Genomic DNA, 109,217 nt, shown 5'->3' on the forward strand with positions numbered 1-109,217 from the left:
TTTTCTCCAAAGGCAGCCAAGAGCTATGACTCAACACGCTGTCCTGTTTCATAGATAACACATGCAGGACAACCCAACACACCATCCTGTTTCATAAATAACACACACAGGATGATACAAACACATAAAGATAAGTCTGAAAGGCACTGTTAATACTCTCTCCTTCTGTAGACCTGGCTTGGCAGGCTCCAAAGTGAGGATGTAAATTCACTTTGTCAAAGCAAACGCTTCTCTTGGGGGGCATCGGCTCATCCTCCAGGAGACAGTAATGACCACAGCCCACAGGCAGCAGGTGATGAGTCACTTACTGCTGCGAGGCAATTAGTGCTGCTAGAAAAAAAATTGCTTTCATTTAAAATTCTCTCTAAACTGTATGTATCATGGCTCATGGGATAATTTATGTATCATTAGAAACTAAGAAACATATATCATGGTAACAAATTGTCTCTTCCATCCACCACAGCCCATAGCTCCCAGGGGTCTTTGGAAAATCAGAGTTTTGCTGTCCTTGTTACATCGGCTGGTGTGGAAATGTTCATCTGTGCCCATTTATTGTCTCATTCACTCCCTGGTTCTCTGGCAGAGAGATGGCAAGAAAAACACCGGCCATCATTTTCACCCATTGGTTTGCAGCCTCATTTGCTGTAAAGAAGCCCCTGGGAAAACAGCCATGAGTTGTATTATTTTCCCTAACAACTTGAGTGTCTGTTTGGAGATTTGGTTCATCTTGAAGTTTTCCCAGTGCTATTATGTTATTTTCTCCAATACATAGCATGCTAAACAATTCTATAGCTTCCCATTCAAAGACCGTCTTTTGTTCTAAATGTAAATGGCTGCAAAGAGCTTGGAGAAAGTGCTTGACTGTCCAGTGGGAGGAGCAGGTCCCAGAGGGCTTTGTTGAGCCAGGTTGTAGGTCATATAGCAACTGGGCAAACGTGCTCTAGTTTAGAAGAACCACCTTAAGTCGATTCTCTGTCAAGGGAAAAACATGAAGTGGAAATTTGGAAAATGAGACTCTTCACTGCTGGGGAGAAGGGGGTATGCAGAGAAAGTGGGCAAGGTGAGAAGTCCAGTTCCAAAATGCCAGTGTGATATGGAAACAATATTAGCCAATATCACCAACCACAGAAGTTTAATCTATGAAACAAAGATATGAGATGAGGAGCCACCCCATAGCCACTTATTTGCAAAATCAGAGACTGAAAAAAATGATGCATCCAAAATTCTATTAAAAAATAATTCCCATTCAGCTTTATTCTTTTCTTTCATTAAATTTCAATTGTTTTGAAGAAAAACTACAGTGCCTTTTCCTAAAAGGCTATGCTTTAATCATTGTTAGTCACTGAGTTACCCAGTCCAATCAGCAGAATTTGCTGCATCACTTGTGAGGCCCCATATTGAAATGGGACTTCCCTGGTGGTTCAGTGGTTAAGACATCGCCTCCTGATGCAGGGGTGCAAGATCAATCCCTGATTGGGTAGCTAAGATCCCACATGGCTCGTGGCCAAAAAACCAAAATATAAATCAGAAGCAATATTGTAACAAATTCAATAAAGACTTTAATGATGGTACATATAAAAAAAATCTTTAAAGAAAAATAGAGAATTTCAAGACTGTCAGGGAAGAACATTAAACCAGGCATGAAGTCCTCTCAAAAGGACAGATCACACAACCAAGAAGCTGCCTTTTGTCAGTGTTGAGAGCTCGGAACCTCTCAAATAGAAAAAAAAAAAAAAATGGGGGAGGAGGCAGAAGTGTTCAGCGCTCCTCTAGTACCAGTTCTCATTGCCATCGTTGACTGTCCTTCCCATAGTGCCTAAGATCCAGAAGCCATGCTCAGGATTTTGTCTTTGAGGTCCTCAATCACCCAGTCACACAAGAGCTACTTTCTGCATGTTCCACAAGTATGTGAAATTCTAGATATTTGTTAGAGAAAGATTCCACGCCACTGGAATACTGTGGTTGAGATATTTAAACTTCAACTCAGGGGTAGAAAAATAAAATTTGCTCAAATTACATGAAGATAAATGTGGAACTAGAGAGTAGCAAAATGCAATCTAGTTATCCAATGTTGCTGGAAAAAGTGGCCACCACACACTGAGTGATTCAGATAGCTGGAATCGGACCTCTAAGCATTACAGCTCTTTATATTGGCTGGAGCATCCATGGCCAAGACCATAGTAGGCACTTGGGGAACATACTTTCCCAGTGACTCCAGGGACCCTGAACCTCAGAAACAGTGCTGGGCTGTTTTTACAGGGAAGCCCTCAGGAACCACAAGGTGTCTGGCTAGTAATCAAGAGATTGGGTCACTGTGTTCTCATCAACCTGAGATGCTGAGCTGAGGCCTCCTTGGGAGGGGGTGAGGGGTGGGTCAGGCACCCCTCCCACAATTGTTACAATGTGAGCCTTCAGCAGAGGCTGAAGGAAGGAAAACCTTCCTAAAAGGTTTTTAGGAAAATCTTTTCCTGAAGACCCTTTCTCGCCTTTTCACATTTGTTACATCAGATCACCAATAACTGATTTGTACTGCACACCTTCTGACAAATTTGGTTAAGGCAGTGGGCTCCTAGCTGAGGATGGGTACAGGGTGGGGGGAGGGGTCTCAGGGTGAAGCACTGAGGATTTGTGACACTTGTGTACCTTGGGGACCTTTATCCACCCATCCTACTGAGAGCTTTGCCCCGAGGGCAGGGCCTTTAGGCTGTTGAGGTCCACAGGCTCCTCCACAACTGCTTGAGCCTTAGACACTGAATTGATCTTTGCCTCCAGGACAAAGATGGATGTGGGTATCTACTCACCTAGAGGCCTAATAAAGTTCACCAAAACTGTGTGGTGAGGTCTCTTCAAAGTAAAGATCTTCCTGGCTTGCCCAGGTGATAGATTTGTACGTATGTAGACCACACAAGAAAAGCTTTCGGAAGATCTAATATTCACTGAGCACTTATAAGTCATGCCCACTCACTTTACATTTGACTCATTTAACCCCTGCAATCCCCACTTTACAGATGAAGAAACCAAGGCTGGTGTGACCTGTCCAAGGAGACTCAGATGATGGTAGGAGGACAGGCACCCTGGAAAACTAAATGGCTTAACATCTTCACTCCCTCATGATCCCATGGAACTACTTATTAATACAAACAGGGCACAAAATAAAAACTAAGAATGGCTCAGGTTTCAATATTCAACATCAGGCTTCGCGTGAATTACCTGACTTAAATGCCAACCCCACAGTTTGTTGAGGTTTCATCACTTAGAAGCTGGAAGTAACTTGCCCAGGCACCAAAGTACAGGGTAAGCTGGGATTTTAGCTGTCTAGACATGGTATGAACACATGATGAAAGTGTGGGTGCATGGAGAGAGAAGTGAGGGGACCAGAAAAGTCCTGGGAGGGGCTTGATGGGGAGGAGCTGGAGACAATGAGGGAGAGTCCTATAATGAAAGTCCTACTTAATTAAAATCTTACTCTTCACCAGTAACTTTAAAATAGTTGACCCCTAAGATAGTTCAGGTATGAACTAAATCTATGCATGAAGTGATCTTAATCATAAGTCATTATCATAAATATTTATTAATTCCAAAAAATTAGCCCCCCATCTCCTTCACTGCTTTTAAGAAAGTGAGCAATCCCTTTTGAAGACCAGATAGTAAGTTGATTGAGATGTGATCTGAATTTTTCACTAGGTAGATGTTAAGAAACAGTACATTTAAAAAAAATTAGTAGTAATTCAATGAAGTGAAAGTCACCCATGACCTTTTCTTACCAACCCAAGTCAATAGGCCTAAGAATGTTACATCAGGCTTTGAGGAAATCACTGCAAGCCATGGAGGTATGTTCTATGAGAACTGGAATCCCATAATGAAACCAAGAGGCAGAAAGAATGAGTCTCCTAACTTTCACAGTGAACTCTCCAAGTGGAAGCCTAGGAAAGCAAAGAAAATGGTTTGTCCCAGATACGTCTATTAGCAGAGTTATAAGAAAATATTGTTCAATAAAATCCAAATAAATAATAGAGTTGTCAAGGTGACAATTGTTTAAAATCTTTAAAAGAGAGAAAACAATGTTTCCACAGACATAGAGTAACCTTGAAAAAAGATTTTTCTTCCTGAAAGTGTTTTGTTCAGCTGGAGGGAAAAGAAATAAAAGGAAACATGAAAGCCAATGAAAGAAAAACATGAGCATGGAAGACCATCATTAATCTTCAATTCAAATTGTATAAAACGCATTAATAGCAATTCTATTCAGAGATAAATGATGTACTGGGGGTATATTCGGGGTGAATAAGTGAGCTAATTGCACACTGATTCTGCATGGAGATGACCCTAGAAACACGGGTTAAATAGTCTTTAATTTAAAACTTGAATGTAACATTTTTTTTGTAAGTAAAGAAGTTTATAACTAAAATGATAAGTTTAGCAAAGTATTTTGTGTATAGACCTCAGCTGTGTCTGACTCTTTGTGACCCCATGGACTGTAGCCTGCCAGGCTCCTATGTCCATGGAATTCTCCAGGCAAGGATACTGGAGTGGGTAGCTGTTCCCTTCTCCAGGGGATCTTTCCAACCCAGGGATCAAACCCAGGTTTCTCACATTGCAGATTCTTTACTGTCTGAGCCACCAGGGAAGCCCAATAGTTCCATATGTTATGATAAAAATAAATTTATTTTGGAAAAAAATACCACCTTCCTTGCTTGACAAGGGTAAATTCCCACCACAGTGGAGTTCAGGTGTTAAAATGAGTGACCACTGCTGTAGTATAATGTCCACATGTCCTGGGTGTACAGTCAACAAGGAGCACAAGTGACAAGGTGTCCAAATGACTATGTTTCCAATTCTTCCCACTGACTTTACCAACAGTTTCTTCAGATCATTCTGAGAAGACCATAGGAAAACAGGCCAAGAAATGTCCACTGCAAGAGGTCTTTTTGTTGATTTAAGTGTAATCTTTACATGGCTTAATAGTTTTCCAGCGTTGAGTTTCTAAGTTGGTATTGCAACCAATCTCTGTCTTGTGCAGACCATGAATTAATAAATGTCTTCTAACCCAAGAATCACTTTTAAGACAAACCCATATTTGATGATAAACTCACATCTTCAAATACATGGCTTTAAATACCGTTGTTTTACACACTCTGAAATATGCCATCATAATTTAAAGCACCAAGACAGGATTTCACTGTCCCTGCTCTATGACACTAGTGCCCAGGAGGTGACTGTGCTCTGTTCTTCATCATTCAAGTTTATGAAAAGGCACTTTGGGACTTCAGTTCTATTCAGCCAGCTGGCAGTCAGTCCTCTTTCCCCATCCACAGTCGGTATTTTTGGAAGTTCTGGTCCAAAAGCCATTTGGGGCCCCTCTACATTGTCATTCAGTATGGAGACCTGAAACTTGATCATCGTCAGCAGGAGGATTTCAGTTAATAAGTATCAAATGGTCATCACTTCTATTCCTGTAACAGAAAGGGGGAGAAGTAGAGAAGAGAGAGCAAAAACTTAAAACTCTTTGAGATGGAACAGGAATACATGCTCTATCATGTAGGCATATGTAAGTTACTGACATGCTGAGTGCAACATATAAGTGGAAGGAAACTTAAGGACAATTTACATTAATTGGGGTTTGACTAGATGCTTCTGGCAGTTTTGAGGAGCTGTCCACCCTCCATCTCCATGGCTAGAACTGCAGATTTTCCTCCTTCACTATGGTAGAGAAGGGGAAAGATTAACTGCATCTTCTCAAACCAGCACACCCCTCCAGAGAACCAGACCAGAAGCATACCTCCTCATAGAACCAGAAGAGGATGCAGAGGCTACTTGTTCCACCCTGATGATACCACAGAGGGACCCAGAGGCTTAGGAAAGGTCATGGGACACCTTCAGTAATTGGAAGAATCCAAAATGAAAACCCAAGTGTTCTGACCATCAGGCTAGAGGCTCTGTCAATTATTCAAGAGAGAATGAGTCTGTGGTGGCTGCTGGGCTGCTTGGGTGAAGAAGGGCAACCTGGCCATTCTCTGAAGGAGGCCGAGCTGTGATACTTGGGTTGCATGTCACGGGCACTGGAGCGGGTCCCAGACACCAACGCTTGTGATGCCTTTATGGTTCTTCTCCAACATGTACTCTCCAGTCATAAAATGAGTCCTAGACTCATAGAATTAAGTCACCTTCCTCAATTTAATTTCATTCTTAAGTTTCCAGCTGTTAAACACATCCAGGTGTATTTAATTTTCAATAATTTCAAAACCATCACTTGTTCCAAGGCCTTAGTACAACCCATTTCCTTCATTAGACCCCATGACCTTCATTGTTTCTGTGCTGGGTCCAGCCAGATCCCCCTGGATTCCAGGCTTTGATCCGATTATTCAGCTAAAACCGATCAAGCTGACTTCACCCATGGCCATCTTTGGTAACGGCCACTTCTGTTTCTATTTTTGATCTCCTCTTTTTTCAAAACTTTCAACATCCTGTTCTTTACTTGGCTTCCTTTGGTTGACCCTCTGGTTCTACTAATTCTCTCATTTGTCATTATGAGCAGACTCTTCTTCACACCAGACACACCTTCTCCACAAGACTTAGTTCATCTTAGGGAAAACTGCCTGCTGATGTTGCTGTGTTCTCACCAGCCAGACTCAATCTTATCAATCAGTCCTGCAGTTCACTCTTTAAATCTTTCACTTGTTTCATATGGCTGCACGAGAAATGATCTAACAACCCTCTGGGGCTTTTTCTGGTACAAACCAAGGTCCAAAAATCAAGCACCAAAAGCCTATCCATTACTGTCCAGTGTTCACAACTATTTTACATTCTGAGATGATTTTTTTTTAATGGTTAACTACAGATTAGAAAAGCAACTTTCTAATTAGAAAAGGTACCTTATGTAAGGTACCCCTTAGGAGGCAGCTGCCTATTAAGAAAATTAGTTTCCCTTTATCCCTGCTTCCATGGCAACATTTTAATGCTCTGAGAGGATAAAATGTGACTGTAAAAACTTAACTCTTCTCAGAAGATCTCATTTCATATTTACTAGACATTATTTAGAAGTGCTCCATCATACCATTTCAAATCCCAAGACGCAGTGCGAATTGATTAACGAAAAATACATCCTGTGATTTTAAGTAGTAATTATGTTCTTCCTCTTTCTCTTCCTTCAGGACTCTGGTTTAGCGAACGCTTCTCAAAAGATGCGAGTCGGGGATACTTCTAGCTAACAACCCCCATCCCTGACTTGAGATGAAAACAAACATGGGCACAGTTAAGATTATCCTCATGTGTCCCCCATTCTAGTCCCCAACCCACTATGTGGAGGTTTTGTCACTGAGGTCCGGACTATGTAAGTGCCCCAATGAATGGTGAGCAAAGAGCCATTGATCAACTGATTTGTGTTTGCAGCCAAGGACACACAGAGCCCCTCTCAAGCAGATTTTCTGCTCTGCTCAAGGAAGGTTACTTGTACCACCAATTGTGAAAAGGGGAAAACATCCCGGAGCTACACCTGTAAATGAAGGATTCTGACCTCTTCCTGTGGCCAGCCCACCCTCTTGATTTCAGGGACACAGTTCATGCCTTCTCATAACAGGCTTTAACATTCCCAAGAGATTCCAACCATGTCATGTACCTTTGTACCTTGTTTTATAAGAAACAATAGATTTCTAAAGCCAAGTGCAGTGGGAGGAAAGAAAGGAGGGCTGCATTGTTTCCTCCAATCAGCTGATTTCTGAGTGCAGCGTTTGCCCTGGGAGGACTCTTTGTTAAGGCAACAGAGCATCCCATCCTGGGAGCATGGAGACCTGACTCGACACAATACTGACCTCCTCAGACAGCAGATGCTGGACAGGAAGGCTGGTGACTCTTCCTGACACTTCTCTTTGCTACTACACTCCTTCAGGAATTCCTGAAGATCCGTGGCAGGGAACCCATTCTGTTGGTATTTCTTTAAAAAGTACACAGTGTGGTTACCTTATTTATACAGTATGAGAAATTGCTCCCTTTGTCAACGAACAAAACCCACCTCTGCTAAAATAAAACTCTCCCACGTTGCAAGGTCGGATCTAAGAACTGATATTAACAATAATCAATCAATCTCTGGGTCCCTTGAAAGGCAAGACATGGGAACAGAGAGCCATTTGGAGGAAAATTCCAGAAAGCAAGCCTTAGTGGGGAAGGGTTGTTGTTGTTATTGTTTTATTGGTCGCTAAGCCGTGCCTGACTCATGCAACCCCATGGACTGCAGCCCGCCAGGCTCTCTGTCTCTGGGGTTTCCCAGGCAAGAATACTAGAGTGGGTTGCCATTTCTTTCTCCAGGAGATCTTTCCGACCCAGGGATCTAAACCCCGTCTCCTGCACTGGCACGCTGATTCTTTACCATTGAGCCACCAAGGAAGCCTAGAGGCATGTTAATTAAAGGAGTGAAGGAAATAGCAGTCTAAAGCTTTTGTGTTCACTGCAAGCCCAGGAGAAACCTCCCCCTTTCCCACACTGTGCATGTGGAGTTGGGCTGGCAAGTTTTATAGAAGCTGGTCGCTTAGTGAGGTAGAAGGCAGTAGGTTCCTCCAAACAGACACAGAGACTCTGATAGACCCCTCCCCTCATGTTCAGTGAGATCATCCACCAGGTCACCAAGGCTTGACACCCTCATAGGGACACTGCCACATCCAAAGACAGCACCCACACTGAGCAGGCCTGGCTCCTCTCCCCACAGCCAGCCCCCCTGCAGCCAACCACCCATTCCTACAGGAACATGTGTCTCCTTCTGCACAAAATGCTCAGGAGTATTTCCAACAGACTGGCTTCTTCTGGGATAGTCTGAGAAGGTTCAAGAAGAGGACAACAACACAGGACATGGACATGGAATCCCTGGTTGCTCAGATGCTGGCCCCAAACAGGGTGCTGGCTCCAAGCACGGCCATCTGCAGTAGAGACACCACCCCCCGAGGCTACAGAACTTCTTTCATGCTACAGATCAGTTAAATGGACCCAGTCTGAAAAGACACAGGGTCCACTGGGTAGCTTAGGAAGGTAGGAAGCTAAACAGCCACAAAAGCCTTAGATTTTGTAACTTGAAACCTGCATCACATGAGTGGCATCCAGTGTTTGAGGTGTGCCCGCTTGTGGACAGTTGTCAGGAAGATGGTCACCCTTTATCACTGAAACTTAGCACTCAAAGCTGAAGTTCTAGGACAGGCACGTATGCCTGTAAGCACTAAGATCCACAGCCCAGCTACCTGATTTACCAAATTCAGCCCATCCTTACGGGCTTCCCCTGTGGCTCAGTGGTAAAGAATCTGCCTGCAATGCAGGAGACGGAGGTTCGATCCCTGGGTCGGGAAGATCTACTGAAGGAGGGTATGACAGCCCACTCCAGTATTCTTGCCTGGAGAATCCCATGGACCAAAAAGCCAGGCAGGTTATAGTTCATAGGGTCACTTAGAGTCAGACACAACTGAAGCGACTTAGCAGGCAGGCAGGCCCATCTTTACCCATTTCCTTTCTCTTTCCCACTATACCTCCAAACCAGTCCACCCCAATCTGGGCACCAAGAACAATGTCCTAAATGCATATTTAAAATGAACCTCCAGCATCTAAAAAGTTTCTTTTCTACAAAATTTCAAAAATCTAAGTAAAACTATAGTACTTTAAGTAAGTAAAAAACTATAGTATTTTCCTATGTTCCAGTCTATACAGAATTTGCAATAGTTTTTGGTAGGAAATAATGATAAGTGCTTACCTTAATGGTGTCATAAGAGTCTGTAATAATTGCAATGAAAAGGCTGAGAATCATGTATATGAAAAGGCTGATGAAGGAATATAAATACAGGCGACTGAACAGCCACACCAAGTGGCTCTTCTGCTGGATGTGAGCAAAGGTCGCATACATGTCATCACCGTTGACCAGAGAAAACAGACACTCAGCAACCGTGTTCAGATTTTCAAACTGCGGAGGGGAGACCAAAAGTAGTCAGAGATATGCTGGCCGACAAGTAGAGAAGTATCAGGTTAGCTGGTTTTGCTGAAGACATTGTTGCTGCCATTTTACACTCAGCAACCGTGTTCAAATTTTCAAACTGTGGATGGGGGACCAAAAGTAGACTGAGATATGCTAGCCGACCCGACGAGTAGAGAAGTATCTAGTTAGCAGGTTTCGCTGAAGACATTGTTGCTGCCATTGTTATCACCATTAACATTCACTTTAGGGCACCTGGCATACCATGCATTGCAAATTGTTACTCAAAACACTCCTCTACATTCACAAAGATAATTTCTTGACACCTCTCTTAGTTTTTTTCCTTTGCACTCTTTATGTTGTTGTTGTTTTTCAGGTGCTAAGTCATGTTTGACTCTTTGCAGCCCCATGGACTGTAGCACCCATGTTTCCCTGTCCTCTGTCTCTCAGAGTTTGCTCAAACTCATGTCCATTGAGTCAATAATGCCATCCAACCATCTCATCCTCTGTCGCCCCCTTCTCTTCCTGCCTTCAGTCTTTCCTAGCATCAGGGTCTTTCCCAATGACTTTTTATATATTTGTGGTCAAGTCACCTGACAATTTTGGATCCGATTTTTCCTTCTTTTCTACTTAACATAGTCTTGTATTATTCATACCCAGAGATCATTTGTTGGAAATGTCCACTGTAACTATTTCCCTTTCACTGGACACCCTAATCATGTTTGCTATTGTAGAGAACAACGCAAGGCACATTTCTCGGCGCTGAGTTTTTTCCTACTATTAGGTCTCAGTATTAACTTTTTTTTTTTTTTTTTTTTGGTCATGTGTGGTCTTCACTGTTGCACTGGCTTTTCTCTAGCTGCAGTGAGCAGGGGCTGTACTCTAGTTGCGATGTGCAGGCTTCTCATTGAGGTGGCTCCCCTCACTGTGGAGCAGGGGTCCCTCTCTTGTGGAGCGGGGGCCCCTCTCACTCTGGAGCGGGGGGCTTCTCACTTGTGGAGCGGGGGCCCCTCTCACTCTGGAGCGGGGGCTCCTGGCTTGCGGAGCGGGGGCCCCTCTCACTCTGGAGCGGGGGCTCCTGGCTTGCGGAGCGGGGGCTCAGCAGTTGTGGCGCATGTGCTTAGTTGCTCTGCAGCAGGTGATGTCTTCCCAGCTGAAGGATTGAACCAGCCTCTCCTGCATTGGCAGGCAGATTCTTCATCACTGAGCCACCAGGGAAGCCCACGATTAACATTTTAAGGCTAAAATCTGCTAAACTGCTTTCTGAAAGAACTGCAGAGCAGCAGCAAAGGTGGAAGGGCCAGAGACAGAGGCTCAAGAAAATTGGTTTCTTTGTAGCCTTTCCAACCATGGATTCAGATAATTTTCAAGCCTTAAAAGCTAAAGATTACCAGAGGTGGGAAAGTGCATTAGGATGAATGATCACAGGTGTGTCTTCTGAGGGCTCCCCAGCTAACAGTTAGCCGCTGCCAAGAAACCTAACACCTGTGGCAGAGCTCGGTGGGCTGCCTAAAGAAAGTGGCCCTCAGAAGTCAGGCCTGAAAGCCAAGGTGCTCATCAGTGAGAGGAAGAGAAATTTGCTCAGTGAATATGGGGGAATAGGTGCGCAGCCGAAGGAGTGGTTGGAGAGTGAGTGTGTGCTGTGCTCACAGAGCCTTGTCTGGGCTTCTAAATATTTCAGACTAATCTCGCCTTCCCTGGAGAAGAGTGAAAACTTGGACAGAAGAGGGATAGGATCTGCTGTCTGTTTCCGTGGCACGTGAAGATCTCCCAAAGTGAGACAAGCTCAGGGGCCAGGGTGCCAGTCAGACTGAGTGCAGGGGCCCAGGACTGCAAGCAACCCAGAGGAAAGTGGGGAGAAAGTAAACCCAGGAGGCTGAGGGAGGAACCTCTGACGGACTCTGTTCCAGACAAGGCCAATTTAAGGAGCAGGTAGAGGCAGCAGCAGGAGGTAGTTAGCAAGAGGCTGATTGAACACCTGAAGCCCTGGGGGCAGAGCTGAGCAGGGGCTGGTGTGGAATGCCCCAGGAAGCTCACAGCCCCCACCTGGCTTAGGCACCATATCCACAGAAAGTAAACAGCAAGTGCTTAATGAATGAAGTCTCTGAGGTCAGAGGGTTAAACATTAGATAAGTGTGAAAAGTTTCTATGTGAAGAATGATAATGACTTAATAGGTAAAAGGTGACACAGTTTTCAGAAATGCAGATACAACAGGTTGCTGCAAAGCTGTAACAGAACCTAATCTGTCCTTAGCAGGAGGAGGGGCCAGTACATCCATCAGGTCAGCATGTGTGGCTGTGGGGACAAGTCCCTGTGAATGTTTCTGGGACGTTTCCAGTTGGGAGCTGTGTTATCAATATGGATTCACAGGCAACACAATAATAGCTCCCACCACCTGAGCCCAGAAAATGGGCTTCTCTTCCAAATTTCTCTATCTCTTTCTGCCATTCCAGCCTCCTAAGAAAAAGATTACTTCAAAATAATCAACTGCTTAAAACTATGTGTTGTTTATATGTGAAATCTAAAATACAACACAAAAGAAACCTATCTGTGGAATAGAAACAGGCTCACTGACATAGAGAACAGATTTGTGGTTGCTAAGAGGAGGGGTCTGGAGGAGGGCTGGAGTGGAAGGCTGGGGTTAGCAGGTGTAAGCAATTATATATAGGCTGGCTAAACAACAAAGTCTACTATATAGCACAGGGAACCTTGATAAACCACAATGGAAAAGAACATTTAAAGAAATAATCTATATATATGTATAACAATCATGTTGCTGTACAGCAGAAATTAACTAACAGTGTGAATCAACTATTCTTCAATTTTAAAAAAAGCAGTGTGTTGAATGAATTTATTTTCCCTGCTCTACTTGTATGGTATTTCTCTAACCCACTCTTTCTACCCCCCTCTGATTTCACACTTAAATATTTATTACAGAAAACTCCAGGGAAGACTTCCTCACTCCAACCTCTTCGGCCTCCAGTCCAAGCTGCAATAAAATCTCAACTTCAAAGAACATAGCCTTCAGATCGTTTCTCTTGCTTAACAATAATGCAAAGTCTGGAGGCAAAGTAAAAATCCAAACCAAGAACCCTGGAGTAACTCATCTGGTACATCCGTCATTGTCTCTGTCCAGTGAAGCCAGTGTTGAAGGGCTATTTCAGTCTTACATCAAGACAGACTGCCCTGGCAGCTCTAGTTTGTTCTCTACATCAGTAAGAACCACAGAAGAAACTACTGGTTGGTCTCCTAATTGTTGTCTGCACACTTCTCTGTACCCCAACCAGCTAGCAAACTCCCAGTCCATGAGAGATTCACGGGGTAAATTCTGTAACCAAAGGAGAGCATACAGACATACCCCAAATAAGAATCATGCCCATGGTTTGCTACATCGGCAACAACTCTGAAGACCTGGACTAAAGTCACTCTCCACAGAGGCCTGGAGGGAACATCCATTGGAGCAAATCACTTATTAATATGCAGATAATTTAACAATAAGACAGGCAGTTCCCAGAGCAACTAGTTTCCACCCCACCACTAGCCTTAAGACAATGTGGCTCAAGTTGGTTTCTATGAACATCAATTACAACTCTGATGGCACCATTAATAATCCATATTTCTCGGGACTTCCCTGGTGGCACAGTGGTTTAGAATCCACCTGCCAGTGCAGGGGACATGGGTTTGATCCCTGGTCCAGGAAGACTCCACATGCCAAGGAGCAACTAAGCATGTGGGCAACTACTGAAGCCCATGTGCCCTAGAGCCCTCACAAGGCAACAAGAGACACCACCACAATGAGAAACCCGAGCACTGCAACCAAGAGCAGACCCCACTCACTACAGCTAAAGTCCATGAAAAGCAATGAAGGCCCAGCACAACCAAAAATTAATTAAAAAAATTTTAATCCATATTTCTCAGTTTCTCTTGGAAACCGGCCAATTCCTTTCTTTAGTGTCAAGAACCTCCAGCAGTTTGTGTTTCAAGTTCCAGAACTGCGAGTTGGTGGGCACAGTGCAAATTCATCCCTTAGTTTCCTGTGCAGTTACTTAGAGTCAATTTGGACATAATATGCATCTCAGCATTAACATTATTTCTCTCCCTCTTCTCTGGGCACGTGAGATTTATTTTAACCCACCAAAAAGTTAAACAGAGACCTAATAAGGTAAGTAAATGGTACATACTCTACCATTTACTTACCATAAGAAGTGGCTGTGAGCTAGTTTCAGTTGCCAAGATCCACAGTATAAGTTAGCTTTAAAAATACCTAATGTGGAGAACAGTATGAAGGGTCTTTAAAAAACTAGAGTTACCATTTGATACAGAAACCCACTCCTGAGCATATATCCAGAGAAAACTCTAATTCAAAAAGTTAAGTGCATTCCAATGTTTGTAGCATTCACAACAGCCAAAACATGGAACATGGAAGCAACTCAAATGTCATCAACAGATGAATGGATAAAGAATATATATATATATATATATATATATATAATGGAATATTATTCAGCTATAAAAAGATGAAATAATGCCATTTCCAGCAACATGGATGGACTTAGATTATCATGCTAAGTAAGTTGGACAGAGAAAGGCACATATCACATGATGTCACTTACATGTGGATTCCACTTACATGGGGAACCTAAAATACAATGTAAATGATCTTATTTACAAAACAGAAATAGACTCATAGACATAGAAAATAAACTTATGGTTACCAAAGGGAAAAGGGGAGGAGGATAAATTAGGAAATTCGAATTAACAGATACATACTACTATATATAAATCAGATAAATAAGTAGGACCTGCTATATAGCATAGGGAATTGTATTCAGTATATTGTGATAACCTATGATGGAAAAGAATCTGAAAAAGAATATATATATGTGTGTGTGTGTGTGTGTGTGTGTGTATAACTGAATCACTTTGCTGTACACTTGAAACACTGTAAATCAATTATGTTGTTTAGTTGCTAAGTTGTATCCAACTCCTTTATGACCCCATGGACTGTAAGTCGCCAGGCTCCTCTGTTCATGGGATTTCCCAGGCAAGAATACTGGAATGGGTCGCCATTTCCTTCTCCAAATCAACCATACTTCAATTAAAAAAAAAAAATAGGGATTAAAACAATACCCAAGGTAAAGAGAAATAAGGTCCTAATGTGCTTCCAGGCTACAGATGCATCCCTAGGAAACTGCTTTGGTTCTTATAAGCTTCCAAGTCCCCAGAAAGCAGGTCTGCTGTCTCTGTTTCTCATCATTCAGCAAACTTGCTGAACTTTGTGGTACCATGTTCTTTGGACCACACTCGACATGAGGAATGCAAAGAGCAATAATCCATGGTCCCTGTCCTCAAAGAATTTGGGCTAGAAGAATCTGACAGTGTTGGGGGCACAGTAGATGTTGAATAAATATCAAATGGATATCTCCATAAAGAGTCTCCACAGGCTGCAGGCTACCACAGTGAAAACCGAAGCATTTGTTCCACAAATGATCACTGTTCAGTTGAGCCAAAAAGAACTTTCATGTGAATGAAAGCACAGTTTGCAATGGCTTATGTCAGAGAGTGACATAAAAATTTGCTTCAAGAGTTGGTGCTAAGAGTCTCATGTGGCCTTCACATAAAATGTTTTAACCAGCTAATAGTTGTTTTGAGTAAGAGAGGTGCTTGGATAAAACCAGAGGCCTTGAAAGCAAGAAGGTGTAACTCTGGTGCCACTAAAATTTTACCAATGGCGTGAGCCAAGACCAGTGATTTTTCAATGCTTTGTCTTTTCATTTGCAAAATGGGGACAATAAATGCAAGACTGTGGTATATTCCTCAGAAAGTGCTCTGGCAACGTCAAAGCCACATTACAGCTATGTTCTTCCAGTACTCATCTTGAATTATTAAACAGCAACAGGCTCCAGCCTACCATGCTCACACATTTTGAAAGGGCACTGTGCCAATGTCCATTAGTGCTGGAGTAAACGTTGGCAGGACACTTGTATTTTTATTCTCTTTCAGTTGAACCATTGAAACCCGATGTCTAACAGGAAAGCCAGAAGCTAAAATATGGGATTCCTGCTGCCAGACAAGCATCAGGGTGAATTTCTGGTTTTTCTGATACCTTCTCTTTAGAGTTTTTTTGTTTGTTTATTTAAAGAGCGATTGAGCTTCTACACCCAAGCTAGCTGTGATTCTAGAAAATGCTCACTATGGTGCCGCCCAGCTTTCAGGCAATACTTGAAGGTCTTCTGATTCAACAGATAGTGACTGACTGGCAGAACCTGACATTTTTGACCATTTGGATTGGTTTGGAGAGAGATGTGCAGGGGGAGTAAACAATTCTAACTTTAGACTCAAAGAAGAAGTAATATGGAGCAGAAAAAACAGAAGTCCAGAACCAAAGTGAAGGTTTTTTCTAACTATTGAGCAGTGCATCCGCTGAATTGACTCAACTCTGTGTTTTCCAAATAGATCAGCTTGGTTAGGAATGGGAGATAGAAGCCATAAACAGACCTGCTACACAGCCCCAGAGATATAGTTCTTATCTCTCTACTCCTCCAGGGGAGAAGTGACAGACTGGCGTTAACTAAGAGACATAAGTCAAGAGGTGAAACATCCAGTATGGCCACCGTCAGCTCCGGGTGACTATGGAACATCTGATGAATAGCCAGTCCAGGCTGAGGTGTGCTGCCGGGACAAAATGCCCACCAGATCTCAAAGACTCGGTGCCTGAAAAAGGCCTCAATGTTTTATAGTGAATACAGGCTGAAGTCATATTTGAAATATATTGGATTAAATAAAAGGCATAATTAAAATCAATTTCATCCATTTCTCTAAAAAAATGTTTAACGTGGCTACTAGAAAAATTTTTAAAGTACAGACATGGCTCTCATTTGTAGCTCTCATATTTTTCTTGGATAGTGCTGATCCCCTGGACTCTTTGAAAGGACAGAACTGAAGATATGAAAATACAGTTAAGACTCACAAAGCAAAAGAACACCATTTTTCACAAGGTAACCTTGACACATATTGAAAGAAATAAGAATGATGACTCGGCTTTCCTCTCATGGTTGATCCACTCTTGAGTCAGACTAAATGCTCTTTTGTAATGATTTGTTTTAGGTAATGCCAAGAAAAGAAAAGAAGAAAAGCCTTCAGCTTGTTGGTCAAATGATGTGTATTCAGGTAAAGGTGAGCTGGGTGTGAATTCTATCTTAGCCATTCACCAATTATTCAACCCCAGGAATCTAACATATTAAGATCCTTATTTTCTGTCAAAAGATAATAATGTTTCCCACAGGGTTAATGGGAGGGCTAACAGAGCAAGGGAGGTAAAGAACATGGGCACCTTATCTATTTAGCACATAGCACTTGAGAATGGTAGCTAGTTTGATAAAATTAAAGCAACATTTATGAGCATCTTCCCAAACAATGATGGGATAGGGAAGATGTGTGCCTGATTCTTTGCAACCCCATGGACTGTAACCCGCCAGGCTCCTCTGTCCATGGGGATTCTCCAGGCAAGAATACTGGAGTGGGTTGCCATCATACCCTTCTCCAGGGGATCTTCCAGACCCAGGGATCGACCCCACGTCTCTTAAGTCTCCTGCATTGGCAGGCGAGTTCTTTACTGCTAGTGCCACCAGGGAAGGTAGAGAGCCATTAATGGCCACAGGACCACTGGAAGAGCAGTATTTATTCCACATGGTGCAACACTGCCCTCTCCTGACAAAAATGTGGCAAGGCATTCGGACCACAAGGCAAGTAAGGAAGAAAAATGTGAATTTTCCTGGGCACTAAGACAATAAATTCTCCAGATCAGGGAGATCATATCAAAGAACAGTTTTTACTGATGAGTCACCTTTAAATCAGTGGGCTAGAACTGGAAGAGCAGTAAGATGATCAAGATTTGCTAATAATCCAGAGATGGTCACTTTGTTGACTATACAGTTTCTCAAATAGGAAAATGGCAATTCTCTTTGGACAAATTAAATGTAGTGCTTAAAGAGGAGAAAGTCTGGGTAGACTCCAAGTTACTAGGATTTATTTTAGTAGGAAAATACCAAAAGTTTGAGTTTTATGGATTGCTCAATTTCTGTGAAAAGTTTATAAACCAGATTTGATCATGGTTTTTTTTAAGGCAACTATCAAGGTCAAAACTTAAACCTGAGCTGTATACCAGTGTCAATACAATCCTTTACATCTTTACTTTTCTCCTTGTAGGACACCTAAGTCAAGATGACTGTACCCTAGGCTGTTGACAAAATTAAATGAAAGAGAAGAGAGAAACGCTTAGCATTGCCTCAAGTGTTAGCTGCTATTATTTTTATTTTTCTTGTTCCTATTGTCCCAATTGCCAAAGGCCGGTGGGGGAAAAAAAAACTGTAAGATGCAATCATTGCTTTTACTTTTTTGGTTTGAAAACAAACCCTACCAAATTTCATTTCCTGCTATATCTTTGAATCAAATTTATCATTTTAAAACAAGAACATCTGGAGAAGGAAATGGCAACCCACTCCAGTATTCTGGCCTGGGATATCCCATGGACAGAGGAGCCTGGTGGGCTACAGTCCATGGGGTCGCAAACAGTTGACACAACTGAGCGAGCATTCAGTCATTTTTAAGGGGAGGAAACAGTCTCAGGAAAGTTGAGATGCTTGCCAAAGGCCCCAGAGCTTTTGACAGCAGAGCCAGAACTATGGCTGAGGATTCCCAGATCCCAGGCTTCTTGATCCTGGCCTCTCTCACCAGCTATGCGTGTAGAAAACTAGAATCTAAAATATGCCTGAGAGCTTCCCTGCTGGCTCAGTGTTAAAGAATCCACCTGCCAATGCAAGAGATGTGAGTTCCATCCCTGGTCTGGCAAGATCCCAGCGTGCATTGGAGCAGCTAAGCTCCTGGGCCACAGCTGCTGAGTCTGTGCTCTGGAGCCTGGGAGCTGCAACTCCTGAGCCCAGGTGCTGCAACAACTGAAGCCCGAACATCCTGGACCCTGTGCTCGGCCACGAGAAGCCACCACAGTGAGAAGCCCACACGCCACAGCTAGAGAGAAGGCCCTGCTCACTGCAACTAGAGAGAAGCCCGCACAGCACTGAAGACCCTGCATGGCCACAAATAAATAAATCCTGTAAAAAGAAAAACAAGAACATCTGAACATAACTTTGTTGTCCCTGAAATGATGATACTGACTGCAGCCCAGTAATAGCTGAGAATTCAGATACTGAACTTTAATAAGGCAGTAAGATGACGCTAAAATCAAAGCCCCCTGCAAAGGCAAGATGCGTTATCTTTGCAATCATAACTAATGTGGTCATTCCAGGCAGTCTTTATCCTCCTCCATCCTCCTCAGTTAATCTGGATGAAAACTGTAACTCTTTGAGTTAGAAGGATTTTGAAATGCTTTTCCTTACTTAATTTTCATTTTCATTATAGTGATCTTATGTACAAACACTTCTTATGTGGTGTCCAGCTGGGTTCACATGTGACCCTTTAAGCCAGACCCAGACAACCATGAAATAAATGTGCTCTCCAGTTTCCTGCAGTTCTTGTTTCAATATCCTAAAGTCACTTCAACATCCAGGAAAGGGAAAGAAAAGGAAAACTAACCAACAAAACAATAAACAATAAAGATATGTGTTCACTGATGTCAAGCATATGTGCTGGAGAGAAGTGGGATGAAGCTCAGTGCTAGAAACCCACCTTTTAAAAAAACTTTTTACTTATTTTTTTTTGGCCATGCTGTGCAGCACTGTGGGATCTTAGTTCCCTGACCAGGGACGCAACCCGAGCCCCCTGAATTGGAAGTGCGGAGTTGTAACCACTGGACTGCCAGGGAAGTCCCAAAACCCACTCTTAAGGGCCCCAGGTGCCTCGTGTGCAGGAAGAAGAATTGGGCTACATACCTTGTTGTGATACGGTCCTAAGACAATCCAGCCGCAGAAGGTGTAACCCAAATAGATCATACCAGCACATGCGCAGAAGCGAAGAACTTTTGGCAATGAGGCTTGCATTGTTAAAATGAGCACCTGAAAAAAAAACACACACACAAAATGGCAGAATGGGAGTTATTAAAAAGTAGCTAATAGATCCCGAAGAAATGGACCTGAATCCCAGTGGTGCTGCCCAGGGCCCACATCCTTACATTATATGCTTGGAAGTAACCCAAGTATCGGATGACGCCAACCCAGACAAAGAGTGTAGACGTTCCAAGCAAAATGCTGCACAGATTGTAGTTTGTGAGATTCTAGGAAATGAAAAAACAGACATATTAGTAAAATATTCTATTCCACTCATCTCAGGAACACCTTGCTTGGAACTGACTGGAAAAGAATGGTCTGCCTGCCTCTCTACAGTGATTCTAAGCGCTTTTAAACTGAAGAAGAAAATAATAAGAGTGCACAATTCCAAATGTGTTTCTCATTTCCTTTTAGTATTGCAATTTGTTGAACTAAATCTTTGTTCAAACAATACTCTGAACTAGAGACTGCATTTACCACTGACTTAGGCATTAAAGCACATAAACTGATGTTTGCTAAATATCAAACAATACTTTCCAGCTATTAACACTTTTAAACGAAAGCCCCAGCATGATCTGCTAACAGTTCCTGCTCTCAAGGACTTCCAGGTCTAACTGAAGAGACACACGCACAAACACAATTCTAATATAATGTGCCATGTGCAGTGAGAGGCACAAGCCGGACTTGTTCCATAGGGCTCCCATGGGCCTGACCCCAGAGTGGTGCCAGCCTGCTGGACAGGCTGGGAGAGCCTTGCAAGTCAGCAGAGGCTGAACCAGGGCCTCAGGCTGGGAGCCCACAAGACAGGCCAGAGAAAGTGAGGGCGGGAGAGGCAAGGAGACCTGGATGATGAGGACCCCGGACACCACACTGAAAAAAGGGCACTTCATCACAAAGAGGTGTCTCTGAGGCAGAAAGGATTGTCACTGCAAGACAGACACCAGGAAGATGACTTTGACAGCTGTGTGATGGGTCCAAGGGGTACAAGGCTGAACGCAAAGCAACAATGAGGAGACCGCTGTGGCGGGAAGAGGAGCCACAACAATGAGAAGATCTAGACCAGACAGGAAGACGCCTGGAGGGAGTGGAGCAGTTGCCCTGGATAAGAGGGAGGTGTTAGAGGTCAGGAGAGAAGGCTGGTAAAGATTTGCTAACTCAAGGCAGGGCATGGAGGGGAGGAGTCAAGACCTGGGAGACTAAATCAATTAAGTTACCCAAGGGCCAACTAAATTACCCAGAGGCACTCAAATCATCCTCAAATAAAACCTCTATCCTTCAGAACCCCCATCAGTCATGGGTGAGCACCCCTGGCTCACAGTGTGATTGGATCAAGGGTCAGAGGCTGCTTTTTGCAACTTAAAAAAAATAAATAAAGCCTGACCAAGCAATCAATCCTCTCACACTTCAATTCTTATTCTGAAGATGCTGCCAGGTTCCCGAGAGGACATTCATGGGAATATCACCTTCCACAGAACATCCACCTCCTCATTTTCCACTCACAAAAAACCAGGTCAAAGGAGGCTTCAGTTTTATGGATGTGAGAAAAGAGAAAACGTGAGAATCACTGCATATCTTAAGAGTATGTGAGACCACCCCAAAGAATAGAAAGAACAAAAGATTTAAAATGGGTTGCCCTCACCTTGGCTTTAATTTCCATTTTTAACACGGATCCACTTATTGTCAGGAGGTCGCTGATAATCACCAGGATATACCATTGGTTGATAAATTCCCTCTGGTCGGCATTACACACATGTCGCTTGTACTTCTCCAGGAAGAACTTTAGGAATCTCTGCAGCCAAAAAAAAAAAAAAGAAGAAGAAGCATTTCTAACAAACTGCACTGGCCTCTAGAAGGAAAAAAGTGCAGAACAGAGCTCTTGCATGTCCGATGGCATGACACTGCCTTTTCCAAGGTGACGGATTCTAACTTGGAGGGTACAGATCACAGCCCACACCCTCCCCCGCCATCTAGCCCAGCTGGAGATGAGCACGCCAGTGATCTGAGTGACTCCAACACCCAATGCCGTGCTCTCCCTCCAACAGACTCTTGTTGAAATAGCTAACACAGAGTCCCTTCTAAACGCTGTACATATTCTCAACACATTCAACCAGACAACAACCCTACGAACTAGGCACCATGGACCCTTCCTTCCAGAGGAAAGAATGGAGACACAGGGCAGCCGAGCCAGGACTTGAGTCCAGGCGGTCCAGCTCCTGGGTGTGGGTTCCCAGCACGCCCCACTCTCGTGCAGAACCCAGCCCCTGACACTGGATCCAGAATATCAAGGGACTTGGGAGGGGGTGGGTAAGAGAACTGGGTATTTACACAATAAATTGACACAGGTCAAGAAGTAGAAAATAGAATGAAGACCGTTTTATTGCTCCACGTGTGGTATTCTGATGACTTCTTACTTCCACTGACCCTAGTCTGTGTTTATACACATGCCACACAGTGGGATAAAATTTGTGCTAGAGTATATGGTCACAAGAGTCCTAAGGGTAAAAAGGCAAAAGGAACCTCAGGGGAGAATTTAAAAACTATTTTTAAAAATAGGATATTTTATGCATCATTATAACCCATTTATCATGCCTTCCTGTCAAAATGAACTCTGATCTGAAGACAAAAGATGAAACCCACACATGCTATTGCCCTGTTCTTAAGATCACTCTTGAATTTAAAAGGGTCTCATTTATTCTAGAAACATTCAAAATCTTAAGAAGTTCACTGCGGTGCATCTGTGCTTATTAGCTCAAGTTGAAGCAGGATAATTGTCTAATTCTCCCTGACATGCCAGGAGCTTGGACTCACTCTCTACACCCCAGGTTGATTAATGCCCTGTTGGAGGACAATCACTCAAAGGAATTTAATTCAGTCAAGGCCCCAGGTAGGGCAGGATAACCCTTCGTCAAGGCCCCACTGTTTGGACAAGCTGAAGGCGGAGGTCTGGAAGGGAGGGAGAATATTCCAACACACATTTACCTTTCGTAACTTCAGCGCAAGAACAATGGATCTTGTGCACAGGATAAGAGATGCCAAGCAAATCACAATGACAAATGCATCAAACACCAGGACATACTGAGTGTTTTTCTGAACTGAGAAACAAAAACAGAATTCAAACGTCAAACACACCTTACTTGGGAATAATTTCCAAACAAAATGGCACCTAGAAAATAAGATCAAATGATAAATGCTTCAACATCAGAAACAAATTACACAGCATTCATGCAGAGGTTCACAAACAAGGTAATCATTCCCTGGTGTCGAATTACACATTTAAAAACATATGAATTCTTAACAGATATACTAAAATGTATTTATAAATATTTACTGTAGAGTAGAATTCAATAGAAGGTGGTCCATTTGGACCCCATTCTAAAGAGGCAAAACTACTGACATACTCTTGAGTTCTCTCACACAAAAATCAAAAACATAAGTTCTCCATTAATGAAGGAACAAACATTTTAAAGGGCTTCCCTAAGTTGTGAAGATCCCCTTGGAGGAGGGCATGGCAATCCACTTCAGTATTCTTGCTTGGAGAATCCCCATGGACAGAAGGCTACAGTCCATGGGGTCACAAAGAGTCAGACATGACTGAGCAACCAGCTAAGCACAGCACAAACATTTTAAAATCCACCAAAAATCCCCATTTCTGCTTCTCAATCTTACTCTGCACTTTCCCAGCAAAGAGTGCCAATTCAATAAGCTCTTCTTAGGTGTGGGGAAAGCAACCACTTGGAATGAAGTACAGAGAGTAGCAATCAGATCTGTGTCTCTTGTTTTGGAGTATAGTTGCTTTACAAAGTGTACAGCAAAGTGAACCAGCTGTGCATACGCATACTCCCTTTTTGTTTAAAGATTTCCTTCACATTTAGTCACCACGCAGCATTGAGATTGGATCCTGGAACACATGTAGCTCAGGGAATGACTAAAGGAAGCCCAAACTGTAAGCTTAGCTTCTCTCAGACTTCGTGGTGTTGTCGAAAATCCCCACGATGGCTCGCATTGCTGGCAGCTTGCTGTTCTCTCCCAACCCCCACCTCCTCCGCCCTGAGGCCACTCCAGTCTTCCTTCTTCCCTGCTCCTGCTAGGGGCTCGTGCGCACTCTCTCTCTCTCTCCCCCTCTCCGTCTCTTTCTCCGCAGGGACATTGCACCTCTGCCTGGAACAGCACCCTCCCCATCACTCAAGGGGATTATTCAACCTTGAGTATTTTCCTCGTCAGAACAGAATCCCCTAAATTCTCATCCCTATTAACCCTTCCCTCCAAATCCTATCATAGCCCTGTCCACCGTATATATACCTATAGCTTCATTTACTCCCCTTTGCTTGATGGTCACTGAACTTGTTGCATATTCAAAGACAGCACAGCAAGGCACACAGAGACAGTATAAAATGAAAAAGGACAATCTCTGGAGCCTGAGACCTGGCTCTGAATCTCAACTCTGCACTTGGAAGTTGTGGAGTCTTGGGGAAGTTGCCTCAGTTTCCTCATCCAAAACAATGGGTACAATGAAAAAAAAAACCTATTTTATAGGGCTGTCATGAGGATTGAGTAAGTTCATATATGAAAGCACCTAGAACTGCCCCATACACATAATAACAGAGCAGTTACTATAACATTCGATGCTCATCTTCCCCACTACATGATTGGTTCTGGGAAGCAGGGACTGGATATATTTTGTTCAACACTACAAAGCCTGTGCTTAGCATAATGCTTCAGCATGCTTACAGATAAGCACAGTGACCCCAGCAGAACATAAGAAGACTACAATAATCTAAGTTGGAATTTGTGAAGGTTTGAGCAACGTCAGAGGCAGAGAGGACACAGAAGGATAAGGCAGAAAGTAGCAAGAGATGAAAAAGAGAGATTCAGGGGGACTTAGGGAGTAAGGAAGGACTGATCAAGAATGACCTCTTTTCTGTCTTGGGTCCACTGGCTCAGTCTAGACATTCATGACAAGAGAGGACGACTTGGTGGCCACTGAAACCGGGGGTTTCAGCCAATCAGAGATGACAGACAGGAATGCAGACTAGGAAGGATGAGGGATGTGGGCAGCAGGCTGGCTACGTCTGGGAATTAGGAGAGGAGACACACTCAGGAACCAGATGGAGAAAGGCCAGGGAAGCAGGAAGCAGGACTGGGGACAGGCAACCTTCAGGAACATCTGAAGTCAGGGTGCTCCACAGAGACACCTCTGCCGAGAAGGCATTGAAGAGGAAGACGGGAGTGTGTCCACAGATTTAGAGATAATAATGGCGTGAGCAATCTCGGCACATGTCTGAGAGCAGCTCATCCAGTGGGTTATGTGTGTGGCCAGCTAGTAAATATCACTGAGCGAGTGGTCCAGCCTTGCTCAGCTTCGGGTGCCTTGGGTACCACATGGGAGCATAGCTGTACCAGTTTCATGCACTGTTAGGAAATCAGGCAAACGATCCCTATCAAGTGCTTGTTAGTGCCTCACATGGAGCACTTACCTCCCTCTTTAGCATTTTCCACTTCACAAGTTTAAGTTATCTCAAGATCCTATCTAATAGGTAGGTAAGAACACAACCTGACCAAAATCCAAGACCACCATTTGTTGTTTTTTTTTGATCCATGAATAAGGCAGAGAGAATAGGAGCAGTTCTTGGAAAGATGGGGCTGAAATCTTTAAAAAATGCAAGCACAGCACCTAGTACCTTCTTTTCTGACCTACAACAAGAATAAAATCTCTAAGACTGCTTGAATGGGGCCTTATTTACAGTTAAGAAAACTGAGGCCTGGAACTAAGAAGATAAATCGTCCCTCATAACAGAGACAAGTATTGTATTCTTAAAATTTGATTTACTGAGATTACTTTGACATGTTACAAAAAGTATTTTATAAACATCATGTGTGTGTTAGTAGCTTAGTCATGTCCAGCTTTTTGCAACCGCATGGACTGTAGCCCACCAGGCTCTTCTGTCCATGGAATTCTCCAGGCAAGAATACTGGAGTGAGTTTCTATTTCCTTCTCCAGGGGATCTATGGGGTGCCATAGATCCGGCCCATGGGGTCACAAAGAGTCAGACATGACTGAGCAACCAGCTAAGCACAGCACAAACATTTTAAAATCCACCAAAAATCCAGGTCTCCTGCATTGCAGTTAGATTCTTTACCATTTGAGCTACCAGGGAAGTCCAAACATCATAACTGCTTTCTTATTCTACTATGTTATTCCCACAAGAACAGTTCCCAAAACTGGGTTTGCAAAACTCTAGTCCAGAGAGTTGCTCTGGCAACCTGGTTAGGGAAGTCCGACCCCACCACCCAGTCCTTCCAGGGTCCTGAGAAGTCCCCCACACACTACCACTCTGACCTGTGTGACCCTGACCAACGCTTCACACACTGAACCCCTTTCCCTGGGACACTCATTTACATCGCCTATCGACGGGGAGTCCTGTCTGTCAGTACACATCCCTTCCAGCTCCCAGGCTCAAATGGCTTCATTTACAAAATCAAGTTAACATGAAGGTTAGTGATGTAGTGGGAATGGGTATTAGAAGTCATAAAAGGCAACCTTGAGTTTGTATGTGAAAATGGCCATCCTCTCTCTTTTTATTTTGATATCCTTTTATTTTACCTTGAGATAACAGTTAACGACAAAGCTAGAGAAGTGTCAAGGGAAGTGTATGGATGTGAACGAATCTCAGAATGTTTTGCACATAGCACAAGGACCCCCCAAGATGTCACCCTTGCCTTTGTCCCCCTCCCCAAAAACCAGGGCAATCAATCCACCAGGCAGCTTCCTACACGAAGGAAAATAAATCCATTTTCTAAGCTGTTTTCCAGACTTCAGCTTTCTAAGACTTGTCACATTATTTTAAATTTGCTCTCTCCTGGTCATGGAATCTGGTTTTATAGGGTGTAGCTTTGGAAGAAGAATATGTAAATATTTCTAGCTGTGAAATTGTGTTTCTCCCCACTGACCACAAGAGAGAGCTAGAGCTCCTCTCTTCTGAGTAAAGGCTCGGAAAACTTCCCAGTGTGGTCAGGGTGCCGGCGAGGAGGAAGGAAACCCGGGTCTGGCAAACCTGTTTAACTCACTTATTTGGTCAAACGACTATTCCAAACCACATTTCCTATACGACAAGGGTTAGCTTTGTTCACATAAAATAGTTGCAGCCTACACTTGGACTTGGAAAATTCACATCTGATCTGTGCCTTTCTTCCGTATGAATGCTGAGGCGTAGTAACCACTTTTTAACAGAAACTAAAAGTGTGTATTCTGATCAGAGGTTGAGCCAGCAAATGGAACTACAAAGCCAAAACTTCAGAATCATCAGCCCAGGTGGCATTAATGGTAAAGAACCCCCCTGTCAATGCAGGAGACAGAAGAGAGTGGGTTTGATCCCTCGGTGGGGAAGATCCCCCGGAGGAGGAAATGGTAACTCACTCCAGTATCCTCGCCTGGAAAAATTCCATGGACAGAGGAATGGTGGGCTACAGTCCATGGATTGCAAAGAGTTAGACATGACTGAGTGCACGCGCGCGCACACACACGCACACACATGTATTATATAGCTGAAAAGCCACAAAATTAGTCTAATTTAAAACTAATACAAAATAGCTTTTCTGGTAAGCGGCCTGAGGTGACCCCTAAAAATGGTGCGCTATTCACTCGACCCAGAAAACCCCACAAAATCATGCAAACCTAGAGGTTCTAGACTCATTGGAAAAGACTCTGACGCTGGGAAGGATTGGAGGCAGTAGGAGAAAGGGACGACCGAGGATGAGATGGCTGGATGGCATCACGGACTCGATGGACAGGAGTCTGAGTGAACTCCGGGAGATGGTGATGAACAGGGAGGCCTGGCATGCTGCGATTCATGGGGTCGCAAAGAGTTGGACACGACTGAGCGACTGAACAGAACTGAACTGAACTGAGAGGTTCAAATCTTTGTGTTCACTTTAAGAACATTTGTGAAACTGCCCAGGCCATAAAGGGTATGCATATCCAGAAAGGCACCAAGTACCTGAAGGATGTCACTTTGAAGAAACAACGTGTGCCATTCCGTCGCTACAATGGTGGAGTTGGTAGGTGTGCACAGGCCAAACAGTGGGGCTGGATGCAGGGCCAGTGGCCCAAAAAGAGTGCTGAATTTTTATTACACATGCTCAAAAATGCAGAGAGTAATGCTGAACGTAAGGGCTTAGATGTAGATCCCCTGGTCATTGAGCACATCCAAGTGAACAAAGCCCCCAAGATGCGGCGCAGGACTTACAGAGCTCACGGTCGGATCAACCCCTACATGAGCTCTCCCTGCCATACTGAGATAATCCTTACTGAAAAAGAACAGACTGTTCCTAAACCAGAAGAGGAGGTTGCGCAGAAGAAAAAGATATCCCAGAAGAAACTGAAGAAACAAAAACGAACGGCCCGGGAATAAATGCCGCAAAAAATAAATGCAAATAAAAGTTAAATAAATAAAACTAATTCAAAATAGTCAGGATTCACAAGTATTTTACATTTTTTTTGCTCTAAGATTTGGTCAAAGCAGGTTCAGTTAAACAAAACTTGTAAATGAAAAAACACTGACCACCCATCGTTAATATCATCCAAACCCCTCATCGAGAAAGGGGTCTCAGGAGCCCACTTTAGCCTGTGGATCAAGGAGTGTTTTATGAGTAATGACTGAGTGACCGACCCAGGTTTGTACAGGCTGCTCTCTGGGCTCTGAAGGCCTCGGTCCTGCTCCACTGTCACAGGCTCAGGGCAAATCAGACCTTTTCCCAGAAGTGTTGCTCTACTGTACGTCCTGCTCTGCCCGTCGAAATGAACCTTTGCTGTTTTGACCACCATATCTTGTGCCTCCACCACTTACTCTAATCCAGGACAAGCTAGAGAGTCTCTAAGCGTGTCAGTGTCCCTCACGGAGGTGTTTTCTTTCTTTCCCGGGAGCGCTAGCAATGACTGTCTGCCTCCTCTGGCTCTCAGTGCTCACTTTACATAGTTACTCATTTACTACTCAGCATCCTGGAAAGTAAGCACTATTGTTACTTTCACTTTTCAGAGAAAGCCACTGAGACGTGGAGAGCCGAAGGAATTTGTCCAAGATCGCAGGCACAGGAAATAGAAGCAAAACCCAAGCCCAGGCAGTCAGGCTCTAGAAACTGCTCCTAAATACTGGGCAACACAGCCTCTCCTACGAGGTCTATAATCCACATTTGCTGAACTGAACAAAAATGCAAAGCTTCAGAATATGCTTGACAGAAGCAAACATTCAAAGTGTGGTTTTCTGGAGCTCTTTCTTCTTATTATCATCTAAGTAAACCCTTTATACACCCAAAACCCCCAAATGAAGTGTTAAAGATCATTCACAATCCACAATGGGCAAGCATGTAACATACTTACTAGATCCAGAGATTTTCAAGTCTTTACATTCCTCGATTTTGGCATCAATGTTAAAATAGATTTTGATTTTGCCACTGTGAGCTTTATTGTCAAAGATTATCTAGAGACACAAACAGATGAAGAGGTTACAACCCAGCAGAAAGTATGACGCGTTAGATCAGTTCTGCTTAAAATATCTGGCATCCAAACAGTGTGTTGATCCAAAAAGAATCAGACCAATGAAAATGTCCTCATCACATGATTCCTTCACAACTTCCTATTATTAATGAAAAACTGTGGTCCAAAGCAGGGGTCCCCATCCTCCAGGATCTAATATTTGATGATCTGAGGTGGAGTTGATGCAATAATGATAGAAATAAAGTGCGCAATAAATGTAATGCACTTGCTACTGCTGCTGCTGCTGCTAAGTCGCTTGAGTCGTGTCCGACTCTGTGCAACCCCATAGATGGCAGCCCACCAAGCTCCCCCATCCCTGGGATTCTCCAGGCAAGAACACTGGAGTGGGTTGCCGTTTCCTTCTCCAATGCATGAAAGTGAAAAGTGAAAGTGAAGTCGCTCAGTTGTGTCTGACCCTCAGCGACCCCATGGACTGCAGGCTTCCAGGCTCCTCCGTCCATGGGATTTTCCAGGCAAGAGTACTGGAGTGGGGTACCATTGCCTTCTCCAGTAATGCACTTGAATCACCCCAAGACCATCCTTCCCGAGTGCTGCCTCCCCGAGTCTGTGAAAAAATTATTTTCCACGAAACTGGTCCCTGGTGCCAAAAAGATGCTGGTTCAAGGGGTGTATACATGAAATTCTACTAAATCTACATTCAGATTCAGAGAAACCCTAATGCAAAACAGCCAAATGGTCTGAGGAACAAAAATGAGAATTCACCACCAATTTCTGACACGAGAACACAAAGATGTCACTTATTACCCTGAGTGGAATTTATAAGCATTTGCTTCAATTTAGTTCTTTGGGTATGAGATTCTAGGCTTTTACTATGCTAGAGATTATTTTTCTAATTGCTTCAAGCACTACATATAATGTTTTCAGGAGTCTTACAATGTTTTCAGATGTGGCAAAGACTGCTCCAAGGTTACGGGTTGAATTTAAGATTTCCAAATGCCCTCAGTCTTCCACATTATATATCAAGCATTTAAAGTGTATAAGTGACATATACAGAGTATGTTAGGACTTAAGAGAAGCATGTTCAGGGCCTTCCTGGAGGGAATGAGGCTTTGAATGCCAGGACTAGTGAAGTTTAGTCCTAGCTCATAGGTATAGAAGTGAGGTTTGTATAGCTTAATTCCTTAACCTCTGGTTGGTCATGGAGATATTCTTGGATTACACTGAGAATATGTGGCATGCATGTGGTTTGTGCTCAAAGATGCTCACTTGTGGGTTCAATCATAGATTTGATCATGGGTTCAATCATAGCTGAACATACACGTCCAGCTCTCCAAGCTCTTCGCCTTGGATTTCATCATGAGTTTTGCAACATGCAGGTCACCCCAGGAGATAAATTATGCTACTTTCTGATCCAGACATTCTTCCCTACTTACACATCATAATTTATAATTACTTTTATTTCTTTGTTGACCTGTTTTTCTATCTATCTTTCCCACTAGGGTATAAGCTTCCTGAGGGCCATGGTAACTCTAGAGCATGACAACCTGCCTGCTGCCTTGTAGGGACTCATAGAGCACTTAGCAATTGTTAAATGAAGCACACTTCTGAACTGCTAAAACAGCAACAACACATAACAGCAGTTTAGCATTCAGTTTTGCCCATCACTAACCATGAGAGAAGGAAGGGGGAGAGAGGGAGGGAGGAAGGAAAGAAGGGAGGGAAGAAAGAAGATAGGAAGGAAGGATTCCATGGCACATGGCCACCCATCCAAAAGTAAAAGCTGCAGCAACTGATGCTTTGCAGACTGGACTTCAGGTCAAGGTGGAAGTTTCTGCCTTGAGGTTTGAAAACATTTGCTACAACATTTGCAAAGACCTTCCTTTGATAAAAGGAAAAACATTATAGACACTCAAAGCACTGGTCATAAACTAAAAAAAAAAAAGTGTTAGGAGAGTAGGAAGTCAAAGTCCACTTTGAAAACTCCTCTATTCAACCCAGAAATCTAGTTTTAAAAAGTTGGAACAGGTTTGCCTCATTTTTAGAAGTCACAGCCTCTGGACCAATGATGCTATAGCATGGCATTCAAACTGTTTCAAACACACTTTTGTCTAATACATTTATAGGCAGGTGCACTGTACACTCCGCACCTACAATAGGAGTCAAGAAAAAGGATAAAAAATGGCTTAGTGAAATAGATACTTGCCATGTTCTGAAAGACGTAACAGTCTGGAAGCTCTCGGGAATGAATCGTCTGCAGGTCAATGCCTTTGAGTTGAAAGGAGATGTCAACTTGCAAGAGGCTGAATAAAAACATATTACAAGATATACATTGTCACAGTCTTCCTACCCTACTCTCCCTTCCCCATCTATGTCTTCTGGGTAATGAGACTTAAAAATGTTTTTACTGGGGCTTCCCTGGTGGCTCATTGGTAAAGAATCCACCTGCCAAATCAGGAGACATGGGTTCGATCCGTGATCTAGGAAGATCCCACATGTCACAGAGCAACTAAGCCTGTGCACCACAACCACTGAGCCTGTGCTCTAGAGCCTGGGAGCCACAGCTACTGAGCTCCCATGCTGCAACAACTGAAGCCCGCACGCCCTAGAGCCCCTGCTTTTCACTGCAATGAGAAGCCCTCGCGCCACAACTAGATAGTAACCCCCACGTATCGCAACTAGAGAAAGCCCGTGCAGTGCTGAGTCTTCATTGCTGCACGGGCTTTCTCTAGTTGTATGTCTCAGGGAACTCAAACAGGGGCTCTGTATCAACCCAGAGGGGTGGGATGGGGAGGGAGATGTGAGGGAGGTTCAAGAGGGAGAGGACATATGTATACCTATGGCTGATTCAGGCTAAAGTTTGACAGAAAACAACAAAATTCTGTAAAGCAATTATCCTTCAATTAAAAAATAAATTTGAAAAAAATTAATTAAAAAAATGTATTTACCGATAAAATTCCAGCCTGAAGAATGACGAATTCTTCCAGTCCTGAGGGTCCTTGGAGAGTGCCTCGAGGTCTAGGTGAATGCAGTCTAGGGCCATGAAAGAACCACAGTGACTGTCAGGTAAGAATCAGATGCTACAACCCGAAGGCCAACGTGTGACGAGGAGCAGGAGGCTCACCACGTTCCAAAGCATCTCACGTGTTCATTAATCACAACAGGAAGACCAGTAACTTTATAGCGGAGAGCCTGGCAGGCCCCACCCTAGCCACATGATCAAAGTTAACATCATCAGGAATGAGATAAAGAGACATCATATTTCTCCTGAAATAATGTACCATCTGTGTGGCATTTTCACACCAAATACATAACCTCAATCCAGTCACAAACAGGAAAACTCAAGGGAGGGACATTCTACTCCCTAAAAATGTTAAAATCATAACAAAAAAAAAAGCAAAAAACTTCATTTTTCTCTAGATTATAGGAGACTAAAGAGTCGGACACGACTGAGCGACTGAACTGAACTGAACTGAACTGGAAGATACACCTAAGTACAGTATGTGATGCTGGACCAGAAAGTTGGGTGTGGCTTCTGCGATAGAGAATATTAGGGCAACTGATGAAATGTGAATAGGCTTTGTAGATTATACTGTTGTATCCATGTTAACTTGTGTTTTTGAACACTGTACAGTTTGGGGAGAGGCGCACAAGTATTTTGGGCTTCCCTGGTGCTTCAGACAGTAGAGTCTGCCTGAAATACAGAAGACCCAGTTTTGATCCCTGGGTGAGAAAGATCTCCTGGAGAAGGAAATGGCTACTCACACCAGTATTCTTGCCTGGAAAATCCATGGACAGAGGGAGCCTAGTGGGCTACAGTCCATGCGGTCGCAAAGAGTAGGACCCAACTGAGCAACTAACACTTTAACTTTTCTTTCTTGATTCAAGTATTTAGAGGCAGAGACATCATGTCTGTCCCTTATTCTCATGTTTCAGGAGAAATTTTTATATGTAGGAAGAATGATAAAGTAAATGTGGTAAAATTAACTTTTTTGGTTAAGTACCTTTGTTTAGCATTTGGGAAGGTTAGACGAAAGGTATACAAGGACATCTTTGTGCTAGCTGGCAAGCTTTCTGTTTAGTCCAATAGTTTTTCCAAAGAAAAATATTAAGATAGAGGAAAGGAACCTAGATTGTCTTCAAATAAAAACAAATTAGGAGCTGTAAACTATATAAGAATGATTCCAAGACCTTCACATAAAAATTCGTCTCATTGTTTTGTAGCCTAACACCTTGGCAGGAAACTGAGGAGGCCTGGAGACAATGAACACCATTCATGGTCAATGCCTTTCAAGGTCATCCAGCCCTGATGCCAGAACTGGTGTGAACCAGCCTGGCCAATTCTCATCCAGGCTGTTGCTGTACCTTGGCCCCACCTCGAAAATAGGAAAGTCAGGGCCTCCTGCAATGCCAGACACTAGCTGCTGCTGCTAAGTCGTTTCAGTTGTGTCCGACTCTGTGCGACCCCAGAGACGGCAGCCCACCAGGTTCTGCCGTCCCTGGGATTCTCCAGGCAAGAACACTGGAGTGGGTGGCCATTTCCTTCTCCAATGCATGAAAGTGAAAAGTGAAAGTGAAGTCCCTTAGTTGTTTCCGACTCTTAGCGACCCCATGGTCTGCAGCCTACCAGGCTCCTCCGCCCATGGGATTTTCCAGGCAGGAGTACTGGAGTGGGGTGCCATTGCCTTCTCCAGACACTAGCTAGCTGCTCGAGAATCCGGGTAGGGCCCATGGGTTGTTCTCTGAGAATCTTCTGCCACAGTTCGACTCTTCATTTGCTTATCTATTCCCTCAACTAGAGGACAAGGTCTGTGAGAGCAAGGGCATAACTGTTGTGGCTGTTAAACACTGCTTAGCATATAGGACACTCAAACTATGGAGGATACACTTACATTTTACAAAAATCAGGTGTTCTGGTCCAAAACTGAGGACATGGAGCTGAATGGACCATTCACCAGCCACAATATTTAAGGGCAGGTGTCATAGGGGGTGTCTCCCTGTGTTTGGCAAACGGACCATTAGGGTGGAGGAGCAATTCAGTGTTGGTTTACCTGACTGGGCCTTGATTGATACAATGAGGATAGATAATCAAAAGAAACTCACTTTTTATAGAAAAAGACTCATGATGATGAAAATAGCAAACACATATGGGGACTTACTCTCTGCCAGGCATTGTGCTTGGGGTTTTATATCTTCTCTTGTTTAACGCATCATCTTGTTTAACTCCTGCAGCAACCTTGTGAGATGGACACTATTGATTTTACAGATGGACCAACCAAGGCACAGAGAGGCCAAGAAACTTCCTTAAAGTCACACAGCTAGCTGGTGGCCAACCAGAATTTAAGTCCACATGTGCTCAGTTCGAGCCTGAGCTTTTCCCCAGTACACTGATGAGGCTGACCCCCGAGCTTCTATTTCAGAAACTCAGGAGACCCAGGCTTTCTACCTGATGTTCAGTAAATATCTGCTGAAAGCTTTCAGAGGCCAGGCACTGAAGACAGCAATGAACAAGATAGACAAGGTCCATATGGAACTTACACTGTAGCAGGGGAGATAAGCCAAGAATGAGAAATACACACAAGACGATTTCACAGTATGCGCACTACTGCAAAGACAGAGCGAAGTGATGGGGGATCAGAGGGTGGCGTGGCCCTCCCTGGGGAGAACTGCTGGGGAGGGGCTTTGAGGCACTGGGGCTGTTTGAACTGACACCTGAAGGAGGAAGGAGCCCCAGCTGAGCACAGATGCAAGGGGAGTGCTCCAGACAGAACAAACCTTGCGGTACATATATACAATGGAATATTACTCAGCTATAAAAAAGAACTCATTTGAGTCAATCTGAATGAGGTGGATGAGCCTACAGCCTATTGTACAGAGTGAAGTAAGTCAGAAAGAGAAAGACAAATATTGTATATGAAGGCATGTGTATGGAATCTAGAAAGATGATACTGATGAACCTCCACTGCAGGGCAGCAGTGGAGACGCAAACGCAGAGAATGGACTTGTGGACACAGTGGGGGGAAGGAGAGGCTGGGACGAACTGAGAGAGTAGCATGGAGACATGTACATTACCATATGTAAAACAGATAGCCAGTGGGAATTTGCTGGGTGATGCAGTGAGCTCAACCCAGTGCTCTGTGACAACCTAGAGAGGTGGGATAGGGTGGGAGACAGGAAGGAGGATCAGGATAGAGGGGACATATGTAAACCCACGGCTGATTCATGTTGATATATGGAAGAAACCATCACAATACTGTAAAGCAATTATCCTCCAATTTAAAAAAAAAAAAAATTTTTTTTTTTTTTAAGTGAGCACTAAGATCCAGGTCAGAAAACTCTTGACTTGTTTGGGGGCTTCCCTGGTGGCTCAGACAGTAAAGAGTCTGCCTGCAGTGCAGGAGACCAAGGTTCCATCCCTGGGTCGGGAAGATCCCCTGGAGAAGGAAATGACAACCCACTCCAGTACTCTTGCCTGGAAAATCCCATGGATGGAGGAGCCCAGCAGGCTATAGTCCATGGGGTCATAAAGAGTCAGACACGACTGAGTGACTCTAAGATCCAGGTCAGAAAGATCCTGACTTGTTTAACAAGCAGCAAAGAGGTGGGAACAATGAACTAGGGGTAGGTATGAGGGCCTGAGGGGAGGCAGATGGTTGACCAGTACTATAGGGACTTGAGGGTTTTATTCTAAACAGAACAGGAAGCCACTCACAGATTTTGGGCCAGGGAATGATATGATTCCATTTCCCCAAGTTAAAAAAAAATATCATTCTGATTGCTGAGGGACAGGGCAGTGGGTGAAGATCCAAGCAAGAACGACAGAGGTTTGGAGCACAGAGGTGGCAATGGAAATAGAGAAATCAACACATTCAGGTTTGGGGCTTGAGCAACTAGGAATATGATGGCATGATATGAAAATACTGCTTTCATTTTCTGGGATGGGGAAGAGTAAGAAAGAAATGGGGTGGCAGGGGCAGAGCGGGAGAGGTTTGAAATGTTCTGTTTGAATGCAACAGGTTTGAAATCCTTAGTAGCTGAGTCATAGTGGGGTGAATGGAAGAGGAGTCTGGAGTTCAGGGAGGAGCTGAGCTCAGAGAGGAGGGGTGTGACTTCTGAAAGCTGAAATGGGTGGGCCCTGGTGCCGTGGGGGGCGCCTTTGACTATGGCCTTACCTCTGTGATACCAGGATGACAGGGAGTGGAGAGGGGCTGTGCCAGGAGGCTTGCAGATTATGGTGGCACCATGAGTGTGTTCTGCTCTGCCCTGTTTCTCCAGGGGCATCAGCAGCTGTGGCAGTGGGGCTCACCAATGGAAGACCCTGGTGACGGTTGGGAGGACCCAGGAGAGAAAAAAGTGAGAAAGGCAAGCGCCTGCCCAAGCAGCTTTTGTAAGGGAACATGCTGATGGGTAGGGCTTCCCTGTTAGCTCAGCTTGGTAAAGAATCTGCCTTCAATGCGGGAGATCTGGGATCAATCCCTAGGTCTGGAAGATCCCCTGGAGGAGGGCATGGCAACCCACTCCAGTATTCTTGCCTGGAGAATCCCCATGGACAGAGGAGCCTGGAGGTCCATAGTGTCGCAAAGAGTCAGACATGACTGGGAGACTAAACACAGCAGAGCATAGCATACTGATGGGCAGAGGTGTCCTAGCGTGTGCAGGGTGCACTGAAGGCTGATGGTGAGGGATGGTAGAAAATGTGTGAAGTTGGCAAGAGAGAGATCTGTGCAAAGTCAAAGGCCTTCAGCCGGGGAATACGAAGCCAATACTTCCCAAGTTTAATGTGTGTACATATCATTCACAGATCTTGTTAAGATGGAAATGTGGACTCAGCAGCTCTAAGGGGCCCTGAGATTCTGCCTGTCTCACAAGCTCCCACGTGAGCTCCATGTCACTGGGCCTGGAGAAGCAAAGACCGTTGGCCACTGAATCACGGCATCACCAAGTCTGACTGTGCCTCAGTTTCCTCACCTGTAAAGTGAAGTTCAAACTGAGGCTATTTAAGGCCCTTCTACCTCTAACATTCTTATCCTAAAGGAAGAGGGAAAAAATAACATTTAAATTAAACTGATCTGAGTAGATGACAATATTCTGAAAGGAGGAGTAATATGTTAAAAATCTGTGTGCCAGATATACTATCCTAGGTCTTTTTCTCCTGTATTTCATTCATTCTAAGACATTAATTTTTGTCATTTTCAACTGTTTCTAAAACTGATGAGTCTTCTTAAAAATTGATGACATCTTAGATTCAGAGAAACGTGGCAGCATATGTTAGTCAGTGTTACACTACCTGTAAAATTTGCCTTATAAAAGGCTACTTGACTATTCAGGTTCTTTCACTGTGATAATAGAGTTACACTTTAACTCTGCCAATGTCTTACCTTTTTATGCTATAGTCACACACTTGGTGGCAGCAAAACCTAAGAACTGAGGGGTTTTTTTAAGCATGGCAAAAGCCCTAAGTCAAAAAAACCATCAAATCTCAAACAGAACAAACTGGTATTGGAGTAGCAGCCTCATCATTCAAATGCTTCTCATTTACAGGGCAGAACACTCGAGCAGATGGAACAACAACCCTCCCAGAGACAAAGGGAGGGTGGAATGGATATGTTCTTAAAATGACAGGAGCTAATGATGAAGTGGTCATAATGTTTCACGCTAAGAACATGTGGAAAGGACAATTTAAGAAATTCAATGTGCAGTATAGAAAGTGAAGCACCGTATTAGAATGATACCCATCTAAATGTTGTAAAAAAAAAAGTTATTTTAACAGGATTCACAACAATCTCCAGTGAAGCTGAATTGTAAAGCGATATGTCTAGAGCAGACAGGGGTATATACCCTCAGCATGAATTAAGGGAAACCCTTAGTTTGAACTGTTCTATCAGCCATGCAACTAAACAGAAACCCACCGGGAAAGCAGTACACAACAGATCTCTGCAGTGAGCACACTGAACGATGCTCCTCTTAGTTGGAAAGATGCTGCAAAATTCATAAGTAAGTCATCTAGGACAGCTTCTGCTAATTCACCTACTTAAACTATAACACCACACCAATAAAGTCAAACTCAATCCCTATTTATACTGTCTGCAGGCTTCCTCCAACGTGTCTAAGACCAGAAAATCTAAAACCCAGTATCAAGTATTTTTAAGAATATTTTTACACCTTTTGAATAGATACATCAAAAAGTTCTCTTTGACCAGTTATTTTTAATAAGTCAAAAGATACAATCAGCTGGCTTCAGCAGTCTCTTAAAGTCAAATTAATAATCAACTTCTCTCTATTTGGTTAAAAATGGTCCATATGATAGAAAGCAAGTGACCAAGAACACTTGGTCTGGTAGTCTGGGAATAAATCCTGCTTTCTGCACTATGTCTCACCTAGCCACTGATACCCACTTGGCCACATTTCTTTAATCATTTTTCCAAGAAAAATCAATTGAGGAAAACAACATATGAATCACTGGAAAACAGTCATATGATCCAATTAAGTCTCACATTTTTAAAAGGACAGGTGGCTAGTAGTTTATTGTAAGCAGAGGGTCACTGGACAAGCTTTCAGCTCCACCTGTCAGTACTCTCATCACAGTTACAGGAACTGCCCAAGGTGAGGAGCACAGCTGAGAGCTCAGGAAAAAGATTCAGGGTGAAACTGGATCAGCCCCTGCAGACTGACGACAGAACAGCTCTCAGGAGAGAAGATCCTGTGCGGCTGCTGCTGCTGAGTCGCTTCAGTCGTGTCCGACTCTGTGTGACCCCATAGACAGCAGCCCACCAGGCTCCTCTGTCCTTGCGATTCTCCAGGCAAGAATACTGGAGTGGGTTGCCATTGCCTTCTCCAAGAAGATCCTGTGAGGCAATAAGATAAGGCTGCTGGCCACAGAAAGAGCTATTGATGGGTCTCTGGAAGCAACCTGACTGTGCTGGCTTGGGGCTATTTGTTTTAGCGGCAAGAGGAAGGGTCACATTTACTCATTAAAGATTCTAAACAGATAGCCTGCTGAAAAAAAGCACGAGAACCTTTGTTTTATACGGATGTCCCTCTATTATATTACCAAGACACCTTAGAATCGAGTTACAGGAAATATGGGCAAATGAACAATGAAGCTCTCTTTTTAATAAAACCACTCCAAATTTACACTGCTACTAGGACCCTGATTCCTGACCTGTTAGCTAGTTGAGGAGCCATGACAGATTATCTCTGCAGCCCTAACCGTAGGAATGCCTGAGGCGTGGAAGCTGTGCACCAGAGGTTTGTTGAATGAATGACAAAATCTCCAGAACCTCAAGTCAAATACTTTGCATTTATATACCGTATGCTTTTAAATCCTTAACAGCATGTCACAAAACAATTCTACTTAATGAGATGTTGACTTTTGCCAAAAGGTCTCCAGAGAAAATGGGTTATTAATCACAATTCTCCTTTGAAAGAGCATTGATATATTTAACAAATGAGCCACTCCAGTATTCTTGCCTGGAAAATCCCATGGACAGAGGAGCCTGGAGGGCTACAGTCCATAGGATCTCAAAGAGTCAGACATGACAGAAGGACTGGGCATGCAAAAGCAAGCATACCAAGCATTTTAACCCACAATATGTCATTTAACAAATACAGACTCTTTTTTTTTTTTTCAAAAAGCCTAATCACCCCATCATGGAGAGAAAAACTTAAACAGGAAACACCTGTGCATTTACCCTAAACCCAACAATCTTGAGTTGCACCAAAGATATCCACAAATGTTCCTGGTCCAGTCAGTTTTCTGAGCCAAAGCCCTTGACAGGCAAATGTTGAAGCCTCAAATAGATTAGCTGAGTGGTTTCATTTGGGTTGCCTGTGCACGAGGGTGTATTTCACTCTTAACACAGAAGCTAATAAAGGCACAGAATCAAATTACCATTGCGTTACCTATTTCAATGTCGCTGTCAATATTCAGTGTCTCATTAGAAGGAAACATGGTCCCTTTCTTGTAATGCTGCTTACAGACTTTTAAAGCAATCCTGTTGTCTTCGCTTTCTCCATAACCAAGGGTTCCCAGAGACAAGTTCCTTAGCCGATGAAACTATTAAAAATAGTTAAATAAAAATACTTATGAGCCTAACAAGTTTCATCAGAAGTTACAGCACATGGAACATTCATTTAACTTTTTTTTGTTTGTCTCATATTCCTCAACAGAATTCCACAAAAGTAAAATACCAAAAGGTAATTTTCTTGGGTTGAGTAAAAACATACTGCCCCACAGTACCTGAAACTAAAGTAAACATGTGGACAGAGGCTCCCAACTACTCTGAGCCAAAGACAAGGTCCTGCCTATCTCTCTGACCTCCTAGCCCACTATGGGCCACTGGCTCCACCCACCACCTCCCAAGCCATGTGGGCTTCCAGGCAGTTCCTGGAACTCTCAAGGCACACTCCCGCCTGGGGCCTTTGATGTGGCCTTTGCCTAGAAGCCCAGGTTATCTATCTGCAAGGTTCACTTCAGACCTTATGCGAATATTATTGCCTCCAGGAGGCCAGTCCTTATCACCCAATGAAAATTATAAACATCTATCTCTAATATACAGGCATCAACAGGCAGTCCAGTCTCCTCCCCTGCTTTATTCCAGTTATCATTTTCGACATACCTCTGAGGACCCAAGCCATCCACACCCACAGCTTACATTAACACAGCTTTCCCATCTGCCTATCTGCACTAACAGGGTTTTACTGGCCCCCATCTCACCAAAGAACTGGGGCTTTTGAATTGTGGTCTTGGAGAAGACTCTTGAGAGTCCCTTGGACAGCAAGGAGATCAAACCAGTCAAACCTGAATCAAGGAAATCAACTCTGAATATTCATTGGAAGGACTGATGCTGAAACTGAAGCTTCAGTACTTTGGCCACCTGATGTGAAGAGCCAACTCATTGGAAAAGACCCTGATGCTGAGAAAGAGGGCAGGAGGAGGAGGGGGTGACAAAGGATGAGATGGTGTCACCGACTCAATGGACAAGAATTTGAGCAAACTACAGGAGATAGGTGAAGAACAGGGAAGCCTGGTGTGCTGCAATCCATGGGGTTGCAAAGAGTCACATACAACTTAGTGACTGAACAACAACTATCTTTATTAACATGGATTTATTATTCCAGGAAACTATTGCCCAGGAACTTAAAAACAATAACTGTATTGTTTATTTCAGAAACATTGAAAAACCTCAAACAAATGACCAATTTGAAGATTCAGTCTAACAACTTCCAAGACCTTTTGTTCAGTTCATTTCAGTCGCTCAGTCGTGTCCGACTCTTTGCGACCCCATGAATCACAGCACGCCAGGCCTCTCTGTCCATCACCATCTCCCGGAGTTCACTCAGACTCACATCCATCGAGTCAGTGATGCCATCCAGCCATCTCATCCTGGGTCGTCTCCTTCTCCTCCTGCCCCCAATCCCTCCCAGCATCAAAGTCTTTTCCAATGAGTCAACTCTTCGCATGAGTTGGCCAAAGTACTGGAGTTTCAGCTTTAGCATCATTCCTTCCAAAGAAATCCCAGGGTTGATCTCCTTCATAATGGACTGGTTGGATCTCCTTGCAGTCCAAGGGACTCTCAAGAGTCTTCTCCAACACCACAGTTCAAAAGCATCAATTCTTCGGTGCTCAGCCTTCTTCACAGTCCAACTCTCACATCCATACATGACTACTGGAAAAACCATAGCCTTGACTGAAAGTGAAGTTGCTCATTCGTGTCCGACTCTTTGCGACCCAATGGACAGTAGCCTACCAGGCTCCGCTGTTCATGGGATTTTCCAAGCAAGAATACTGGAGTGGGCTGCCATTTCTTTCTCCAGGGGACCTTCCCAAACCAGGGATCGAACCCGGGTCTCCTGCACTGCAGACAGACACTTTACCGTCTGAGCCACCAGGGAAGCCCACTAGACGGACCTTAGTCGGCAAAGTAATGTCTCTGCTTTTGAATATGCTATCTAAGTTGGTCATAACTTTTCTTCCAAGGAGTAAGCATCTTTTAATTTCATGGCTGCAGTCACCATCTGCAGTGATTTTGGAGCCCCCCAAAATAAAGTCTGACACTGTTTCCACTGTTTCCCCATCTATTTCCCATGAAGTAATGGGACTGGATGCCATGATCTTCGTTTTCTGAATGTTGAGCTTTAAGCCAACTTTTTCACTCTACTCTTTCACTTTCATCAAGAGGCTTTTTAGTTCCTCTTCACTTTCTGCCATAAGGGTGGTGTCATCTGCATATCTGAGGTTATTGATATTTGAATACCTCCCCAAACCCTCACAGGGATTTGGGGATATAGGATTGCTATATCCACCAATCCTAAACTATTAATTATATGAGGACCTTTACCCAATTCTTATCAAGCTCCCCTCTCACTGAAAGACCTGCCTTACACTAGACTTCAAAATCTATATTTGGAGTTTGCACTCTGCACCCTACGGAAAATAGTCAAGGAGCACCCTGACTATTAGTCAAGTCAACAGAACACCTCTGTTACTACTGTTAGCAGTGAATTTAGTTTTGTTCTCAATATATTTTGTTTTGTTTGTTTGTTTTTGGTGGGGTGGTGTTTTCAAGGAATCAGCATCTAGTACTATTTCACTTCTTTTCATTCGCCTGGCTCCCTCCAGAATTAAGTTCTATAAGGACAGGGGTTTTGTCTCTTTTATTCATGATGTAGCCCCAGTGTGTTGAATAGTACCTGGTACATAATAGGTACCAAAATATTTATGGATTGAGTAAATGGATGAATGAAAGAATAAGTATTTCTCTCCTTTAAATACTTTCTTCAGGCCTACCAATCTGGTTTCTCAATACTGTCTAGATATGACATATCCTACTCCATATTCTTAGGGTTCAGCTAGGCTTATTAATGATAAAACACCAAAATTGAGATTTAGAATCTTAGATTTGATCTCTCATTCATCACACCTTCTGAGACTATAAGCCTGTTTTTAGCTATTTGGCTATCTGATCTGGGATAAAGTAATTCCCAACAGAAGTGGGTGGGAAGGGATAAATACAAATATAAATCTTAAAACATAAAAATTTAAATCAGCAAAATCTATTGTATGGAAATGTAGCTACAGAAATAGCAATAAACACTTTTTGGCAGTTAAATCAGAATACGTTATGTATCTTAATATGTTATATATACCAGAATATATGCATAATTTTTTTTGCTAAGACAACAGGTCAAGGTCAAGGTCAAGTATCAATATATTCTTCAAGTTTAGATATTAATAATTCACAACAAAAGACTTGCCTGATTAATAGCAAAAAAGATGCTGTCATATGTGTCCTCTTGGGTATACACACTGCAACTGTAATCATCTTCATCTGAACCAGAATATCCTTTCAAAAACAGGTGCTTAAAAGCAGCAGTGTTTTCTTCCTTGAAAGTAACGACCAGCTGGTTACTTAAACCAAAACGAACAAGCTAGGAAAGAAAATAAAATAGAAATATATGTATTTTACCATTTTCCAAGGAAGGCAAATGCTTGCTTACTATCATTAACCCTCATCTATAAACATCAGCAAGAAAAATCTCACTGCTTTGGTTTCTATTAATCATATCAATGTCAAAGGACAAGAATTCTTCACCCTAGAAACAACCTCATCAAGCTATATTAGCAACTTGAAGTAGCATAAAATTAGAAGAGGTGACCACTCCCAACGACTAATACCCTTCAGTTCAGTTCAGTTGCTCAGTCATGTCCGACTCTTTGCAACCCCATGAATCACAGCATGCCAGGCCTCCCTGTCCATCACCAACTCCCGGAGTTCACTCAAACTCATGTCCATCGAGTCGGTGATGCCATCCAGCCATCTCATCCTCTGTCGTCCCCTTCTCCTCCTGCCCCCAACCCCTCCCAGCATCAGGGTCTTTTCAAATGAGTCAACTCTTCGCATGAAGTGGCCAAAGTATTGGAGTTTCAGCTTCAACATCAGTCCTTCCAATGAACACCCAGGACTGATCTCCTTTAGTTGGATCTCCTTGCAGTCCAAGGGACTCTCAAGAGTCTTCTCCAACACCACAGTTCAAAAGCATCAATTCTTTGGTGCTCAGCTTTCTTTATAGCCCAACTCTCACATCCATACATGACTACTGGAAAAACCATAGCCTTGACTAGAAGGACCTTTGTCGGCAAAGTAATGTCTCTGCTTTTTAATATGCTGTCTAGGCTGGTCATAACTTTTCTTCCAAGGAGTAAGCGTCTTTTAATTTCATGGCTGCAATAATCATCTGGAGTGATTTTGGAGCCCCCCAAAATAAAGTCTGACACTGTTTCCACTGTTTCCCCATCTATTTCCCATGAAGTGATGGGACCAGACTAATATACTTACTGGCCTTTAATGACAGAGAAGAAGAAGAGAAAGGAGAAATTCAAAGTTAAGCCTGAATCCATTTTTCTTTTTTTTTTTTAATAGATATGCTATTTTTCTTTTTAAAATTTTTATTGAATATAATTGATTTACAATGTTGTAATAGTTTCAGATGTACAGCAAAGTGATTTAATTATACCTCTATATAAATATACACATTATTTTTTATATTCGCTTCCATTATAGGTTATTGCAAGATATTGAGTATATTTTCCTATGACATACAGAAGGTCCTTGGTTATCTAAAATTTGAATCCATTTTTCTTATACTTGCATTTCAAATTAATGGTTCTCAAAATTGATATACATCTGACCCTTGAACAATATAGGGGTTAATCTAAGTACGATTTATAGTCCACCCTGAGGGCTCAAGGACTCAACCAACTGTGGATCATGGACTGTGTAGCAGTGTTATATTTACTACTGAAATATATCTCTATCTATGCAGAAGTGAATCTGTGTGGTTCAAGCCTGCTATGTTCAACCCTGCTATATTCAACCATACTTAGTAAACCACTAATTCTCGTGTTTTACTGTTTGATAGTCAAATCTAAATGATCTGACATTTAGAAATTGCAAATATTTTTAAAAATCAAAACTGTTTTGCATGCGACTTTTTTAAAACATTTTTGAAAAGTGGCCTATATAATACTTCCTCCAGCTAAGAGGAAATTATCATCAAAGGAATTCAATCCTCTAGCTCAGGAAGAACTCACATAAGATTTACACCTAAGAGTTCCTGCCTCCAAGATCTACAGCATCAAAGCACCACGCAGAATAACAGGGCTCACTCCACCTCCGTGATGGCAAACCCACTCATTGTCACCAAGCACCCATCTTCCTGTGATAGAACTTCTACTATTCCCCTTAAACGGTATCATAGCACAGGGTTAGATGCCAAAGGCTTTCTTCACCAGGAATGAGTGTGTTCTTTCTGCCTTAAAGTTTTCCTCTTAGAATCTAATAAGGAGGGGAAATTAGCAGGCACTGACTGTTTACCCCCAAATCCAAGGCATTCCACACACAGCCTCTCTCTCCACTCACACTCAAATGGACACTCACTCTCTCACACTCTCTTGCACACTTGCTCTCACACTCTCATAAATACTATCTCACACACCCTGTTTCATATATACAGCCTCACAAGTGTTCTACTTCTCTATCTCTCATGCACACACACAGACACACATATGCAACTGTAGAAGTCAAACCTTTATAAACCCCGGCCCACACTCTCTTCCCCATCTCCCTACTTTATCTTTTCATCTGCTTTCTAAGACAGTGAGAGTCCAGAAAATTTGCCCCAAACTTCACCCTGCTAAAGTCACCAAAACAATCTGGGACTCCGCTGTCATGTGAAACCAGCAAGTTCAACAAGATGACCTTGACATTTGTGCTACCTGCTGTCACTCCACGGTTTAATTACTAGACCTTTCCGATGAACAGATGCTAATTTGCACACGCAAACTTACATACTCTTTTTAGTGATTTATGTTTTTTAGTTTTCAAATTTTGTCTGACTTTCTTAAAAGGCTAAATAATTTAAAACAGTTACACTTTTCAGCAATTATCATTCTCTAGGCACTGTACTAACTGCTTCACCTGCACTATCTCATTTACTAACACAACCAGCCTATGAAAATGTTAATACTCTTACCCCCACTTTAAAAACAGATTTAGTCTCATTACACTGCCCATGTCACCTAGCTAGAATGAAAGCCACGTCTAACTCCAAAGTCACTTCTATTATGCTGCGTGATTTTTCATCTGCAGAAAATTCTGATTTGGGGCTTCCCTTTCGAGGAAAGAATTTAGGTGCTAGCTTTGCAGAACTGCAACTGTTGTTGGAGAATGTATACAGATGACACTCTTTAGCATCTGAGCCTCACCAGATCACATTCCTTAAATACCAAATCAAAAGATTGAGCGATTGCTAAACCCAGCTGTTCTAAGGAAGATAGATAAGAAGTCCCACAACATCCAACCTGTGCTGAAAATCAAGCAACCAAAGGCTAAAAGTTATTTCAAGCATGTGATGTCTATCAATGGTGCCTGCAAGGAAATGATAGAAAAGGAAAGGTCATGTTGCTTTTCGAAAGCTATAAAAGTAAACCAGGGGACCAATATACACATGACTGGGGGGTTTATTACATACTGATACACAAATGAATGGGCTTCCCAGGTGGTGCTAGTGATAAAGAATCCATCTGCCAGTGAAGGAGACACAGCAGACTCAGGTTCCATCCCTGGGTCAGGAAGATCCCCTGGAGTAGGGAATGGCAACCCACTGCAGTATTCTTGCCTGGAGAATTCCATGGAAATTTCCTGGTGGGTACAGTGCATGGGAGTCACAAAGAGTTGGACACAACTGAGCATACACACACACATGTACATATATCCAGGAACTGGAACAGTGGCCATCACAATGTCAGAGTCACGTACTGAGTCTGTCCATCCCATTTTATACACTTACAACCTGAAGCTGGGTACTTTATCCAGGTTGGAACAGCTAGAAATGTGACAGCAAGTCTGTTTGACTCACCTGTTAGTTCTCTTGACCACTTGGCCATACAACCTCTCAAACTGAAAAGCTGCCAATTTAACTCTAGAAGAGGGGACATGAGAGTCCCTCTTCCCACACTTATAGTTAAGCTAAAGAAACCCAAAAAGTGAACGGGGAGTGAATAACTTAACAAAGACAGCAGCATTCAATGTACTGACATTTTCAGCTACCATCTTATTTCCCTGGAGTAGGAAATGGCAACGCACCTCAGTATTCCTGCCTGGAGAATCTCATGGACGGAAGAGCCTGGCGGGCTATAGTCCACCGGCTTGCAAAGAGTCAGACACGACTGAGAAACTAACACCACCTTACTTAGATTCAAAGCCCATTACTTCAACTTTGGGAATGAGAGAATATGGAGATATAATCTCTGTTGGACCCACCCCCATCTGGCATCAAGAACAAGAAATTCCCTCCAGACTATTGTTCATAGAACAATACAATATCCACATGCATAGCCTCAAACCAGGTCCAGGTAGGATTCCCCAAGAATCTCAGTAGAGAGAAACCCTGGGGAGGAGATCCTGAGGTCCCCTTTTGACTATGGCAGAATGAAACAGACGCCACAGAGCAAGAGTGAAGAGATGATGGAGGGCTGGTCCACTACAGAGCAAGAGTGAAGAGATAATGGAGGGCTGGTCCACTACAGAGCAAGGGTGAAGAGATGATGAAGTGTTGGTCAAATGATTTTATTTTCAAGAAAGGAATGACAAAAATATTCATTCTAGCCCCACTAAGTAGATTTTAAGATTTGTTGAGACTATAAGACAGAAAAATAATCACACATTAAGTGCAGCCTGGCAAAGATTGTGAATTTAAGAACTGATTATGAAATCAATGGAGGAGAAAATATTCTGTGCCAGGTAAAAACAAGATACCACTGTAATAATATACAAAGAATACGGGAGGAAAAGAGCAGATCTAGCAAAAGAATGTGGAAACCTCTCTCAAGATTATAAATTACTGAAGAATGTAGAGTAGGAATGTCTTTTAAAAGATGTTTCTTTCCCATCAACGTTTATAAAACACCACTCATTCCATTAGACTTGAGAATGGAGTGCTAAAAGAGACAGAAAAAGAGGAGGAGGGAAAAGTGGGATTTGAAGGAAAGAAAGATTTTTGAGAATTCCATTCCAATTATATATTATCCAAGTAGCAAAATTTATTAGAATGGCCCTACAGGGGAATACAAGTTTAACCACCTCAGTTTAATTAGGGGAGGTAGGGTAGACCCACCCAAAAGGTAAATGATCAAGTCCCAGAAATATTTTATTAAAAGTGAAATTAGTGATGTAGCCAGCATGGGGTACTAGTGAGCCAAGAAAAAAACACATGTTGAGCGATCAGGCAAGGCTGGTAGGGGAGGTGGACTTCAAATAGCAGCTGAAAGATGAGGGAGAAAAGAGCTCCTCTGTACTTGAAGGAAAAACAAGGCAGGGGCCAGAATCATTGAGTGTGTCCATCTGGGTGGGACATGGGGAAGAAACAGCAGATGAAAACCTATTGGAAAGGCAAGTTGAAGGAGACTATGGAAATCTGTGAATCCCAGGCCACAGACTGAAAATTTAGTTCTATGGGAAATATGGTTCCACAGAAGTTTCTGAGAATAAGAGACGCAATAAGAGCATTCTAAGAAAAATTAATCTGACATGCGTATTGAATGGACTGGTAGGTTTGGAGATAAAAAAGGTAGGCATAAGTTGAATTCCAGAAGCAGCCTAGTTAACTTGAGTGTATTTCTCAAGTGCAAACTCTGAGGCTGTACATCTGGAAAGAAACAATATGAGAAAACGAGTGCAGACTCTAGAGCGAGACTACCAGGGCTCAAATCCTGACTCTGCCTCTTCCTGGCTGAATATATGCATGCTAAGTTGCTTCAGTCATGTCCAACTCTTCACAACCCCTGGCGGACTGCAGCCCGCCAGGTTCCTCTGTCCCTGGGATTCTCCAGGCAAGAATATTGAAGTGGGTTATCATTTCCTACTCCAGGGGATCTTCCTGACCCAGGGATTGAACCTGCACCTCTTACATCTCCTGCATTGGCAGGAGGATTCTTTATCACTAGCGCCATCATGGCAAATAGATGGGGAAACAGTGGAAACAGCGGCTGACTTTATTTTTCTGGGCTCCAAAATCACTGCAGATGGTATTGCACCACGAAATTAAAAGACACTTACTCCTTGGAAGGAAAGTTATGACCAACCTAGGCAGCATATTAAAAAGCAGAGACATTACTTTGTCAACAAAGGTCCATCTAGTCAAGGCTATGGTTTTTCCAGTGGTCATGTATGGATATGAGAGTTGGACTATAAAGAAAGCTGAGCACAGAAGAATTGATGCTTTTGAACTGTGGTGTTGGAGAAGACTCTTGAGAGTCTCTTGGACTGCAAGGAGATCCAACCAGTCCATCCTAAAGGAGATAAGTCCTGTGTGTTCACTGGAAGGACTGATGTTGAAGCTGAAACTCCAATACTTTGGCCACCTCATGTGAAGAGCTGACTCATTTGAAAAGACCCTGATGCTGGGAAAAATTGAGGGCAGGAGGAGAAGGGGACGACAGAGGATGAGATGGTTGGATGGCATCACCAACTCGATGGACATGGGTTTGGGTGGACTTCAGGAGCTAGTGATGGAAAGGGAGGCCTGGCATGCTGTGGTTCATGAGGTCACAAAGAGTTGGACACGACTGAGGACTGAACTGAGCATCTGGGAAGCCCCTCCTGGCTGAATGGCCACATGCAAATTACTCAGCTTTCTTTGGCTCAGTATTCTCATCTGTTCAAAGGGAGTAAAAATTGAACCTACCTCATGGAGTCTGGTGAGGCTGAAATGAGCTAACATACATAAAGCACTTACTGTGCGTACCACATGGAACTGCTAGGCTATGTATGAGCTGTCAGCAGGCGTAACACATTCACAGCTATATTCCCAAGATAGTGCGGAGCATATGAAGTACTTCATACACATCAATATTTTAAATTAACTAACAAGGTAAGAGTCTATGCTGGACACAAGATAGTGAATATGGCAAATCATAAGGAGATGCAGTTTTGAAGGAAGCATCCATGGAATTCAGTAGCTATTAGGACCAAAAATGTAAGTCAAAGAGGGTGATGATATTTTATGCCTAGGTTAGTTAGAATATTAATAATATTAATAGATCAAAAACTTGAAAGCTAGTTTGGCAAGAGAAGTAATTGGGGAATAATTAAAATTAACCAAATGGCAAAAGGGGACATTATTTCTTCTTCCAAGTAATACTAACAATGCACTACTTTATAGGCTGCCAAAATTAAAACTTCAAAACCAAGAATTAAAATGAAAAAAATTTTTAAAGAAAAAAAAAATCCAAGCATGTACATTTAAGAGTGACCGTTCCTCTCATCTTTGTTTCTTTGGAAGTAGCTTGCTTACCCTAAAATGTGATGAGCTGGTGCAGCGTGTCATGCAGTAACAAGACCTCTTTATGAACAAAGAATAAAGATGCAGCTTTAGTTATGGCAGGAACCACCTTTCTCAGTTCTAAAGCATATGGAGGTAATTTTAGGAAGCTATTAATTTTTGTGTTCCAGAAATCAAATCTTTGAAAACACTTACACTGATGACAGAATGATTATTTGCCCCTGGAGCCTAATATTCCAAATCAGTACTGTTTTTAAAAGGACACATGTTTCAAATGTAATTGCATACAGAGAAGCCTCTCTAAAACTGGTTCAGGCCCCAAAACTAGATGATAACTTGGGTGACTGTTGTGATACTGATAATAAAATATTTAACAATTTCAATTTAAGCAAAAAGTCCCAATGCAGCCTTTATACACTCCTGATACACTCCGAAGTGTCTAAGTAAACACTCTCCTACCTTACCCAGGCCTGCCTGGGGAGGTATGTGGGGCGTGGGTAAGGTTGAGGAGTGTTTACTTAAGCATTTAGCTTCTGATGAAAAGAAAACTTAGCATTAGCATTCTGTAAATCCAAAATCAAAGCGGTCCAAAATGCAGACTTCAAAAGTATATTTAAATAAGATATATTTGAAGAAAGATGAAAGATTTCAAGAACACAGAACTTTGGCCAGGCAGCCTTCACCAGCCTTGTGCCTCATTCAGATATAGAAACCCTACCCACTTCAGATCTAACACTATCTATATTTACACAACCCGTGAGAGATGACCTCAGAGTCTCTTACTAAAACAAAGTCGTCATCTAAACTTAACTTCAACCTACCATCTGCCCTCCAGAGTCAACATAATTTTAGAGGTTTATGAACATGAGTGTGTGGCCTTTTCAGGACAAAAGTCAAGTGGCAGAACATGGAAAAACAGGTTCATCTTGGGGTAAGAATAAAAAACAAATGAACTGATAATATCATTTACCTGGGTAGTGACCATGACTATCTTCAAAATCTGCAAACCCATTTTCCATGGAATCTGTTGTCTGGCTCGGAATTTTTCACAAGGGTTCATGAAATAAAACCTCAGGTCTTCTCTCAGACGTTCTTCTTTCACCTCAGAATCAAGATGAGCCATTGCATCTCTGCAAAGAAGATCAATTTTTAAATACACTGAACAGCCTGAAATCTCCTGAAGAATACTTTCCATTCACATGTTTTACCCATTCTTTAAAGCAAAACTCTCTCTAACCAGTGAAATCCTTCTCACTTTAGAAATCTGAAAATGATTCAGGATCCTCTATCACTTGCCTTTACATATACCTATCCATCTTGTTCCAAATGGCCACCATCAAAATTATAAAAATAGGATTTTATTTGCAAGACTTGTCAATTCCAACATCTTAATATATACCATTCACATGTTACTAGAGTATTAACAAAAACTAAATGGGACATTTTCATGACATTCTAAGTTTGAAATCCCAGAAATTTAGCACCGACTATTATAATTAAATTGTTATGGAAATAGAGAATCTCTGTTTTGTAACTCTGTTCTGAAAAGACTGTGTATCTTGCATGATATATCAGTGATTATGGGGGCTTCCCAGATGGCACAGTGGAAAGAATCTGCTTGCCAAGGCAGGAGGTGCAAGAGATGCAATCTCTGGGTCAGAAATATCTGCAGCCTTGGAGTAGGAAATGACAACCCATTCCAATATTCTTGCCTGGAAAATTCCATGGAGAGAGGAGCCTGGTGGGCTACAGTGCCTGGGGTCACAAAGAGTCAGACATGACTGAGCCATGGAGCCTCAGTGATTATAAGACTCCAAACTATAGCTCACTTTAAAGTTAATATATCATCTCTCTGTTTATGCCTAGTCAGATATTCCTGGCATCTCATACATTAGAAAAATTGTGCTTGGACTATTTTAAGGACTCTGAACTCAGAAATGGGCACATGACTGAACCTAGGCCAAAGAGAACCAATGAGATATGGACACAGGACTGTAATTATAACCAATGGAAGAGACGTGGTCTTTCCACTAAGTAGTCCCTAAAGAGGGCTGTGCAAAACATCCATTGGGAGAACAGAGAACATCAGTACTTCTATTTAGTCTTCATCTTAAAAACAAAAAAAATTGAGCTCTACTGACAATATATAAAGTAACAGTGGTAATATAGTAGCATATATTTTATTAATATAAACAAATATATATACATTGGGGATATGTGCCTAACTTTTACTGTTGAATGCATAATTGGCAAAATCTGGGCATCATAGACCTAAAGCATAGATGGAGTCTGGAATTCCTAGAAGCCATTTTAACCATCTCTCCTGGAAGCCGTCATAGGAGAGCTTGCCAAGGAGTGGAGCTAACAAAGAACAGACAAGACTGTCTAGTGACAATGTTTGAGTTGCTGGAGCCAGCTGTGCCTGAAGCCATCCAAGACTTTCAAATTGAGCCAACAAATCTGAGACTTAGGCCCGTTTAAGTTCAATTTCTGTTTCTTGAAACAAGAAATGTCTTGATGGTACGTTTAATAAGCAAATTCTATTAAGTTTAGCCATCATTCAAGCTACTCATTTCTCAGAAAACGTTTATAATTGGGGGTCATTCTTGGGGATCTTTTCATCTGAAATAGTGTAATGATATTTTATATTGACTTATGACTTATGTAGCTTGACTAACAAATTTAAAAGAAACAAAAAAAAGAGATGCTAAAAAAAACTATATTAAGAGTTATTTTAAGACTTTTTAAGGCTTATATTCGGTTGCTAATGATTTTCTATTTTTAAGTTGATTTTTAGACTTCCTATTTCCAGAATTAATAGGCCAGGTTATTTTGCTGGAAAGAAGAGGGGAAGAAGGAAGGAAGTTGGGAGGGAGGCGGGAAGGGAAGGAGAGAGGAAGATGGAGAGGAAGGCAGGATCCATACTGAGAAATGAGGGTCACAACCCAATCCTTTAAGCCTCGTGCCTGGGTGACCCAGAGTCAAACTGTCAGCTTGCTTGGTTCAGGGAACTTCAGACGGGAATTGCCCTCCCTCTCTGGGCAAACACATGTAGACCTCTCCAGATGCTCACCCTGAGACTTGGGGAGCTCCAAAAGATAAATAAAACACATGGACCAACAGGTACTAAAACATACCAGGCCCACAAGGAAACCAAGCAGCACAAAACAGTCAACTTAGAAAAAGCAGGAACAGAGCCAAGTATATCAGAATCAGACACAGGTTAAAAAACAACCATGCTTACCACATGCAAAAACACATATAGGTTAACATATCTGTAAGAAAATCTTGGGAAAAAACAAAACTTTTAGAAATGAAAAATCAATGACCAAAATGAGTCTCATTTCAAAAGAATAAGAAGACTTTTTAAATGTGTTTTCCCTGCATCTGCTATAGTTACCTCCTGGTTCCATCTAACCAAATTACTGAGCACCAAATTATGCTGAGCAACTGTACTGGGTGCTTAGGACATAAACATAAATAGGTTTCCTGAAGCTCAGATGTTCAGCATCAGATAGGAGAGACAGATTTGTTAATACAAACGTGTAAGTTATCAGTTAGCTCAGTACCATACGGAATCTAGAAAAATGGTACTGATGAACTTATTTGCAGGACAGAAATAGAGATGTAGACACAGAGAACAGACTTTGGACACAGCGAGGTAGGAAAGCAGAGAGTGGGATGAACTGAGAGTAGAATTGAAACATATATTAATACATTACCATGTGTAAAACAGCCAATGGGAAGTTGCTCTACAACACACTGGGAGCTCAACCCAGTACTTTGTGACAATCTAGAGGGTGGGATGGGGTGGAGGGGGTGGGTCGGGGAAGGTTCAAGAGGACATATATGTACTTATGGCTGATTCACATTGTTGTATGGAAGAAGCCAACACAATACTGTAAAGCAATTATCCTCCAATTAAATAATAAATTTTTTCAAAAGAAAAAAAATGTATCATGGAAGCAAGGGAGACGGATTCAGAAAGCCAGAGAAGGAATCCCATTACATGTCCTAATACACGGAGTGGTAGATGCTACAGGGCTCTCGGCAAGGAGCATTGAGGGAGGCATTTCTAAGAATAAGGTGGCATCTTAACTGTGCCTGAGAGCCACAGCCTCCAACAGGAAACTTCAGACCCCTGAGAACAGTCCTGTGGAAGCCTTGTGGGCTTTAGTGTTTACCACCATCATTTCAGTGGCTCCGTGCAGCTAATGTATTCATCTTGATGATTCACAATGTCTTTTCACTTAATAAAATGAAAAGGGCATCTGCAAAGTTGTGATAGCACCCTGAAAATAAGGCCATGGAAACTCCTCCCTAGAACATACTCCTAGCCCCCATTGTGAGAAATCCTGTACTGAAGAAAGAGGAGGCTGCTTTCTGGAAAACAGTGGCAGAAACATAGGGGCAGTAGGTCAAGTGCTTGGTGAATAGGTGTGAGCCAAGCTCTGCAAGAGACATTCTCCTGCCTTCCAGGAGCTCAGTCCAGTGGAAGGGAGAAATGTAAAGAGATAAGAGTACAATAAAATGTGTTAAGTGCTCAAATTGAAGTATGCATTGAGGGTCCTGGAACAGACAAAAGGAAACTGATGCAGCCCAACTGCTCCAAGAGGCTTCACATAATTCTTCTAGCTGCTGGTTTCAATTAATATGGCCACTAAATGTTCAAGAAATGGTAACTGACATTAATGTTAAACTAAGAAGACCAATGAAAGAAGATAAGTTTTAGGCAAGAAAAAAAAGGGCAAAGTACCAGATAATGATCATGGGGATCGCTCATGGTGTTAAATCATTCACGCTCCTGTATCCTTCCCGACGTTTTTCACTGAGGTAGACAAAAGGGCTTCCCTGATGGTTCAGCAGTAAAGAATCTGCCTGCCAGTTCAATCCCTGGGGAAGGGAAGATACCCTGGAGAAGGAAATGCAACCCACTGCAGTATTCTTGCCTGAAAAATCCTATGGATAGAGGAGGCTGGCGGGCTATAGTCCATGGGGTGGCAAAAGAGCTGGACACGACAGAGCAACTGAACACACGTTTAGAGAATAAGTGCAGTACTCCTAGCTCTATGAAAAAGAAAAATGAAAAGGGCAGCGTGGAAACCTTTCCCCTCAAGCATACGGGAGCCAACAGTTGAAATACAGGGTGTGCACAGAATGTACACTGGTAGAGGCAGGTGTGTGCTTAGTTGCTCAGTCGTGTCCCACTCTTTGCGACCCTGCCAGGCTCCTCTGTCCATGGGATTCTCCAGGCAAGAATACTGGAGTGAGTTGCCATTTCCTCCTCCAGATGGTCTTCCTGACTCAGGGATCAAACCCATGTCTTCTGCGTCTCTTGCACTGGCAGGAGGATTCTTGACTACTGAGCCACCTGGAAGCTGCTGCTGCTGCTGCTAAGTCGCTTCAGTCGTGTCCGACTCTGTGCGACCCCACAGTCGGCAGCCCACCAGGCTCCCCCATCCCTGGGATTCTCCAGGCAAGAACACTGGAGTGGGTTGCCATTTCCTTCTCCAATGCATGAAAGTGAAAAGTGAAAGTGAAGTCGCTCAGTTGTGTCTGACTCTTAGCGACCCCATGGACTGCAGCCCACCAGGCTCCTCCGTCCATGGGATTTTCCAGGCAAGAGTACTGGAGTGGGGTGCCATTGCCTACTCTGACCTGGAAGCTAGTATTAGTCAAATATGATCAACTAATGACAGAATGATAGAAATACAGAAAAGAATATTAATGATACTTAGGTTAAACAATTCTGGTATCTCAAGGAAAATGCAAATGTGTAAGCTTTCTAAACTCTACGTTTGAAGGTTCTTTCTTGACCTATTCTTCTCAATTTGAGGATTTTCGCTAGTTCTCCAGTAGGTGAAGGGTTTTAAACATAGGGCATGCATATGACCATATTTTAAGGCAATCATATGACCAAGGGCAATTCCAACTTTAGCAAATCAACAGCCAAAAGAGCTGATGGAAGCTTGAAGTTTTGAAAAATAACAACACAGAACAAATTATCAGCAATTCTTAACCTTACTAGGATCATAAACCCCCAAGGAACCTGTGAAGGTTTTTGACCTTTGCCTTGGAAAAATACACATACCAGTTTCAGTGATGATACCATGTTCCCATGAGCACAATTTGCTCAGTAAATATGCTAACCAGCTCAGACTGCTACTTCTTTTCAGCTTGTAAGTCCCTTCCCCTACTCATAAAGAGGTATGAAAGCTTGTTTTCTACTGCAGTGACCTCCAAAGTGGGGTGTAGACACACAAGGCAGGTATACAAGACTGTCCACTGGGATAACAGTGGAGAGGACAGGGCTAGGGCTTCTAACTGTATTCACCAGGCAAAGAGAAGTTAAGATTTACAAGTTTCAGTGTATGAATTATACACCTAAGATCCCCTCACATGGTCAGAAAGTCAGATGCATGTATTTCGCTTAAGTACACGAGGCAATATGGGGGGAGAGTGCAGGTTCCCAGAGCAGGTGGCGCCCTAACTTGGTTGCAGCACATTCCCACCACTTAGGGTTTATATGAGCCCACTTAAGCATTTGTTGGAGTATATTATCCACTTTAGTTAATCCTCGTAAAATGAGCAAGGGAATAAAGATTCTTGCAAAACATCAGACTCCTTGTAAAACTAATGTAAATCTAAATTTACATCAAGAAAATGGGAGAGCTAACATTTTCCTAACACAACATTTGTTGGCCATGAGTTTAAAAAAAGATGAAATGAAAATCTGATCTGAAAAAAAGTTGGGAAATAAATAGATTTATCAAGAGAGTATTTAAAATGCTAACAAAATCTACTATTGTTACGTGATGAACCTGGCCCTAAGTGTATATATTGTACCCTAAGACATTATATAATGATGTTGTGAATGATAATCACACCATAAAGTCACTGCACTTAGCAACTCTTTTTAACACCCTCATCAGTCGCATCTCTTAAAATGCTCGTTTTACCTGTCTTATAGTATGTATGGTTTTCAGTTCAGTTCAGTTGAGTCGCTCAGTCGTGTCCAACTCTTTGCAACCCCATGGACTGCAGCACTCCAGGCTTCCCTGTCCATTACCAACTCCGGGCGTTTATTCAAACTCATGTCCATTGAGTCAGTGATATCATCAACCATCTCATCCTCTGTTGCCCCCTTCTCCTCCCACCTTCAATCTTTCCCAGCATCAGGGTCTTTTTAAATGAGTCAGTTCTTGCATCAGGTGGCCAAAATATTGGAGTTTCAGCGTCAGCATCAGTCCTTTCAATGAATATTCATAACTGATTTCCTTTAGGATTGACTAGTTGGATCTCCTTGCAGTCCAAGGGACTCTCAAGAGTTTTACATACAATATATAAGTAAATATCCATTCAGAGAGGGTAGATGTCCTTTTAACCGATGGGGATAAGTTATCAAAAATATTTGGGAGGATTTCTCGAGTATTTCAGAACTGCAGCCCCACTGAGATGTGGTTGCTCTTTTGTTATTCCAGCTGATGTTGAGAGAAATTGATGTTTATTCCTCTGGCTCCAACAAATAAATGGAAACTAACACTGATAGGCAACTCTTCTCTTATCATGTCTATATAGATATCACGTATCATGCAGCAGTATGAGAAGAATGTTTTTGCTAACTCATAACTAGTACCTCCTAGTCACAGAGGATAGGGCAGGGGAAGTAGGGTGAACCAGTTCCCAAGTCTATCCTTCTTCCTGCATCCTCTTCACAGTGAAAAGTACTACCAGGATGCCTTCCAGGAACCGACATCTGGGTAGCTCTCCAGGATCTGGTGCCACTCTCATTTCTCCCCTCAACTTAATTGTGCACATAATTTTAAAAGGACTACAATGAACCACATTCCTAGTTCTGCCCCTTAGGGACAACCACTTTTATTTGGGTTTTTGTTGTTTCTATTTACTTTAATAATTCTAAATAATATTATTGCATATTTTTTTCCTCTTTGGATATTATCAGTTTATATCCTACTGAGAGAAATAAGAATATAGCTCTTATAGCTGGCCCCCACCAGGCAACATTCACAGTTTACCTCCCCTCTCATCTTCCCAACAAAGCTCTAATAAAAATTTAGGATAAATTAACATTTAGAAATTATGAAGTGAATATGCAAATACTCTTTAGAGTTGAGCCATCAGTACACTGTGATTTTACATTCTCACTTACAAAATTTTCTTTCTGGAGTTAACTGCTTTTTTCCTCATTTGCTTAGTTTTCCACATACCAACCACGGCTTTAGCATCAAACTCTGATGAATCTGCCAGCTCCTTTTCAGTAGTCAACCAGGCTGGGCATCCTGTCAATTCTCTTCTCCTCCAGAGATATCATTCCTGTAGCCCTCATCCTCCTGTTCCAACTACATGTGTCTGAGTTGCTCAGTCGTGTCCGACTCTTTGCAATGCCATGGACTGGGGCCCACCAGGCTCCTCTGTCCATGGGATTCTCCATGTAAGAATACTGGAATGGGTTGTCATTCCCTTCTCCAGGGGATCTTCCCAACCAAGGAATCGAACCCAGGTATCCTTCACTGCAGGCAAATCTTTACTGTCTAAGCCACCAGGGAAACCCTCCAGCTACATGGGTTGCTTTATAATTCCTTTTCAGGGGCCATCAGTTTGGAAATTCTCTTCGCCTTCTTCCCAAATTGGATTCCACATTTCCTGGATTCCATCTCCACCTCTTTCTTTACCCCCTCATTTCTGTGGAGAGTAGCCTTTAATCCCTTCTTGTGTGAGGAAGTCTGAGATCCCCCAGGACAGAAACTGTTGCCATCCACTATTCATTCCTCCCCTCTTCCTGATTTTGAGGGCAGGAATGCATGTATACTGAGGACAGAATAATTCAGTATTAGAGCTAGATTATTGTTTCCACACCTGGTTGCACACCAAGTCACCTGGGGCACCTCAGAAGTACTGATACCCTGTTTCTCCCCTCAGAGATTCTGGCCTGATTGGTGTGGATCCAGCCTGGGCATTGGGGCTTTTAAAAAGCTCCTCAAGTGATTCTAATGTGCACCCAGTTTGAACTTCTTACCTTAGAGATTACCTGTTCACATTTCTTCATTTCACAAATGAGGCAACTAACGTACCTAGGGGCTGCAGTTTGCCCCCAGCTATAAAAATCCAATTTAGAATAAGAATCGGATCCAAGAATCCCTTAAGAATCCTTGTCCAGTGTCCCTTTTTGATCCCTGAGTTAGTATTTCTTAAAGAGCAATGGCCTATAAGACGGTCAGGAATGAAGGGGAAAAATGGCATATTCAAATAAACTAATGTTTCCAACATAATTTATCTTATTTAAAAGTGTGACAATTTGGCAGACCACAGCACCCTATGCCATAAATTTAGGAAACTTCTAAATGGTCATGTTACTGAAATGAGACGGAAAAAACAAATAAAGACATGTGATGGAATGAACCCAGCATTTAATGTTGTCGAGGTACTTTTGTGCTTCAGATTCTCTAGAGCAAACACTGGGTTTCCATTCTGGACCCGCTCAGAAGGAACCATCTCCTGCTGTAGATTCCATGGCCACTTCCCAGGACGCAGCTTGGTGGCTCAGCAGCACTTGATCTAGTTGACCACCTGGAACAACCTCATCTCTCCACTTCTAGGACATCCCACTGCCCTAGTTTTCTCCCTCCCTTACTGAGCTTCTCTGAGTCTCCTTCACTGGCTTCTCTTCCTTCTGACTTCCAGATGCCAGAGTGCCTCAGGACACGCAGCCCAGGGCTCTTCTATCCTCTCTTCCAGAAGAGTTCATGGAGTCCTGTGGCTTTAAATATTATCTACACAATGTGGACTTTCACATCTCCAGCAAATGTCTCTCTCAAACAGGCTCCCTTCGCCAAACTCTTCCTTGAAACTCCACCCACATGACTAATGGGTTCCTCCACCCTCTTCTCTGCACATGTGCTCAACACCATGATGACATCCATCCATCCAGATGTTTCAGCTGCAAACCCTCATTCTGTCAGTGGTCCTCCACACTGGCTGCACAGTCATCATCTGGGGATTTTTTAAAGGTTTCAGTGCCAAGACATTCTGATTTAATTGGTGACCAGGTATAAGCCAGGTGGAGCTAGTGGTAAAGAACCCACCTGCTAGTGCAGGAGACTTAAGGGATGCGGGTTCAGTCCCTGGGTTGGGAACATCCCCTGGAGGAGGGCATGGCAACTCACTCCAGTATTCTTGCCTGGAGTATCCCATCCACTGAGGAGCCTAGTGGGTTACAGTCCATAGGGTCACAAAGAGTCGGACATGAATGAAGCAACTTAGCACACACACAGGTGTAGACTGGGCATGGAGATTTTGATAAGCTTTCCAGGCGATTCTAACATGCAGCAAAGTCCAGGAACTTTTGCTCCAGAGTCACGCTTTGAGTTTTCGTCTTCGTCAACCCTCATACCTACTTGAGCAAGTTTTCCTTCAAAACACAGCGTGGAGTGGCTCCCTTCTCTCTACACCCACTGCAGACTCCCTGGGCCCAGCATCATCATCCCTCACCGGAAAACTACACCAGTTTCCCAATTTTCCACGTGGTAGCCAGAAGAGGAAGTCTAAAAGTGTAAGGCAGATATCACTCCTCTACCCTGTAGTGGCTTCCCCCTGCTCTCAGACTGAAATCCAGCCCTCTTGCCATGGCCTAAAAGTTCCCTGCCCATTCCTTCCCATACCCTCTCTTCCTCTTCCTCACACCCCACTACACCTCCCTCCTGGCTCTGGGCATGCCCACTTGCCACTTCACCTACCCTTCTGCCATCCCCCCAACTCCCCACACATCCAGATCCTTCTCACCTTCACTCCTTAGCTCAAGCAACACCTCTTCAGAGTGGGCTCCTTGATCACTTTGTAAAAATAGGACTTCTCCACAGCCTCTCTCATCAGTTAATTTCCTTCATAACTGACTTTGAAATCTTTGTTTTGGTCTTCCCTACAAGAGAACTTCATAAAGACCCAGTCTTGCTTATGACTATATTCCCAGAATACCGCAGAGTAGGTAACACATGACTGATGCTCAGTGAATATTTTTTGGAAAAAAGAAATGAGTCAGTGAAAAAAGATGACAGTCCTAATTGTGTGAACTTTTCCTTGGCCAGCACCCATTAAGATCAAATAATAATAATAATAAAATAACAACAAATAAAAAAATCTAATAGAAAGTCTAAAATCCTTGATACAAAAAATTAAATTTAAAATATACTGAAAATATCTTCAATTCAGTTTAGTTCAGTCACTCAATCGTGTCCGACTCTTTGTGACCCCATGAATTGCAGCACACCAGGCCTCCCTGTCCATCACCATCTCCCGGAGTTCACTCAGACTCATGTCCATCGAGTCAGTGATACCATCCAGCCATCTCATCCTCTGTCGTCCCCTTCTCCTCCTGCCCCCAACCCCTCCCAACATCAAAATATCTTAGCCAAGATATATTAGAGGGTTTTAGATAGTTTAGTTGCTTGGTTTGCTGATAAAAAAACTTATTTTGTTTCAATTAATATTCCTGAAGTCTGTCCAAAGAATGAATTATTCAATGAATTGTTATGAAAATTTGTGATCCACTGGGGAGAGAGAAAGCTAGAGTCTTCCCTGAAACCAAATGCAAAAATAAAACTTAGGCACATTGAAAAAAATAAAGTTGATAGAACCATAAGATAGAATTTTTAAAAATATAATTTAACATGCCTCTCTAAGTATGAGAAAGTTCAGAAGCCAATGAAAATAACTGACAGATCTTAACATAAAAAGTTATAACTTTAAGAAATTAGCCAATGGTCATTTAACAACAAACTTACTAACAGTCACAATGGTTAAACTCTATCTTCAATTTTATTTATCAATAACACACACACAAAAACCATCTATTGAAAGGAAATGTAAAGAAGGACACTTGGCAGTAAAAGAGAATGAGATCAGAAGAGCATCTGTGATCTTGGAATTAAAACTCTATGGATTTATATTACAAGTGTTTAAAAACCAGTCAAACACATGGTTACAAAAAATATTCACTGCAAACCTCTTTGTAACTCTGTATTGACTTAAAGATGTCTACAACATACTGTTAGATTTCTTCAAAGTTACAAAATCAACATATTGAGATTTCATTTTTCCAAAAATGTGGACATTTATTGCTATATGTAGACATTTTAAAAGTCTAAAAGTGCATAAATCAGAAAAAAAATTTTTAGTAATCTCTGTGAAGTAGTATCAGAGGTAATACTAACTTTCTTCTTCAAGTATTCCATATTTTCTTGATTTGGGGTGATTAACATGAATTCTCAAAGTTATCATTCTGAGTTAAAATAAGCTATTTCACAGAGCCTAATAACACATATCGGATAATCCAATATGTCCCCGCCCTTAGTTTGTGAGCAGTGGATAGGAGGACGAGAATCAGGGCAAGTAAATGCAGACGAAAATTCGGGGTTTCTACAGCAATGATCATGCTGACCCTAGGGTGAATGTCCTCGGAAATCTGGCAGACGGAAGATTTTAACGCAATCCCAAACTTCCACATGGGTTTGTTTGTTTGTTTGTTTTTTCACTCTAGTTCCTATAATGAACTTATTTTCTCAAGATTTGCTAACCTCAGAAGACAGAAAAAGAGATGTCCAGATAGCTCAGGCTCTAGGGTAGTTGAACCCCAGTTAAAAGTAAGTTTAAAAAAAAAAAGTCAAAGAAAGAAACCATAGTTACCTTCTCAGCACAGCACTCAAAACAAAAATGACATGCTCATTCTAATTCTGAGAAACACCCGGAAAACAGACTAGGGGCTTTTCGTTTTCCTGTAGAGTCACCCATAAAAGATGAGCATGCTACAACTTTCAGGAATTTCCCTAAAGACAACTGTGCCACCAAGTTCCCATAAAATCATCTCCCATCATTACTTTGCTGCCTCAGGTCAGCAGGAAAGCAGAACTAGGGCTTGGCATTTTCAAAGTGCTCGTTCTGAACATGTATTCTGAAAACACAGCCTGAAGAATCAGCTCTCCATGTCAGAGACAAAAGCAAAGCAAAACTCCATTTCTAAGCAATGAAAGTGAAAGTGAAGTCCCTCAGTCGTGTCTGACTCTTTGCAACCCCATGGACTGTAGCCTACCGGGCTCCTCCGTCCATGGAATTTTCCAGGCAAGAGTCCTGGAGTGGGTTGCCATTTCCTTCTCCAGGGGATCTTCCCAACCCAGGGATCGAACACACTGCAGGCAGATGCTTTACAGTCTGAGCCACCACAGGATTCCAAATGCAGTAAAAGTTGGAAAAGATGACTGCAATTACACCATTGCCTACATTTTGGTTTCTCTAACATTTCCAGTAAGTGCTTGATATAACAGGGTCATGCTGATGACCCTCCGTAAGGAGAAGGAACACTAAAAGAAGTAATCAAGTTGTAACTAAAGTTATAATTGGGCTTCCTTGGTGGCTCAGAAGTTAAGAATCTGCCTGCCGACACAGGAGTCACCGGTTTGATCCCTGGGCTGGGAAGATCCCCTGGAGAAGGAAATGGCAAGCCACTGCAGTATTCTTGCCTGGGAAATCCTGTGGACAGAGGAATCTGTTGGGTGACAGCCCGTGGTGTCACAAAGAGTCGGACACAATGACTAAACAGCAGCAACAACAAAGTTATAATTTATCATTTTTCTTCAAACAATGGGATGAGTTTGCCTTATCTTTGGACAAGCCCACCTCAGTGCCAGTTGAGGAGACCCTAGATTCACGCTATCTCTAGCAACTCCCTCTAGTTGCTATAGGTGATAGGATATTTTTTTTAAGCCCACTCTTTAAACTGTGGGTCCTCTGGAATTATACCAAGGACAATTTTCCAGAGTCTTTAGCCTCACTAGTCACTAACTCTTATCTGATAAATGTTTTAGGCTAAAATCACTAAATGTATTCAAGGGGAGATAACAAAACACAAGCTTCAAAGGAGAAAAAAGGAAGCAGTCTTCCCAGCTGACAGGGAATAAATATCTATGGGAAACACATCCACAAAGCTCTCCTCACGCAGGGAAAAGGAGATGGGGCCCAAACTCAGAACAGTAAAAGCTCAGCCGGAGGCAGGCTGGGGAAAGTGGGAAGGAAAAACCCTGAATGACTGCCAAAGCAAACAAATAGGTAAACAAACCAAAACATGGCTTTTCACATTTGGTACTGAAACGAATATTGCCGTTTGATAAAGAAAATGAAGTCTGGAAATAAAATTACTTGCCTCTATGAAGCTCAGAACACATGATGTGAGGACTCACTGAAGGGTGATCTCATTCTTAGGAACAGACACGTGGGGCCAAGCTTCAGCTAATGAGAGCAGCCCAGTCTCAAAGAAGATTCCACTTTCAACTTTCAGAGCCAAAAGGGTTTTCTTTGGCCACTAGAAAAATTGTAGCCACAAGAACTGACCTGTTTTTCCACTAAGTTTCAAGAATTATCTTATTCTAGGTTTCACTTCACAGATAGAGATCTAGTCAAAGAGATTAGCTGACATGTATGACCACCCCTGACTTTCAGTTCTGTATTCTCTGCCACTTTGTACATTACTTGTCTCCCCATTCTTCCTACTTGCTTCCTTAAGACATTTCACATGTGTCATCTTACTGTTAAAAACATTTTTGATATGCCAAAGGAGGAGCATGTGGCCTCCTCAAACACTTCATCAGGATTTACCAGCTTTTATGTGCAGGAGAAGTGTGCACTATTATGACAGCCTCTGCATGAAAATGGTCAGGAGATGTGTGGGAAATGTGCCTGTTTTCAAAGGGTCCAAACCACAGGGCCTGATTTATGGCAGGTGTACTAAAGTGGGCTTCCCCAGTGGCTCAGCAGGTAAAGAATCCACATGCAATGCAGGAGATGTAGAAGACTCGGGTTCAATCTCTGGAGTGAGAAGATCCCCCCAAGGATAAAATGGCAACCACTCCAGTATTCTTGCCTGAAAAATCCCATGGACAGAGGAGCCTGGCAGGCACCCCACAGTCCAAAGGGTGACAAAGAATTGGCTATAACTGAGCACAATTCTACAGTAGAAATGAGAGTTCATAATAATGGGAGTTTAACTTCTCTTAAAGTATGAAGAGGAAGATGAGCTAAAACCTCAATCAGAAGGAGATACCAAGTTCCCCCAAACTTGTGCTCATCATCCACAGAGATGATGAGCATCTCTGTGGACACGCACTTCTGAAGTGTGAAATTCACACTGCACCTCTGCAAGAACCATACAGTTAATCCTCTCAACATAACACATCAGAATTTGCATCCTAATATCCACAGACAACCTTTCCTACCTCTTTCTTACCGACTGCACCTTCCATTCTATTTGAGATGAAACAAAACCCTCTGTGCCACTGGTACTGCACAACCGGACATATGTATATTTCAAATTAGAATCCCTTCAAAACCTATTTATGTGCTCACCCAAGTGTGTGTTCTCTAAGAATGAGAGTTTCTGAAGGTACTCACTGGACATGATAAAACCATTTAATTCCTGAAGGAAATATGCTAAGAAAAAAACTAAAGTTAACTTAAGAAATAAAGATTATACACAACATACCCATCATAAGCACAAGTCTGTTCATCGGCCCAAGCAAAAGATAGTAAATAAACCCAGGACCAACTTGCTCCCTATGTTTACAACAGGGATTTTAGGGCTATGGTAGATGGAAGCAGTGTTCAATTTCTATCCATCCGCTCTATTAAAAATAAACACTCAGCGTTAAGAGAGATAGTTTATAAATTACATTGTGTGCATGCGAAGTTGCTTTGGTTGTGTCCAGCCGTTTGTGAACCTGTGGTCTGTAGCCCACCAGACTCCTCTGTCAATGGGGATTCTTCTCAAGAATACTGGAGTGGGTCGCCAAGCCCTCCTCCAGGGGATCCTCCCAACCCAGGGAACAACCCTACCATTTTCTGCTTTGGCAGGCCGGTTCTTAACCACTCGTACTACCTCGGAAGCCCCTATAAATTACCTGATACTCAGTTATTTCGATGTGACATTCACAGGTATCAAGTTGTCAAGAAAAGCTGCACCACAATTTTGTCATCTACTTCAAAATTGGTCTGTCAGAGTCTAAAAAAATACATACCAGAGTTACTTGGAATTAGGTAAATACTTATCTGGACAGCGACCAGAGATGAAGTAAATCCTCCCCACGAATTCTGGCTTTCCTTGCTAGCATTAAGTTCATTTGTAATAACATGGAGAGCGCCACGCAGGACAGTCAGGAGTGTCTCTGCACTATTTTAAGAAAATTTAACAACCTACCACTGTATTTGTTTTGCGATCATTAAAAGGGGAGCGAAGGCCTGTTTGTCCGCACCTCCCAGGCTCAGCTGCACGGCTGGGTGGTTGGAGCTCTGACCAAGAAGGTGGGGCCCCCTGGCAGAGCCACGGGTCTGAACTGTACGCCTTTTCATACAGGCAGAGGAACTAGAGTTAACCACACTGTAACCCTCCCACCTGAGGAAAAGGCTTGTTTGTTCCGGAAGGCAAAGCCCAGCCTGGTTTAACTTACTGCAAGCGGTCTATAAGCAAGGCAGCAAGAAAGCTCTAGTCTAGAACAGGAAAGTCATCTACTTGATGAGGATTTCTTCAGAGTCCAGTATCTAGAAAGACACAGCTCAGGCGCCTCATCTGACGGTTAACCTGGAAACACCTGATCTGTCCTCTGGCTTCCTGGCCTGGGGAAAAGGATAGGGCTGCACGCTCATGCCTGCACCTTCAAAACTTTCCACTGCTCTCGAGGTTTGGAGTAGGCGAAATAGTTCAATGCACGCACTTCGGCTTTGCGGGACAGCCTCCCCTGAAGTCAGACCCCTCCTAGGGGGCCCCCTCCTTTTAGCCCGTCTCTCTTATTCTTCCACCAGCTGCCCGGTGCTCGCGGACCCAGGTCGGAGAGCAGGCACACGGAGTCGCGGGGTCGCTCGGGCGGCGCCGGCGGCTGGGTCACCAGGCTGGTCGGCGTACGCCTTGGGGAGAGGGGCGCGTGGCCAGGCGTCCCGCCCCACCGCGAGTCCCCACCTCCGCCTGGTCTCCAAGCTCCAGGCTGGAGCGCGTCCGGAGAGCGTCTCAACTTGGTGTCCTGGAGCACTTTTTCCGCACAAGCCGGCCTCCGAGCCCCCGGAGCAGAGGTGCGAGCGCCAGGAGATGCAAGGAGGAGAGCAGCCCAGGGAGGGGTGGCTGTGGACCCCCCCGAAGAGCGACCGCAGGATGGAGGGGCCCCCCACGGCGATCGCCCCCAGGGTACTGACCTGCACTGGGGTCCCTGGGACAGACCTGAGGCCCTGCTCCACGCCGGCAGGTCCAGCGCCTCCACGTCGCGAGCCATGGTGCTGCCCGGAGCGGCGGGAGAAGGAGGCCTCCTGAGTGGCTGCCGGGCGGTAGTGCGGAGGAGAAGCACCTTCAAAAGCGGCGCGGGCGGTGGAACGCTGGGCAGCCGCCGCGCCCTCCACACCGCCCCCGGGTGGCCGGGCTGCGCACTCCCTGCCCTCCGGGGCGCCTGACTCTATCCTTCCTTGATTTCTGCATTCTTTTGATTCTGACATCCGTCCTTTAACCATTTTAAAAGTCATTTGTATTTTGATGCGTTCAAGACAAGGGACACTTTCAATGAATGCCAAGCCCAGGGCTGAACACCGAGGACCCCCACATAAGACCACGTGCTGGTCTGCAGCCACTGTTGCTCTACCCTCCCAGAACTTCTAAGGAGGACGCCTGTTGGAAACGGGACATGAATCTTGGAAAGGAGGGTCACGGTTACTTACCCAAATGCCACTTTCAGCTGAGGATTATGTTGACTTGGAAGTCCCAACCGGCCGAAAGCTTCTTTTCCGAGAGACCCTATTCCTATTGGTAGCCGCAGGAGCAGCAGAGTCCGAGAGGTTCAGGCTGTTCGAATTAGCAACTGTTCCTTGGTGGCTCAGACGGTTAAGCGTCTGTCTACAATGCGGGAGACCCGGGTTCAATCGCTGGGTCGGGAAGATCCCCTGGAGAAGGAAATGGCAATCCACTCCAGTACTATTGCCTGGAAAATCCCATGGACAGAGGAGCCTGGTGGACTGCAGTCCACAGGGTCGCAGAGTCAGACACGACTGGAGCGACTGAACACACATAATGTATATAAAACGATACGTAATTGATCCCTTTGTCCATGGGAAGAAAAGAACAGCACTCAAAAGCTGGGATTTAAATTTTGTTTGAGGACTTTACTGAGGACAATAGTCCAGGAAACAGCCCATCAGATAGCTCTGAGGCGCTAAGGCTTATGTGTACGCTCGCTCACTCAGTCATGTCTGACTAATAGTGTGACCGAAAGCGGGGTGTGGCTGCTCACAGCTCAAAAGCCAGGATGGTGGAAAGTTAGCTTTATTTCCGATGCTGTGTCCGGTAGGGAAGGGAACACCTGGCCAAAGGCCAGCTCCCCCATCCCCACATAATCAGGGGCAAGAGCTTTTCCAGACATCGTGAAAGGGGCTACATGCAAAAACAGCTCACTCAGCTCTGATATCTGACCAACACCATCTCGATTGTTTTAGGTACAGTTCATCTTCAGTTCCAGGGTAGGTTTGTTTTTACTTCGAGGCCAGTTCTCAGAATTGTGGCAGCTTACATCACGGATACAGTCTGGTCATGATGTAGGCAACTTCTTCCACCTGGTAGGAGTTTCAGTATCTAGAAGAGAGCACACAGGCTATGGCTCAGAATATTATCTATAGCCCTTGAGAAGGAACTAAAGGTCTCCGACTATGCTTAACAGCTACTTTATTATTATTTGGGTCTCCTTAGGATCGTGCTTCGTTTCAATAGGAGGTAGGGGAAGAGCCAGAATGTGCATGAATTTTTTGCTGGGGTGGGTGAACATCCAAAGATCACTGCTAATCATAAAGAACAAGTTAATGATCTTAGTGCTTTTATATGTATGAGAAGAATCTGGGGTTACTGACTTAGATATGTATCTTAACTATCTAGGTGTAACCAAGCCCAGAAAGCTATTTTTTATCATCCTGAATTCCCCTCAAGGTACACTGTCCATGGCTTGATCCTTGTAGAACTGAAATGGCAGGCAACACTGTTTCTTTACAACCCCTTTTAAAAGTCACTTTCAATAGGCCATTGGGCAAAAGCCTTAGTTTAGAGCCTGTTTCATTAGAGGTGCCCACTGGGTATAGACAGACTTGGAAGATCCTGTTTGTGTACTCACAGTCCCTGCAGGTGGGTGCAGCAGTGGTGTGTTTCCTTTTTAGGAGAGGAAATGTTCCAGCACTGTTCTTGTGGGAAGGACGTGGACACTGGTGTAAAGAGGCAGACTGTAGCTTGGTTGGAGAGTGTTGGAGGAAGTTTATGTTGTAAGTAAGAAATATTATATTTATACAGATATATATCTATATAGATAATTTTTATGCTAAAGAATTTTTAAGCCTTTTTAATTAAAAACAAAAGCCACTGTAGGCAGCCTGGATGGGAGGGGTTTGGGGGAGAATGGATATGTATATGTATGGTTGAGTCCCTTCGCTGTTCACCTGAAACTATCACTTGTTAATCGGCTATACCCCAATACAAAATAAAAAGATTTAAGACAAACAAACAAAGCCACTATAAAGGGACAACCCTTCACTTCAAAATGTTAGGACTCCACTAGGAACCACAGTCCCTTTAGAAGGGGACTGTAAACTGGGATAACACTTTTTTATATCAGCAAATTGATATAAACAGACTCTGATTCAGTGGATCTGTCTGGAATAGGATTTGAGGGTTTGCACTTCTAACTAGAAGATGCTGCTGATACGGCTGGTCCACCCATCACTTTTTAAGTAACAAGCTTCTAGGAAATGTTTAAACTGAGTGTTTGAGGAAATTGGGGATGGAGAAGAGGCAGGCAGTGTTAGACTGAAGGATAGTTGGAGTCAGATGGCTGAAAGCTGTAAATATCACACGTTAAGATATAAATTATTGTTTCTAGGCACCAAATCTTGACCATTCTAAACTAGTAAGTTAATTCACAATTGGCATTGTTTTTCACTTTCAAAAGGGCATTTTCCTTTCATGGACTGTACCTTTAATGTTATATTTGGAAAGTTGTTGCCAAACCCAAGGTCATCCAGATTTTTCTATTTTTTTTTTTCAGGAATCTTACAGTTTTACATTTTACATATACAACTATGATCCATTTTGAGTTAATTTTTGTGACAGATGTCAAGTCTATGTCAAGGTTCATTTTCTTGTATGTAAATATCCAGTTATTTCATTTGTGAAAAAGACTGTCTTTGCTCAACTGTATTGCCTTTGCTCCTTGTCAAAGATTGGTCGACTATATTGATGTGGGTCTATTCCTGGCCTACAAGAAGAAATAGATAATCCAATAGGCCTACATCTATTAAAGAAATTGAATCAATAATTACTAATCTTCTGAAGCAGAAGGCACCAATCGAGATGGGTTCACTGGTAAATTCTACCAAACATTTAAGGAAGAAATTATACCAGTTCTCTATAATCTCTTCCAGAAGACAGAAGCAGAGATCATACTACCTAACTTATTCTATGAAGCTATCATTACCCTGATAACAAAAAAAGATAAAGACGCTACAAACAAAAAAGCTACACAGCAATATCTCTCATGAACATAGATGCAAAATCCTCAACAAAAAAGATTAGCAAATTGAATGCAACAATGTATGCTGCTGCTGCTAAGTCATTTCAGTCATGTCCGACTCTGTGCGACCCCATAGACGGCAGCCCACCAGGCTCCGCCGTCCCTGGGATTCTCCAGGCAAGGACACTGGAGTGGGTTGCCATTTCCTTCTCCAATGCATGAAAGTGAAAACTGAAAGTGAAGCCACTCAGTCGTGTCCAACCCTCAGCGACCCCATGGACTGCAGCCTTCCAGGCTCCTCTGTCCCTAGGATTTTCCAGGCAAGAGTACGGGAGTGGGGTGCCATTGCCTTCTCCAGCAACAATGTATAAAAATAATCAAACACCACAACCAAGTGGGATTTATTCCAGGTATGCAAAGTTAGTTCAACATTCTAAACTCAAACTAATGTAATTCATCATATCAGTGAGCTCAAAAAAAAAATCACGATAATATCAATAGATGCAAATAATTCATTTGACAAAATCCAATACTCATTCATGATTTTAAAAATTGTTGGCAAAATAGGAACAGAGAGAAATATCTTCAACTCAATTAAGAACATCTGTGAAAAATCTACAGCCCATATCCTACCTAATGGTGAGAAACTTAGAAACTTTCCAGCTAAGATCATGGGGATGATTACTAAAAATTAGGCCTTGGAGTTTATCACGGATTCCCGACAATAAGAAAGCTTGATCAATCAGGAGAAAGATGCGAAGGTGTCAAGTCATTGGCTATATTTCCACAGGAGGAACATAGTGACTTCAGAGAAAAGCAAAACCTCAGAGCAGTAATTCAGTGGTCTCACATTTCCACTGAAATATTACTGCTAATCCAAAAACTTCTGAAGGGGTAAAAAGAAGTATCTGTCAGATAATGAACACAATCTCAAAACTCAATGCATTCCAGCAAATTCCAAAAATGATTGTGACACAAATACTAGAATGAAGATTTAAAAAAATTCACCTAGAGATTAGATTTCTAGTTTTTAAAAGCCATAGGTACTACAAAATAGCTTATATTCATTGCAGAATCTCACATTTTGATACCTAGAGTCATTATTATGAATGTTATTGTGTTAAAACAATAAGAGTTCAGTGTCTTGAGGTTACCTTCATTTAGCCCTTAAAATGAAAAATTAACAGATCAATTTTCTTGAAAAACAGAGCTTGCTTTCAGAAAACCTTTATTGGACATCACATCACTGAATTCATTTCTGTTTGAATAAATAGCATACAAAACAAAGACTTATGTTGTGAAAATCCCTGAAGCTTCTAATCAGCAGTCTGCAAGGAGTAGAGACTTTGGTTTTATGTCTTTTTAAGGCATACATTTCCCATTTATTTTTAAATTTTGAACATAATTGATTTCTAAAATATTTCTGATGTCAGTTATAGAACTTCTCCCCATGAAACCATGATTAGTGACCCTGAAATGCTACTCTTTTCTGTGAGAATGAATGTGCCCCCAAGGGACCTGGTGCATCACGTACTTTTCACAAGGCTGTGCAAGTACCAATAAAAATCCTTGTGGGATTGAATATGCTTGTGGTATGCACTTTAATTTTCATAGATAAATAGAATACTCTTTCAACTTTGTCCTTTAATACTATAGGAAAGGAGAAAACCTATATGTGAGTACCAAAAAATCTGTTCTCCAGAAATCAAAACAGTATCAAATAACAGTTGTCCTTCAGAACCAAATATGTGACTGTTAGCTGGTGACTTTTTTCCTTCTCATTCTTTTAGAAAGTTAAAAGTCACTCAGTTGTGTCCAACTCTTGTAAGCCCATGGACTACACCCACCAGGCTCCTCTGTCCATGGAAATTTCCAGGCAAGAATACTAGACTGGGTTGCCATTTCTTACTCTAGGGCATCTTCCCCACCCAGGGATCGAACCCAGGTCTGCACTGCAGGCAGATTCTTTACCATCTGAGCCACCAATGATTACTGGATAGACAGCAACCATCCCGTCTCTCAGATGACAACTGAGAATGGTCCAGGCCAGGGTTAGTGACTTGGCTGACATCAGACCAGGCACTGTTTCTACTGATGACACAGTCAGCACAGTCAAAATAACTGGAAGCAAGAGTAAAGAAAGGTATGGAAAACATATCCTAAAAGTGGCAAAAAAAAAAAAACCAGGATAAGAATCCAACAGTTTCCCTCATCAAAGTGGGTTTTTAAAAAAAAATAAACCTAGCACAAAGCTATAGACATTAAATATTGCTTTAAAAATATAAACACAGTTCTTGATGAATTACAGTCATCAATTTGCTCAAAATAGTAGTCTTCAGACATACTACATCTGATATTAAAATACCTATTTTTATCTCTCAACTCATTTACATAATATATTCTCTCCAGAGCACAGATTAGCCTAACAGCTACTTTTTACAACAGCAGAATATCGATACTGGAGTGTCTTCTTCTAATCGGCACTTTCCAGAATTAGGCAGATCTTTGCACTCTGATATAAACATATGAAGTTCAGTCTCAGGAAAGCCATCTTGTTGGTAATGCTATACAGAAGAATTAAAAAAAAAAAGTTTTCATTAATAAGTCCCTTGAGAACAGCTTTATTTCAAATTCAGAGTGGATCATTTGGCTACAGGGGTGGGATGCATGCTAAGTCGCTTCAGTCGTGTCCAACTCTGTGCGACCCTACGGTCAGGCTCCTCTGTCCATGGGGTTCTCCACGGAATACTGGAGTGGATTGCCATGCCCTCCTCCAGAGGATCGTCCCGACCCAGGGATCGAACCTGCATCTCTTACATCTACCTGCGCTGGAAAGTAGGTTCTTTACTGCTAGCGCCACCTGGGAAACCCACAGGGGTGGGTTAGGCAGGGGTTTTTCTAAAGGGATAGTTCACTCGCTTCCATGTATTTTCATGGCGATGGAGCCTCTAGAGCCACTCTTAGGTTTGCCTAAGGAAAAGTGGGTCTAAGATTCTGCAGTGTCCTCCTGGGCTCTCTTTCGTGGGTCTGAGTCAACCTGAAATGGACATGTTGAATCTGAATCTAAGACCTCCTTCCAGGGAAAATCCAGCCTGCATACTATTTTGGAGTCTCTCTTCCAGACAGAGAGATTTATATAAAGATCTAATATTTATTTCAGTTTGGGGATCTAAGATCCCAAGAATGGGCCCTGGGCCAGAAAGGATCAGAAAGGACTCACCCATGTGACAAGTGCCCTGAGTCCGTGGAAAGAGGTTAACATCTAAACTAAGAGTCTTAAGCTTGTGTCAAGAGCTGTCCATTCACATTACTCTTTGAGACCTCAGATATCATCACCCTTGAATAAAATATAGCTTTCTACATGCAGAGGTGAAGGCAGTGAACTTTTAGAGCACCATGGGAAGGGATTTGGACAGGTACAACTACATTCTTTCCAGTCTCCCTGGTGACTCTAAGCAAGTCGGTCAAGTGAGCATTGAGGACAGTCAGTTCTTGACACCTGATTCAGTAAGAATGAAGTCACAGCCCTGATTGCCTGAACAAGGTATTTGTAATTACCAGTATATAATCCATCAACTCTTGATCGTCTTTCTCCTTATCTATTCACATGGCATCAGGTTTCATTACCCTCTCATGTTCAGAAACAGAAGTCCCCAGATGGAAGTGTCTATGCCAATAATATACCTAACGTGCTACTACTAACGTGTGTGTGCAGGCCAAGTTGCTTCAGTTGTACCCAACTCTTTGCAATGGACTGTAGCCCACCAGGCTCTTCTGTCCATGGGATTCTACAGGCAAGAATACTGGAGTAGATTGCCATTTCTTTCTCCAGGGGATCTGCCCAACCCAGGGATCGAACCCAAGTCTCCTACATCTCCTGCATTAGCAGATGGGTTCTTGAGCCACTAGCGCCATGTGGGAAGGTTATTAGAAATTTGAATACATATGGATATTTATTCTGCCTTTCCATATTTTAAAGGGCTCAAACTGATTTTTAAAATCCAGCGTGAATAACAGTAGTAGTGATTAAGAGTTGGACACAAGTGAGCGACTAAATGATAACAGCTTTTCAAATCACGCTCCTAAATGTGGAACATATACATGGCGAGTTCTTGACCTATCAGTTTCTTGACTGTTCTGGAGACCAAGCCTCTGGAGTGGTCCCAAGAAGGGCCTAGCAGAATGATGAGTTCAGTTACAGCACACTTCAAATAAAGAGGTCAATTTTTCTTCATGAAAATTGGATTTTAAAAGCTCCCCACAAGATTTTGACCATCTGAAATGTCATGTTTCACTAACCCAATACCTAATGATCCTTATAATGCTAATAAAAGATTAGAAAGCTTGTTTGAAAACACACAGTTACTCAAAGACAAACCTTGCAACATTCTAGAAATTCTATTTCTCGGGATCTAAAATTGAAGTCCTTTTTCTCTACTCAGAAGAAATTACCATTCCATTGATCTCCTCCCCATTAGGTACTGTATTTTATTGACTCTCTACAAGTTCTAGGGAAATGTCACTCCTCGCGGTTCTTGATGACCCTACCTTAATTGTTTCATACGTATCAGTGATCAGTGTGATGAAAAGACTTAAAATCATGTATATAAAAAGGCTGATGAATGAGTAGAGGTAAATTCTGCTAAACAGCCAGACCCGGTAACTTTTTTGCTGCATTTTTGCAAATGTGGCAAACATATCATCTCCATTTATCAGCGAGAAAAGACACTCAGAGACCATGTTCAGAGATCGGAACTGCAAAAAAAAAAAATACTCATTTTATTTCATGTTCCTTCCCACTGGAGACTTTGATCATGACTCCATAATAAAAATAGTGGAACTAGATATCCCAAGTTACCCTTTCAAACAAATACCCTTAGGTAACCACAGGCATTTTTTTTTTAAAAAACAAGAGAAAATCAAACAAAAGTTTAATAACATGTACACAATGGAGACAACCGGGAAAAGTCATTCCTATAGACATTTGCTTTGTGATCTACATAGTATGTACATGCCTACTGTTTTTCTTGGAACGAGGAGCTCCTTCTTGATGTTCCTCTTCATAGGAGGAGCCTGAACTGAAGAAGAAAAACACGGAAGGGACAGACCAGCTCCTCTGAGTCAAGCCTTTACCCTCTCCTTTACTTTTCTATAGAAAGAGATCCTTGAAATGCTTCTGCATTCAGGTCTCGAACACAAATGCTCATGCTTCTGTTCTAAAGTTCATTCCATTTAAGATGATGGTATTACAGTCAAGACTATAACTCTAGTAAACAAAATTTTCAAATATTTCTACAAGTTTCTCCCCATACTACTTTAAAAAATAAAGTCACATTTCAATAAAAATTACCTAAATAGCCCATAAATATATGTTGATGAATCAAATTGTCAAACCTGGCTCCACTGATGGTAAGAAGGACTTAACTATCTGACACTGCTCACAAAAGGAGCTGAGGCAACCAAGGAATTGACCATCCTCTCAAGCTGGTCTTACCTTGTGTGTGTGCTCAGTCGCTTCAGTTGTGTCCAACTCTTTGCAACACTATGGACTATAGCCTGCCAGGCTCCTCTGTCCATGGGATTTCTCCAGGCAATAATACTGGAGTGGGTTGCCCTGCCCTCCTCCAGGGGATCTTCCCAAGCCAGGGATTGAACCCACATCTTTTACATGTCTTGCACTGGGAAGCGGGTTCTTTCCCATTAGTGCCACCTGGTCTTACCTCACCAGTTTAAAAACATGGCAACAGACACAATACCTTCAACCTTTAAGGCTGAGTCACAAAGTAAAAAGAGCTTATTTTAAAAGAATAGCAAGCCACTGGTACTACCCTGAGAGCTTAACAGCAACAGAGAAAGTTGTTTACTAGTACCTTATCATGATAAGGCCCCAGCACGATCCATCCACAGAAGCAATAGCCTAAATAAATCATGGCTGCACAGCAGCAGAACCTGATGACATTGGGCAGTGCCGCCTGGAGGGTGAGAATGAGGAGCTGGGAAAGTAAAAGAAGTCATTAGAATCCCTTTGTCCTTCAAACAAAGCAGTGTAGTAACTTTGAAAGAGAAATACCAACAGCTTGGAGATCTGTGGAATTCCTTACATTGTATTTCTGAAAAAAACCAAAGTACCGGATAACTCCAAGCCACACAAGCATGGTAGAGGTCCCAAGAAGTATGCTACAGACATCATAACTTGTTAGACTCTAAAACACAGTGGAAAAAAATTATCAGTTATATAGCAGAAATTCATTGGGGCAAAAATTATTTATTGAGTAGCGAAGAGTTTGGCACCATTCTAGGTGCTAAGGACAAAGTAGTAAACAGACAAAATTCCCTGCCCTCATGAGGTTTACATTCTAGTGGGTGTAGAGAGAGATGACAGAAGTTAGTTAGCGCAACCCTTCATACATGGGCTGATGGTAAGTGGAGAGGAGAAAATTCAGGGAAGGGGACAAAGGATGGCTGTGCACTGCATTTCAAAAGGGTGATCAGGGAAGGTCTCACTGAAAAGGGGGCATTTGAGCAAAGACATGAAGGGAGTGAGGGAGCAAACCAAGCAAGAATCTAGGGGAAGAGCTTTCCAGGCAGAGGGACCAGTATCTGCAGAGGCCCAAAAGCAGGAGGGCATCTGGCAAGATAGTGGTCTGGCTAGAGAATGATAGAGGAGAATAAGGAGTCACTGAGGTGAGGAAGCAGGTAGTTTAGAGCTTCACAAGTATAATTTAACAACTTTGCCTTTTACTTTGAATAGATGAGGGAGATTGAGAGCTCTGAATAGGAGTGCTGTAATCCAGTGTTGGCTCTATGGTTGAGAGCAGACTGTGGAAGAGAGAGATGGCTACTGCAGTAATGCAGATGAGAGCTGATGGTGCTTTGGACCAGGCTGGGAATGGTGGAGGTAATGAGGTGATTTCTGAAGGTAGATAAACAGGATTTTCTCTTGGATGAGATATGGAGGAGAGGGAATTAGTAAAAAAAGAGGAGCCAAGGATGGATCTATGGTTTTTTTCCTTGAACAGCTGAAAAGAGCTGCCATTAACTGAAGTTTGAAAGGCCACAGAGAAGTGAGCTTTGACTTTGGAGGTGGAGTTGTTTTGTTCAGTCACTCAGTCATGTCCAGCTCTTTGTGACCCCATGGACTGCAGCACGCCAGGCTTCCCTGTCCATCACCAACTCCCAGAGTTTGCGCCAACTCACGTCCATTGAGACAATGATTGTTTTAGGTATGTTAAATTTGTGAAGCTGTGTAGACATTCAAGTGAAGATGTGGAAGAAACAGTTGGATATTTGAGACTGGAGTTCAGGGAATAATTCCAAACTGGAGAAACAGATTTGAAAATCATTGGAAAATAGGTACTCTTTAAGGCAATAGGATAGGATAAGATCACAAAACAAAGGCAGAAAAACGAGGTGTTTAAGCACGCTGCCTTGAAGCTCTGTTACTTAAATAGCTTGGTGAAGTCAGAAGGAACAGCAAAGGGAAGGGAAGACCAGCCATGATTCAAGAGAAAAATTAGGTAAGTGACAGCCAGCGAAAAAACTCATCAACAAAGAAGGTGCTTGCAGTGTTAAAAAGCTGCTAATGGGTCAAAATGAGGGTAAATAACTGAATATTAGACACAGCAACAGTTACAGGTCATTGGAAAATACACTTTCCGTGCAGCCTGATTAGAACAGATACAAGATAGAACTGGATGAACAGAGCCAGAAACAGTATTAAATACTCTTTTGAGGTCTTTTGCTGTGTAAAGGAGAGCAGAGAAATGGGGAAGTAGCTGGAGAGAGAACAGGTTGAGATTTTGTCTTTTTAGAAAGAAAGGAAAAAAACACAAAAAAACATGCTCATGGAAACGCCATGGCAGAGAACAGGAAATTAAGGATGCATGAGAAACAGAGTAAGAAGAGCAAGCAAGTAGGGACAGCATCTGATAGGCACGTGGAGGAGCTGGCCCTGGATAGTAACCTAAATATTATGTCCACAGTAAGAGAAAATGCAAAGTGTATGGGCATTGATGCTCATGGGTCTGGAACAAGCAAGCAGGGACAGCATCTGATAGGCACATGGAGGAGTTGGCCCCGGATAGTAACCTAAATATTATATCCACAGTAAGAGAAAATGCAAAGTGTATGGGCATTGATGTTGATGGGTAGATAAATGAAGTGGGATTTTGTAGAATTTCAATTCTGTTTAATATTTTGTGAAACAGAAAGTGAGGTCATCAGCTAGAAGAAAGGATAGAAAAGAGGTATTAGAAGTTTAGAAGTTTCAAGCGAGAAAAAATATGAAATGATCAGCTAGAAGGCAGGGGGAATGCATGGTCTAGAAAAATGTAGAAAGACTGCTGTACACCATTAAGGGCTCACTGAAGTTAATGGTAGGTGGGATTAGTAAAAATGAAGATTTGCTGCAAATCTCCCCCTACTTCTCTTTATTTGTTCCCTAAAGTTAAACATCTATTTCAATGATATATATTACCCTGGCATATGGTGACAGCTGCTCCATGGCTTCTAAACTCACTCTCTCTTTCTGAGGTACATGTGTGGGCTGTCTTCCCAGCTCCCCTGCAGTCAGATGTGGCTAAATTTTCTCCAGCAGGACTGGACAGAATGAAGGCTGCCATTCTGAGCCAAGGGATGACTATAAGAGACCTACTACCTACCATACCAGGTTCTCCCTTCCATGGGCTGCACCCTGTTCATGAGACAATCCAGTATCAATCATGCAGTCTGGGTGAGCCTTCAATGGTCATCAGAGAAAAAGATGGGAGAAACTTAGATTCCTAAATGACTGTGTGGAGCTGCATGACTTGCCAGGCTGGAAAACCCACCCTGACAATTACATGAGGGAGAAATAAGCTCTTATCATATCTGAGCTATTGCATTTGAGATCTCTGCCCAGGAATCTCAACCAAAACAGGCTCCCCATGTGGTTCATACTCATCCTTAATTGCAGTTGAGGATAGAAAAACCTAAATCTAAACAAGATTAGTTTGAACAGTATTTTTTTTTTTTTTTTGCTTTGGGGGAGGGTTGATATACAAGCTGGATTAGTCCTAACTTAAAATGGAAAACCTTGCAGTACATCAATGGTAACAGCAAGAAAATGGGAATATTCTCAGTTTGAATGGATAAAGGAATAACTGCAAGGACTCGCACAATAGTACTTTGGCCTCACTTCCCATCTCCTGCCCACAGTCCAGCTCCTTCTACTGAAGATTCTGGCATTCCTCCTAAGAACAACAACAAAAAAATCTTTTACCTTAGTTATCTTGGTGTGTGTATGACTTTCAGTGTGTGCAAGAATTTATAGGCCCCAACCTCAGAGTTCATATTCAGTGGGTCTAACGTGGGGTATTTTATCAGATGACATGGGGTATTTTACCCAAACAACCCTGATTGAGAGGACTTAAATCACACTTTGAAAAACAGCCTAAAATATTTCCTGACTATACTCTTACGAATTACTGTTATTTCAGGTTTACCCAATACAATGTTTGAAAAAAATCTTGTACTCTGTGAATCCTTACATTTTGGAAAAACAAACGACAGTTAAGGCAAATCTGATACTAACAATGACATAAATAGGAAAAAATTTTACCTTAGCTTGAATTTCCATTTTCAGAATTGATCCAATGATGGTCAATATGTCACTAATAATAATCATAATATACCATCCATTGACGAATTCCATTCGCTCAGAAACAGAAACTTCCTTCTTATAATGGAGGAGGAAAAAATTGACAAATTCCTTTAGGGAAAAGAGGGGAGGCATGGTGAACTTCTGTCAATCAAAACGACCAGTGCATTCCTAGAAAGCAGTGACTCCTACCTGCTGAAGCTGAAGTCCTCTCACCACAGATCGAACACACTGGATTAACGAAGCCAAGCATGTCAGAATAATGAAGACATCAAAGATCATCATGTAATGAGTGTTCTTCTGAACTGGAGGAAAGAAGGTTACCTGCTTATGTGCTGGAACATCAGTGTGGTGACATTTACTTCTACTTCTTACCCGCCCCCCCCCCCCCATTTTTAGCCTCATTTATTTTAACAGCTGCATTGCGTCATTTCAGTACAGATGTACAAGACTTTATTTGTAAGGATGTTCAGGCTGTAATCTGGTTTCACTACTACAATCCATTCTCCAGGTCCTCTTTGTGCACAGGTTCAAGTGATTCTTTAGGTGGATGAATATCCAAAGATGGAATTGTTGGGTTAAAGCATACACATCTTTCTAAAAATAGATCTAAGAAATTGCTCTGCAAAAATATCATGCCAGTTTACATGCCTACACACATCACACATCTTCTTCATCATTGGATATCAGTATTCATTAGTTTTTACCAATAAAAGGAGCAAGTGATGTGAAATGCCATTTTTATCATGTACCAAATGGCTGTTGAATGTATTCAAGTACCATATCTTCCCTTTCCAACTTTTTTGTGTGTTTTAATGCCTAAGAAAAATACATCTCATTACTTTCCTAGAATTTCTGCTGGCTAGTCTTACTTGTTATTTTCCCATATTTCTTCAGGACCAAAATGTCAAATTCCAATAACAATCTTACTGTTAATTTTTTGGGGGAATCATGCTGAATTTATAGATTAATCTAGGGAGAATTGACATGTTCATGTTAAATCACTTGACGAAAGACATAATGTGTCGTCTTTTTTTTTCCATCCTCAGAAACATTTTTTTTTCCTCAGAAACATTTTCAAGTTTTATATGGATCCTTCTTCACACTCACGTTTAGAATAATTTTAAAAATTCAAGTATTCTTTGTACAAAGATAACAAACAAAAAAAGCTCTGATACAGATTCTTCTGTTAGTATTTAAAGAAGGTTAAAAGTCCTCAAAACCATGTATCAAAGATATTTAACTATTACCTGTCATCTTTTGTTCTTAATACAGTTAGGGTTCCCGTATATCTTATTTAAATATACTTATCTAGGTATAAAATACTCATTAAGCATCAGGTGTATTTTCACATGCTGAGAATACAATAGTGAACAAGACAGATAGAGTCCCTGACCTTGTGGAACCTCTACTCCAGTGAGATAAGAGAAAAAAGTAAACAAGTTCAGGAACAAAATACTTCCTGATAGGAGTAAGTGATAGGAAGAAAGTAAATCCAAACAGCTACTAAGTGTATTTCCTACCTGGGGTAGTTTCAAGCATTTTTGAAGATTTAACTCATTTGCACCTCACAGTAACCCCACGAGGTAGGTGTGATTATCCCCACTTTGCAGGCGAGAAAACTGAAGCCCAGAGCGGTCACAGAACTTGCCTGAGATTCCAGGCCAGTAAGTGCAGAGTCAGCGTACAGACCTTTGCAGTTTGTCTCCAGTATCCGTCACTCTATCAGTGGTTCTTGGCATCTCTTTGGAACTTGTTAGAAATGAACATCCTCCTGCCTTACCCTAGCCCTAGTAAATCAGGAACTGCTTTCCTAAGCTCTCCAGGTAACACTAAAATTTGAGCACCACTGCTGAGGGAGCTTTGGGAGAGGGAATGGGGAGAAGAAAGGTTTGTTCGCACAGTGAAGGCAGGCCTCACCAGAGGCAGTGGCTTTTAGCTGAGACTTGAATGACAAGGCAGAGCCACCCGCACAGAGATTCTGGGAATCAGTCCTCCCAGCAGAAGCATAGCTAGGTGAAGAGCGGAGGGTGGCCGTCACATGCTCCCTTATAGAGCTTGTCTTACTTAACAAGTTGGGCTGCTCTCTGCTGATGGAAAGAACTCAAGGCTATACTGTAATGAAGCAACCCATACTTTTGTCAAGAGGCATCTAAATGTTATATGAAGGACTATATCTACTTCAGAAAAACTTAAAAGAAACAAACATTTGAGAGAAAGTTTATGTCCCAGGCACCTTCATATGCTCTCATTTTCCCTGTTCCCAAGTATCTGAAGTATTAAGATGTTTACAGATGACAAAACAGGTTTGTGTTTCAAATAAACAATTTTGTGATTGAAATTTTATAATTGAAGTTTGTGAGTCCAGGTCTTCATATATTTGAAGTTACCTATTAGTGAAAAGAATACTAAAATGAAGACATTTTATTTCATTTATTCATGCTATCTCATTACTATTTCTGAACTTTGTGAATCCATTAGTAGGGAACCCTAAAGTAGTTATTATCCAAGTATGGTCTGAATAAGGACTCACTGCACATTCCTGGGTCTCACTGCCAGACTTACTGACTGTCTTGTGTGAAGCTGGGAAAACTGCATCTTAGCAGGTACTTGGAATGGCGCTTCTGCTTACTAGAATCCAAGACCTTCTGACCTAATCATTAACGTCAAGCACAACACACTATTACACGCCACTACAAGGAACTAGGAAACAAGATCAATTCTTTCCAGTCAATTTCATCTAGTTCAGCTCCAAAATTCTCAGCGATACTCAATGAGTTTGTGTCTATATTTCTAGGACTGTACTCTGTCCTCATTTCATCTACTTTTCGACCTGGATGGAAGATAATTATAATGTGTGGGATATTTCAGGGTCAAATCCTACCTGAATTCTCCCTGGATATATGACCAAAGACACCAAAATTCACTTCTGAGCCTTAGTTTCTTTATCTGTAAAAAATAGGGATGCTACCTATCTCAAAGATATTTTAAAACACTGAAGTAAGGAAAGTGTAGCTCAAAGTACTTATGCAATAAACACTCGATAAATACTGGTTTGAGAAGATGTGATTTTTTGTTGTTGTTGTTGGGGGTACTTATGCAATAAACACTCAAAGTACTTATGCAATAAACACTCGATAAATACTGGTTTGAGAAGATGTGATTTTTGTTGTTGTTGTTGGGGGAATTATAAGCAGTTTTTTTTTAGTAAGGACTAGCCAGTGAAGGCTCATGGAAAAGGCAAGAAAAACCATTTAAATTAACTTATGAATTACTTGGAACATTAGATAACTAAAATGAATTAGGGACTTGGACATGATCCAATTCTTTCATTTGAAGCTCCACGTATCCTTGGGACGAGTAATTTAATAACCATTTAATATTATTTAATAACCATTTTGAAAACTAGTAAAATTCATTACTTACTTGATCCAGATACATGCCAGTCTTTACATTCTCTGATGGAGATGTCATTATCTAAACTTATCTTAATTCTTCCACTGTGGGCTTTGTTGTCAAAAGTTATCTGTGAAGAATAGGAAAAGGGTCAAAAACATACCTACTGCTTTTAAAGCCAAGGTGCTGCCAGGAATTAACTAGGAAACAATTCTCCCAAAGTTACAGGAAACCCAGATCCTCAACTATCACCTGATGCTAACTAACTTCCTTCAACCTCAGGAAGTTCCCTTTATTTCTCTGTGAGCTGAGAAAGTTGAGTTAGATCTTCTGTAAAGAATGTTTAGTCTCTAAAAATCCTAAGTTTCTAGGATAGTATTCAAGCCCTGAACCACTTGTAACACAAGAGAACTTCCCCCTCCTCTCATTCTCAGCACCTCTAGATGCCCTCCTGAGCAAGTACAAGCACGTTATCCCCCTTCTTCCAGCAGAGCCTTGGCTAGGGATAGATTTTTAATGCTGTTCTTACTAACACAGATGCTCATTATTTCCGTCTTGAAACATTTCAGGTGGAGCTTTTTCTATTTTCCTTCTAAGGTTCATTTTCTTTGTCACTTTGGAACCATATGTACAATATTACAAAGGATGTGGTCTCAGGGAACCAACAGTATGTCTGGCTTCAGTGATAACTGTTTTGGGACACCAGGCACCAACAGGACAAATGCCAGAACAGCTTTCATAGCTCTTCCACTGTCTTCCCCTTCAAGCTCCCCCACCTTCTCCTTGCAGACACCTGGAAGGCAAGCTAAGGAAATCAGCCTGGTTTGGGGGTTTTGTTTTCATTTTTGGTGCCTCTTCTCTCAGGTCCTAAAGTAAAAGGAAAGTTCTTTTCAAGTCTGCCATTTGTTGTGTCAGTCATTCAGTTGTGCCTGACTCTTTGTGACCCCATCGACTGTAGCCTGTCAGGCTCCTCTGTCCATAGAATTCTCCAGGCAAGAATTCTGGAGTCGGTTGCCATTCCCTTCTCCATGGGATCTTCCAGACCCAGGGATCGAACTTGGGTCTCCTACACTGCAGGAGGATTCTTTTAGATGAGTTTAATTGAAAATCTTCATGTGGTATAATCAGATATCACTTCAGACAAAAGATTACAAATAAACTTAGTAAGTCTAGTTAATCTGTTTCCACTCATGTTAGACTATAAGTTTCTTCCCGTGACAAGCAACCAAGGATATTGATAATGTATGCCCATCTTTATCATTGTGGAGACCCAGCCTCACACAAAGAAGATGCTCAGCACTATTTGAATGAGTCAGAAATCTTTGCCAAGAATAAACCATGCTTTGCCCATACAAAGAGCCTCGGGGTCTTTCAAATAGTAGGTGCTCAGTAAATATCCAATAAACTCTGACTTAATGTCAATCACATCTAAGCAAGGTTTAGAAGAAACTGAATTCTTTAAATGAAAAAGAAGAAACTGAGTGTAACTAATGACAGATTAGATAATACAGGAAAAATGATTAGTGATTTGAAGTCACAGCAGTAAAACTATTCAAAGTGAAGCACAGAGAAAATATGAGAAAATTAAATCAAAGAAAGAGGACAACTTCGAGTACCCAAATATACATATTACTGGAATCTCTGAAAAGTAGGGGGAAAGAGATAGAAAAATATTTGAAGAAATAACACTGAGTAAATGTCAAACATAATAAAAACTATAAACCCACAGATCCAAGATATTCAATGAACCCCAAATACAAGAAACATGAAGAAAACTACATACAAGTATATCAGAATCAAACCATTGAAACCAGAGATGAAGAGAAAAAATTTAAAAGCATCCGGGGTGGGGCGGGGGGGTGGGGGCGGTGAGGATACATCCCATACAGAAGAACAAAGACGAAGAAGACAGCAGATTTCTCATCAGAAACCATAGAAACTAAAGAGCAAAATCTTTAAAGTTCCAGGGTAAAAACAGCCAGGCTAGAAGTCTCTACCTCGTGAAACTACCTTTAAAAAACGAAGGTGAAATACTTTTACAGACATACAGAAGCAAAAAGAACTTATTACTAGCAGATCTGCAGTATAAGAAATATTAAAGGAAGCCCTGTATGCAGAAGGAAAACCATGCCAGGTGGTTTTTATGGTATACATGTACTGGCACACGATCACTTGAAAGTAGGCTGTAATAAGTTAAATATGTGTACTATAAACCATAAAATAACACAACAAAGAGTTATAGCTAATAAGCTAACATATGAGATAGACTGGAATCCTAAAAAAAAACACTCAGTTAATCCAAAAGAAGGCAAAAAAAGAAAGAAACCATATTAATAATTTCATGCAATTTAAATGATATAAGCACCTTAATTAAAAGGTAGAGATTGTTAGGTTGGCTTAAAAAAGCAAGACTCAACTATATGCTGTGTAAAAAGAAACCTACTTTAAATATAAGATACAAATAATTTAAAAGGATGAAAAAAGATATGCCATGCTAACACTAGTTATAAGAAAGTTGGAATGGTTATATTAACATCAAAGTAAATTTTAGAGCAAAGAATATGATAAGGGTTAAAAAGTGCCATTTCACAATGATAAAGAGTCAGTTCAAGTGAACACAAAAAACCCTAGATGTCTACACACTTAATAAAGAGCTTCAAAATACAAGTTGCAAGAATTTATCAAACTACTATGAATGAATGATAATGTACTACTTTATATTATGAACCCAACTGGGCACACACAAGATAACCTTAATCAGCTGTTGAATCAAACATCTACCACATACCAGATAATTAGATAGGTCCTTCATATGTGCTATATTTTATCTTCACAACAATTTTGTCAGGTAGGTGGGCATTAATTTGGTTTTACAAATGAGAAAACTGAGGCTCATGCCAATTAAATAAGTTGCCTAAAATTACATAGCTACTAACTGGTAAGCTAACATTAAAATTTAGATTTGTCTGACTCCAAATACTTTGGCCACCTCATGCAAAGAGTTGACTCATTGGAAAAGACTCTGATGCTGGGAGGGATTGGGGGCAGGAGGAGAAGGGGACGACAGAGGATGAGATGGCTGGATGGCATCACCAACTGGATGGACGTGAGTTTGAGTGAACTCCAGGAGTTGGTGATGGACAGGGAGGCCTGGTGTGCTGTGATTCATGGGGTCGCAAAGAGTCGGACACGACTGAGCGACTAAACTGAACTGAACTGAAAGTCCTTATATTTTACATCAAGGATATACTGCCACAGTTCATGTTTATTTAGGGCAAAAGTCACACTGATGGCTTTTATTATCAAATTACCTGATAGGATATAGTTTCCACCACAGTTCTATGAGATGTACTGCTAAATACACAATGAACAGACATAGCTGGGGATAATTCTCTCAAGAGTCTTCTCCAACACCACAGTTCAAAAGCATCAATTCTTCGGCACTCAGCCTTCTTCACAGTCCAACTCTCACATCCATACATGACCACAGGAAAAACCATAGCCTTGACTAGACAGACCTTAGTCGGCAAAGTAATGTCTCTGCTTTTGAATATGCTATCTAAGTTGGTCATAACTTTTCTTTCAAGGAGTAAGCATCTTTTAATTTCATGGCTGCAGTCACCATCTGCAGTGATTTTGGAGCCCCCCAGAAATAAAGTCTGACACTGTTTCCACTGTTTCCCCATCTATTTCCCATGAAGTGATGGGACCGGATGCCATGATTTTCATTTTCTGAAGATTATAAGACTTTTTAAAAAAGTATCATTTCTCTATAAGAGAGAGGCAGACAGACAGACAGAGAGAAGACTGTGGCTAACAGCTCAATTTTTAAAAAATCATGTAATTTTAAAAATTCACAACTTGCTGGTTACTATTAGGATCAAAATGTGTAGCCCAAATACAGTCTTACAGAATTAGTGCTTTTTCTTATTAAACAATATGCATAATTATTATATTATACTACATCCTAAAATATTTTTAATCTCAATTTCTGAAAACTTGATTTCTAACAGCCAATTAGTTGAGTGTGGACATAACTTTTGATACAAACTGCTACTGTAGTACTAGAAATCTGGACCATATGAAGGCTAGCCGTTATCAAATGCTGTCCTGCATATGCCTCTCAGCATTGCGTTACTGACTCAGATCCTTGTGAGATGATGAACCAGCATGAGAGGCATCTAGTGCTCCATACAGAGCATCAAAGCTCCATCTGCAACTGGAATACAAAGAGGAAGCTAACCAGAACTTTCAGAGGCAGCATGCAGGAGGCACTGTGAGCAATAACTTCCATACGCTGCAAATATCCTCAGTGAGGAAACTCAGCAGCAAGAACCCTTGGCAATGACCTTAAGCAGACTGCCACCAACTGCTGGGAGCTAACCATACAAACCTACAAACTGTTCTTTTTCTATTTGCCAGGTGCTGTTCTTGGTCCTGAAGACTCAGCAGTGAACAAGACAAGGTCCCTGCCCTCAGAGAACTTACGCTGAGGTACAGAAGACTGATGATTAACAACTAAACAAGTGGGTACAAGAGTCCCTCCCCTTTATCCAAGATCCCCAGCGGATGCCTGACATCACAGATAATACCAAAATTCATATATAATATTTTTCCTATACATACACACCTTTGATCAAGTTATAAATTAGGCACAGGAGAGTAAAAACAGTAATAATTTTAAAAAGTGGGCTTCCCTGGTGGCACAGTGGTAGAGAATCCACCTGCAATGCAGGAGACGCAGGTTCGATCCCTGGGTTGGGAAGATCCCCTGGAGGAGGAAATGGCAACCCACTCCAGTATTTTTGCCTGGGAAATCCATGGACAGAGGAGCCTACAGTCTATGGGGTCACAAAAGAGTCAGACATGACTTAGCGACTAAACAACAGTAATAAAATAGAAAAATTATAACATATACTATAATAAAAGTTAGATGAATGTGGTCTAAGTATCTTGTACAAATTAAATGCCTTTTTCCATCTTAACTACATACTTATCACACTGTGGCCCTAATTTTTGCAGTTTGAGCTGCAATAGTAAAACTAGCATGGATTTCTTTTTCCTTCTTCACAATGTCACCTATAGATTTCTTCTTGTAGCTTAAGCAATCTCAACATACAATTGGTTTTCTGTCTCCATTAAGTTAAGAGCTTTCAGTTTTTCACCTAAAGAAATACTTTGGCATATTGGAATCACCAGCTTTGGGGCCATTCTTCAGTAAAATAAAGCTTATCTGAACACAAATACTGTGATATGTAAACAACTGAGAGGGTTCAGTTCAGTTCAGTCACTCAGTCATGTCCGACTCTTTGCGACCCCATGAATCGGAGCACGCCAGGCCTCCCTGTCCATCACCAACTCCAGGAGTTCACTCAGACTCACGTCCATCGAGTCAGTGATGCCATCCAGCCATCTCATCCTCTGTCGTCCCCTTCTCCTCCTGCCCCCAATCCCTCCCAGCATCAGAGTCTTTTTCAATGAGTCAATTCTTCGCATGAGGTGGCCAAAGTACTGGAGTTTCAGCTTTAGCAACATTCCTTCCAAAGAAATCCCAGGGTTGATCTCCTTCAGAATGGACTGGTTGGATCTCCTTGCAGTCCAAGGGACTCTCAAGAGTCTTCTCCAATACCACAGTTCAAAAGCATCAATTCTTCGGCGCCCAGCCTTCTTCACAGTCCAACTCTCACATCCATACATGACCACAGGAAAAACCATAGCCTTGACTAGACAGACCTTAGTTGGCAAAGTAATGTCTCTGCTTTTGAATATACTATCTAGGTTGGTCATAACTTTTCTTCCCAGGAGTAAGCGTCTTTGAATTTCATGGCTGCAATCACCATCTGCAGTGATTTTGGAGCCCCCAAAAATAAAGTCAGCCACTGTTTCCACCGTTTCCCCATCTATTTCCCATGAAGTGATGGGACCGGATGCCATGAGCTTGGTTTTCTGAATGTTGAGCTTTAAGCCAACTTTTTCACTTTTCACTTTTACTTTCATCAAAAGGCTTTTTAGTTCCTCTTCACTTTCTGCCATAAGGGTGGTGTCATCTGCATATCTGAGGTTATTGATATTTCTCCCGGCAATCTTGATTCCAGCTTGTGTTTTTTCCAGTCCAGCGTTTCTCATGATGTACTGTGCATATAAGTTAAATAAGTAACTGAGAGGGTTACTGAGTGACTAACGGATGGTATACACTGGACCAAAGGATGATTCATACTGAGGAGGGTCAGAAAGTTTTCATTATGCTACTCAGAATGACATGCAGTTTAAAATACATGAATGGTTTATTTCTGTAATTTTCCACTTAATATTTTCAGACAGAGGTTGACCATGATAACTAAAACCTCGGAAAGTGAAAATGCAGTTAAGAAAGGACTAACAGAGCTAGCTGAACCAATGTCTCCTCTGTGCATATCCAATTAGGACAAGAACACCCTATACATTTGATCAACCCTCAACACAAGTAGATGGAACACATAACTAGATAAAACAATTTTTCTCCAGACAGGAATCAAATTAGCCCAGCCCACACTCACAGTCAGAGTAAAGTCGTAACAGTCCGGGAGCTCATGATGACGAATAGTTTGCAGGTTAATGGCCTTCAGTTTAAACTGCAGCTCCACTGTTATGAGTCTGGAAAACAGGAGACTTCAGTGCAGTGAAAACATGTACACACAAACAGGAGTTAACCTCCCACCTGCTTCCCTCACCTGTGAAAGTCCAGTGTTAAGTTGAGTTTATTCTCTTCTAGTGTTCCAATGTGAAAAGGTTCATTTGGTTCCACAAAGAAACATTCTGCCATAGAAAGGAACAAAACATAAAATAGCACCTGAAATAAACCGAAAACTGCCTCCTGAAGGGATCATATCATGAAAACTGGATATTCAGATTCTGGTATTTTTGTGAATTAAGATTTTTAAATCTAAACATCCATACCACATGGTGACGATGACTTTTATTTGTTTGTAAGATGTGACTATAACATTTCTTGAGTGGATGGAGGTAGAGAAAGATCTGAATTCTATTTCACTGGGTATAAAAGGCCATCTTCCTTCCTGTCTTTTTCAGCCTAAATTTTGAGGCCCCTCTCCCTTTTTGTATCCTATGCATACATTTGAAGCACCTAGAGTGTCTAAGATAAAATTTTTTTTTACAGTATCTATTTTTTAAAAATATTATGTGTTGACAATTTTCCCTCAATAAACACTTTTTTAAAAAAGGAAGACAGCATCATAGAAGGTTTTTACTAGTCAGTACTATAATACTTTATTATTTTTCTCAAAGAAAAAGTCCCAGCGGCTACTGCTAAAAGTACTTACTTTTTAACTCAATGACCTAAGCTAATGTTTTAGGTACAAAGTGTAAATAGAACTTTGCTAATGGGAATAAGCTATGCTATTCTAAATTCTGGTTCTCACTGGTGGTGGTTTAGCTGCTAAGTTGTGTCTGACTCTTTGCGACTCCATGGACTGTAGCCCACCAGGCTCCTCTCTTCATGGGATTTCCCAGGCAAGAATACTGGAGTGGGTTGTCATTTCCTTCTCCAGGGGATCTTCCTGACCTAGGAATTGAACCCAGGTCTCCTGAACTGCAGGCATATCTCTAACTGACTGAGCTATGAGGGAATTTCATTACTCCTCAACTTACCCCCAAAGATACTGAATAGTCAAGTACTATTGAGGGGAGAAAGTTTTATATATCATATATTCAAGAACTTTCAAACATTTGTTTCATAAGGGCAATATCTATCTATTAAACTGGCTTATCCAGAAGAGAAGTTGTGGAATAAAATGGTTAAGAGCACAGCCTGGGTCAGATTTCAGCACTGTCTCTTACTAGGTCCACCTTGAGCAGATTACTAAACCTTCTGAGCCACACTTTGGTCTTCTGTAAAGTGAGGATAACAATAAACTTGTCTTGTTGATTTTTTGTTTGTTGGTCTGTTTAAGAATCATGAGGCATAGTAGAGTACCTGGCATAACTGATACAGTTCTTACTATGACCTACTAGCACAGGCCAAATCGATATTTTCAGAGATGAAATTACTGACTTTAAATCAAGGAGTTAAAAATGGAAGTTCTAGCTTATAGAAGAATATCACCAGTTTCAATTTCTGGGTCAATGTCAAAGGTATCATTTCCAGGATAGATGTTTCCTTGCTTGTAGAAGTGCCAACAGACTGCCATGGCCGACTCCTCCGTGCCCTTGTCCTCAAATGCATGATTCCCAACTGAGACGTTGCATAGCTGCAAATACTTCAACCAAAAAGAGAAACAGAAGATGAGAGCACCCAGCCAGGCAGAAGTGAAGCCACGATTCCCCTCCCTCCCTGCCTTTGAAACGGTGGGTTCCCACCTCCCGTCCAGGTGGAGACTGGAAAGTAATTGGCATGCTACTTTGCACTGGGATGGCAGAGGGCAAAGAGCACTTGTGAATTAGAGTTTTGGGTTCAAGTCTCATTTCTGTGATTGTGAGCAAGTCACAAACTTTATCAACCTCTGCTTTCTTACCTGCAAAATTAAAGGCTGAATTTAACCTTAAATAACATTTCAAGTTCTTTCCTCCTTTAAAGAACTATCTTTAGGAAGTGACTTTTACATTTAATGTGAGTACAAACTTTATTTATCTTTGAACTATTTTCTATAGTCAAGAGTTCTGCTTTGCTATAATATAGGAAGTCGGATAAAATTGTTCCAGACTAACCAGCGAAACTTTGTCTAAAGATGATTTTTTAAAAATCTTTATCTTTGCAAGAATATAGCTTAGTCACTTTTAAGCAATATTCCCCTACTGAAAGTCCTCCCATGATTTCCTGTGTCTCAGGATAAACTTAAAAGCTCTTTTCCAGGGCCTGGAAAGCCCTACCGCTGGCTCTTCCCTCACTCCTTTGCACACTTGCCTTAAACATACTAAATGTTTTCCAGCCTCCAGGGTCTTTGCTGTTGCCACTCCTTCAGCCTGAAATATTCTTCCTCAGACTTCAAGTCCCCAGACAGGCCTTTTCTGACCATCTTGAGACCACTGTTCATGTTTTATGCCACCTAATTTTTTTTTCATAGCAGTCATCACTGTTGGAAATCAAATTATTTTGCTAAATTTGTTTAAAATCCATCTCTTCCATTAGAATCTAAGTTCCACAGGGAAAGGAATTTATCAAGCCCACTGCACTAACCTCAGCACTTAGAACCATATTGTAAGCAGATAGGCTGGGCAGGGGGTGGGTCCCTGGAGAAAGAGAATACGTGTGACTTTGTCATAAGAGAAGCCGTTTTTGGCCTCAGCCTTTTTGGATCAAATGCTGGTCCTTAAACAGGTCTCAGTAATCAACAATATTAAGGGAACAAACGAATGTACAAACAAATGACTATTATCAGACAAGAAACGTAACAACAGCATAGGTAACACATCCATTGTAAAGATTCCCAGTTCTGTTTCAGTGGTAAAGATTAGCCCGTAACACTTAACCTTTTCTGACCCTCATGACTTCAATCAACTAAAACTTGGACTCTTGTCGACTGCCCCAGCCCCTTCATAAATATGCAGGTGCCCTTAACTTAAAAGTTTCCCAATTTTACTGTCCCAGGAGACACTGCTTTGAGAAAGATCCCTGGTGTTCTCCTTATTTGCTGCAAATAATAATTCCTTCCTTCTGATTTTTGGCTTGGTTGGTTCTTTTGGCTTGACATCCACCAAGAGGCAAACCCAGCTTTCAGGTAAGAGTACACACAGTACGTGCTCAAATATTTGTCAAGTTAATGGTGAGGTGAAAACGATTACAATTTGATAGAGGATCTTCACCCACTAGAGCTCATCTACATACAGTGAGATGGTAAGCCGCTAGGATAGGACTCGTTACGGCACCAATATCTCTGCTAGCACTGGCGCTGGGAAAACGTGCCAGAAACCTACAGTAATAGAATTAAGCTGTATAGATCATTAAATAGTATTACGTCCTGCATCTAGAGGAAATAGTATAATGCTAGACATATTTAGTTTTGAGATATTTCCCATACAAGGAAATAAGTGCCTTAAGTCTTTCTAAAGCTACTCAGAGTCCAACTGGTAGTTTTATATTGGGGCATGGGGGAGTAAGAGGAATACAATCTATTAAATGAAAAAAGTAAAAGATATTGAATGTGGTAAGGTACCACGGAGACCAATACGCCTGAAATGTGAGATACCCCCTGCCTGTAACAGGAGGTAAAGCCAGAAAGGCAGGCAGGGGTCACACCTGTATGGGCCCCTGTAGCCCTTCTGAGTGCCCACTCCCTGTGAAGCAGTCCACATAGGAATTACTTAAAGATCTGAACCTATCATAGAAACTTGTGTCTTAAACCTTATAAGATCTTGAAACACAAAAGAGCCAAGCTGTAGGCCTTCAGGTACACGCTATTTTTATAAGTGATTCTTCAGCCAGACTTCCTTGCTATCTTAATAAGGCTCCTTGTGGAGTCTGGGGCTTCCCAGGCGCTAGCAGTAAAGAACCTGCCTCCCCATGTAAGAGACTAGGTTCAATCCCTAGGTTGGGAAGATCCCCTGGAGGAAGAAATGGAAACCCACTCCAGGATTCCTGCCTGGAGAATGCCATGGACAGAGGGGCCTGGTGGACTACTGTCCATAGGGTAACAAAGAGCTGGATATGACTGAAGTGACTTAGCACGTGAGGTCTGAGCACCTACAGAGCTGGATGGTGTGGACAAAAAGTGTTGCTGCCATTCCCATAAACACCAAGTGTTGCCAGCCATCAAACCTTCAGCCACTATAGTGGCACTGAGGGTATGCCCTGAGGGGAATTCAGGATGGAGGAAAACAGGATACTTGCCCTGGATGGCTAAGACGTATATCAAAGGAATAACTGCCATTAGGCCACATTCATCTTCCCAGAAAATCATTAGCTTGAGATATCTGTTTTTTTGTGATTAGCAGTAAATCTTTTGATGTTCCACTACATGGCTTTTATTTTGTTTTCTGCAAAAACCCTCTTTGGAATAGTCTCTCAGAGCTATCTGAGAGGCTGCCTTCCTGGGCTACAGTCCTTGGAGATGTCCTTGAATAAAACATAATTCTCAACTTTTAGGTTATGTGTTTTTTTTTTTTTCCCAGTCAACAACGGTCAGGGGCAAGTAGCAGAACTGTGGCCAGCTAAAGGGCCAATCTGGAGCCTGAGTCAGAAGACTCTGGGAGCCGAAGGTGGCATAGGGCTATCACTGAAAGGCAGGCAACCGGTAGGACTGACTAATGGGGCACCTAAGTGGCTATGACTTCTGTCGGGCCCTAATGAGGCTGGCATCCGTCCCCACTTGCCTCTGCAGCTCCACCTTGAAAGAACTAGTTTTTCACACGGATTCATGGGTCCTAGAGCGTCCTTTGAGAGACTATATAAAAACACATAAAAATCCTTACCTGAGAAATGTGGCACCCAAAGTAAAGCAGATTAAACAGCTTGTTCCTTGATTGCAGATGCATTTTTTTTGTGGTCTCCCTGTTATTACTTGATCTGAACACATGAATCTTTTGAGCTCATTCATTCATTCACAAACATTTGAGTGCCTGGTATGTACCTCCATCTTCATGGAATAAATATATTAATATGTAGCACTGAACACTATTATAAAATGAGCAGTACCATGCAGTCAAATCTGTGACTTCAGGTGAATCATTTAGAATAAACTGCCAAGAAGTGGTAGGACAGGTGGGAGGGGAAAGAGTGTAACCAACTAGAAGCAGGGATTTACAGACTGTGTTCGAGCTGCAAAAAAGTAAGTGGTCCCAAGATCCTGAGACCTTTAAATCTAAGCAACTGATCAGAAAGAGAAGCACCTCTGAGAAGTAGGTGGGAAGAGAATATACATCTGCTTTGAACAGAGTGATTCTGAGGTGCTTGTGAGCTCTCTCCACACAACAGTGTGAACAACTGTTTTGGAAACATCTACCTTGGCGATGGGTGACAGTGGGGAAAATTCTGCAGGAAAAGGACAGACCTTTGAGGACTGCCCTAAGTTAAGAGGCAGCTGAAAGAAGGAACCCAGTAAAGACGACCCAAACATGATTGATGAAAGCCAGGATATAGTATTAAAATAACTAGGTCTTTGATATTCCAATACATAAATAGACATACTAAACAAGAGTGATGCTGTTACAACCAGTGTTAAATCAGGATAAGCCCTAGAGATTATTCAGTTAGATGACATTCTAGGGCTCCACTCTTCAGGAAAGCTAGTCATGGAAATAACTCTAAGGGCTGAGAAGCTACTATCTTACCTGTCAGTTCCTGGTGACTATCACCTCAACTATCAAGGTATTTCCTTACAGCAGTCAAAGATGTTTCTTTCATATCAGGCCATGTTTTCCCTATTCACTTCTCTGGAATCATGTAGAATAACTGACCTTATTAACCACACAAACTTTATTCACTAACATTGTGATAAGATACTTTTTTACCTTCAGTTTAAAATGCATGATAGTGCTTGGAAGATGGTAGGGAGTCACTTGCCCCAAATGGGGTAAACTCTACCCCAAATAGTATCTACCTATTTACTAGCACAGGGAATCTACCTACATGCAATTCTATAAAGAAAAAAGAAATCTGATAAACAGAACTGCCTGAATGCCAAATACTATATATTTAAGACTGCTTTTAACCTTAATAATTAAGGTCAAAATGTTTTAGGAAGAATTTATTGAACTGTTTATCTCTTGCCTCTACCCACCCCTCCTGTCAAAACGAAATTACTAATTTGCTTCAGAGTAATTTAGATAATTTAGGAACCAGCTTCCTCTGTCCATGGGATTTTCCAGGTAAGAATACTGGAGTGGGCTGCCATTTCCTTTTCCAGGAAATCTTCCCAACCCAGGGATTGAACCCAGGTCTCCCGCATTGTAGGCAGATGCTTTACCGTCTGAGCCAGCAGGGAAGATCCAATTTAGATAAACTTAGTAATCTTAAAACAAGGATCTCAAAACTTGGTATCTCCAGAATTTTATTACTATTTGACCTTACAAACTGTAGGTGGTGGTGGTGAAGTTGCTCAGTCGTGTCCGACTCTTCGCGACCCTGTGGACTGTAGCCCTCCAGGTTCCTCCGTCCATGGGATTCTCTAGGCAAAAACACTGGAGTGGGTTGCCATTTCCTTCTCCAGGGGATCTTCCCGACCAGGGATTAAACCCAGGTCTCCCGCATTGGAGGCAGATGCTTTAACCTCTGAGCCACCAGGGAAGCAAGGGTAGGACAAACTGTAGGACATAATTCTATTTAACAACGCATGTAGCTTACTTCTATTATTATAGATTTCTGGACAATTTTTGTAATCTGAATGCTATCAGAAAGCCTTAGTGTCACAAATATGTATTTTATCCCACAGTTTGTCTCTGGGAAAATGAAAAGCCCTGATTACACTATAACAATTTTTGAAGAAGAGTTATAATTTTTATATATACTGCAGTTAGTACTGCAGAAATGTTGTCTGCAGTACTAACTCGGGTTGGAAATGCTGACTTCAAGAAAGCTGCCAAAGATTCCTACAAAATAGGAGATTTTCGGACTTAAGAAAGTACTGTTTGCTTGTAGCAAAAATGAATTTATTAGAAACTCAGAGTAGAAATTTGACCTACATGTATGAAAAACAAGCTTCCTTTTTGAAGCAGTTAATCAATGTTACAATAAAACCATTGCCTTATGTGACATAAAGGCCTTTCTTATTTTTTAAATGAATTTCAGGTCTTGGTTACTCTACACATTCTGCAAGGTTAATAATCTCATTATTTTTAAAGGGTCCCTGAACATATAAACTCTGAAAACTTAATGACTACTTACAACCAAGGTCATGGTTAATAATTTTAAATCTTTGAAGTTCTTATGCCAAGCCCTAGATCTGACTCTTTTAATTAAGTCTTTAAAGTTTCTGTCTCTCTGTTACTAAACAAAAGCTCTTCTCAACTTATAGTTTTGTAAAAGTTTGTTGGCAAAGTTAAAAAAATTAATGGTTTCATACATGACATTTATAATTTCATTAAAAAATGCTCACCCTTGTACACCTGAATGTCAGCTTCTGTTTTGCACATTGCTAACAATTCTCCAGTCTAATCTTTCTCCAAAGTAAAGAATGCACGTGTCTGACTTACCTGGTTCACTGCAAAGATGATCTGATCATACACATCTCTTTGTGTATACACTGCATATGTGTCATCCATTCTGTCTATATATCCTTTTAGGAAGAGGTGCTTGAATGCTATAGTGTTCTCTTCCTTGAAAGTTACCACCATCTGGTTACTCAAGCCAAAAAAGATCAGCTTAAGAGAAAGAAAAAGAGGGTGAAACAGCAATGAAATAAAGGTCTCCACTAAATGATTAATTCATCTATTCAAGATTCAATACCTAACTAATTCCTAATATATCCTATAGAAATTAAACATTTGGCAGTTGGGAACTAATTTGTCCTTAAAGATAAGGTGGGTTTCTAGTTTTAAACTAAAAGAAACTGACTTTGCATACTTTCAACATTTATTTTCATGTAAGATCTCACTTATGACATTGTCCCCACCAATAAAAACTTTAGGAGCTCTGAGAAGTCCTTTAGGAGTTCTTCAGCTCAGAGAAGCAAGATAACTTTGACTAAGGAAGTTGGAAGGTTTCCTAAGGGAAGAAAGAATAACAGAAACCCTCGTAGTACGTGCATAACTTGGGGCAGGGGACATTTGAGTAGCGTGTGGAGAAAGCTAAGAAGGTCGAGTTGAACTTAGCACTTTGAGGGGGACACTGAGGACACCAGCATAATTCGATTAGAGAAACAGTGGGGGAAAATGTGAGCAGAAGCACTTAAGTCAGATGGTGCAGGAGCTTGAAGGGCAAGTAGAAGATTTCAACATGAATTCTTCAGGACATCAAGAAGGCTTGAAGCGGGTGTACAATAAAACCTAAGAAATATATAAGTTTAAGTCTTATAATCAAACTATATTTCTAGGACTAATTACCAAAACTGTGACAATAAGACCAAAAATAAAAATATTCTTTCAACTCATCTCTAAATTAAAGTATATTAACATATATTCCAATGCTTTTGACTGTGTGGATCACAGTAAACTGTGGAAAATTCTGAAAGAGATGGGAATACGAGACCACCTGACCTGCCTCTTGAGAAACCTATATGCAGGTCAGGAAGCAACAGTTAGAACTGGACATGGAACAACAGACTGGTTCCAAATAGGAAAAAGAGTACGTCAAGGCTGTATATTGTCACCCTGCTTATTTAACTTATATGCAGAGTACATCATGAGAAACGCTGGGCTGGAGGAAGCACAAGCTGGAATCAAGATTGCTGGGAGAAATATCAATAACCTCAGATATGCAGATGACACCACCCTTATGGCAGAAAGTGAAGAGGAACTAAACAGCCTCTTGATGAAAGTGAAAGAGGAGAGTGAAAAAGTTGGCTTAAAGCTCAACATTCAGAAAATGAAGATCATGGCATCTGGTCCCATCACTTCATGGGAAATAGATGGGGAAACAGTGGAAACAGTGTCAGACTTTATTTTGGGGGGCTCCAAAATCACTGCAGATGGTGATTGCAGCCATGAAATTCAAAGAAGCTTACTCCTGGGAAGAAAAGTTATGACCAACCTAGATAGCATATTTAAAAGCAGAGACATTAGTTTGCCAACAAAGGTCCATCTAGTCAAGGCTATGGTTTTTCCTGTGGTCATGTATGGATGTGAGAGTTGGACTGTGAAGAAAGCTGAGTGCCAAAAAATTGATGCTTTTGAACTGCGGTGTTGGAGAAGACTCTTGAGTGTCCCTTGGACTGCAAGGAGATCCAACCAGTCCATTCTGAAGGAGATCAACCCTGGGATTTCTTTGGAAGGAATGTTGCTAAAGCTGAAACTCCAGTACTTCGGCCACCTCCTGGGAAGAGTTGACTCATTGGAGAAGAGTTTGATGCTGAGAGGGATTGGGGGCAGGAGGAGAAGGGGGCGACAGAGGATGACATGGCTGGATGGCATCACAGACTCGAGGGACATGAGTTTGAGTGAATTCCGGGAGTTGGTGATGGACAGGGAGGCCTGGCGTGCTGCAGTTCATGGGTTCGGAAAGAGTCAGACACGACTGAGCGACTGAACTGAACTGATACAGGCTTCCCCTCCGACTTATCAAAAACAACATAGAGAAATACTTTCACTATTGTGACATACATTATCACTTGGAAATTAAGAATTTCAATTCCAACTTGCCAAATATATTGGGAATCAAACAACCATTTTTACGTTGATAATTAGAAAGAGTGCGTGTCTTTAAAGCATTAATTCTGCCACTGGCCGTACTAATCAGTACTCATCATATGGCATTCAAAAACTTTATAAATATCAGCTCCATATTCTCTAAACTGAAGGAGTCCAGTAGGTACCCAATAGAAGTATTGCCGAAATTAAACAAAATAATGTCTTGGAACAAGATAATCACTCAAATGTCAGTTTCCTTTACACAACATCTAGCATCAGAAACTTAGGCAAGAATCTCATCAACTTCAATGAATGGAGAAAGTAACATCAACATATATACACTATCATGTGTAAATCAGACAGCTGGTGAGAAGTATACAACTCAGGGAGTTCAGTCTCGTGCTCTGATGACCTAGAGGGGTGGGGAGAGGGGAGGGAGGTTTAAGAGGGAGAGTATATAATTATGGTTCATCTGCACTGTTGTATGGCAGAAACCACCACAAAACTGTAAAGCAATTATCCTCCAATTAAAAAATAAATAAATAAAAGAATTTCACCAACTTCATGTGATTGCCAGCTTCTAACAATCGAGAAGAATTTGTGCTCAATAATCAGCTAAAATGTGTGATTTCAGAGTTAAAAAATTCTCCTTAATCCAGTCATTTATTTACATATGCATTTTTCACCAAATTAATAAAAAATAAACCTATCACCTATTTTCCTATTGAAATATGCTTTTATTTTTGCTCTTTTGCTTTAAACAGATAATTACTCTCACTAGCGGGAACATACCTTCACAAGAGTAAATCATAAATATATATAAAGAATCACAAAACATAATTTCTCCCCAAAATGTTAAGAGAAGCCAAGGAAATGAGAGTCAACATCTCCTAAAATGAAGTTTCATATTTCACTACTTATGTTACTCCTTTTAATCAGCTCCACACTCTTCTACTTCAGCGCTCCCACGATCACAGGGATGTGAGAATCCAAAAAATTATGAAGAGAGAGAAATTTTCAGGCAACTAACTAGGAAAAAAAAGAATTCTCTACTTGGGCAACAGCTAGCTTCCAAAGTTGATTTAGAAACCTTCAGCTAAACTTCTTGACTGGAAGCAAAATATTAAAATTTTCTTTTCCTGAAATCTAGTTACACTATGTGAGTAAAATTACAATTTAATGAAAGATGAAAAGAAACAAGTTAAGGGAAAAAAAGTCTTCCTTCACAAATATGGAAGAGAGAGGATTTAAGATTGTATATCTCCTAATTTATTGTTATGAGGCATATAGTTTAAAAGTTATTTAAAAACAAAACAAACACACAGTCATCTTTGTTAGTAAAAGACAACTTCACTAAGCTCATGATCTGAGGTGCCTACCTGTATAGTCACCATTGCAATTTTTAGAATTTGTATGGCAAGTTTCCAGGGTTTTCTACCTCGAGCCCAGAACTTCTCACAAGGATTCATGAAAAAAAATTTGAGTTTTCGTCTCATCTGGTCTTCTAATAGAAGTTCCTCAGAGGGAGATGTATGCTGGTTAAAGGTGCAGCGATTTTCCTCTTCATGAGAGCTGCAGCTACTTAGAGCCGCCTCAGGATTTGCCATCTCTAGGAGGAAAAACAAAAAACACTGTAAGTAAAGGCAACATCTATGTTCTTTGTTTTTGAAGGATGGTTGACGGAGTCCAAAGAAAAGATCTGCTTTCAAATAAGCGCCATTGTTCTAAACTGCACCTCCGAAGATCAAGGAACAGGACAGAAAGCCGAGAAGTAAACCGTATGGTCAATTAATCCACCACAAAGGAGGCAAGAATATACAATGGAGAAAAGACAGTCTCTTTAATAAGCAGTGCTGGGATAACTGGATGAAGTGAAGTGAAGACGCTCAGTCGTGCCCGACTCTTTGCGACCCCATGGACTGTAGACTACCAGGCTTCTCTGTCCATGGAATTTTCCAGGCAAGAATACTAGAGTGGGTTGCCATTTCCTTCTCCAGGAGATCTTCCTGACCTAGGGATTAAACCTGGGTCTCCTGCGTTGTAGGCGGATGCTTTACCGTCTGAGCCAGCAGGGAAGTTCACCAAGGAAAAACCATAGCCTTGACTAGATGGACCTTTGTTGGCAAAGCAACATCTCTGCTTTTTAATATGCCCTCTAGGTTGGTCATAACGTTCCTCCCAAGGAGAAAGCATCTTTCAATTCACGGCTGCAGTCACCATCCGCAGTGATTCTGGAGCCCCCAAAAATAAAGTCAGCCACTGTTTCCACCATTTCCCATCTATCTGCCATGCAGTGATGGGACCAGATGCCATGATCTTAGTCCTCTGAATGTTGAGCTTCAGGCCAACTCCTCCACTCTCCTCCTTCACTTCCATTAACAGGTTCTTTAGTTGCTCTTCACTTTCTGCCACAAGGGTGGTGCCATCCGCATATCCGAGGCCATTAAAAGAATGAAATTAGAACATTCTCTAACACGATATACAATAATTAACTCTAAATGGATTGAAGACCTAAAGATAAGACTGCTGCTGCTGCCAAGTCCTTCAGTCGTGTCCGACTCTGCATGACCCCATAGACGGCAGCCCACCAGGCTCCCCATCCCTGGGATTCTCCAGGCAAGAGTACTGGAGTGGGTTGCCATTGCCTTCTCCGAAAAGTAAGATGGATACTATTAAACTCTTAGAAGAAAACATAGGCAGAATACTCTTTGACATAAATCACCGCAGTATCTTTTTTGATTTGTCTCTGAGAGTAATGGAAATAAAAACAAAAATAAACATATGAGATCTAATTAAACTCAAAAGCTTTTGCACAGCAAAGTAAACCACAAACAAAATGAAAAGACAACCCACGGACAAATATTAAAAACATATAGGAGAAAATATTTGCAAACGATTTGACTGACAAGGGATTAGTCTCCAAAATTTACAAGCAGCTCATGTGGCTCAATATAAAAAAACAAACAACCCCAATCAAAAATGGTCAAAAGACCTAAATAGACATTTCTCCAAAGACTTGCAGATGATCAAGAGGCATGTGAAAAGAAGCTCAACATCACTAATTATTAGAGAAATGCAAAGCAAAACTACAGTGAAGAATCACCTCACATCAGTCAGAATGCCCATCATCAAAAAATCTACAAACAATAAATGCTGGGTGTGGAGAAAAGTGAACCCTCCTATGCTGTTGATGGGAATGTAAACTGATATAGCCACTAAGGAGAACCGTACAGAGGTGCCTTAAAAAACTACCTTAAAAAACTAGGAATAAAACTACCATATTACCCAGCAACCCCAACATGTTGTTTTTTAGTCACTAAGTTGTGTCCGACTCTTTTGCAACCCCGAGGACTGCAGCCCACCAGGCTCCTCTGTCCGTGGGATTTTCCAGACAAAAATATTGGAGTGGGTTGCCATTTCCTTCCAAGGGATGTTCCCAACTTAGGGATAGAACCTGCATCTCCTGCATTAGAGGGAGAGTTCTTTACCATTGAGTCATCAGGGAAGCCCACTAATGGGCATATACCCTTAAAAAAACCATAATTCAAAAAACACATGTACCCCAGTGTTCATTGCATTTGTAACAGCCAAGACATGGAAGCAATCTAGATGTCCACTGACAGATGAAGGATAAAGAAGTGGTACATATACACAATGGAATATTACTCAGCCATAAAAAGGAACGGATTTGAGTCAGTTGAACTGAGGACAGACAAAACCTAGAGCCTGTTATACAGAGTGAAATAAGTCAGAAAGAGAAAACAAATATTACATATTAATGCATATATATGGAATCCAGAAAAATGGTACTGATGAACCTATTTGCAGGGCAGAAAGATGCAGACATACAGAAAACAGACTTGTGGATAGAGTGGGGTAAAGAGAGGGTGGGATGAACTGAGAAAGTGGCATTGAAATATATACATTATCATGTGTAAAATGCATAGCTAGTGGGAAGCTGCTGTATAACACAAGGAGCTGAGCCCAGTGCCATGTGACAATCTAGAGGGGTGGGATTGGGGGGTGGGTGGGAGGGCAGTAGCTCAAGAGGGAGGGGGTCTATGTACACTCATGACTGATTCATGTTGTTGTACAGCAGAAACCAACAAAACATTGTAAAGCGATTATCTTCCAATTAAAAAAGAAACTATAATGAAGATATTACCTCACACCAGTCAGAATGGCCATTATCAAAAAATCTACAAACATAAATGCTGGGTGTGAAGAGAAAGAACCCTCCTACACTACTGAAGGGAATGTAATTTGACACAGTCACTATGGAGAACAGTATGGAGGTACCTTAAAAAACTAAAAACAGAGCTACCATATGAGCCAGTAATCCAAGTACTGGGCATATATCTGGAGAAAAACATGGTTAGAATGGATACATGCACACCAATGTTCACGGCAGTGCTGTTTACAATAGCCAAGACATAGAAGCAACCTAAATGTCCATTAACATATGAACAGGCAAAGAAGATGTGGTATGAATATATATATGGAATATTCAGTTCAGTTCAGTTGCTCAGTCGTGTTCGACTCTTTGCGACCCCGTGAATTGCAACACGCCAGGCCTCCCTGTCCATCACCAACTCCCGGAGTTCACCCAAACTCATGTCCATCGAGTCGATGATGCCATCCAACCATTGCATCCACTGTCATCCCCTTCTCCTCCTGCCCCCAATCCCTCCCAGCATCAGAGTATTTTCCAATGAGTCAACTCTTCCCAGGAGGTGGCCGAAGTACTGGAGCTTCAACTTCAGCATCAGTCCTTCCAAAGAACACCCAGGACTGATCTCCTTTAGAATGGACTGGTTGGATCTCCTTGCAGTCCAAGGGACTCTCAAGGGTCTTCTCCAACACCACAGTTCAAAAACATCAATTCTTCGGCGCTCAGCTTTCTTCACAGTCCAACTCTCACATCCATACATGACCACAGGAAAAACCATAGCCTTGACTAGATGGACCTTTCTTGGCAAAGTACTGTCTCTGCTTTTTAATATGCTATCTGGTTGGTCATAACTTTCCTTCCAAGGAGTAAGTGTCTTTAAATTTCATGGCTGCAGTCACCATCTGCAGTTATTTTGGAGCCGAAAAAAACAAAGTCTGTCACTGTTTCCACTGTTTCCTCATCTATTTCCCATGAAGTGATGGGACCAGATGCCATGATTCTGAGTTTTATGGAATATTACTCAGTCATAAAAAAGAAATTATTCCATTTGCAGCAACATGGATGGACCCACAGATGATCATGCTAAATGACATCAGAGAAAGACAAGTATCATGTGATATTGTTTATATGTGGAATCTAAAAAAAAAAAAGTCATACAATGAATTTATTTACAAAGCAGAAACAGACTTCCAGTCACAGAAAACAAACTTATGGTTACCAAAGGGGAAAGGTGAGAGAGTTAAATTAGGAGGTTGGGATTAACACACACACACTGCTACTGTGCTGCCGCTTAGTCACTTTGTCCTACTCCCTGCGACCCCATGGACTGTAGTCCACCAGGCTCCTCTTTCCATGGAATTCTCCGGGCAAGAGTACTGGAGTAGATTGCCATTTCCTCCTCCAGGGGATCTCCCCAACTCAGGAATCAAACCGAAGTCTCCTGCATTGCAGGCAGATTCTTTTACCACTGAGCTACCAGGGAAGCCCCAACATATATACACTGCTATATATAAAATAATCAACAAGAACCTACTGTATTGCACAGGGAACTCCACTCAATATTCTGTAATAATGTATATGAGAAAAGAATCTGAAAAAACAATAGATATATGTATATGGACGACAATCAATTTGCTGTGCACCGGGAATTAACACAACATTTTAAGTCAACTATAATATAAAACAAAATTTTTTAAAAATTTAAAAAATAAAAAGAATGTGATTACAATTATAAAAAAAATAGACTGCATTTTGATGTTTACAGAATCAGTTAGAACATAGCAAGTCATTTTTCTTTACATTTCAGTCAATGAATGAATTTTTACCCAGTTGAAAACTACCAAGTTCAAAGGGCTGCTGTTAATAAAAGATTATGGTACCAATATATAGTATATATATGCTTTTTGCCTCATTCAGTAACAGACATAGTTAGAGTAGGGTGTCCTGAAAGCACCGAAAAGGTTTCAGAAAGCAGGACTCTGAAATTATGTGCTAAATTTTGTATGTATATGAATATGGGCAATTTTCCTGGAGAGATACAGTTTTATCAGATTATATTAAAAATTTTTTTTTAACAATTGAGTTAAAGGTAAAAAATGTGATGTAGAGAACAAAGATCCTGTTTTGTTTCTAATCCTGGTTCTACATTGAGACACTTCTGTGACCTTATGTAAGTCATTCAGCCTGTCTGAGCCTCAGTTTTCTCTTCTGCAAAATGGGACTAAGAATATCTACATTTTCATGTGTTTCTAGTGAGAAAATGAAAATAAAGCCCTTGCATAGGGTCTAACACTAAACCATCAGCCTTACTTTCCCTACAGCTCCAGCAGACATAGCAGCTTCCTAAACAGCCAACAAAGTTCCTAAGAGGCAGTGTGAGCTTCGGGGGACTTACAAAGGAGGTCTGCAAAGAACTCAGAATCTCAATTTAAGTTCAAATCCCAATCGGCAACATCACTTGCATGAAGTTTTTTATTGAGGGCCTTTATATTTATATTAGCACGCTTTACTTTTCAAAGCGCTTCATACTTTTTTTGTCCCTTTGAAAGGGATAGGGCTGGTTTTACTGTCTTCATAGTCAGCTTATCCAAAGTGATAAAGAAGTCACTTTGTAAACTGGAACCTATCCTGGACTGTCCCTCAGACTAATCTTGATATTATGGAAACTTCTTAAAAATAAAATACCACAAACCACTATGGACAGTATCGTTCTTTTTTACAGAATAGAAAGGCTGATTCTGTGTGATATTTTTATCAAAAATTCTAAGAGTCAAAGTGTACTAATATAATATCTAACAAGTCACTGTTTAAGTGCTTTCTAAGTCTAGAATCCAACATTTGGTTCTGAGTCAAACATTGTTAGCAAACTCACCATCTCCAAACAGTAGATACTGACTGTAAAAACTGTCCATGAGGAAGGTTTTTAAGTTTCTGATGAATGAAAAGATTAATAAAGATACTGCTGAGGCAATAGAGCATACATATATTTACAATAGCATATGCAGTGCTTTCAAAGTGAACTAATTACGAAAGAATTCATTAAAGTATGGCTGCTGTGGGTGTAAAAATGCCTGTCAAAGTCTGAGTACAGTAACTCCTAGATAAAGACATAGGGAGAGAAAAAAGATAATCCTTTAGGATTTTCACTCAAGAACATTTTATTTCCTTCTTCAAAAGGGTATATTAATATTTTCATCAGCATTTAAAGACACTGTATCTATGGGATTTAATAAGGAAGCTGATTCATGCCAGTTCATGGAAACTCACAGATGAACAGTAACAAAATAAGGGAACTGTTAATAATACAGCCTCTGTTAGTGAATGACAGATTTGAGCTCACCTTCAGCCCTTTCTACTTCTGATACTGGTAAAATTAAACTATAAACAAACTAGCCACACGCCGGGTAACAGTAACCCATAGGAACAACGTGAAAAAGAAGCCAACCGCAATTAACTTACTTAGCACATCGCGCACCAAGCTTACAGAAAAGATGTTCCATTCCGAGGACTGACCACTAAACTCGCTGCAAACCTTCGCTTTACTGTCACAGAAAGCGCCCGTCTGAAGGCGCACTTTAAAAACGGAGACTGTCCGAATCCCTCGCAGCCCCAAACCCTGCACACCCACCCGGGCTTTGGTCCCAAGTACATCCTCCCTCTTCCTTCTAATAAAACAGCACTCCGAGTCCGGAGAGGTTGACTGTGCAATCAGCAGACCGCCACCGAGCCCCGAGCACCACGCGGAAGGCCGCCCCCTACCCAGGCCTTGAGGGTGAGCCCCGGCTTCCCGGTGGCGGCGCGCCACATCCCCGCAACTGCAGGGGCGCCACCGACCTTGTGCGGGCTGCAGAGCAGCCAGGGGACCGAACCGCTGCAGCTCGCACCCGGCTCCCTCCTGTGTCCCCTCCATAGCGCCGCCGTCGGACCCGAACCTCCCGACGTGTATCACGGATGGCTGGAGACGCGTCGGGCTCTCCCTTCGCGCCGCGGGCGCCGTTCCCACGACACCTGATGCCTCGAGGTGCGGCTGGGCTCGGCTCACCTGCGGCCGCGGCGCGGGAAGCGGGGCGCCAGAGAGGGCCGGTGGAGGCCTACTTCTCCGCGGCCGGGGCCGCGGCAGGTCAGCCCGCTCTAGAAGCCTCTACAGCCCAGCTCAGCCGGGGTTCGACGTGAGCCCAGCAGCGGTGGCATCCTCCCTCCGCGGGCCGGGTGAACCCGTGACCCGCCTCCGCAGCTCCGCTCCCTTCCACGCCCCTTTCTGCAGCGGTCTTTCTGGACCTGGGGCGCAGGAGGCCTCTGAACTAGCCCGGGGCCATCTCTGGGCCATCTCTGGGCGCCTCTCTTCCTTCGCGCCCCTCTCTGCCTGCGTAAACGATCCTCTCCGCCCTCCTCAGGTTTCTCAGGTTGCTCTAGAGTTGCGCTGGCCGGGTGCGAGGGCGTGGGCTCCTGGCTTG

General features: G+C 42.0%; 3 protein-coding genes across 3 annotated transcripts; 1 reads left to right on the forward strand and 2 right to left on the reverse strand.

The window, feature by feature from the left end:
- MCOLN2 (mucolipin 2) lies at positions 4,640-68,157 on the reverse strand. The gene is made up of 14 exons (XM_018045686.1): positions 68,010-68,157; positions 51,739-51,898; positions 43,683-43,856; positions 40,329-40,482; positions 32,375-32,459; positions 31,633-31,729; positions 29,313-29,412; positions 22,919-23,031; positions 21,579-21,728; positions 20,065-20,166; positions 19,826-19,948; positions 9,722-9,928; positions 7,806-7,927; positions 4,640-5,450 (listed from the first exon to the last, which is right to left on the reverse strand). Exons 1-14 carry the CDS (start codon positions 68,084-68,086, stop codon positions 5,414-5,416), a joined length of 1,701 nt encoding a protein of 566 aa, XP_017901175.1. The 5' UTR covers positions 68,087-68,157; the 3' UTR covers positions 4,640-5,413.
- LOC106501954 (60S ribosomal protein L17-like) lies at positions 27,547-28,347 on the forward strand. Its single transcript, XM_013962681.2, has 2 exons — positions 27,547-27,617; positions 27,848-28,347. The coding sequence occupies exons 1-2, from the start codon at positions 27,563-27,565 to the stop codon at positions 28,345-28,347; spliced, it is 555 nt and encodes a 184-aa protein (XP_013818135.1). The 5' UTR covers positions 27,547-27,562.
- Positions 72,559-108,772, reverse strand: MCOLN3 (mucolipin 3). Its single transcript, XM_018045687.1, has 13 exons — positions 108,598-108,772; positions 101,972-102,201; positions 98,502-98,669; positions 92,482-92,635; positions 91,091-91,175; positions 90,917-91,013; positions 84,411-84,510; positions 81,177-81,289; positions 80,946-81,095; positions 77,449-77,550; positions 77,218-77,340; positions 75,896-76,102; positions 72,559-73,911 (listed from the first exon to the last, which is right to left on the reverse strand). The coding sequence occupies exons 1-13, from the start codon at positions 108,671-108,673 to the stop codon at positions 73,777-73,779; spliced, it is 1,740 nt and encodes a 579-aa protein (XP_017901176.1). The 5' UTR covers positions 108,674-108,772; the 3' UTR covers positions 72,559-73,776.

This window comes from Capra hircus, chromosome 3, assembly GCF_001704415.2.
Source record: "Capra hircus breed San Clemente chromosome 3, ASM170441v1, whole genome shotgun sequence".
In the NCBI taxonomy this organism is placed as follows: domain Eukaryota; kingdom Metazoa; phylum Chordata; class Mammalia; order Artiodactyla; family Bovidae; genus Capra; species Capra hircus.

Excerpts from the sequence above, each read along its gene's own strand:
- LOC106501954 (XM_013962681.2), top strand. The coding sequence starts at position 27,563 with ATGGTGCGCTATTCACTCGACCCAGAAAACCCCACAAAATCATGCAAA. Across the intron at positions 27,618-27,847 it reads AAAATCATGCAAACCTAGAG|GTTCAAATCTTTGTGTTCAC; the intron begins GTTCTAGACTCA and ends CTGAACTGAGAG.
- MCOLN2 (XM_018045686.1), bottom strand. The coding sequence starts at position 68,086 with ATGGCTCGCGACGTGGAGGCGCTGGACCTGCCGGCGTGGAGCAGGGCC. Across the intron at positions 43,857-51,738 it reads TAGTCATGGTCACTACCCAG|CTTGTTCGTTTTGGTTTAAG; the intron begins GTAAATGATATT and ends TTTCTTTCCTAG. Across the intron at positions 23,032-29,312 it reads CTTGAAAATCTCTGGATCTA|TTCAGAAAAACACTCAGTAT; the intron begins GTAAGTATGTTA and ends TTTGTTTCTCAG.
- MCOLN3 (XM_018045687.1), bottom strand. The coding sequence starts at position 108,673 with ATGGAGGGGACACAGGAGGGAGCCGGGTGCGAGCTGCAGCGGTTCGGT. Across the intron at positions 92,636-98,501 it reads TCATCTTTGCAGTGAACCAG|TATTTGCAGCTATGCAACGT; the intron begins GTAAGTCAGACA and ends TTTTGGTTGAAG. Across the intron at positions 84,511-90,916 it reads GTTACGACTTTACTCTGACT|ATAACTTTTGACAACAAAGC; the intron begins GTGAGTGTGGGC and ends TATTCTTCACAG.